Source organism: Eretmochelys imbricata, chromosome 13 (genome assembly GCF_965152235.1).
Source record: "Eretmochelys imbricata isolate rEreImb1 chromosome 13, rEreImb1.hap1, whole genome shotgun sequence".
Classification (NCBI taxonomy): Eukaryota; Metazoa; Chordata; order Testudines; family Cheloniidae; genus Eretmochelys; species Eretmochelys imbricata.
In genome coordinates this window covers 31,348,095-31,452,496 of record NC_135584.1, presented here as the reverse complement: position 1 = coordinate 31,452,496, position 104,402 = coordinate 31,348,095, and the positions used below count along the sequence as shown (strand labels likewise).

The window sequence follows — 104,402 nt, the reverse complement described above, 5'->3', positions numbered from 1 at the left end:
CTCGAACATGAATGCTCAGAACACGTGTTCAGCTTCTCCAGCCCTGGCGGAGGGCGCGGCTCACCTGGCCATCGACATTGTTCTCAAAAAGAGCACGTTGAGGCCTGAAGCGTAGCCAGCATTTCTGAGCATGTTTCTCATCCAGAGTTAGCTGGGACCCTGTGACGGTTCTGATGCTGCCCTGCCACTGGGGCCTTTCGGTGGGTCTGTTACATGTGGCTCCGCTCCGGCCCGTTACCCGTAGGCACATCATTTATAATCGGCACCAAGCAGCTGTTTCACAGGTGCACCTCTGATACCACATTAAGATCTATGGCGCCAGGGCCCTCTGTGTACACAGGCACTTACAGTATTGCCAACCCTAAGTGTTCAAAAATCAGAAGACTGGCTTTAAAATGGTTGATTTTTTTAAATGAATCCAGTGGGGTTCTTGTTATAGGCTGGCTGGGTCTTGAGGTTTTTAGGGTCACATTTTCAAGTGTTTCTCCAGATTCAAAAGGGCTAAAAAAATGTTAATGAAAGCTTAGAGTCTCACCTAATCCCCTGACTCCAGAAGCTGGGGCTTGAAGAAAAACACCAGCTATCACGAGCAATGTTCCCTCTAATTTTTGACAGGCCGTGTGCATAAAAAAGTTCTTCTGTGCAAATTTTTGTGCATCTGTGCAAATTTTAGTGCGTGTGGTGTTTTCGCCGTGTGCGCGGGGTTTAGGATCTGTGTGCACACGCACACACGCACAGCTTAGAGGGAACAGTGATCACGGGACTTGTGCTACAAGTGAATTGGCAACGCTGCTATTCGGGAGAACTACAGTTAGCTCCTAACAGAGGATGCCACCTTCTACCTTTGCCTGTTGTCAGAGCCCCCGCCCTTTCCTGGAGTGATAGCTAGTGGCAGAACCGTGTAAATCATTACAGATGTCTAAACCTCGGGGGGCACGTCAGTGCTAAAAAAATGGTGTCTTTACCGAGGGGCAGCTAATGCAGGTGAGCTGTTCTGAGTAAAGGCACCATGAAGACCAGGCCCTTTCGTTTTAGCCTGAGGTAAACTCATCGTGGTCAGCCTCGGACTGTTTACCTTGCGCTAAATGGAAGGTGCCTGGTCTTCACTGTGCTGACCTCAGGTTAGCTCACGCGCATTAGTTACCCTGAGGTAAAAACCACCTATGTTAGCCGTGAAGCCAAGGCCTTAATGGGAAGAGCTATTACCATTATTCCTGAGAAGAGTTGCTAACTGTCTAATCACACAAACCCAAACACCCTTGCCCCGCCCCTTCCTTGAGGCCCCGCCCCAGTCGCTCCATCCCCCCTCCCTCTGTTGCTCGCTTTCCCCCACCCTCACTTACTTTCACGGGGCCGGGACAGGGGTGTGGGAGGGGGTTTGGGCTCTGGGCTGGAGGGTGGGGCCAAGAGGTTTGGAGTGAGGGAGGGGGCTCCAGGCTGAGCCTGGGGCAGGGGGTTGGGGTGCAGGAAGGGATGCAGGGTTCAGGCTCTGGGAGGGAGTTTGCAGAAGGGGGTTCGGGATGGGGTGTTGGGGTGCAGGGGGGTTGTGGGGTTTGGGCTCTGGGAGGGAGTTTGGGTGTGGGAGGGGGCTCAGGGCTGGGGAAGGGGGTTAGGGTGTGGGAGGGGGTGAGGGGTTGGGCTCTGGGAGGGAGCCTGGGTGCAGGAGGTGGCTCAGGGCTGGGGCAGGGGGTTAGGGTGTGGGGGGTGCAGGCTCCGGCTGGGAGGCGCTTACCTGAGGTGGCTCCCGGGTGGTGGTGCAGAAGGGCTAAGGCAGGCTCCCTGTGTGCCCTGGCCCTGTGCCACTCCCAGAAGCAGCTGGCATGTCCCTGGGGGAGGGGGCTCTGTGCACTGCCCGTGCCCGCAAGCACCTCCCCCGCAACTCCCATTGTCTGCAGTTCCTAGCCAAAGGGAGCTGTGGAGTTGGTGCTGGAGGCAGGGGCAGTACACGGAGCCACCTGCCTCCCCTCCCCACCCAGGGACCGCAGGGATGTGCCAGCTGCTTTCAGGAGCAGCGTGGAGCCAGGGCAGGCAGGGAGCCTGCCTTAACCCTGCTGCACCACCAGACTTTTAGCGGCCTAAAATCTCCCAGTTTGGCTTCAGTGGCCTCCAGGAGATAGAGCCAGATTCCAGGAGACTCCTGGTGAAACCAGGAGTGTTGGCAACCCTATAATGCTGAGCAACCCCAGGCCTCCAGCAGCTCCCTGCTGTAAAGGATCTGACCAGAATGGGGGCAGGGAGAAACTGCACTGTGTGTGTGGGGGGGGCAGTCCCAGAGACCATGAATCAGTCTCCCCTGCTGTCAGGAGCTGGCTGGCTCATTCTGAGCTAGCCTCAGTGCTGGATGGCCACTCTGACCGTGGCCACATGGAGGGGCAGCTCCATAAAGTCGGAGGCAACCCGAGCCCCAGGGCTTAGCCCACTTCTCACAGCAGCTCCCTCCGGAGACCAAAATATTCCAGCTTTGGCCAAACACCCACAAGGGACAAACAGAGCATCTGGAAGACACAAAATGACTGCGGCCTAGTTACATGCCCAAAGCCGGCCTCCCCGGGGAACGTGGCCTGCAGGATGTCCCAGTCTTTGCCACTGGCTAGGAATGTCATTTCTAAATGCACTGGACTACACCCAATTCCTCAGCGGGCTGTGAGTAACCCATTTTTCTGGTCGCTGCCAGTTACAAGAAGTTTATTTTTGAATGGGGTTAGTTCAACGTGAAAAGCCTTCCATATGGGGCACCCTTTCCCCATCTTTTTAATTGAAAGAAGTTTTAAAACAAAAAGTCACTTCAGAGCAAAAGAGTTTGAATTTTTCTAATTGTTTTATGGGTTTTTTGACTGAAACACTGTGGGGAATTTGAGCGGAGTTCGCACGTTGTTCCGATTGCCCCAAATCTGCATTGTACACAGAGGCCAGGCCTGACCGCCCTTCTCTCTGGTTTCCGCCTCCTGTGCTGAGAAATGCAGGGATGGTCATTGTCACCAGGCCACTGGAGATGCACCACCCTGAGTGCCGGTCATGCCCTCCCCCTCCTCTCGCCTGCTCTCTCACCCACAGCCTGGCCTTGAGGCTAGCGGCTAAGGAATGCCACCAGCAGCCCACAGCACAGTCTGTCATAGGTAAACAGTCCTGCTCAGCATACACAGTGCTGCCCATTCCTCAGGAGTGAATCATCCTGCGGGTAGCCCGTGGTTATTTCCTTTTATTCTTTTATTGCACAAACACTTCCTGGAACACCACAAAAGCAATGCCAGGGGCTGTGGCTGTCACCTGCGGGAGGGGAATAATGGCACTGGCAGGAGAGCCACTGGTGGCACCCCCCTCCAAACCAGGCAGAGGAGTCAGACAGAAGGTCTGGTCTATACCCAAACTGGCACCAGTTTCCTGAACCGGATTGAGCCATCCTGGTGCCAGGCTGTGTGCGAATACACCTAGGGTTGTTCTGCACACAAGGTGGCACCAGATGGATGAAATCAGTTTTAATTGACACCAGCTGCTGGGCTGATGCCAGTCTCTGCGTGAGCCAGGTGTAAATGCAGCACCACCTGGGAAAGCAACTCAAGCTCAGCTCCTTTCCTGCTGGACTCGCCGTTGTGTCCTGGCACAGAGGCAAGTTGGTCCAATCCCTGACAATTCTCACTGCCCCCAACGCTGAGCAGGTAGAGGGGCAGGATCCTGCCTGGCCTGAGCCCCCAGAGAGCAGCAGACCTTTCTGAGAGGGCTGACAGAGCACTGTGGCCATGCCTGTGATGCTGGCTCCATGCTGGAATCACTGGCCTCCGGGGTTTGTGCTGCTTTTCCAGCCTGGGCTATAGCTAGAGTGGCCCTAGTGAGTGCACGGACGCCGGCACAGCGTTGGCTGTAAGGGTACGGAAGGCAGCGATACACCTGTCCCACTAGACCTGCTCCCACCTAGGGAAATAACATCACAGCTTTCTGGCTTCACGCCTTCCCCACCCACCAAACTCTCCCCCAAGCTGAGCTCTCCAAGTCCCTACACATAACCAGACTCTAGTGCCCCCTAGTGGGAAGCTATTTATTGCAACATTCCTTTTGTCACCGTCCTCTGAGCTGGTAAAATTTAATATGAATCCCATCGTATGTAGCAGGTTATCAGACCCTGCTGTTCATAGCACGTCTACGGCTGGACAGCAACTCTAGTCACTCACTCGTAATGTGCTTGGCAACTAAGGTCTTTTCCTCTGGGAGGGTTGTTCTGTCACAGCTTAGTATTGTACCAAGTCTTGCATATCCCTTCAGGCAGTTTGATGTTGGAGGGGGTGAGTCAACAGATGACCTATTTGCTCCTGGATCTCTGGTGGGGTGGTGTTTTGAGATTCTGTTCCAATATTGACCTGGGTTTCTTCCATGTCCTGCTGATCCAGTCTCAGTGGAGGGTGTATTTCACCATCCTTCACATCCATGTTTTGGTCTTGCCTTCATAGGTGCAGTTTCAGTGAAACGTGCTCCTCCACTGCTAGGCTATATGAACAAGGGTTCATCTCTTCAACGTGTCTAACTTGTTTGCAAGTGCATGATTTGTCCTGAGGAAATCATTTGGTCTTGACAGGGTCTCCGGTTGTAGTTCTGGGAAGTCTTTAGCTTGTTTGTTGTACTAGCCTTTGGCCTTTGTGTCACTCTTCCTTTTTGCTCCTTCCACTCCTGCCGGTTGCAATGATGCTGAGGCTATCGGCACCAAGGGATGCACGCATCTTGGCATCAAGTGCTGTACTGAAAGCCTGTTTCTCCCTTCAGGAATGGCTTGCTACACATTTTCCTTATTTTGTGCAGATCTCTTTAATAGAACATAAGAGCAGCCATACTGAGTCAGACCAAAAGTCCATCTAGCCCAGTATCCTGTCTTCCGAGAGTGGCCAATGCCAGATGTCCCAGAGGGAATGAACAGAACAGGTCATCACCAAGTGATCCATCCTGTCGCCCATTCCCAGCTTCTGGCAACCATAGCTTAGGGACACCAAATAGAGTTTTAGCAATTTTAACTGCCGGTTCGGCTTTTTCATTTCCCTGTTGCTGGTATGGTGATGATATGATATGACTGTGTTCCCACTGCCAGATAAGATGTACAAACTCACTCCCGGCAAGTGAAATGGAAACTCACTCCCGGACAGTTCATGTAGTTCCCAGAAGTCTGACTAGTACAATAATGAGGTGGCTTCTGTGCTTTGTGTTGAAAGGTCCATTCCTCCTTTGCTCCAAGGTCTGTTAGGAACACTATGTATTTTCATTGTCTGGTTTTGCTGCTTAGCCTGCATTTCCCCACATGAATCACAGCTGCACACCAGCTCTCAGACACCCTTGGTCATGTTTGGCCAGTATATAGCATCTTTGGTTTTCCAGATACAGGCTTCTAGTCCAGGACAGTTCAGATGTGTTCTTCAGGGTGTTTTCTCCCAGTGATCTGGATATGATGATTCTAGGCCCAGATCCACAAAGGTATTTGGGTGCCTAACCCCCAGATTTAGGCATCTAAGTCCCATTTTTAGGTGCACTGCAATTCACAAAAGTCCCTCTCAGCTGCCAGCTGTAAGCTCCTGTGTTTCTGCCTCTGAGCATGAGCACTGCTGCCTCTCTGCAGGCACCCAGACACCTCAGCCCCAGACTGATCCAGGACCCAGGAGAAGCTAGGCAGGCAAATCCTGTCCACCCTGCAGGCCCCAGCCAGTGGGCACACTCAGGGGCTGCCTAACTGCACAGGCACAAGTTTGGGGGTGGGAGGGGGGCGTGGAATGAAGGATGACAAAGAGAGACCAAAAGGCTTTTCCTTAGCCCAGTAGTTAGGCACGCAGCTGGGACGTGGCAGACCATTGGTTCAGGTCCCATCTGCCTGGGAGGAGAAGGGTTTGAACAGGATCTGCCACCTCTCAGCCGAGAGCACTAACCACTGGGCTGTAAAGGGACTCTGTCTTCCTCTGGCCCAATTGATATGTAATTGTTTAGTGGAGCCATGTCAGCAGGAGAGATTGCTAGAGGCCTTCCTCAGAATCTCTTGCTCTTGCCTACCGACGTCGGGCCAGAGACAATGAGACTCTCTCTCCGGCCCAGCGGCTTGTACCCTCACCTGAGAGAGAGGAGACCCCTGTTCAAACCCCTTCTCCTCAGTAGGCAGAGGGGGGACTGGACTACAGCCCAGGGCAGTATCCTAGCCCCTGGACTAGGGGTTGTAAGTGAGGCTCCCCCAACTATTTTGGCCTCTGAATACCTGCCTGTGTTCCCTGCAGGGTCCAATCCTGTAGAGGTAAGCATCATCTTCCCCCAGTCCATAGATCACAGTCAGAGATAGGCGCTTCCCTGCAGCCCTGGCTCCAAAACCTTTCTCCCTCAAAGGAGTGGGGTTTGAATACATCCCTCATCATCGTCCCCCACTGGCTAGCTTAGACGTGCTGACTGTGTGGGTCACATGCTAAGGCGCCTCTCTCTCCCCATGCATTGCACAGGGAGCCTAGTGTTGCTCCAGTGATTTTCTAGGCACTGAAAAGTTAGGCTCAGAATCACAATTCCCAAGTTCCTTTGTGGATCAAGGCTCAGCTGCCTTTATGTACAATGCTGTCTTGTACACTCACCTTGTCTTGCTAGTTCTGGGGTTCTTGAGAGGCCAGGGGGCCTTTCCCTTGGTGTCTGGCCATCCTGACAGAAAGGCAGATGTGAGCGCTTGTAAATCTTGTATTGGTTTGTCCTCAGATTCTGTCTAGACATGCCTTGAAATTGGCATGTAACACTGGCTTAGTTGCTAAGAACACAAGAATGGCCATACTGGGTCAGACCAATGAACCACCTAGCCCAGTATCCTGCCATGGCTAGTGCCAGATGGTTCAGAGGGAATTAACAGAACAGGCAATCATTGAGTGTTGCTTTCTATCAGGCTGAGGATCTCATATTCATGTCCCGTTGCCATATTTTCATGCCACACGGCAGGTTTGGATAAGCACCCAGCTATGTACATCTCAATCCCTTTCTTGCAATGTGCATCTAAATTGCAGTTTCAGTAACATGTGCTTAAAGGCACATTAGGGCCTCTAGCATTTTAAAAAATGCTCTCAAGCAGCTTATGGTCACTTTCTACTTGGAATGGTTTCCCATCCTGGAACGCCTAGGCACAAAGAATGTAGGTGATACATACAAGCTGGGGCACCATATATTAGATAATGAGCTGAACATGCGCTTCCAGTGCAATGCTGTGGCCAAAAGGGCTAATGTGGTCCTTGGATGCATAAATAGGGGAATCTTGAATAGGAGTAAAGAGGTTATTTTACTTCTGTGTTTGGCACCGGTGTGATCACTGCTGGAATCCTGTGTCCACACTTCAAGAAGGATGTTATATTGGAGAGTGTTCAGAGGAGAGCCATGAGAAGGGGTAAAGGGTTAGCAAACATCCCTTATAATCGTAGGACTGGAAGGGACCTCGAGAGGTCGTCTAGTCCAGCCCCCTGCATTCATGGCAGGACTAAGTATTATCTAGACCCTCCCTGACAGTTATTTGTCTAACCTGCTCTTAAAAATCTCCAACAATGGAGATTCCACAACCTCCCTGGGCAATTTATTCCACTGCTTAACCACCCTGACAGCTAGGCAGCTTTTCCTAATATCCAAGCTAAATAATGAGAGACTCAGGGAGCTCAATCGCCTTAGCTTAACAAAGAAAAGGTGGATTGATCAAAGTCTGTAGGTATCTGCACTGGGAAGAAATATTTAATAATTGGCTCTTCAATCTAGCAGAGAAAGATGTAATACAATAAGTGCCAGAAGCTGAAGCTAGACAAATTCAGACGAGAAGTAAGACATACATTTTTAATAGCAAAAGTAATTAACCATTGGAACAATTTACCAAGGGTCATGGTGGATTCTCCATCACCAATAATTGTTAACTCAAGATTGGATGTTTGTCTACAAGATCAGTTCTCGGATTATTTTGGGGCTGTTCTCTGGCCTGTGTTACACAGGAGGTCAGACTAGATGATCAGAATGGTCCCTTCAGGTCTTGGAATCTCTGAATCTATTAAACAGATTTCAGAGTAACAGCCGTGTTAGTCTGTATTCGCAAAAAGAAAAGGAGGACTTGTGGCACCTTAGAGACTAACCAATTTATTTGAGCATGAGCTTTCGTGAGCTACAGCTCACTTCATCGGATGCAAGTGAGCTGTAGCTCACGAAAGCTCATGCTCAAATAAATTGGTTAGTCTCTAAGGTGCCACAAGTACTCCTTTTCTTTTATTAAACAGACTGGTCAAACTTTTCATATGCAAACACTATTGCAAGACATTCCTTTTCAATTTGCACATGTCTTTGGTGATATGACCTTGACATGAAAGCTACCACCTCTCCCTTTTGTAGGAGAGATGCCTCAGCCCCCACCTCATGGTCAACACAGCATCTGGTTCCCTTGTCATTCATAAGGTAGCATTTCAGATGGGATAGTTGGTCATCAACTCTTCAGTAGATATGGTGGTTGCTGGTGGCATTGTGCTGAGATAACCATGTCCAGACTGCATATTTATCCAGTAGTTACCACAGGGGTTCACAGACATCTGAGATGTTTGAAAGAAGAATTTTGTCAGATAGTTTACAAATCCTAATTGTCTGAACTGATCTAATATCACGAGGAATGGGGACCTGTTGAATGGCTTTTACCTTTTTGTTGTCAGATCATAGCCCCTGGGAGGTCACCAGATGTTCCATGTATGGTCCTGCAGTCAATCACAATTTCATCCCGTTTTCATTCAGTAGTAGATTTACTCCTTATCTCTTACTAGCAGACAGACGAGGTTGTGGCTGTGATCTCCTACAGCTTCCACCATGCTGTCTTCTTGTCCATACACCAGAACATCCTTAGCTATGATACTGATCCCTGTGAATCTTGTTTGTACGTCTTGTTGGCAGCATTGACAGTCTTCTGCTACAGGTTTGATCCCAATGGCATTCTCAACCATCTATATCTTGCTGCTGGCGTCCAAAATAAGGTGAGATTGCTGCTTTCATTACCCAGTAGCACTTGCCAATATGCATCTTTGGCATAAAGTACTGATAATATTTTTGTTTTTGCCAAGTCAGGTAATATTTCTTCAGTTGTAGGCGTTTGGGATTGAGTTCTTTTTAATGCTTTGTTTAAGCAGCTGGCCTGGCTTCTCTGTGGCTGTTTATCCCACTTACGGGCTCTGTGACTTGTCTTCTTTTTTCATTTGCTTTGTTGCTTCCATTCTTTTTTTTTTTTTTCTTAATGCAATGGGTACTCTGCAATGCTTGTGCCATCCTGGCTGAATCATGTAATCTGTTGCTAGGTGTAGTGAGCCTGGAAGACATCCCAGTCTTCAAATACATCTTGGTAACCTTTTAGTAGCTTTGCTGCAGGGATGCTGTGTTCTACTGTCTACTTTTGCTATGTATTCTGTTTTGCTTGTGTCTGTTGTATTAATTACTAGGCTTAGGTTTAATGTCACTAGTAGGGTTGCCAGGCATCTAGTTTTCAACTGGAACACCTGGTAGAAAAGGTACCGTGGCGGCTCCGGTCGGCACTGCCGACTGGGCTGTTAAAAGTCCGGCTGGCAGCGCAGCGGAGGCATGGGCTAAGGCAGGCTCCCTGCCTGCCCTAGCTCCTCATGGATCCCAGAAGTGGCCGCCAGGTCCTTGTAGCCCCTAGGCACATGGGTGGCCAGGGAGGCTCCACATGCTGTCCCCACCCCAAGTGCCAGCTCTGCAGCTCCCATTGGCTGGGAGCTGCAGGAGTGGTGCCTGCGGGTGGGAGGATGGCACAAGGAGCCTCCCTTGCCACCCATGTGCCTAGGGGCTGCAGGGACCTGGCAGCCATGGTAAGTGCCACCGAGACCCCGCACCTCAAGCCCCCTCCCACACTCCAACACCCTGCCCCAGTCCTGAGCCCCCTCCTGCATCCCAAACCTCTCATCCCCAGCCCCACCCCAGAGCCTGCACCCCCAGTCAGAGTCCTCACACCCCCCCGCCCACACCCCAACCACCTGCCCCAGCCCTGTGAAAGTGAGTCAGGGTTGGGGAGAGTGAGCAATGGAGGGAGAGGGGATGGAGCAAGTGGAGGTGGGGCCTCAGAAGAGGGACGGGGCAGGGGTAGGTCCTCTGGGAAGGGGCAGGGAGTCTGGTTTTGTGCCATTGGAAAGTTGGCAACCCTAGTCACTAGGTTCGTGAATTCGCTGGTTTTAGCTGAAAGAAGTGGCTTTTGTGTTGTCTGTATTTCCTGAAACATCAGCCTGTATATGTTGCCTTGGTATTCGGCTTGAAATTTACGTCGTCCTCAGAATGATGGTTTGCTTTGCTTGGTTATAGTTTTTGGCTTTGCTTGGTTACAATTTTTGTTTCTTCTCTCGCATAATGCTGAGGAATTCTTTGTAGCCTTGCACATTGGCTGATGCCCCACTACTTGACATGCGTTTTCCTGTTGGTTTGTGTGCTTCCGCCTTGTCATTGCGTCGAGTGCTACTCTGAGTTTTGAAAACCATTTATTTTCCCCTTCTTCTGAAGCATCAGAGATTGGCCACAGCTGGTGACAGCAAATCACTTGTGTCCCCAGCCTGCAGTGCAGGAAGTGCCTCTATCACTCAGAGGTGAGAGTGGCAACTGTACGTCTCACATGTTGTCTAAGCTGGAGGAGGAAAGGGACTTGCTAGGCTATTTGTGCTTTGCCTTTTCACCGCTGGCAGACAGCAATGGGTGGTGAAGACGGGGCATTCACAGCATATCTGGCCACGTACTGGAGGGAACTCACAGGATCCTTGTTACAAGGGGTGTTGGGGGTGAGATCCTATGCTTGTGATGGCATCAGCCCCCTCCTTAGTAAATTTCCTGGGCCAGACAACTTAGCCCTGAGCCTTTGAAGAACCCATTTTTGCCCTTGAAATGCTCATACCTGATAGGTTTTTTTTTTTTTTTAAGGGCAGGAGGGGTCAGTTTGATCATAGAATATCAGGGTTGGAAGGGACCTCAGGAGGTCATCTAGTCCAACCCCCTGCTCAAAGCAGAACCAATCCCCAACTAAATCAGCCCAGCCAGGGCTTTGTCAAGCCTGACCTTAAAAACTTCTAGGGAAGGAGATTCCACCACCTCCCTAGGTAACGCATTCCAGTGTTTCACCACCCTCCTAGTGAAAAAGTTTTTCCTAATATCCAACCTAAACCTCCCCCACTGCAACTTGAGACCATTACTCCTTGTTCTGTCATCAGCTACCACTGAGAACAGTCTAGAGCCATCCTCTTTGGAACCACCTCTCAAGTAGTTGAAAGCAGCTATCAAATCCCCCCTCATCCTTCTCTTCCGCAGACTAAACAATCCCAGTTCCCTCAGCCCAAAAGTCCCAAAAGACCCAAAAGTCTCTGCCCTTGGTCAGGGCAGCCCCAGAGTTCAAAAGTTTATCTGCAGAGTTTTTACCTCCCAGCCTGGGTGGAGATGGGGGGTGGGGGTGTTAAGGGGCACCTTACATGGTCCAACACTGATGGCCCCACCTCTCCATGGGGCTCCGCTCCGCCAGCCGCTCCACTCACCATGCTGCAAACGGCTCTACCATATAGCTTCAGGCTCCCCCACTACTTAACACAACACTCAGTGATTTCAGCTCTTTTGTGATTTCGGCTTATAGTAGGGGAGACACAGTGCTGGTGCACCATTAGCCCAAAGTGAATTCAGCTCAGCAGCCTGTAACTAGACTCCTAATAGAATCAAAATTAGCTCTGATATTCCACAGTAGAGAAAGAAAGAAGTGAAATTGGCATGTAAGGCCCTCCCCAGGAGACCCATGCCACCAGGTATTTATACCTGTTCCCAGCCTCTCTCCATTCACAGAGTTTTGGAACCCATGTCCCTTGCCTAGCGAGTGCTACTTAGTTGACGGTGAGTCCCTCCATCATAACAAAAGGCCAAGTACTGTTCCACTGTCCTTGATTCCCATAATTAGGGTAATAACAATTTATTCTTCCTGCCCCAATAACAGAGACACTGGGGATCCCACAGCAGCCAAAGTGACCATTTGGGCAGCTATGGCCTCATTCTAGGCAGGGTGGGTGTGCCTATGCAAATGAGATCGGCCCCTGAAGTTCTTTTCCACAACTTGCCACACCTCACCACCAGATGTCAGGGTGGAGCTCATCCTGACTCTGCTTACGGCATTGTTGAGGTTGTGATCCACTAGAACTCCTAGATCTCTCTCAGCAGTGCTGCTGCCAAGCCAGTTATCTCCTATTCTCATGGGTGGCACGTATAAGAGGCTAGGCCTCCCCAAAAGAGGCTGGCCATGCAGGGGACAAGAAATGCCAGACGCGGCCGGGCCCTGACCCGCTGCCTTTGGAGCACCACCACCAGAAGGTCCCCAGAAGTGGGGGGCCTCTGGTGCCTGGACAGTGGCCTCGCCCACATCTGCCCTAAGGCCCTGCTCCCACTTGGCCTCCTCCCTAAGGCCCCGCCCCCATTCTGCCTCTTCCACCAACCCTCCCCTGCCCGCCACTCCCTCCTCTCCACTCCCTCCCCATGCACAACAGGAAGAGGAGTCCCACAGCTGGGCCAGCCACTGGGAGGCTGTGTGTACTGATGCCAGAGCAACTCAGTTAAGGGGTGCTGGAACAGGGGGAGCCAAGGGGCCATGGCCCAATCACTTTATTTTCCAACTTAAGGGCATGCAACGGGGGGGAGGGGGCAGAGAGGAGCGAGCAGCAATCAGGCAGGACCTCAGGGGAAGCGGCAGAGCGGGGGCAGAGCCTCACAGGGAAGAGCCTCAGCGCAGAGCAGGGGATGAGGCCATGGTCTGGGCACTGGTGCCCCCCCACTGCTAGCGAGCTTCTGGTGCTCCCGTAAGCCTCCCTAAATGAGAGAGTTACATGCCGCCTATGCCCATTCTGTATCTGTGCATTCGGTTATTCCTCCCTAAATGTATCACCTTAACATTTGTCTTTGCTGAATTTAATTTTGTTGTCAATAGCCCAGTGCTCCAATTTATCAAGATCCCTCTGAATTTTATTTCTATCCTCCAATGTGTTGGCAACCCCCCAAGCTTTGTGTTATCTGCAAATCTGGTCAGTATGCTCCCTATTCCTACATCCAGGTCATTTATAGAGGTGTTAAACAAGACCAGACCCAGAACAGATCCTTATGGAACCCCACTTCAGACCTCCCACCCATCTGACATCATCCCATTAATAGTGACTCTTTGTTGTTCAACCAATTATGTATCAGCTTAACAGTAGTTCCGCCGAGCTCACATTTCTCCAGCTGACTTATCAGAATGTCATGTGGGACTGTGTCAGAAGACTTGCTGAAGTCCAGGTAAATTATGTCAACTGCATTCCCCCATCCACCAAATCAGTTGCCCTGTCAAAGAAGGAAATCAAGCTGATTTGGTATGGTTTGTTCTTGGTAAATCCTGCTTCTGCTAGCGAGCAGCCCTTCATCCTCCCAGTATTCGCAAATTGAATGTTTTATACATTGCTCTAGTAGCTTTCCAGGTATCAAAGTCAGGCAGACTGGTCTACAGTTCCCCAGCTCCTCCTTTCCCCCCCTCTTAAAGTTGGGCCACTACTTTAGCCCTTCTCCACCCTTCTGGGACCTCTCCTGTCATCCATGAGTTTGTAAGTATTATTGCTACTGGGTCAGAGATTTCTTCAGTACCCTGAGGTGAATAGCCTCAGGCCCTACTGACTTGAATTCATTCAGATTGGTCAGAAGATCTCTGACATGTTCTTCACTTATCCCGATCTGCATCCCTGCCCCTTTATTGTCTATGTTAACTTCGTTAGTTGTCCAGTCACGTTATTTTTTTGTGAGAAGACTGAAGTAAAGTAGGCACTGAGCAGCTCTGTCTTCCTAGCATCTTCTGTTACCAGCTCACCTTCTGTGGATGGTTTTGCAGCAATGATGTTCCCAAGCTGTGGTGGGATGATAGATGGCATGCGTAGCCCGATTTTGGCACCAGTCCACCTTGCCATGGAATACATCAACAGAAAGGCTACTTTTCTATGGTAGTGGAAGCTCTGGTGGATCACCAGGGTCGTTTCACCGACATCAACGCGAGCTGTTCAGTGGAGGTGCACAACACATGCATCTTTAGGAACACAGGCCTGTACAGAAAGCTGCAAGCAGGGATTCTTTCCAGACCAGAGGATTATCATTGGGGATGTTGAAATCCCAGTAGTGGTCTTGAGAGACCCAGCCTACCTCTTACTCCCATGGCTCATGAAGCCATACACCGGCCACCTTGACAGCAGCAAGCAGCGCTTCAACAACAGGTTCAGCAGATGCTGAATGACAGCTCAATGTGCCTTTGGCAGTTTGAAAGGCTGCTGGTGATGTCTACTCACGAGATTAGACCTCAGTGAAGAAAATATCCCCATGGTCATAGCTACCTGCTGTGTGCTTCATAATATCTTGAGGCAAAGGGGGAGAAGTTTCCGCAGGGGTGGAGGTGAAAAGGCTCTCTGCTGATTTAGAGCAGCCAGATACTAGAGCTATAAAAAGAGCTCAATGGGGAACTATATGGCTCAGTGGGGCTTCAGGGGCGTTTTAACAATGAGCCACAGTGATGTGTGTTGCTGTGGTGTGCTGTGCCTGGCATTGCTTTTTGCCCCTGATGTGAACCTTGTAATGAATGCTCTGGGTGTGGTAACACAACAGAAATGCACCTATCGCTATTATCTGTGAACATCAGCCCCAGCCCCCATATGCTGTGGACTAAAAAAGATTAATTAAATTTCCATAAACAGACTTTTATTCCAAACCCAGGCAAACAGACACAACTGAACAAAACTTATAAATACATGGGAAAGTACCTTTGCAAGGGAAAGAATAGTCATTTCCATTTCACAAACACATACACCACCTGTGTCTCTCACAGGTCGGTATGTGTGGCTGTGATTGCGTGTACTCTCCTGCCGATTGGAGTGGTAGGGGAGTGCTGTTGTCCCGAAAGATATGTGGAATGTGGGAGGGCTGGGGGGAGGGTGGGGGGCGGAATTTAGGGAGGTCCCAGAATGCAGTTCTCTATAGGCTGTAGGAGGAGGCAAACATAGATCTGTTCAGCCTGAGGTTCAATCAGAGACTGCAGCATGTCTGTTTCCTCCCTGAGCAGCGCTTGTCATCTCATACTGCCTGTTTCTCCTGTCCTTGCTATCCCTCTGCACTCTGTCCTTGAGTGTGAGCCTTCAAGCCCTGTGCTCAGAATCTGAAGCACCAGAGGCTTGCAGGACCTTCTGGTACATTTCTTTCTGTACTCCGTGATTTTAGATTGTTGTGTGGTTATGATTAACGAATATGTTAAATCATATATCATCATTGTATGTTATATAGGGTTAAACTGTAGGATTTGCTGCTGCTGGGGAGGGTGGCTGGCGGGGCTGGCAGACTCCCTACCCGGCCCCGCGCAGCTCCCAGGAAGCAACGACACGTCCCTCAGCTCCTAAGTGGAGGCACGGCCAGGGGGGCTCCATGCACTGCCCCTGCCCCGAGCACCCGCTCCACAGCTCCCATTGGCTGGGAACTGTTAACAATGGGAGCTGTGGGGGTGGTGCCTGTGAGCAGAGGCAGTGCGCAGAGCCGCCAGGCCAGCTTAGCCATACTAGGCCTTGGAGCTAAGAAATGCTGACATAAGTAAGTGATTGAAGACTAATCCGATGCCTTAAGATTACAGGAAAAGATGTACCAATGGGTGATATTGTGAAAACTTAACAGTAAAAGTAATTTTTTGCTTACATTGCCTTGTGCTTTTCTTTCTCCTCTGTATCTGGTCAAGCCGCTCTACCAGTGTGGCGGGAGAGACCCTCAAGGCCACATTTGCAGCGGCTAAAGAAACAATGGACAGAGATATTATTGTGAGTGCATTCACTCCCCTTGATCCATACTTGTTACAAGCACAACATTCTCACTTCTTCTTGGGATTCACAGAGCACGGCAGCAGTCCCCGCCATGGTGAGCACGGCCCATTGGAGAGGGGGACGTTCTGCTGCAGACTGTGTCTATATGCTGCTAGTCTGTGTGCTGCAATGGTGCCTGCTGACTGGCATGGGAAAGTGTCCTACTGCAGTGGAAGAAATAAGGCAGCCCTCCGCAGAGATCTTTGGCAGAGGATTGCAGACTGCTTCCAGCAAAGTTTCCTTGAGATCTCTATGGAGGATTCACGGGACGTCCTGGTGCACATAAACAAACTGTTCCACAGGGCCCCCTATGCCTAGCTGTACAAGGGAATGAGAAGCAGACAGCAACTCTACCTCCACTGTTTATTTCACCACCTCTTCTAGCCTGATTTAAATAAATAGTACCTGAACAGATGTGTCCCTGCAATACTGAAGCAAACTGCATACTTACCAGAGGTCCCTTCCCCTGCATCAGGCTCGCCAGTGCTGGACCGCTGGGAGTGGCTTGACTGCTCAGGAGTCAAAAAGAGGTCCTGGCTTGCTGGACACCCCCGCCCAGTCGTCTGTCTGCCATACTCCTCCTCCTCAGGGTTCGCTTCTGTGGCCTGTGACTCCAGCTCCCCTGAAGTATCCACAAGGACCTTGGGGATGGCGGTGGGTCACTGCTGAGAATGGCATGCAGCTCCTCGTAGAAGTGGCACGTCAGAGGCTCTGCACCAGAGTGACTGTTTGGCTCCCTTGCCTTCAGGTACGCCTGTCGCAGCTCCTTGATTTCCACGCGGCACTGCTACGTGTCCCTGTTGTAGCCCTTCTCCCCCATGCCCTGAGCGATCTGGCCATAGGTATCCAAGTTCCGACACAGACTCCTCTCCACACAGACCCAGGAGATCTACCACCTCCTGCGCACTCCAGGCAGGAGCACGTTTACTGCATGGAGCCGGCGTGGTCAGCTGGACAGTTGCTACGTGAGCTCTCCATGCCGACCAAGCAGGAAAGGGAATTTCAGTAGTTCATGGGGCTTTAAAAGGGGGGGGGGGGGGCGGGAAGATATATGTTCTTGTGTACCTGCTCGCCGAGCAGCAGAGTTCAAAACGATGACCAGTGGGGTCACAGTGAGGCATTGTGGGATACCTCCTGGAAGCCACTAAAGTTGACGTAAGTAACACAGTGTCTACACTGCTACTGTGTCAACCTAACTACATTGAACTAAGCGCTATGCCTCTTGCTGAGGTGGAGCATTAGGTGGGTGTAGTGGACGACTTGCATCAGTGGGAGGAACATTGTAGTGCAGACACTTACACAGTTAGGTCACCCTAACTCTGTCGTGTGGCCCAGGCCTGAGGGTTAGAGACCTTGCTGCACAGTAGCGAAGAGGCACCAGGGTGGGAAGAGTGCGGCTGCATCGCTTTGCTGAGCAGGAGCATTCAGGTGCCCCCACTGGCCACAGCTTTGCAGGGGTTTCGAACGTGGGGCTCCCGGCTGACGGGACCGGAGAGCAGCAGGTGCTTTCTGAGACAGAGGCTCAGCTCAGTCTCACTGCAGGCTAGAAACATGCTGTGTGGCTGCATTCCAGCTACTCCCAGGGTCAGCCGCGGGGCAGACAAGAGGGGTCAAATGCATCATCTCCTCCGAACAAGAGTTCCTAGCACAACTGGCTGCGTTTTAGCTACGTCCTGAGTCAAAGAACGTGAGGCCAGTGTCACAGGGCAGGACTCTCCGGGGAGCAGAATTAGATCCTGAAATGAGAGACTCTAGAACATGCTGTGAAAGGCCCGGCTGGCAAGAGCAGATAACCCAGCTTGCCTGAAAACCCTGTCCTGGCTCACACTAACGCCGTCTTGTCCTTTAGGGTGACCATATGCCCCCTTTTTAACAGGGCAGTCCCATATTTAAGCCTTCTTCCAGGTGTCCCGACTTTCTGTTAAATATGGGCAAATGGTCCCGTATTTTCTGGGATCGCGGCACAGAGCCAGCAGCGGGGGCAGCAAGCAGCCATGCCCCTTCTCTCCCCCCAGAGCCTGCCCCTGCCGGAATCTCCCTCGCTGCCTCCTCCAGCAGGAGCAGCATCGCCAGGGATGGGCAGCGAGAGTGTGCCTAGGAGCAGCCCAGGCTCCACTGCCCCTCCTGCCCCGCCATCCCGCGTCTCCTGGGCAGCACTCCCGCCTTGCATGGGTGAGAAGCCAGGGCAGGGTGTGCCCCACCTCCTCCATGCACTTGCTGTGCCCCCTGCCTGGCACCGGGGGCAGCCCCCAGAGAAGGGGGTCCCTGCTCACCCCCTTGTTTCACCTCACTGCCGACACACACTCCCCCCTGCATGTGGGACCCCTAGCGGGGTGCGGAGTAACATGGGGGGCGGCGGGAGAGTGGCAACGTCAGCCCTGCACTGGAGGGAGGGCTAGGGAGAGCAGACAAGGGGGCATGCAGCTGCGGGGGCTCAGACCACCAGCCGCGCAGGCAGGCATGCAGCAGGGCTTGGAGGACCAGCCCTGCGCACAGGGGTGAAGTGGGGGCTTGGACCAGCTCTGTGCCTGGGGGAAGAGGACCGAGGGTGGGGTTGTGGGCAAGTGGCAGGGGGCTCTGACTGGGGAGGGGGGTCACAGGGAGGCGGCAGGATGGCTCAGGCCAGCCCCAGGCACCAGTGGGGAAGGGGACCTCAGGCTGGCCCTGCAAGGGCAGGAGGCAGGGAGGGCTTAGGTCGGCCACATGTCTGTGTGTGCGGGGAGGGCAGCCTAGGGGTGTCCCATTTTCCTTTTGGGAAAATATGGTCTTACCCTACATGCCGTCCCTTGGGAGTCTGGCTTCAGGGAAAGGCAGCTATCCACACTCAGTCACCTTTCCCCTCACTCACTCGTGTTTCCAGCTTTCACGCTTTGCTCCCCAGCTGCACAAGTAGATTCTCCTCTGGATTCCTTCTCATCTCCCTTCCACAACGTCTGGCATGTCTGGGCCTGTCTCCCTTCCAGAGCAGGGAAGCCCGCTCCAACTATTAAATAGTTACAGCAGTAGTTTAGCTATCAGCGAGAGATGTAGATAGGCAACACAACCTTTAGGTCTTAATTCAGTGAAAGGGAGGGAGGGAGGGAGCGTGTCTGTGTTTTGCACTCCCAGGCAGGAGACCCTTTCCATGTATAATTGCCAAGTTATTTAACCAGAGTAGAATACTCCACCTTGGAACTCCCACACGCTCTTTGCTAGAGCTTTGAGATCCATATAATTAATTACCTAAACATTCTAAAGCTCATTGGGATCCTCAATCACTGTCCAAGTCCATATCAAAGTGCAAAACAGTACTGCAATATTGCATTCCTTCCTTTGGTTCCTTTGCCAGTAGAAAGCATTATAATTAACCATTTCCTTGCATAGCTTCCCTAGCCCCTCATGTTCAGGCACTCAAAACTTTCCAAACATTCACCTTTTGGAGTGAAACGTTCTGTGGCTGATCTCTGCCCAAAGATTAATTATTGTGGGGAAGTCTCAAGGAGAAAGAAGGGATCCATCCGCCCTCCTGAGTTATGGGAAAGGGGGCACATTCATCCAACTGTAAAAGCATTCGAACTCCTTTAACCTGTTTACAGCAAAAGTGGCTGAACTTTGCAAGCTGGCATGTAGCCAGCCCTCAGCGAGGAATGTGCACTTTCTTAAGCTTGAATAAACTACCTTTCATTTAGCTGCTGAGAACATTTTAAAGCGACCAATTGAGGACGCGCAGTAAATTGCTTTGGGAGTTACGCCCTACACATATGTCCATCTGTTTAAGCTGGGTGTGTCACAGGTGTGTTCAGAGAACCCATGGTCTCATGCCTGCTTTCTGAATAGCCTGTTTTAATCAGAAATTAAATGCAAATAGAAGTAACAGGATGAAGGTTTTACACTAAAAGCTGAAACATTTGCATGTCCCAACTTATTGCAATTTTGGCAATAGTATTTTCTAGTCCTATTTTCCTTGTTCAGTGTGTAGCTCAACTTATTAAAGACTACACTGTAAACCATGCAGGATGTGTACTGTGGCCAGTTAGCACTGTGCAGCCTTACTGCTGTATCCAGGCAGCCTTGTGTTTAACATAGATAGTGTTTTTTATACACAGCTTTTGGAGAGTTAATTCAGTAAAGTTTCTCTGGAGTCACACACGCTTCCTCAAGGTCCTGAAGTTCTCAGCTCAAGCAAACAATATGTTGAGTCTTGGCATGACTGCATTCTGTAAACTGTCGCCTGGACTTCTTGATTTGGGGGCACCACAGTCCATCCCTGGCTTGTAAGTGTTAGCTCATCTCACTTGTTCTTCAGACTGCAGGTAGGAGCATGAGATGAAGTTTGGTAAAAAATTCCATGTAACTCTGTGTTCCAACCAGTGCTCTTACTAGCCCTTTTGTTTGGGGTGGGCAAGGTGTGCCAAAGTTTTCTGGCTGCCAGTTGCTGTTAAAGTCAATAGCCAAAAGCAGCACTCATGGAGCCCTCATATTTATGCACCAAGGAGAAGATTGCCCAGCACATTCGGCAGAGTGAAGGCACCAGGCAATTTGAATTATTTTGTTCATTTAGATCCCAGCTGGCTGTGTAAAGCCCTCTGGGAACACGAGACTTTTTAAATTGCAAAATCCTTTTGGCTGTGTGAGATTCTTGGTATTTGCCTTAAGTACCACGAACCAGAAAATTCTTTCTACTGCTGCTGAGATAAGTGTGTGGAAGTTACATTGAGCAAATTGAGGTTATCAACTTCCAGTGTGATCAACCAACTGATTATTGAGCAGGGTTTGCCAGTTTCCTTCCACGAACTCCTACAGTGCAGGAAAGTTGGGCTGTATAGATCAGCTGGTGAAAAAAGAACATTCCAAAAAGCTCGTCTGGTTTGCTCCCATGGGAGCAAACTACCCTCTGCTCATGAAACCTGAGCAGATTAACAGGCCCTTTAGAGCAGAGGGATTTATTTAAATAGGATTTAGGCTTTCCAGTCATGACTAATGCGCTTGCCTGAATCCGCGAAGGCCATTGAGAGAGATTAACTAAGGGTTTGTCTTCACTGCAAAGCGGTAACTTGGTTTCTTATCCAGGTGTTGCTCCTACACCTCCTCCATTCATACACACAACCCTCACACCCAAGTTTGGTGGTGCTTTCAATGTGGGCTAGCTGGTGGTATGGGTAAGAGCCTGGGTTCCACTTTCACTTAGGCTAGTAACCCACCCGCTTTTGCAGTGAGGACACAGGCTATCTCATTCCAGTGCTGTAGTCCTCCAATGCCTTCGCACAATTCTCCTTGTGTGCAGAGGACAGACGAGTTCTCCCACAGTTTGCTGGGGAGGAATCAGAGCCCCTCATCCTACTACAGAGCAAAGAACCATGGGATATTCCCTGAAGTCCTAGTCATGCAAAGCACCAGTGAAGACACAGTACCTCTTAGTTCTGTAGTGTAGCTGCTCATGCCCAGGTAGGCTTACTTGGGTGTAGATCACATGAGCTAACTCTGCAGTGAAGGCCTAACACTTTCCCACTAAAGGTAATAACTGAAAAGGCACTGGCAGGAGAAACAGCATAGAAAGGAACAGGAAATAAGAACCCACACACAGTTATAAACAAAAGCAGATTCTTTATTTGGAAAACTGAAAGTGGTGAGCATTTGCGGAGCACCAACAAGGCAAAGTTATTTTATTGCCCTTTTGAAATAAACTCTCATCTCTGTTATCTCCAAACATACCCATGGGATTATCCCCATCTTGTAACGGCAGAGAAAGCAGAAACATTACTGCCTGGAAATTCAGCCTCCTTCCCTTCTGTGACAGGCACACAGGACTGTCAGAGTTAATGTGCCATCTACTAGGAGACACGTGAACGGGGAAATCCCACCCTCCTGGGCACAACCGTTCTCTACACTCACCTGCTCTCTCTGCTTGTAGTTGTGGAAGCTCTCACTGGAGGGAAAGAGGGACTGACTGAGGCCTATATATAGAATCAAAGAACTGGTAGGGCCCTCGAGAGGTCACCTAGTCCAGTCCCCACAACACAAGCTTTGAGTGAAGGCACCATAGAAGCAATTGCTGTAAATAGATAACCTTATAAAATTACTTTTGCAAAATCTGGTAACTTAAGTTTAAAAAATATATTTGCTTTATGAAGAAAATGTAATAGAAAATCGCATGGCACTCTACAAAGGCACAACAAAAATTACCTGGGCCATCTAGGCAGCTGGGGGACTTTGATGCAAATCAATATACGAGGGTTTCTATCAAGTTGATAGAAGAGAAGAGAAACCCTCTGTCCAGCAATACATGATCAAAGACATACATTGGCAAACATGATAGCAATTAACTCATATTCCAATAAACTCAGCGTGGAAAAAATGTTACTTGGTTGTCCGTTTTCTGCAGTTTCATGCACCATGTGGGCTTTGAAATCTAGTGATAAATCATGATTGTAGTAAGTACTGAAGTAACTGATTCATACATATAAATTCTCAGAATTTGGGAGGCCAGGTTTGCTACTGAAAACTCCAATTCTTCCACATAAGAACTGCCAGTAGCTACATTTTTTCTGTGTAGCATCTCTGTAAAGAGTGTTTTCATTTCTAACATTCAGCAGAAACTAAAGATACATAGTGTGTAAATTAGGGAACCAAAAGTGATACATTTCAGAGGTGCTGCCTAGTACATGATGCCTCACAGAATTTGTATACAAAACTGATACATAAGCAGACATGCTCTTCCTGTTTCTTTGGAGACATGCACAGCAGGTACTCTCTCCTCTACTCTTGCTTTGCTCCAGGTAGCTTCACAGGAGCCCAGCCCTGCATCTTGTAATAGGACACCAGCTGCTTAGGAACTTCAGCCAGGACTGTCTGGGAAAGAGCCTCCCGAGGAGCCTGCAGGAGACACCAGTGTGAGCAAACCAATGCTACCGCACATAATAGAGGGCCAAGTTATCCATCAATTCCCCTCAGACAAGGAAAGACCCAAAACAATGTCTCTACCGCTTCAGCTTGCTACTAATCAACAGAAAAGAAACCATGAAACCTGAAGCAACATCAGGAAGGGCTTCCCTGTGCTCTGACTGGAAGAACACCAGGAACTCTGCTTGATCAGGGCAGGGCATCCTATTTAAATCTAAAGGGAGGTACAGGAAATTGTCCGCACAACTGGGCTTTACCTGGCTGCTACACTGGACGCTGCAGACTTATCTGACTCCTGACCCCTGCTTCCTTGCTGTGTTCCTGATCCTTGCCCCCTGGTCTCCCACTCCAGCTCCAACCCTTGGCTTGACTCCCAACTCCAACTCCTGCTCCAACCATTAGACCCAGCCTCCCACATCCCACCCCTGACATTAAGGCCTCTTCTATACAAGGAAGTTTTTCAGTATAACCCAAGTTGTAAATTAACTGAATACCATTGTACCAGTAGAGTCCCCCCGACCCCAGTGTGGCCACTCTTATTCTGTAGAAGAGTGCCCTTTTCAGTTTAGCATAAACCTTTTCCCAGGCAACGGATGCTAATGTGAAAAGAGCCAGTCTAGGTTTTTAAACTAAATTATATGGAGAACCTCATATTCCCCACTGTGCAGCCAAAGAAAGAATAGCTTATTGCAGTCAACAGCAATTCTATGAATCTGACAAAATTTGGACTCCATTTCTAGATAATTTTAGACAAAAAATATTGAGATGCTATAAGAATGCCAGACCTCCATTCCATCTAACCCCTCCACTTCCTCCCCCTGGTGCCTCCTTCCCTCCTTTGCAATATTCATGTATGTTTATTTTTATTACTGTCAACCCTCACCCTAACGTGTTATGCCTACGTGGTATTGTCTGGTTTTGCACCTTTGACAAGTTGTAAAGCTGCAAAATTCTATTGCAGATCCTATAAAACAGGAGGTATTTGGACCCACACAAGCTGTAAGTTGCTTACCTTTTTGTACTTTTAATTGCCTGTTTCTTTTTGAAAATCAATGAGAAATCAATCACAAAAAGCAGCAACCACTCTTATACCACAACAGGAGAGTCCAAACAGGGTGTCACACCAATAGAACTAAATGGATACAACTGGTAAAATCCCTGTGGGGCAAGGCCCAAGAGAAGCCAGCCTTCCCAGTACCTGACGTGCTAATCCAGAGGTGGAGGGTGCTCAAAGAACAATGGGCCAGGCTACATCAAACGGGGTTCTTCCCAAGAGCGGCTCTGGTTTATTATTATTTGTATTCTCGTAGTGCCAAGGAGCTCCAGTCATGGACCAGGCCCTGCTGTGCTAGACTTGGAACTACTCCTTGGAGGTGGCCATCAGCCCCAGGAGATCTTCACACAGTGCTTTGGGATAGCTCAGCTTGTCATTGTTTCTATGCCGTTTGAAAAACACTTTGCTATCCATGTTAAAATTAAAACGCCATTTAGAATTCCATTCTGGGCCAACTCCATGTAGTACAAGTTTAATTTCAACTTAAAAATTGGGGAAAAGGTGAGGCTGGACGACAGCCTACAGGCAAAGCAATGTGCTCCCATGAAGAGTTCAGAGTGCAATCCACTGGGAAGCAGGCAGGCAGGGATGAGGTGGTAGCATGCTCTGCCCTGCTGGATGCCTCACTCCTGTGCCATCGAAGTTATGGAGGCAAAGAGGTCAGGCCTAGTGAGGTGACAGCAACTTAACTCTCATTCCAGAGGAGATATTGCGCTCAGTCTTCTGATCTCCTGGAGGCTGAGAACACAGCAGGGGCAACATGCTACGCCCCTGGTTGATCGGAAGTACCTCCATTTACTCTTGCTCCTCAACCCAACAAGCTGGGATTGCTCAACTTCTGACGGGCAGGAAACATCTCACAGTTCTCTGAGGAACAGTCTCCAGGGCAATTTTGGGCCACACTTCCCTGCAGACAGCTCACTGGCTTCATACACTAACTACATGGTTAACAGAGTCTCTACAAAACCACTCCTCTCTCAGATCAAACCCGTGACAATTGCAGACTCCTTCCAGTACAATGAGATCAGGATTAACACGCGGTTTCTTTTCCTCATGTTAAAACAAAAGATAACTTACACTGAGGAACTGTCTGAAAGGCACGAACTGTACAATGTCTCGTGCAGCTGGCTCCCCTGTCAAGGACTTTAATACGCCGTTGTCCCCATCCAGGAATTCCATGGCTTTGAAATCAGCATTGCCAACTCCAATGATAATAACAGACATCGGCAGTTTAGAGGCATTAACAATAGCTTGCCTGGTTTGATCCAGATCAGTGATCTCACCGTCTGTGATGATCAGTAGTACATAGTATTGCTGCAAAACATTCAATCAGGCAATCAGGCCAGTTTAACATCAAACCCCAGCAAAAGGCAGTGCCTTAGTCATCGCTCCTTCTAGGAAGGGAAACCAGATGGGCTTGTGGATAAGGCACAGGACTGAGTGAAATTCTATTACCCATTTTGTCACACAGTATACATGTGACCCCGGGCTAGTCACTTCTCCCTCTGCAACTCAGATTTTCATAATCTGGACCTAGTTTTAAAGGGGAGGGGGGGAGTGAGAGGCTTAGTTCAATTATGTTTGTAAAGAATTTTAAGATCCTTGGACGGAAAGCACTAGGGAACAACAAAGTACCACTGAAGCAAGCACATTGGTTGCAAAACCTGCTGTTTGATGCTGTTTTCCTTGCTGATGGTATTGTTACCCTCACAAGGCCTGGGATAGAGACCAGTGGAGTGGGAGGGTCTGCGCTCCCCTCCCACCGTCTAACAACTAGTTGTCACCTCCGTCAAGCATCAACCATTGCACCCCACCCTATTCAGCAGTAAGCACAGAGCCAGTGTTTCACCAAGATATTATAAGGTGGAGTAAAGGTCACCTGGACTCCACAGACTGAGTAAAATACCACAGAGATCTGAGCAAGTTGGGGGAACCATATTAGAGGAGTCCAAGCAGGGAAGGAGAAATCTCTTTGCGATTCTATTCGATCGCATACAGGGAAAGTGGAAAGGTCAGGAATGCAGGTCTGTACCCGATAAACATGGACTTACAGCAGCCGTTCCTTGCTGTACTGACTGAGCTGCAAACCTTGCCACATGGTTTATAATAGGAGAGAAATTTGTTGGCCCATAGAGTCGGACCTGAGGCAATGCCTGGCGATAAGCATCCACAATTCCTTGGATTCCTATACAACAAGAAGGTCTGAATTACCAGAAAAGCCTTAACATTTTACCTATCTTGCTAATTGTTTTATGAGCATTATCCTTCTTGCATTTTACAACAACCGGTCACATTTAAGGTGCATACAGAAAATCATACTGGACCGATTTCAAAGCAGCAGCCAGTACTATGCGTGGCAAGGAGGCTGTGGGTGCCCAAGGTGGTAGTTAGCATGGTCAGTGGGAACCTGCAGAGAAGTGGCAGGGTATACGGCAGACTCCTTCCATCTTGTACTTGCCAGATTTTCCAAGAAATGACCCTGGTTAGTGCCACTAACATAATACAGCTGATGTGAGCATTTCCTCTACAAAAGGAGGGTTTGCAGTTGATGGACTGGTGTGTGCTTAGGCTGGTGACTACCAATTTGTGCAAACACATGTATTTCTGCTATCTCCCCCCTACCCCCATTTTCCTGCTTACGCATCTACTGCATATTGTCTAAATCCCAAATTGTGAAGTCTCTGGGGCAAAGACTGTGTGTTCTTTGCTTGTATAGTGCCTAGTTCAGTGGAACCATCTCTCCATTTAGGGTCCTTGGCCATTACTGGACTAGATATACTATTGAAGGCCTTGTCTACGCATGACACTTGCACTGGTTTAACTAAAATCAAGTTGTAAAAATTGATTTAGTGAAACTGTTACAAACTCTTGTGTGGACACTTAAACTGGTTTATTGATTTTGCTTCATTTTGCAATTTATGCTACACTCACACAGCCTGTCACACTGGTTTTAATTGCGTAACTGCAGGACCGAGGCTTTCTACAAAGCTGGCTTAAAGGGACAACCTTGAGGTAGCAAGGAAAGAGATCCTAGCAATGCAGTGGGCAACCAGATTCACTCTGGGAACAAATACGTGGATTCACACAGGGAAACTCACAGATTTGCAATTTTCTGCTGGCCTCAGACAAGATAGAAAAACTGAAGTTTCTTACATTTAATGTGCATGTGCTAGGTACTGAATAAAGAGGGAATGAGACAGTCCTAGCTCCAAGGACTTTATAAACCAACTCAAATGAAAGAACAATTAAAAAGAGGATCGTAGACAAGCTACTGTTTAACAACACAGCTTTTGAGAACAAAAGAAATAAACTTCAATACTTTTAAAAGCCACATTTGCAAAAGGATGAATATTTAGTAAACATTTGGGTGAAGCAATGATACATTTCAAATACTCTGGATTCATATGTATCATCCACAAACTAAGACCCCTGCTGCCAGAAAGAGTGGACGGTTGATCCACTTCCGATTTCTGTGGACATAAAAAACTGAACAATTTAAACCAGCAGTTCTCCTATTCAAGAAACATTAACAAAGACAAAGGTGTGCTTACCCCGACAATAGGGATTGTTGGGGTTAAAGTTCAAGGCAAATTCATGAGAGACCTGGAAGAGAGAACATTTACATCCATTTAGTGAAACGTTGACATGCACACAAGAAGTGCTGGCAGAATTCTGAGAAACCTACCTGCCAGTTTGGAGGAACCTGAGCTCCAAACCCAAACGCAGGAAACAGCTTATCTCTGAAGGAGAGAGGGAAACAATAAGAAGCCTGAAAAATTGGGATATCCACCCCCCCATTGCCTCCCCTTATCGCTGCTTCAATTGATGGAAGGTGAATGCTGCATAGGACCCAAACCTGCTCCCACTGAAATCAGCAGGGGGTGGTGCAGGTCCTGTGAAAGCATACTGCTGGGGCTCAGCACTGCAAAGCTTGCTTTGGGTCACTGAAAAGAGGAGCTCAAATCTCTGTTCAGGAGAACACCAAACCCCTCATTCAGCAGTTCCTGCTCACATAAGGCCTGCCTACACCTTAATAGCAGCGGCACTGCAGAACAGGACTGGTGTTCTGGGACAGAGCTAAGTGCGGACATTTATCCAGAGATATTCATTCCTCACCTTCATGAGCACCAAGACGACCCCCAGCCTAACTGAATTGGCTTCTTTAGCACTGACCCCCCCCACTAGGTGATATAGTCAGAACAACCTTTCATGAAGACATCCCAGCTTGGTTTACAGACTTCAAGAGATGGAGAATCCATCACATTCCTTGGTAATGGTTAATTACCCTCACTGCTAAACATTTGCACCTTATTTCTAGTTTCAATTTGTCTAGCTTTAATCTTGCAGAAATTGAAGTTCTCCACATAGATTGATCAGGTCATCTCTTAACCGTCTCCCTGATAAAGGACTCCTTTAGTCTCTCACTGTAAGGTGGGTTTTTCAGTCCTTACATCATTCTTGTGCCTCTTCTCTGAGCCCACCCTAATTTTCCAACATCCCTTTTGAAGGGTGGACAACAGAACTGGACACAATATCCACATCCTTGTGAATGTCTAGCCATCAGCTCAAGTTCAACATGGCTAAAATAGAGCTCTTGATCTTCCCCACCATGCCTTCCCTGCGACCTCCTCTCTCAATAACTGTGGATACCACTGTCATCTTTATTGTCACTCAGTCCCATAATTGAGATGCCGCCTTCAACTCAAACCTCTCTCTAGGTCCTCACATCCAGGCTGTCCACATCCTGCAACTGTTTTCTGCACAACATCACTGAGATATGGCCTCTCCTAACCATCCATGCAGCTAAAACTCTTCCCCAGGCTCTCCACAGCTCACAGCTCAATTAATGCCACATCCTTCTCTCTGGCCTGGACAAATGCAATCTTGTCCCACTGATATCCATTCAGAATACTGCTGCAAAGACCATTGTCCTAGCCCGTTGTTCTGACTATGTCACCTCTCTGTTTGCATCCTTTCACTGCTTCCCTCTTCTCTACTGTATCAAACACAAGCTAGCTGTCTGCACTTTCAAGGCCTTTCACAGCCTATCCCTACCTTACCTACCATCTCTAATTCAGTAATGAAAGGTCACACTTCTGTGGCAAGGGGTGCATTTCCTAGTCCATACTGTGGTGCAGAATTGTGGCACACATAATTAGATGATCTAGTAGCCCAGTGATATCACATACTCCGGAACCGTGGAAGGATAATTAGAGATCAAACTCAATCCTGGTCATCAGAGAATGGCCTTTGTCTGACCCTACTTAACCAGAGGGATGGTCATCACAAGGAAGGGGCTCTAGGGGTTCCAGAAAGATGGTTGAGAATTCCAGTCTCTCTCCTAGGACACACACTGTCCCACTGAAAAAAACTAATGATATTTCAGGTTAAGAGAGGACTAAAGCCAGACAGAGCTCATCAAAACTAGAGAGCTGGCTAGCACGTTTCCCACTGAATTAAGACTTGAACAAGCACGGCATTCAGGCACAAAATGTGTCACCGGCAACAAAAGATTAACACTTGACAGCAGCATTTTACATTCACCAATAGCCCTTGACTGCCAGCACTTAGAATTTCACATTTTTCAGAAGCCTGTGGATGAATCAGTTCAAGAACCTCTTACATACGTGTCGTAATCCTGGACCACATTCCCCACACTCCAGATGGCAGTCAGGTATTCGTTTATCCCATTTGGACTGATGTAGTGAAGAGAATCCGGTGACTTTGGATCTCCATTGGAGCCAGTGAAGTCTATACCCACCTGATTAAGAAGATAAGAACAGCAGGTCATTGAAGGGTCACCAACATTACAGGTAAGTGAGAGAAAGAAAACATTTCTATCCAGAAACTGAAGCTCACGGCTAGCCCAACACACGTGCACATGCAGACCGGCATCAAATCTCCCCAGCAGCAATGACCAGTACTGCTCTGGGACCCATCCATTCCCTGGAAGTCCCTGTGACATACCCCCAGGGCACAAGTAGGTATTGGCACCCTAATTTCTAGGGAATGGACAGACACCAGCTTGTTTCCTGCTAGTCTAAAAATAAATGACCTGAGAGCAGTTTAAGAAGCTCCCTGCCCATTAGAGTTACTGTGAGATGCAGAGCAATGCTCATGAAAATCAACCAAAGAAATTACTTTCTTTATCCTGATCATCTCACAGAAATACAGAGAGGAAACTGTCTATTATATAAAACCTCTGAATGATTGTTGTCATTCACAAAGACAAGAAGCAGGTGAGCAACTCACTGTGAAGTTAATCTGGCAGCCTCCCATGACATAATCCAGGAAAGAGTATTCAGTTTCAATCTAAAGGAACAAATACTCAGGGTTACACCTCCTCTCCTACAGGAGCAGGAAAGCTGGTAGTTTGGAAAATAAGTTTACCTTGCAGGATTTTATCCTAACAATTCCAGAGTTTTTGTAGCTCTTTTTCTTTTGTTTCTTCCCAGGGTGAATGCATTCAAATTCCACCTACAGGACACAATGCACATAAGAGCCAGATTACTGACATACTCACCTGAAGAAAGCAGAGTTCAGGAGTTTAAACCAGAGCAGTGCAAAGGATGTGATTCAACCCAGCCCGCCTCTCCAAAAAATAGTGAGATTAATGGGATTTTTAAACACACCCACAGTAAACAGACAGATTCTAACCACTTTGCCACATGCTCTGTTTCAACAACGATATTTTAAAAAAAGTCAGACTTTAAAAAAAAAAGTCTATTGCTCTAGAAAACTGGCCTCCTGATGGTAGGGATAAGTCAGCTATGCAGCGGTGACACTCTTGGTATGTCTCCTGGAGTCTGCTATGCTGGAGTGAACAAGAGGGGGAAGCTACTCTGCTTCTGCCTGATTCTCCAGAGACAAAGGAAAATGGAGATGATGGAAGCATGGCACAGGAACTAGACAAAGGGCACCAAAATACCTTCAGGAGGAGGAGATGCAACGGCACCCAGAGTTACAGACTGGGGTGCTTGGGGTGCAAAATGTATTTACTTTTCTGGGATGTGTGTTTATGACATTACAGCACAAATAAAATTACTTTTGAATATGGAGCAAAACTCTACACTAGCACGATCCAACAATCTGTTGCAAATCCTTTGCAGTGAGTTATGGCCCCCTCAGCTGAAAAAATGGGGAAGAAAAAGAAAAAGCTCACCAGAGAGCTGCCTCCTGCTTTCTGCAGCTGAGACAGGTTAGTTTCAAAACTGCCTATCAAGTCATGTGACCCATCACTATCATAATCTGTACAATGTACCTGAAAGGAAAGAAATAGCAGGCAATGGACAAAGGTACTGTATCAGGGAGAATTACAGCTGCTCACCACATGATCTCTCGCTTCCAACAGCTTTGCAGTGATGCAAGTGAACTCCCCTATTAAATCAGAACTGGTGCTGTCATCCATATCACTAACTGAAACCTGACAGTAAAAGAGACACTCAAAGTGAATCCTGGTTAGAGACAGAGAAATACTGCTACTCAGCCGTTTAGCTAACGGGCAATTAAATGCAACTCACATGCACAGCAGAAGTTTTGCTTCAGTCAGGATCTCTCCCCAGCTAAATTGATCTGCTTTGCTAGACTACTGAATATTGTTTACTTGTATGTTGGTACAGAGGTATAAACATGATTTTATTCTGCAGAGGGTACTCAACTGGAATATGGAGAAAGAAGCAATAAGAATGCTGTATCCAACATCATCCAAAGTCTTTCATATTTTCATACATAAAAAATAATAATATGGACTGCACTGGAGATTGGCAGCTCCAGAGAGCAGAAACCTAGCCTGTCTTCTTTTGTATTTTGCACAGTACCAAGCAGACTATCTATATTTGAATAGTTAATCACATTTAGATCAGCCTGGAGACCTGATTCCCCAATGCTAATGCCAATGCAAGTGACAATGGCATACAGAACATGCTAAGACCTAAATCAGTTATAACACCACATGATGTTAGCCACTAGAAAGCAGTATGTATGAGGTTTTAATATGCACAAAACACACAACACATATTAAAAATCACAGAATGCAAGTACTCCAGTGGAAACAATCAAAAACCAATGCTTACGAACTGGTGCCTTTCCCCACCTTTTCAAAAACAAACTCCATATGCTCCACAGACTTCAAAACTCACTGACTTTTGGGGGTCTGGCTTTATCAAAGAAAAAATTACCACCATCACAGGACACAGCTCAGCACAAGCCATCTCCTCACAGTCAGCTTCTCCCAGTGTTCTACTCTCAGGACTGCTCAGTGACCACGCTTTATAAGGGTGTCAAACTCATTCTTTGGAGAGGCCCAAATTACATGTGTAATTATAGCCCACAGGGTTAAATTCAGATCTCACAAACTCCCCTTGATCCACTGCAGCTCTTCCTGCTGGTCACTGGGAAATTTGCACAAAAATCAAGGGTGAAATGTGCCTTTAGCTAATAAATAATAACCAAAAGTTCAATTAAGTATCTTATAGTCACATTTGACCTCACTCAGTGGAAGAGCATGCTCACTTTTAAGACCACTTATTTCTTCCTTTTACTTCTCTTCCTTCCCCCATCCTTCGTCTCTGTTTCCTCCTTTCCTCTGCATTCCCCACTCTGCAGCCATTTTCAGTTTCCACCATGAGTTTCTCTACCATCCCTTTCATCACCCCATCTGCTAAAACAATTTGAAATGAAATAAATAATGCTCACATTTAAAGCACTGAGGCTGCAGAATTACCAACCTGACGAGGTAACAGGACAGGGAGTTCTCACCTCAGAACCTTACATCCTCTCCATCTAAAGAGCTTCTACATCCTCCCTTATATCTGGGTGGGGAAACGAGCCCTGTGAGTCATCAGAATCCACATACTCTTTTCCCAGTAAACTCACACCTGCTAACAGAGATTGAGGCAATATTTTTTATGCTGATGGGAGAGCTCTCCTATCAGCGCAGAGCATCTTTTGTACTGGTACAGCTGCGTCCTAGAGACATGGGTTACCATTGCTAGACTGTTACGATGCTCAGAAGGAAACAAACATCTCTGAAACACGCTCTTTTCAGCAACAATGGGCAGTCACAGGCGGTCAACCCTGACTGCATCAGTGGCCAGCTAGCAATATTGTAGGGAACAGGTCATAACCCAACTGTCAGCAAATACTCATTTCCTGCATTTGTCCAATATTTTGTGGGACCCAAGAGGTCCTCAAGGTGAATAAAGGATGCTCTACCTCCTAAAAATGAAACCACCAATATTCACAGAAGGCGGTGGCTTCTGCTCTACTCCTTATGTCCTCAGATTGATGGGTAGTTATCTTGTTCTTTAAAATCTCACTTTAGTTTACATGAAGAACTAATTCCAATGAAAGATTACTTTGGTGGAAAGGAATTGCATCAGTTTAAAAAACAAAAAAGACAATCAAGGACTTCAATTTTTGTCTAAGTTGAAAGAGTTACTTATCTAAAAAAAAAAAAAAAAAAAATCAAGAAAACCCTGCCGAGGTCACTCACTGCATATCAGTGCAGCAGGGTAGTAGTGCAGTGTGCAAAAGAATTACTGAAATATTAGTTAGTGTCAGCACTAATTTGAGGAAATCAAACCACACCTGTTTATCTTGAACTTTGGTTAATACTCTTGACCCAAAATATCCTCACACAAAAGACCTGCAAAGCTGGTGTCCAAAAACCAAATCAAACAAATAAGACTTTGGTGTCCATGTTAAATCATTTGAACAGTTATACTAATGTATCAGGAGCGCGGAGCGGAGGCTTGATTCAGTGTTTGCTATGCAGCACGTAGTCATAATAATGGCTATGAGCAATTTCTACATGAAGCTTAGGAAGCCCCCAAAGTAGACTGACTGAGGGTTCTGTGAAGCAAAAGCTGGAAATGATGGCAATGAGTCAAAAAAAGGGGGCACACATCTTGCCCAATCACTCTCTCACCAGGATGTAATTAGATTAAAATCAGGGGCTTGAACACTTGAGATCGTTAAAGATCCTATGACATTTCCCCCCAGTGTCCTCACCAAATTCTGACTTGATGTTGTATTCTTCAGTGCTATTAAACCATGGTTGTCTTTCAACCCAAACTCACCTTTCTGACTCACCTTTCCACCTGTAATCAGAGGATAATACATCCCTTCTTCACAGGCGTGTTGTGGAGTTTAATTAAATGTTTGTGAATGCTTTGAGGTCCTTGATTGAAAGGCACTATGTGGAAGTATATTATTAGCATACATTTGCCCTGAAGTGACGAATATGGATTCCTACTGTAAAGCACAGCTTTCAGAGCCTGGCACACAAAACCTTACATAATGAAATTCCTCACTCTATGCCATGCTTGCAAAGTACCGAGGATTTTAATTAGCATCAATTTGGCAAAGAGGGACAACAAGCATTACCAACATGGGCCTTGTCAGTGTCTCTCTCACTTCTCCAACATCTTTGGGTCAAGAGGATTCCTCTTTTTTGGTCACAGTCAGGTTTTTCCCCAATTATGAAGTACATAACTTATCACTGAAATCTTTTACCCCATATTTAGCACTCCAAGTCATACTTCAAACCTTTTTTCCTATTTACCAATCTCAGTAATTCTTTGGATTTACCATGCTGCACACGCACACTGACTGACATGCAGGCCTTTTGCTAAACCTTTAAGACCTGATTCCCAACACAAGGCTTCTTCACAGGTACAACGAGACAGGAAAACCTAGAAAGAAATGTTTTTTGGGTTGACTGACCAGAGAAAACACTGGTTTAGAAAGAACAGCATGTGGTTTTGAATTCATTTACTGTGGAAGGGGTAAATTTTTAGACTCCACCTTTAATCAGAGACTTCAGTGAATTAAAAAGATTAGGTAACTACTTGGGGTGTTTTAAGATACAGCAAATTGCCTTATGAATGTGGAGTATTATGCTGAAGACCTACTCATGACCTTGAGTCAGACAGAGTCATTTATTGTATGTAAGAGCTCAAGGAGTTAGAATCTAGACCCAAAACCAGGCCCTTTTCAAGGAAAAGCCTCTGCTCAAGCTGGCAATAGGAAAAGGGTCCCTGCTAGTATGAAGACAAGACCAAAGATGGCACTTAGGTTTACATTGTACCATCGCCTTCCTCAGCACCATCAGTTTGGTTCAGCATTGAATGACCCTCTCAGCTACGTTCCAGACAATAACTGAAAGTCTGATAATTCTATCTATAGTTCAGTCATTAGGGAAGAGTGTGGGAAACTTCACTTTTGCAGTTCTTGACCTATTTTAAATTTGACAGGTGCTATTGCATTCACATAGATTTTGCATTTAATAAAAATGATCTCTTATTTGCTAATATTTACATTTTTAAACAACTTCTCTAGATAAGCAAAGATTGAACAGCCTGATAATCACATAGCTAGTTAATGTCAACCCAGAGGTGGTGACTTACAATTGCAAAGGAATGAGAGAGAGAGAATCTAATCACTTACGCTTTCCAAAGACCATACCTTGATTGGGTTATTGAAGTCCCCTCCACAGAACGTTTGCAAGGGAACACTAAACTTCCTCCAGCATGGATTTAAATTGTTCTTAATCACCTGCAAGACAACAGATATAATAAATAATCTTGAATGGGGGATGCCACATGCAAATTGTTAAGAGTTTTAACATTGTCAAAATCAAGAGTTCTACACCATGCTGAGTATCTGGAGGCAATTCTTGAACTGGAGGTATGGTGTTTCAGACTACGTCTATTCTACAGAGCCTATACAAGCAGCGCTATGTCCGTACAGTCCCCTACGGTAGACACAGCTTACAATGACATAAGGAGTTTTTGTGCTGGTATAGGAATACCACCTCCCTGAACAACATTAGTTATGTGGACAGAAGCACTCTTCTGTCGACATAGCTGCATCTATCTTGAGGGGTTTGCCAGCATAGCTACATGAGTCAGAGATGTGGGGGGGTTTCACACCCCTGACTGACACAGCTTTGTTGATATCAATTTTAAGTGTAGATCAAGCCTCAAGCTGCGAACTTCTCAGATTTTGCATGCCAAGGACATGTCTATACAACAAGCACTACAGAGGCACAGCTGCAGCCACACCACTGTAGTGCAGGCGCTTACTACAGCAACAAAAGGGGTTTTTCCATCACTGCAGTAAATCTATCTCCTCGAGAGGCAGTAGCTACAGTGGGGGTTAGGTCAACGTAACTACACTGCACGGGTCATGAGATTTTTCGCAGCCCTGAGCAATGTAGCTAGGGCGGCCTAAATTTTAAGTGCAGACTAAATATATTCTAGGTTGGGCCTGATTAATTCCGGGAGGAGAAATCCGGTAAAACACAGGTGCTGCGAAAAGCAAGAGCTCACAGCTCAGGAGGTGCCACTCTTTCCTCTAAGTCAGGACTGAACTAACACTCCAACAGCATTAAGGGACACTGCATCTTTTTTCAGATCAAACATTAAAAAAGGTCCTAACATATGGCCATTAAGGAGTCTCTACTCTTTTCAAAGTGCCATAGGTCCTAACCCTACTATGCTGTGCAAAATCCCAGTGTGGATAACTACATTCTGTCTACACTTATAAGTTTGTTTGGAAAATACTTTGGAATCCTTTGAAATGAAAGAAACTTAACGAAGCGCAAGTTAGCATTTGTGGCGCCAGAGTTCAGTAGACACTAAAACTAGTTTCTGTAAAAACACAGCAATATCCTGTTCCCCACAGCACAATACGTTCGCCCTTTTCAGGCAATGAGAGCCGAACCTAATGCCAGAACAGTGTGTGTCAATGTGCAAACCCTACCTCTGATCTATAGACCAGCTGCCATTTTCCACCATCACTCTGCTTGTAAAATTCCAAAAACGGATCTGATTTGCCCAAAAAATCCTGTAAAAACAAAAAATAGGAGTAATCAACCCCCCATGCTTTGTCCAAATAAATACCAAACACTTAGTGGTGGAGGTTTGGGGTAGGAGTACATCACGTTTGGGGAGGGGAATGACGGGAAGCTGGCATCCCCAGTGGGACAGAAAGCCCAGAGAAGTTTGTGAGGCAGTGCACATATTACAGTGGCGCAGGTGCATCACTAAGCTATCGCTGCAGCGTGATAGCTGTTTAAAAGGTCGACCTTCCGAAGTCCTTTAAAATCGACATGCTTTGGCAGATTTGTTGAAATTTGGTGTGCCTCATGGGAGTGTGGGGTAGCATTAGTTATACGTATATGCGGTCACTTGATCAAGGGGTTTCCAGGTTACAAACCCCCCCCCCCAAAAAAAAAAACAAAAAAACAAAAAATAGGTTTCCTTCTGATGCCTTGTACTGTTAAACTGAGAAACTAATGACTAGATGAAACAGAGGCCTTTTGTCGGTGAACTCACGCTGCCATTAAATAGTTATCATAGCCCTCCCCTACGACAAAAGGAGTTCTGCATGGAGGGGCTGGAGGATGCTGCAATGTGAGAGTTGTTGGTGGCAGCTGTATTCTGGAGGGAATGTAAGCCATGTCTGGGGGGGAATTAGACATGTAAATGCCTGGGGGGATATTACGGGACAGAGGAGTGGGGAAATGAGAGGAGAGGGATTTTGGACTGCAGTGAGGAGGGAGGGGGATAAATAAGGATGGATGATAGGTGAGGCAAGAGAGGTTGGGGACTCAGATGTGGGAGGCATGGTCCCACAAGCTCTGCCAGCACACCCCCACCTCATGTACTCCACAGCTCTGTCAGTGCACCCAATCCTGCACCTGAAACCGCCCCACATCCTGCAGCTCAACCTCGTCAGCCCCAACCCTAGTGCACCCCTAGTGCTCCCCAATCCCCATGTATTCCACAGCTCTGCCAGTGCACCTAACCCCCAGTGCAGATAAGGATTCAAAACTCAACTCTGAACTTTGGAAGTTCTCCAGTTGTTATCCAATATATTTAATGTTTAGCCTAACTCAACTTTCAATTCTACCTCAAGGATATTTTTTCATGTAAACTGCCCATTATCAAAGACACATCTCAATGAAATCACCTTGAATGAAAGGCAAGACCAATCCCAAAAGTGTGGTTTGGTAATTTTGTATGTGACATCACATTCAAAACATAAACAGCATGTTTCTTGTTTAAGCATTTACTAAATGTGAGTACTTCCTCTTCCACACTGTTCTCCCGATTAAAAAAAAAAATTAGTGAACACAAACACACATTCAGAGCGAGTAGAACTGAACTCCACCTTACTGCAAGTCCTGATTATAGCTATAAAAACGTGTAACTGTGTAAGAATCAATTACCTTTTTGTCCAAGTTCTGTGCTTCAATCTCTAGACTGACAACTCTTGTGTCTTTTATCTCTTCTGCTGAAATCTGTGTTACAAGAATTTAAAGACAAATTAATTTCCAGTGAAGCTTAGCAGACACTCAGGCACATGAAAGGGCCTTTGCTTCTGGTTGTAAATATGTTTTCTTGCGCGCACACACATACACACACACACACACGTCAAGTAACACAATTTAACACTGCCAAAAAGCAGACAAACTTTGAAATTAATTTACCCAAAGCTAATTTATTTAACCAAAGAAATTTAACTCTACATAAAGTGACAAGCTCATTCATTCTTTTAGGGCTATACATAAAGCACAGTTACCGTAATGGTGCCTTTTCCTGCTGGCTTTCCTTTCTTCAACTCCAAAGGCCGAGTGAGTGTTTTACTGGAAACAATCTAAAGCCAAATGAAGACATACATAATTATGGAGTTAGACCCAGAAAACATGGTAACTCTTCAAGAGTAAATTTCCCAAAATCACCTAAGTGACAAAGTCCTTAAGTTCCACTTTCAAAAGTAACCTATACCCCTAGGAGCCTAAGCATCACTGAAAGTCAACGGGACTTATGCTCCTAAATCACTAAGGCATTTTTGCAAATTTTACTTATCCTAAAGCTATACATTCTGAGGCTACAGTATTCCAGCTCTGACATCCATTGATACCCCCTGAAATCTAATATTTATATTCCTTTCACCTCTAATTATTGCCTCCCAATGACACCTTGAGACACTGATATTTTACTACAAGGATCCAAGAAATTCTAGAAATAGAAAGAGGCCATTCAACAAGCCAGGTACTGTTTTAATATATTTGAACCCCACCTTCCTACCCCTAGGCTGAACATCCAACCCTCTGCTCCAGAAATGGTGTAGAGGGGGTCTCCAATACTCATTCAATCTCTGCTGCAATCACCTTCCCTTTTCACACAAAGGCAACTAAACACAGAGAAGTAGCCCTGCTAGAGTTCCCCAATTACCCCATACTCATTTGTTAGATTATATTCCATGATGTTTGATGCTTTCTCCATTTTGAACAATAAGCCATCTCTATTTTCTGAACTTAGAAATTTTAAGAATTTTTGTTCTAGATATTTGTTTTCCAGGACATAGTCTTGTGCAATCATCAGAAATGTATGATTTAATCAGGATGGAAAACATTGTTTCTCCCATTGATTTACAAGGGGCCTACAAAGGATATCTAAAATTTAGGGCTGTCGATTAATTGCAGTTAACTCACGCAATTAACTCAAAAATTAATCACAGTTTTAATCACGCAGTTAAACAATAGAATACCAATTGAAATTTATTACATATTTTTGCATGTTTTTCTACATTTTCAAATATATTGATTTCTATTACAACACAGAATACAAAGTGTACAGTACTCACTTTATATTATTTTTATTACAAATATTTGTACTGTAAAAATGATAAACAAAAGAAATAGTATTTTTCAATTTACCTCATACAAGTACTGTAGTGCAATCTTTTTATCGTGAAAAAGTAACATACAAATGTAGAGATTTTTTTTGTTACATAACTGCACTCAAAAACAAAACCATGCAAAACTTTAGCGCCTAGAAGTCCACTCAGTCTTACTTCTTGTTCAACCAATCGCTAAGACAAACAAGTTATGGGAGATACTGCTGCCGGCTTCTTATTTACAATGTCACCTGAAAGTGAGAACAGGCATTCGCGTGGCACTTTTGGAGCCGGCGTTGCAAGGTATTTACGTGCCAGATATGCTAAACATTCGTATGCCTCTTCATGCTTCGGCCACCATTCCAGAGGACATGCTTCCATGCTGATGGGGTTTACGAAAAAAATGTGTTACTTAGAATTTGTGACTGAATGCCTTGGGAGAGAATTGTATGTCCCCTACTCTGTTTTACCAGCATTCTGCCATATATTTTATGTTATAGCAGTCTCGGATGATGATCCAGCATATGTTCGTTTTAAGAACACTTTCACAGCAGATTTGACAAAACGCAAAGGTACCAATGTGAGATTTCTAAAAATAGCTACAGCACTCGACTCAAAGTTTAAGAATCTGAAGCACTGTCCAAAATCTGAGCGGGACAGGGTGTGAAGCATGCTTTCAGAAGTCTTAAAAGAGCAACACTCGGATGCGGAAACTACCAAACCTAAACCACCAAAAAAGAAAATCAACCCACTGATGTGGTATCTGACTCAGACGTTGAAAATGAACATGCGTCAGTCCGCTCTGCTTTGGATCATTACAAACGCGTCATCAGCATGGACGCATGTCCACTGGAATGTGGGCTGAAGCATGAAGTGACATATGAATCTTTAGCGGATCTGGCACATAAATATCCTGTAATGCCAGCTACAACAGTGCCATGCAAATGCCTGTTCTCATTTTCAGGTGACATTGTAAACAAGAAACGGGCAGCGTTATCTCCTGCAAATTGTAACCAAACTTGTTTGTCTGAGTGATTGGCTGAAGTAGGACTGAGCGGACGTGTAGGCTCTAAAGTTTTACATTGTTTTATTTTTTAATGCAGTTATTTTTTGTATATAATTCTACATCTGTAAGTTCAACTTTCATGATAAATAGACTGCACTACAGTACCTGCATTAGGTGAATTGAAAAATACTATTTCTTTTGTTTTTTTTACAGTGCAAATACTTGTAATCAAAAATAAGAGCCCTGTACACTGTATTCTGTGTTGTAATTGAAATCAACATATTCGAAAATGTAGAAAACATCCAAAAATATTTAAACAATATTGAATACCATTTATTTAACAGTGCAATTAATCACAATTCATTTTTTTAATCGCTTGACAGCCCTACTAAAAATATTGGACTTGTGACCTTTATTTTTGCTTTATTATAACATATAAAGAAAGCCTGAAAGGAGTTGTTTGTTTGGGGTTTTAAGATTTTTTTCTGCTTGTTCTGTACCTAAGAAAAAATTAGGAGTATCTGCTCCCCTGGTTTTGCTAGAGGACATGTTGGGGGTCACAACACATGTACACTGTTAGCTCTCACACTTCAATGGAAAGAACAGGGGTGTTTGGATTTTTAAATAAAGACCTCTTCTCTTCAAAGTGTTAATCACTGAAGCTAAATAGGTGTTAAAAAAACTTTTAAAATAGTTTTTCACAGTCTGACTTTAAATCTCATCTTCTCTTCAGATGTAATCATTTCACTAGTTTTCCACTCAGACAGAACTGGAATTTCTAATTTAAAAAAATGCAGAAGACTATGCCAAAATCACTTTAAAACTTTCTTTAGGCAGAAGCCCAGCTTCCAGCATACCCTCTTCCAGGGTTGGTCATCTTTAAACAAGTCATTAAATGTAAAATCTTCTCTGCCAGCAGAGAGAGTGAAGATCATTACCGCAATTAAAATGTGCATTGAAACTCATGTACTGTACATATGAAAATATGTAACTAAGCACCTTGGGCTATGTCTACACTTAAAACACCATAGCTGTGCTGCTGTAGTGCTTCAGTGTAGACACTGCAGTGACGAGAGGGGTTCTTCTGTTGCTGTAGGAAATCTGCCTCCCCAAGAGGTGGTAGCACTGTCTACTCTGGATCTTATTGGGATCCAGGAAGTGGGCGGGCAAAGCCCGCTCACTGCTAAAGGATCCCCCCACAGCCTAAGAGGGGGGTCCACAGGACCTGGAAAACCCTGTCTACTCTGGGTGTTAGGTTGGCTTAACTATCTCAGGAGCGTCTATTTTTTATGCCTGGGAGACTTTGCTGTACCAATATAACTTTGCAGTGTAGACCAGCCCTAAGAAAGACTCTTCATTGAGGGCTAGCCTCACAATAAGCTTCATTTTTTAAACTGTGCCCATTCAAGTTATTTAAATATACACTAGGGGGTCACACGTTTTGCAAGTTTTACAGGGTGGGCTCACTGTACTCACCTAGAGGTTCTTATACCCCTCCATTCTCCCCACGAGCTCCTAGTGTGCTACCCTCCCATCCGCCCTCTAATCCAGGGACTCCCTGTAACTGCTCTCCTCCCTGCACACCAGGCTCTGTGCATCCCACATTCCCCACCATTGGCAGTGGCTCTATGTTTTCCCCATACCAGGGACTATGTGAGAAACCCCCATTCTATGATATTCTCTGCCAGATGCCCTGTGGGCTCCCCTTCCCCCCATTATTTCTTCTCTTCTTTCTGTCTAGGAGATAAGTCACTCAAGATGTCAACATGCTGAACTCTACTGGGAGGATGAACAGAGTTGAGATAGAGGTATTGTTATGCTGGAAGGTGCTAACCGTTGAAGGTGTGGCTCTGCTAAACAGACGCCAGAGGCTCCATGTGTTCCCCATTTTTCCCCTTCTATTTTTTTCGCAAAATAATCAGTTTCTGCCCACTGAAACCTAGAACATTCCCTGAAATTTTGAACAGATCACAGTCAGCATTCAAAAATTATCATGTTACAGACAAAGATGCTATCACAAACCCTGCCCAAAAAAATTATTTCTTGTTTGAATGTAAAGAAAAGCTGCACACATTTTGCTCCAACTCTTTAAAAGAAACCAGTTTTGGGCTGGGAAGTTTCTATATCAAAGAACCATCTGAGCAAGTTACAAGCAACTGATACTAATGTTTCAGAACAGCTTTTTCACTTGGCTTTTGGGAGAGTTGGCCAAACAGGATGTCACGTCGTAGAGGGGACATCAGAAAGGCACCAGAACTGCTGTGGTCTCTATGTTGCAGGCAGGGTAGACTGATTAAAACCTAAGCAATTTAAATCACGGATTCTAATCATGATTTAAATCAGCAAACAGGAAACCCTGATTTAAATAATCAATTTTAATCTTGTTTTGCGTTTGTGCTTTGTAGTTATTTTCCTTAAAAAAAGGCTGATTCTCATTGGTTGGTACCATTAAAACATGCTGATATGCAGCTACTCACAGCCTTTCCTCTAAATTTGATGCTGATTCTTTTTGCTAATCAGGAGGATGCAGTATATCTACGCACACTTGTTCAGATTCTTGATTTTAATATATTTATATCATGTTAGAAATTGGTGAAAGACTCATTTCTTATTTATTAGATGATTAATTTTGGACAGAAATTGGAATTCAATTAAAATGTGAAAAAACAGCATTTTGAAATTATTAGTCAAATAAAACTACCTTAAATGTGCTGGATACATAAGAAAAAAGGAAGTTTATCAAAACACATTTTGCACTTAAAACTAACTGATTTATGAATCAAACGAAGTATTATCTACACTGAGTAAACTGAATAAACAGTTACCTTCTCATAACTGTTGTTCTTCGAGATGTGTCGCTTGTATCTATTCCAACTAGGTGCGTGCGCACCACATGCACAGTCATAGGAAGGTTTTTCCCCTAGCAGCACCCGTCAGGTCGGCTATGGAGCCCCCTGGAGTGGCGCCTTCATGGCGGTGAATATAAGTCCCTGCCGATCCACCGCCTCTTCAGTCCCTTCTTGCTGAATACTCCAACAGAGGAGAAGGCGGGTGGGTTTGGAATGGACGTGAGCAACACATCTCGAAGAACAACAGTTATGAAAGAAAGGTAACCGTTTTTTCCTTCGGGTGATTGCTCATGTCGATTCCAATTAGGTGACGCCCTAGCCAGGAGGTGGGGTTGGAGGTCATGGAATCACTGACTGGAGCACCGCTCTGCCAAATGCTGCATCGTCTCTGGGTAATAGCGTAACAAGAGCTGAAAGCATGAACCAAGGACCACGTTGCCACCCTCCCTATCTCCTGGATCTGGGCCTGGGTCAGGAATGCTGCTGAGGAGGCCTGCACTCTTGGGGAATGTGCCGTTAGTGCAGGGGCCAGTACTTTTGCCAGATCATACCCTGCCTGGATACAAGATGCGATCCAAGATGAAATCCTCTGCAATGAGACCGGAAGGCCCTTCATCCGGTCCGCAACTGCCACGAACAGCTGGTTCGACTTATGGAACGGCTTTGTGCATTCAATGTAAAATGTCAGCACTCGAATGTCCAGGGAGCGTAATCTTTGTTCTTGACTATCCATGTGAGGCTTCGGGTAAAAGACAGGTAGGAAAAAGTCCTGATTGGCGTGGAATTGGGACACAACCTTTGGGAGAAAGGCTGGGTGAGGCCTACGTTGCACCTTGTCCTTATAGAAAATGGTGTAAGGAGGGTCAGAGGCTAGGGCTTTAAGCTCTGACACTCTCCTTACTGATGTAATGGTGACTAGGAATGTCATCTTCCATGACAGGTAAAGCAGCAAACAAGTCGCCAGGAGTTCAAACGGGGGCCCCATCAGTCTGTAAAGAACCAGGTTGAGATTCCACGCTGGGATAGGGATAGCTCAGTGGTTTGAGCATTGGCCTGCTAAACCCAGGGTTGTGAGTTCAATCCTTGAGGAGGCCATTTAGGGATCTGGGGAAAAAATTGGGGATTGGTCCTGCTTTGAGCAAGGGGTTGGACTAGATCATAGAATCATAGAATATCAGGGTTGGAAGGGACCCCTGAAGGTCATCTAGTCCAACCCCCTGCTCGAAGCAGGACCAATTCCCAGTTAAATCATCCCAGCCAGGGCTTTGTCAAGCCTGACCTTAAAAACTTCCAAGGAAGGAGATTCCACCACCTCCCTAGGCAACGCATTCCAGTATTTCACCACCCTCTTAGTGAAAAAGTTTTTCCTAATATCCAATCTAAACCTCCCCCACTGCAACTTGAGGCCATTACTCCTCGTTCTGTCATCTGCTACCATTGAGAACAGTCTAGAGCCATCCTCTTTGGAACCCCCTTTCAGGTAGTTGAAAGCAGCTATCAAATCCCCCCTCATTCTTCTCTTCTGCAGGCTAAACAATCCCAGCTCCCTCAGCCTCTCCTCATAAGTCATGTGTTCTAGACCCCTAATCATTTTTGTTGCCCTTCGCTGGACTCTCTCCAATTTATCCACATCCTTCTTGTAGTGTGGGGCCCAAAACTGGACACAGTACTCCAGATGAGGCCTCACCAATGTCGAATAGAGGGGGACGATCACGTCCCTCGATCTGCTCGCTATGCCCCTACTTATACATCCCAAAATGCCATTGGCCTTCTTGGCAACAAGGGCACACTGCTGACTCATATCCAGCTTCTCGTCCACTGTCACCCCAGGTCCTTTTCCGCAGAACTGCTGCCTAGCCATTCGGTCCCTAGTCTGTAGCGGTGCATTGGATTCTTCCGTCCTAAGTGCAGGACCCTGCACTTATCCTTATTGAACCTCATCAGATTTCTTTTGGCCCAATCCTCCAATTTGTCTAGGTCCTTCTGTATCCTATCCCTCCCCTCCAGCGTATCTACCACTCCTCCCAGTTTAGTATCGTCCGCAAATTTGCTGAGAGTGCAATCCACACCATCCTCCAGATCATTTATGAAGATATTGAACAAAACCGGCCCCAGGACCGACCCCTGGGGCACTCCACTTGACACCGGCTGCCAACTAGACATGGAGCCATTGATCACTACCCGTTGAGCCCGACAATCTAGCCAGCTTTCTACCCACCCTATAGTGCATTCATCCAGCCCATACTTCCTTAACTTGCTGACAAGAATACTGTGGGAGACCGTGTCAAAAGCTTTGCTAAAGTCAAGAAACAATACATCCACTGCTTTCCCTTCATCCACAGAACCAGTAATCTCATGATAAAAGGCGATTAGATTAGTCAGGCATGACCTTCCCTTGGTGAATCCATGCTGGCTGTTCCTGATCACTTTCCTCTCATGCAAGTACTTCAAGATTGATTCTTTGAGGACCTGCTCCATGATTTTTCCAGGGACTGAGGTGAGGCTGACTGGCCTGTAGTTCCCAGGATCCTCCTTCTTCCCTTTTTTAAAAGATTGGCACTACATTAGCCTTTTTCCAGTCATCCGGGACTTCCCCGGTTCGCCACGAGTTTTCAAAGATAATGGCCAATGGCTCTGCAATCACAGCCGCCAATTCCTTCAGCACTCTCGGATGCAACTCGTCCGGCCCCATGGACTTGTGCACGTCCAGCTTTTCTAAATAGTCCCTAACCACCTCTATCTCCACAGAGGGCTGGCCATCTCTTCCCCATTTTGTGATGCCCAGCGTAGCAGTCTGGGAGCTGACCTTGTTAGTGAAAACAGAGGCAAAAAAAGCATTGAGTACATTAGCTTTTTCCACATCCTCTGTCACTAGGTTGCCTCCCTCATTCAGTAAGGGGCCCACACTTTCCTTGGCTTTCTTCTTGTTGCCAACATACCTGAAGAAACCCTTCTTGTTACTCTTGACATCTCTCGCTAGCTGCAGCTCCAGGTGCGATTTGGCCCTCCTGATTTCATTCCTACATGCCCGAGCAATATTTTTATACTCTTCCCTGGTCATATGTCCAAGCTTCCACTTCTTGTAAGCTTCTTTTTTATGTTTAAGATCCGCTAGGATTTCACCGTTAAGCCAAGCTGGTCGCCTGCCATATTTACTATTCTTTTGACTCATTGGGATGGTTTGTCCCTGTAACCTCAACAGGGATTCCTTGAAATACAGCCAGCTCTCCTGGACTCCTTTCCCCTTCAAGTTAGTCCCCCAGGGGATCCTGGCCATCCGTTCCCTGAGGGAGTCGAAGTCTGCTTTCCTGAAGTCCAGGGTCCGTATCCTGCTGCTTACCTTTCTTCCCTGCGTCAGGATCCTGAACTCAACCAACTCATGGTCACTGCCTCCCAGATTCCCATCCACTTTTGCTTCCCCCACTAATTCTACCCGGTTTGTGAGCAGCAGGTCAAGAAAAGCGCCCCCGCTAGTTGGCTCCTCTAGCACTTGCACCAGGAAATTGTCCCCTACGCTTTCCAAAAACTTCCTGGATTGTCTATGCACCGCAGTATTGCTTTCCCAGCAGATATCAGGAAAATTAAAGTCACCCATGAGAATCAGGGCATGCGATCTAGTAGCTTCCGTGAGCTGCCGGAAGAAAGCCTCATCTACCTCATCCCCCTGGTCCGGTGGTCTATAGCAGACTCCCACCACTACATCACTCTTGTTGCACACACTTCTAAACTTAATCCAGAGACACTCAGGTTTTTCTACAGTTTCGTACCGGAGCTCTGAGCAGTCATACTGCTCCCTTACATACAGTGCTACTCCCCCACCTTTTCTGCCCTGCCTGTCCTTCCTGAACAGTTTATAACCATCCATGACAGTACTCCAGTCATGTGAGTTATCCCACCAAGTCTCTGTGATTCCAATCACATCATAGTTCCTTGACATCACCAGGACCTCCAGTTCTCCCTGCTTGTTTCCAAGGCTTTGTGCATTCGTATATAAGCACTTGAGATAACCTGTTGATCGCCCCTCATTCCCAGTATGAGGCAGGAGCCCTCCCCTCACAGACATTTCTGCCTGTGCTTCCTCCCGGTATCCCTCTTTCCCACTTACCTCAGGGCTTTGGTCTCCTTCCCCCGGTGAACCTAGTTTAAAGCCCTCCTCACTAGGTTAGCCAGCCTGCTGGCAAAGGTGCTCTTCCCTCTCTTCGTAAGATGGAGCCCGCCTCTGCCCAGCACTCCTTCTTCATGGAACACCATCCCATGGTCAAAGAATCCAAAGCCTTCTCTCCGACACCACCTGCGTAGCCATTCGTTGACTTCCACGATTCGACGGTCCCTACCCAGGCCTTTTCCTTCCACGGGGAGGATGGACCTCCTGAGGTCCCTTCCAACCCTGATATTCTATGATAGGTTGCTTAAACTGCGGGTATAGCTTGTCCAGATCTTTCAGGAAAGCGGTCAGGTGCAGAGACTCGAGGTTGGGATGATGAAGACGACCGTGGTCTTGGGTGATCAGGTCTGGCACCAGGGGCAATGCGATTGGGGTGTCCACTGACAGCTAAAGGAGCATGGTGTACCAGTGCTGGTGAGGCCAAGACAGTGCTACCAGTATGACCACCGCCTTGTCCCTGCAGATCTTGAGCTGAACACTGGGGATGAGTGGAGCCGGTGGGAATGCATACAACAGATGGTCCGTCCAAGGGAGGAGAAATGCATCCCCTAGAGAGAGCAGGCTGTGATTCCAGAAGGAACAGAATTAGGGGCCTTTTCTGTTGCTCTTTGTGGTGAACAGGTCGATTTGGAGAACTCCCCACCTTTGGAAAATGTTGTGCACCACATCTGGGCGGATAGACCACTCGTGATTGTGGAAGGATCTGCTGAGGTAGTCCACCAACTCATTCTGAGAAGCTGGGAGGTAAGATGCTTCCAGGTGAATGGAGTGGGCTATGCAGAAGCTTGAGGGCTGCCCAACATAGGGGAGAGGAACGAGCCCCACTCTGCTTGTTTATGTAAAACATCACAATTGCGTTGTCCATCATGACCCCCACGCACTTACCTTGCAATTGGGCCTGGAAGGTTTGACGTGCCAGTCGGACCACTCTCAACTCCTGGACGTGGATGTGGAGTGAAAGTTCGTCCTGCGACCAGAGACCTTGGGTCTGGAGTTCTCCCAGGTGAGCGCTCTATCCCAGCGCTGACACTTCTGTCTAGAGGGACAGAAAGGGCTGGGGTTTGTTGAAGGGGACTCCCTTGCACACCTCCTGTGGGTTGAGCCACCAGTGGAAAGATTCGAGAACCGGCACCAGGAGGGTGATCACCTTGTCCAGGCTGTTGTGCCCTGGACAGTAGGGTGACGACAGCCAAGCTTGGAGAGGCCTGAGCCTCACGAGCTGTACCACATACATACATGCTGCCATGTGGCCGAGGCGCCTCAAGCAACCCCTTGCTGAGGTAGTAGGGTACCGCCTGAGGCTTTGTATGATGTCTGTCATTGACCCAAAGCGAGCCTCTGGCTCGGATGCCCTAGCCTGACCCGAGTCCAACACTGCTCCGATAAAATCTATCCTCTGTGTCGGGTATAGGGTTGATTTGTGCTCGTTGAGCAGGAGACCCAACCTGTCAAAGGTGGAACTTACAAAGCTGACTTATCACTCCACTTGGTCCCTGGAACGCCCCCTGAGCAGCCAGTCGTCGAGGTACGGTTAAACCTGCACCTGCCTCTGGTGTAGGAAGGCGGCTACGACCGACATGCACTTGGTGAACACTCACGGGGCCGTTCACAGGCCAAAGAGGAGGACCGTAAATTGGTAATGGTTGTGACTGACCACGAACATGAGGATCCATCTGTGGGCAAGAATTATAGAGATGTGGAAATACACGTCCCTGAGGTCGAAGGCGGCGTACCAGTCTCTCGGATCCAGAGAGGGGATAATCATGCTTAGAGAGACCATGCGGACACTCAACTTTCTCATGAAACTATTGAGGTCTCACAGATCAATGATGGGTCTGAGACTCGCCTTGGCTTTGGAGATTAGGAAATGATGGGAATAGAATCCCTTGTCCCTTATCTCCTGAGGAACCTGCTCCCGCGGCGAGGAGCGTTTGAATCTCCTGTATGAGATTCTCGTGACAAGGGTCCCTGAGGAGGGACGGGGAAGGGGGCTGGGAGAGAGGGGAGGAGCAGAATTGGAGAGAATAACCCATTTCCACCATGCAAAGGACCCAGCGATCTGAATCTGTGACCAAGCACGATAGAAGTGGACAGACGGTTGAGAAAACAGGGAGAAGGATCCAGTGTGCAGACCGGTGCGTCGCCCCCAGACATGCCTTCAAAAGGCTTGCTTAGAGCCTGATGATGGCCTTGTCAAGCCCTGGCCGGGCGGAGGATGGGGAGGCTTGTGCCTGCCATTCCTGCCCTGCTTCCTGGAGAAGTCCTGCCTGTGCCGGGAGGTTAGAAACGCTGTGGGGGCTGTGGTTTAAAATGTTTCCGCTGGGTGGCAGGGGTATGCATGCCCAACGATTTCAGCATCACCCATGAATCGTTTAGGTTGTGAAGCCTGGAGTCTGTTTGCTCCACAAATTAAAATTCTATCTGATGAGGATTGCTTACTGGTTAGCAATCCTCAGATGGAGCCCTCTAGTCAAGTAGACCTTCCAGACAAAGAGGTCCATCTGTTTGGAGTCTTTCGACTTGGGAGCTGGGCCCTGTTGCACGTCTCTCTCTCTCGTTTACTGCCACCACAACTAGCGAGCAGGGCTGCAGGTGAAAGAATAAGTACTCATACCCTTTAGTGGGTATGAAATATTTCCTCTCCACACCCTTGGCTGTCAGGGGGATGGAGGCAGGGGTTTGCCACAGAGATTTTGTAGTGGTTTGAATGGTCTTTATGAGGGGGAGTGCTACCCTGGATGGCCCTTCAAGATTTAAAATGTCTACCATAGGGTCCTCCAACTCGACCACCTCTTCAGCCTGGAGCCCCATATTGCGGGCGATCCTGTGTAGCAGGTCCTCGTGCGCCTTGTTAGCGATAGGGGGCAGCCCGGAGGGGGAAGACCCTGCTACTGCTTCATCTGGCGATGACGACGATCAAGCTAGAGGCAGCACCAGGCCCTTGTGGCCCTCCTGCTCCCTGGAGGCATCCTGCTTGGCGCCGTGACTTTCGGTGATGACTGCAGCCTCGGTGCCAGTAGTGGGTGCAGGAGCTGGACCTGGCTCTGCACTGCGAACGGACACTGTATCGGAGCCCCAAGGTGTGGGGTGGTCCCTGGCTGACGGAGGTGCATGTCCTTCTGAGGCCACAGACTGGGAACCCCTGGAGACTGTGCCCTGGGCCTGGTGGTAGGCCCATTGGGTCCAAAATGGCCATTGTGCGGGTCCCTGCCACTGCACCTGGCACAGCACCATCCTGGCATCCTGCCTGTGCCGGTCCGACCAGTGCCAACTGGGTCTTGAATAGTTGGACTCCGCCTCCAAGTCCGATGACTGAGACCTGGAGCATGAAGACCACGGCAGTGCCAAGGGGGATGGTGACAGAGAGCAGTGCCACATGGTTAGTGCTGGAGAACGGTGCTGTGTGGATGGAGCTGGGGAATGGTGCCGCTGGGCCAGCGTCAGGGAACGGTGTGGCGGAGAGCAATGCCTCGGGGAAGGTGGACGCCTCATCGTAGCAAGTTTGCCCTTAGACGGTGTGGCGCGCTGCGGTGCAGGAGGCCCATCCCAGCTGGCGGGGGACTGCAGAGCCAACATGGCAATCAAGTCCCTTGCGGCCTTGAAAGTGTCCGGAGTGGAAGGGAGTTCTAGCTCCTTCACCTGGCACTCATGGTCAGGAGAGTCCACTGGCACCAGACTTGACAGCCCCCGTTGAGGGACCCAAAGTCAACAGCACTGGCTCCTGTGTTGATGGTGCTGGGAGCTCCTGCGCAGGATGCACTCCAGCAGCACTGTCTGACCCGGCAGCTTTCAGTGTGGGTGAGAGCCCCCTGCCTGTTTCCTTATGCTGCTTATGTGGCACCGGGGAGTGTGAGCGGTGTCACGCTGCTTCTACAGGCTTCGGTGCTGGGGAGCACCAGTGCCGAGGGTCTCTATGGCCACAGTCCTTCCTCGGCACTGTAACATGTACGGAGGCTGGAGCACTCCGCAAGGATGTGCTCGGTGCCGGATCCTGCCGGCCCGGGGCCGGTTGGGGACAAAGGTCTGCTTCCATCTGGATCTGCTTTAGCCTGAAGTCCTGCTCTTTCTTCATCTTCGGGCGGAACCTTTTACAAATCTTGCACCGGTCTATTTGGTGCACCTCCCCCAGACACTTGAGGCAAGAGTCATGGGGGTTGCCCATTGGCATAGCCTTGTGGCAGGGTCTGCAGGGTTTAAATCCTTTGGATCGAGGCATGCCCCGAAGCCCAAAGGTGGAAAAGAAGGATCTGTGGCGGGGGAAATCCCCACTCCTACTAACACAAACTAGCTATAACTATAACTACAGAAGTGACTATGAAAACTGAAACTATGAAGACATGGGGAAGCACTTGCGAAAGCAAGCGACTGGAGTTCCAACAACCATCACTGGAGGTAAGAAGGAACTGAAGAGGCAGCAGGTCGACAGGGACCTATATTCACTGCCATGAAGATGCCACTCTAGGGGGCTCCACAGCCAACCTGACTGGTGCTGCTAGGGGAAAAATCTTCCAAAGACTGTGAACATGGCGCACACATACCTAATTGGAATTGACATGAGCAAGCACACGAAGAAGGAGGATTATTTCTGGTCACCATGCCCTTCAAGGTTTTAGAACTAATAGATCTCACCTCTCATACCTTATTTTTATTCATAGATTGGAAGAGGGAAACAAGCTTACCTATCAATTCCCAGACAGTTACTCAAGTCTGAATGAAACACTGAACTAGCTGAATAAACTGAAATGAAGAAGAGTTTTAAAGCGTTTGAAAAGAGGCTGCTGCTGTCAAAATCTGGTTTTACACTTCAACAAACTCTCATTTCAGGTGCTTAGCCAGTGACTTCCCGAAGATCAACAGTTAGAATTTCTTTAAAATTTCAGCAGCATTAATTTTTAAATTTAAATTATTTTAACACATTATAGTAAAGTCAGGCCTTAACACAGGTTATTATAATTTCATATTTAATTTTAAGTAGGCTTATTTTTAGAAAGAAAAATGTATTTAAATTAAAATGGGCTTTTTAATATCATCATTTTTTATTCACTCTGCTTGCCAAAAGATCCTACATCTGTAGAAAGAAGTCAGCTGCAGACAGAGTAAAAGATACTAAAGGTATTTTGGATGCCAAATCCCCTTTTTATCTGGGGTCAGTGCTGACAAAGGTATGTCTACACTATGGGATTATACTGGTAGAGTTACGTCAGCATAGCAAAGCCAGCATAAACCTGTAGTGTAGACACAGTCTACATGGATGGAAGACGGTTTAGGGGACCAGTGTAGGAATACCACCTTTCCAAACAGCAGCAGCTACGTTGACAAAAGCATTCCTGTCAAAATAGCTGCATCTACGCTGGAGGTTAGGTTGGCATAGCTTGTTCACAGCCCTGACCAACTCAGCTATGTCAACTTCACTTTTAAGCACAGACCAAGCCTAAATATAGTGACTGCAGCAGAGCCAGCGCTATGAGTCAGAGATCTACTCAGTCCCATTCTAAATGGAATGAAAGAAATTCTGTATTTCTGATGGTACTCTTAAAATACAATAGCTGAGAGAACTTGAAGCCATTTCAGACTTAAGCTAGGGGCACTACTCTTTTTCTAAGGCCCGCCCTACTTTTAATTAAGTGGACATAGCTACGGCTGAAAAATGCACACCCTGGAGGGACGTAGCTATGCTAACCTAAGGCCCGGCATAGCTGCAGCTAGGTGGACAGAAGGTAGTCACCGAGTGACGGCTGCTCGGGGAGGTGGATTACCTACAGCAACAGAAAAACCCCTTTTGTTACCGTCAGAAATGTCTATGCTTCTGTGCTACAGCAGCATCGCTACGGTCCTGTAGCTGTGCCACTGTAGCACCCGTAACGTAGCACCCGTGGCCTATCTAAGATCAGTTGAAAGGATGAAATTCTTTCACCCCGAGTACGTCAAAGCTTCTGACATCTAAGTTTCTCACGTTTTCAGATTTAAACCTACATTTATCGCTACTTTGCAGAACATTAGAGATGACATTTCTGCAAGTACCTGTCCCAGTGTACACTCAACCCCTCCAAGGTAATCATCATCATTTAAGTCAAAGGACTTGTTATCGATATCATATACGCCAAACTTCAGCTTCTGCACTTTCTCAAAGTAATAATCAACGAGCAGCTTCTTGGAGAATTCAGGCTTCTGGCAGTTCTTTATCTTTTCAGTTCGATCCAACTATGCAAAGAAAGAGATGGAGATGATCACTATAGATAAACATATTAACCACACTTTCCACAAAACTCTTTATGTCCCTCACCCTCAAACACTTCTTCATTGGCCTTTATATGCACCGTATCTGAGGGTCTAGGCTGCTAAATCTAGCCACTGCCACAGGGCCTGCTGACCGCTCTGCAACTTTGTACTCCCTGAATTTTAGTAAAGAAATTATATAATCAATTACCACTAAATCTGGTTTAGAGATAATCTGACATTTGAGGAAAAAAGACACTGACATACTCTGTCAGGGGTTCTCAGGACAAATTATTTGGTGGCCTCAGAGTGCAGCCACCAGCTCTTGCTCATGGCCGCTCTCACACTTTTTCCTAAAATATTTAATTAGCTTTAGGAAAAATAAATAAATATGCATATCCAAATCACTGTAATTTATTTATTGCTAGCTGCTAAGTCTGCTGTGAAAAGCGACATTAAACATACAAGTATCACTTTTCACAGCAGACTTACTCAGCCCCACAAGTCTGGGGACAAATTAAGCCCTAGGTGGGGGATCACGGGAGGCAGCAGGGGCTATGGACAATGGCACGGGGGGAAGAGGGGGGCGGTTTGGCAGTGCAGGGCTGAAGCCTGAAGCCCCATGGGAAACGGAACCCAAAGCCATGTGGCAGGAGCCCGAAGCCAGAGCCTGCCTCCCTGCCATCCCCCCGGCTGAAAGTAAAAGCCTGAGCCCCACCACCCGTGGAAAGGTGGGGAACTCACCAGGTGTCTCCAGAGTGGGGCAGGGCCCAACCCCTGCTGGAAGCCCCAGCAACTAACACCAAAGCTGTGCAACCTGGAGCACCAGGGAATGGGAGGGACTGCTGCCCCTCCCCATCACAGCTCAGGAGGCTGTGGCAGCAAGAAAAGCCCCTGGTGGCCACATTTGAGAAACACTGTACAATGTTTTGACTGCCCACCTCACAGGGAAAAAGCAGCAGCACATGGCACATCATAACAGAAAAACAAACATTCCTGTTGTTTCTTCAAGTTGATAAGCAAACGATTCTTACTCCATCACACTCAAGAGACATGAACTTTAAAAGTCACAAAATTTTTGACCAAATATTAATTTGTAAATATTTGCAGGATTTAATTAAGCAAATTACGCAATTACTAGGAAGAATAATAACTGGAAATATTTACAGTTAGGTCATGTTCTGAAAATATGTATTTCTGTATGATAATGCAAAACTGGAGATTATAAGATACTTTTTACCTCTGCCCATTGATCACCGCCCACATTTTGGAGTAAGACACACAGAGGGTCAGATTTTGAACCAACATCTTTGTCAATGAGATTCTCACAGGATATGGACAATTCCACCTTAGTCACACACTGAGCCATCTGCGGAAGAGAGTTCAGAAAAAGAATAAATGCAAATGTTGATAAAGTACTTTTCAATAAAACCATGTCCCTCACATTGATAACAGTGACACCTAGCAAGCCACACAACACAGCAAACAGAACCTTAGTAGGATAAATACACCTCAGCAAGAGGATGCTTGGGAGCATCTCCCAAGAATTTCTCTTATGAAGCTCACAAGTTGATTCTCAATTCCAGTGTTTATATTCTGGGTATTTCTAAAACAAGGATTCCATTTAATTCTTGAAAATTGTACACAAGGCTTGAAATACACAGCCATGTAGAAAGATTAATTTAGGAAGTCCGGGATGCACACTTTAACACACTTGAAACTTCCTTCACCAAATAATAGCACTCCATCAGAGAAGTAGATCGCATCATGGAACAGACCACCCAAATACCCCGAGAGAATCTGCCTGAACTCCCTCCATTGCACATCCCTAGTTCTCATCTCCGACCCTACAACAAAACCCATTCAGGGTATCATTAAACAGTTACAGTCCATACTCAATGGGGATCACATCTTGATAGAAATCTTTCCTGAACTCCCTCTTCTGGCCTTCAAAAAAAACCCCAACTTCACCAAGCTCATCATCAGAAGCAAGCTCCCCACAGACACACCAACTCAAAGAGGTACCAGACCCTGCCAGAACAGATACAAAACCTCCAGACATATCTCAACTGCTATAATGATCAATACCCCACACAACACACCTTTCAATATTTGTGGGTTCTACACATGCCTATCACAACACTGTCATGGGTGCACAGGTTCAGCGCTCTGAAACCACTGTGAATAGGGTTGCCAACTTTCTAATTGCACAAAACAGAACACCCTTGCCCTGCCCTGTCCCTTCCCTGAGGCCCCGTCCCCACTCACTCTAGCCCCCCTCCTTCCATCGCTCGGTCTTCCGCACCCTCACTCACTTTCACTGAGCTGGGGAAAGAGTGCAGGAGCAGGTGAGGGCTCCAGGTGGCGGTGCGGGCTCTGGGGTAGGGCCAGAAATGAGGGGTTCAGGGTGTGGGAAGGGGCTCCGGGCTGGGGCAGGGGGTGCAGGTTCCGGCTGGGAGTGTGGGCTCTGGGGATGAGGCATTTGAGGTGCAGGATGGGGCTCCGGGCTGGGGCCAAGGGGTTTGGAGTGCAGGAGCGGGCTCAGGGCTGGGGGTTGAGATGCAGGAGGGAGTACAGGCTCCAGCTGGGGCTGTGGGCTCTGGGGTGGGGCCGGTGATAAGGAGTTTGGGATGCAGGAGGGGGCTCCAGGCTGGAACCGAGGGGTGTGGGGTGCGGGAGGGAATCTGGGTGTGGGAGGAGGCTGGGGTAGGGGTGCAGGAATGGGTGCGGGAGGGGGTTCCGACCTAGGACAGGGAGTTTGCGGTATGGACTGCGGCTGGGCGGCACTTAACTCAGGCTGCTCTGGGTGGGTGGCATAGCAGGGCTAAGGCAGGCTCCCTGACTGCCCTGACTCCGCGCTGCTCCCGGAAGCGGTCGGCATGTCCGACCCTTAAGCACGGGATAATCAGGTGACTCTGCACGGTGCATGCTGCCTGTGCCCGCAGGTGCCGCCCCTGCAGCTCCAATTGGCTGTGGTTCCTGGCCAATGGGAGCTGCGAAGCCAGTGCTGGGGGCAGCACACAGAGCTTCCCTTATCACCTTTGCACTTAGAGGCCACACATGCCGACTGCTTCCGGGGAGCAGCACAGAGCCAGGGCAGGCAAGGAGCCTGCCTTAGCCCCGCTGACTGGACTTTTAACGGCCCGGTCATCAGTGCTGACCGGAGCTGCCAGGGTCTCTTTTCGACTGGGTGTTCCGGTCGACCCTGTTGTAGCGAGACAACCCCTCAGGGCACACTCTCAATGGGGCAAGCCTCCTTGGCTTCAGCGCCTCCTGGGTCTGACCTGATGCTGTGAGCTCCCCACAGTGAGCACACCTGAACAGGACACCTGGGGAAGCCTTACGTGCCTCCAAAGCGGCCATGCACCCTCAACTTCCGCAGTCAGCAGTGACTCTCAGCCAGTGTTGTAAACCAGGAAGTTTATTAGTTGTCTGGAATATAGCATAGAACAGATCTTGTTCACACAGAAAGCAGAAAGATTCAGCAAAGTCCATCTTGGGAAGACCCAGACCCCTGAGCTCTTCCCCTCTGTCCCCCGAGTCTCAACCTGGAGACTGATCAGCATCTAGCAGCCCCTCAGTCATACCCAGTTGCCCCACCTCCATCCTTTGCCTCTTTCCCAGGCAAACTGGTCATCTGGCCTCCACCTCTCTCTTTGTCTTCCCATGCGTCAGAGCTGGCTGACTTCTTGCAGAGGATTGGCCGCAGCCATCAGTTGTAAGGATACAGACTGTTGGGTCATTGTCTGGGCCTAAGCAGTTAGAGGGCAGTAACACCTGCTCTCTAGGGGTCTCTACAATTATCACACACCATTGTCCTACTATCTAGATACTTGTGCAACACATAAGGGAAACTGAGGCACCACACCAGTCATACAAAACATAAAAATTCCCACTTTGTCAGTGGTGTACCTCATCCAGTAAACTAAATGCCCCAACATCCATCATGTGAGTGAAATGAGACAGTCATTATGCTCTCATATGAACTCACGCAGAAAAATGATGAGACATAAACACCATATCACCCCAGGACGAACATTTTGCACAAAACGATCACTCCATATCTGACCTCTCAGTCTTTATCCTCAAAGAAAACCTGCACACCTTCAAAAGCTGAGCTTATACTCATAACTCAGCTAGATACTAAAAATCATGAACTTAAGACATTGGATTTATGGCTCTGTACAACTATCTGTAACCCACTAACCCTCCTTTGTCCTATGACTCTAGAGGTGTTAATTGCACACTTCACATGAATCATTTCTTGCAAAATGTGTTAACTCCTTTTCTGTTCCACCCTTGTATTTAGATGTGACACAGAGGCCTGGTCTACACTACTCATAAGCTGCCTTACGTCGACCAAACCGTGTAAGCACCTACACTAAAACGTCCCTTCTGCCAATGTAAGTCACCCACTATACTGACTTAATAACTCCACCTCTGTGAGCGGTGTAACGTTTAAGTCGATGTAGTTAGGGTGATGCAGTGTCTGTGTAGATACAGCATTACTTACATTGCTTGTTACCGCCCGAAGCCCCACTGCTCCAGGGCCGACAGCCAGAGCCCTGTCTCTAGTTGTCAGGTCCGGGACTCTGGCTGTCAGTGCCCCATTTAAATGGGTACAAGCACTCCTGGTGAGGATGCGCACCACTGACAGAAAGAGCGTAGTGTGGACACAAAGAGCCAATTTAATTACTGCAGTAGCTGTATGTCAACCTAACTTAAGTCTACTTAATTCTGTAGTATAGACATGCCCTGAGTACCTCTCCTAGACCCAAAGAGCTCTATGTAAGCTTGAAAGCTTGCCTCTTTCACCAACAGAAGATGGCCCAATAAAAAAAAATTACCTCACCCACCTTGTCTCTCTAATCTATTAATTTGGCAGGAATGAACATTAACAAGGTAGTGTATGGACCAACAGAGTTCCATTGCAACAGAATATTTTAATATGCAAATTTCAGGACAAGAGTTCCCTTACTTTAAAAATGACAGTAATTATAATTCGTATTAATTGATACCTCAATTTGATTCCAGTAACAGACTCTGCAGACAACCACTGAATTCTCTAAAAAAATAAAAGCAACTTTATCAATCAAACCTAAATCTTCAAGAGAAAAACTTAGTGCACCACAGTAAAACTACAGGTTACTAAATATATTTTCACCACAAGCACTAAAACAGAAATGTCTCAATATTTTATTCAACAAAATATTATTTTGTAAAAAAACAAAACAAAAACATTGAATGCAATGGCTAGCTAGGGTTAACACAGGCAGATTTTTTTTGTTAATTTGACAATTTCATGTCTTGTAAATACAGTCTAAAGAAAGTGATCTTAAAAATTTACAACCAAAATTCTACTAGCAATCTTTTAAAAATCTCTTGTACTGTCACTGATGAAGAAAATCTATAGACCATACAATGTTTAAAGTACAGGAATAAATATAATTTAAAAGTAAATATCCCCTTGTCTGAGATTATTTATTGTAAATTCACATACCAGGCTTATTCCCCTTTCTGCTGAGTAAAAGGAGAAAGACGATCCTCTACCTATGGATGCTTCTAGTCTAAGAATCTTTTTCCACCCCAGAGTTTACATTTTTTCTAATGTCGTTCTGTTACCGATGAAGTGAGCTGTAGCTCACGAAAGCTTATGCTCAAATAAATTGGTTAGTCTCTAAGGTGCCACTAGTACTCCTTTTCTTTCTGTTACTAAGAGCTCTCAAATGTGTGCGTCTGGACAAATTTAATTCAGTCAAAGCTAATCTTTTCCCTTTATATATCAAAGTGTGGGGGGGGCGCGGGAGGGTTCAAGCTTCTACAAATCAGTGAATGAGATTGTATCCTTGTGCAACAAGACTTCAGGTTCTTATTCTTGCTCGAAACTGTTTGGAATATTGAACTGATAGCCATAATGTAAAAACAGGGTTGCAGGCTAACCTGGCAATACATGACCATGCATGTACAGTTTTATATTTCATTGCATAGGGTTCCAGAGCTCTCTTTTAGGAGCTAGAGAACCCTTTGTAGAATATAATCTATTATCTAATTCCCAGTTTGCTTTCCCTGCAGTATTTTGTTCTCTTTCAGTCCGAGGGTGACCTATGCCAACCGTCCAGCCTGCCAAATACTCCCTTTCTGACACCGGGAAAAAAAGCTTCAGCTGGGAGAGGCTGAGCCCTCCTGGTGCATGAAAGGTCTGAAATACAATCATCAGAGGGGTAGCCCTGTTAGCCTGGATCGGTAAAAGCAGCAAAGAGGCCTGTGGCACCTTATAGACTAACAGACATATTGGAGCATAAGCTTTGAAGTGGGTGACTACCCACTTTGTCGGATGCATGAAATACAGTTGTGAGTCTCTTTCCTTGCCATATAGACTGATAGGAAATCCTGTGCAGCCTGATGAAGACTAACACAAATTTAACCACCACTACGAATCTAAGCGCAAGAACACCAGCCTCCACTAGGCAACCAGGCGGCTCGATGCGATCCATGTCTGCAAACGAAAGGCGGCGCTCCGGGAGCCCCCGGGGCCTGCCGCGCACACAGCCAGGGGACGAAAGGGGGCCCGGGCTCGCGGGATGCTCAGTACACCCGGCGCCGCGCCCCGGGAGGCGGAGAGGAGAGCCCGGAGCGGAAAGGGAGGCTGCCTGGCTGGCTCTCCCCCCGCCCTGCGCCCCGACACAGAGACACAACCAACTTCAGCTATGGCGGCCAGCCCCGGGAGGGAAGGGCCCTGCAGGCCAGGCCCCCGCCAGACACCGCGCAAGGCTCCCTCGCCATGCAGCTGTGGGCAGGCCCCGCGGGCAGCAGCGCCCTGGCCAGGGAGCGCCGAGCACAGGCCTCACTCCGCTCCCCCGGGGCAGCGGGGGAGGCAGACCTCGCCCGCCGCCCGTCTGCCCCCAACACCCCGCGGGCTGCCCCGGCCCGACCCACCTCCGCTCTCCCCGCGCGATCCGCAGCCGGCGCAGCAGCGGGCAAGGTGTGGGCTCCGGGCGGGCCAGCGCAGCTCCGACGCCCGGCCCTGCCCTGCCAGCTCCTCCCCGGGGCGGGGACGCCCGGCTCGGGGGAGGAGACCGCTCCCCAGCCCGGATCGCCGCCGGGCCCTCTCCGCCCCAGCAGCTGCTCGGCGAGGGCCCACGAACTCCAGAGTCTGTCCTGCCGGCAGCAGGGGACTCCCTGCAGCCCCGCGAGGGGCACAGCCCGCTCCTGGGGCGGCTCCGAACAGCGAAGGAAGGGGCAGCTATTGGGAAGCGCAGTCGAGGTAGCGGCTGAAGAGGAACAGTGGCGGGGTGGGCAGGATTGTGCGGAGTCTGAGAGCAGAAGCCAGGGAACACGCTGGGGTTGCAGCTTCCATTGGTGACAATGAGCGAGCCGCGCCTGTTTGTTCGCTCCATGCCATGAGCTAACTGACCAGTTTGACTTCGATCAACACTAGTTCGAGGGAGGGAGTACGTTTCTCCTGGCGACAGTAGATCGCTCCGATGACAGCTAATGGGTGTTCTGGGAACCCAGGTATTTAAGGAGGATGGTGTTGAAATTCAGTGTCAGAGGCGTCCTGAGGCCACGGAGTCCTCAAATATAGCCCTGGATGAAAAAAGCATTTACTAGAGCTCTAAGTGCTTGTGATGTCAACTATTGCAGAAAAATTTAGTTGAAGTGAAATCTTAAATGAAGTTTTCTTACAAAGCTGGTTTTGGGAGAGGGAAGTTTTCTCATTTCCTTTCTTCAGCCCTCAAGTACAGATAAGAAAATGGGCTCAGACTAGCAGAGTTGTCTCCAAGGGAATAGAAAATCCCTCCTGCTGAACCCCCACTAAATTTGAGGATTGTGCCTGAAAACTAAATATACATGTTCTGAAACTGCTTAGAATCATAGAATATGAGGGTTGGAAGGGACCTCAGGAGGTCATCTAGTCCAACCCCCTGCTCAAAGCAGGACCAATCGCCACTTTTTGCCCCAGATCCCAAATGGCCCCCTCAAGGATTGAGCTCACAACCCTGGGTTTAGCAGGCCAATGCTCAAACCAGTGAGCTATCCCTCCCCACCATGCTTGGCCATACAGAGTTCTCTACAGCACTTAATGCTGGAGTAGACCTCTGAAATATTAACCACAACAAATACTTCATGGTACTTTAATCACATTAAGCAGCTTTCTCCCTTTCCTGACAGTCTTTCAATGTGAAGAAATTAGTTAAAATCTTAATCCTCCGTTGTGGGTTAGATTGCTGCGTATGAAATATACAAAAAAGAAAACGATCAGGTAAGAGAAGTTTTTCATTCTAGAGCCCCTTCACATCCAACAAAATTTGTGAAGGGGTGTGAAATGAGGAGCTAGGAGAGAGGATAACTACACACTGAAAAGAGCCACTAGGATGCTGAGGGTGGACAGATTTCAAGAGATTACTGAGGCACTGCAGGTTGTGGCACACTCCTTGCCAACACCGCCACCACCACGTGGCTGCCTGGTAGGGTATAGCACCAGAAGCATAAGCGCTTTCTTCCAGCGATTATTCCTCTCACAGATTAGCCAATAAACCCTTAGCAAAGTTAGAACTTCAGCATCCTCCAGTCCAGCTCAGAAGATTTTCAAGCTTGCTTGTCCTTCTTTCTTGGGTGACAGGTCTCTAATAGTATTTGATTGCTTCTTTGAGTCAAACAGATCCTGCAGTACCTTTGTGTATATCCAAGGTGTGCCACTCTTGTGGTATTTCTATTTAAATGTATTTATTCTTAGCTTCTTCTATGGCGTTCATCACTACATGATCTGAGCATGAGAAAATACACGAGTCCAGCACACCTGTGAGGTATTATCATTGTTTTACAGATGAGGAACTGAAGTAGAAAAGTTGGTGACTTGCCCAAGTTCACACAGGACATCTGTGGCAGAGCCAGGAATCTTACTTGGATCTACTGCTTCAAACTCCAGGTCTTTAATCTCAAGGCCATCCTTCTCAGGGAACTTGTAAGTAGACAGGAGTTATGTCTACACCAGCACTTAAGTAGTTTTCCTTACTACTTCAGGGAGAAACACTGCCAAAAAGTATCAGCAATGATTCAGTTTCCCACTGTAGACAAAGCTTGAACATTTGTTTTAATATTCAGCAGCTCACACAAGTGTTCCTTGTGAACTGTTCTGAGACCCACATGTCCACGGTGATGTTCTTCAGTCTTCTAAATTATTCCACTTGCTTCTGCAATAGCAATCTCTCTGCTGGTATCAAGGAAGCTTGGTCTAGAAATCTGTCCTGTTGCAAAAGGAAGAACGAAAGTCCCATCTATGAGAAATGGAGGATAGCAAGGATTTCTTAGGCTTCACAGCAACTTTGGGGAATCCCTTGGAAAAAATAGCTGCCAAACAGTTTGTCTTCATAGTTCTTTGATGCTATTTGGTCTCTATATATATATGCTTCCAAGGCAGAGCAAAAGATGTCTGACTACCTTATTTCATGCCATTAAATCAATAAGGCTTACAGGGAAATCTCTGAAAGCTATCTTTAACCTCTTGTCATTCCAAGACATGGAATACCTAAACTTGTCTATCCAAGCAATCATGTGGAGGGTGAGGCAGAACCAGTGGCTGAGACACACAGTGAAGAATAAAAGCCTTTGAATTATGTTGAAGGAATGACTTCTGTCTGTAATCCTCTGGGGGATGAATAACCGTTGGCAGGTGATCACTGTATCTCTGACAGAGATCAGTTTTGGAAGAGCGACATAGCACTTCTTGTGTCTTGGAACGAAAATCTAGTTAACTTCTGTGGTAAAATTACCACCTTTTAAATCTGTAATTGCTGTTCTGTTCATGTTTTGTACCCAGAAGAATTATAAAGAGATACATGCCAGTAACCCAACTGAGTGTTGTAAATCTCACTACGATTTAACAAAAATATTCTTAACAGTTTGCAAAATTTTTGCAAACTGTAGTAAACCAAAAGTACAGTATTTGTAAATGAGGTTACTACAATGAGTGCTATAACAATGCACGTATATATAAAGGATAATATCTCTCCCTCTCAAACATATATAATTTGTTTATTTAGCATTATCAGAATTGGGGAACGTTTATTTAATCTTTCTGAGGACCAAGTCAATACACATATAAAGCCACCGGTATTTAATCATTAGTTGTCTTATTCAACTCGTAGCAAGTCATTTTCTTTAACAAAAAAATAATATTCCTTTTAAGTGGGTTTTATACTTTAATACAGTTATTTGGCCAAACACTCAAGACTGATCATCATTTAACCCACATGTGACTGATGTTAGTCGTGTTGCTTAATACACTATTGTACAGCACTCACATCCTACAGTGCTGAGAGGGTATAAAAACTTATGTAGAGTATAATTTAATGAAGCTTTAGGAAAAGAGACCCTAGTTCCATTCCCACATGTGAGTAAGCTATTATCCCATATTGTTACTATTGACCTTCCGTGTCACATTCTTTGGTAGCATTCAACCACAAATGGGCTGTGCACACAGCCTCAACAATCTACCATTACCTCTGACAAACTAATTAGCCTGACTTGAGAGAAACCAACAGCAGAACTCAAGATCCTTTCCAAATCCACCTATATATTGTTGCTCCCCAGCCCAGCATAGAACACATTTAATCTCAAGTCTGTGTAGTTCTTTGCAGCCCTAATATATTTGCTCCAATTCCCCAGGATAGACACTGCAGTACAACTTTGTACAATGTCTATCATTAGGAAAGAGAAGGGTAAAAAGGTCAGTTAGCCCAGGCTTCTTAAACTTTACATATTGCCAGCAGTAAAAATTCCAGCAAAAAAGGAAATACCGGAAAGAGTAATTTCCACCTTCAGCCTCATTAGTGCACTCAGAGATACAGGAAAAAGTAGACCCTAATGAAGTAGAAGGAGGGGCTGCTCAGCAAACAGAACCATCTCTGTTTAGGCTTCAGTAACAGGCATCTTTTGCAAGAAGACAACCATTACTCCTCTATTTGTGTTTGCACACAGTACAAATCAAATACATAAATGCACATTTCAAATGTGTTAAAAGCGGACAAGCAAATAGGAACTGCCCCATCTCACAAAATGAAGACTTATTTGAATCTTTAAAGAAAATAAGTGAAACTCAGCCCTTCCTCCCAAATGATCTCTCATCTTCCTTCCTACTTTCTCTCATTAAAATCACCAATATCTTAATTTAAACCATGTGAGCTCAGATGCCACAGTGATGAGCACTTAAAAATGTTATCATATTAGGATGTGGCCGCACCCAGAAGTCTCCACCTGGCCCAACTGTTGCTCAGTTTTAGCTATGGTGTGAGGATTTGCCTTGAAAAGTATCTCAAATTGAACCATGTTTATCTGGGAAGATCCAAAGCAGAAGAGATCTTTCTTTTCAGCGAGAAAGTGGCTTTTCCCATGAGAACATCATCTACTGGGCCTAATCAAAGGAGAGTACCAAATGTAATGTTAAGCAAACAACAGGGCCTAGTGGAGAGACAGCAAGACCTCATATCTAGTCCAGCTGCTCCTGAGGAGAGTAGAGAGGAGCCTTCCCTTGAAGACTGTATTCTTTCTGAAACAACTGTCATCTTAGTAGTAAGGGAAAAGATTTTACTGCCGCTGGAGGCAGCATACAAAAGGACTAACTAGAAGAAGGATAACCCCTTCACAAGTTCAGATAAACATCCACACTTTCATCTAAATTGACAAACCTTGAGACTCAACATGTGTTTATTTGTTGCTGACCAGCCGAAATCCCCAGAGCTCTCATGCTAGTTTCCCATCTGCTGCATTCATTTTGGCAGTGACCAAAATCTATCTACATCTCATAGCTATTCAGTGCACTGTATTAGGTTAGATGATATCAGTCTAGTTCCTGAACATGTCTATCAGAAAATCACCATCTTAACTTGCAACCTAATTATCAGTTCCAGCAGGAAGACCAAAGGTTGCATGGTCCATTGAGACTGGAGGGCCATTTGGATCAGATTGGAAGCACACAGCTGGAGTAGTTTGAGGAAGCTTGTACTTCTGCTGCCTATATGTGAATAGAGGGCTCAAGGTCTGACAAAGGTATATTCACTCCAAACAGAAGTGTAAATATAGTTCTGCTAGATACCCCACTTGCTCTTTTGCTACTTCATTCAGAATTCTAGAGCAGCCCACACTAAGTCCTAGAATTCTTAAGTCTTCACTTGTTTTAATAATAGGGTTCATTTTGGGGGAGCAATGTGGTTTCCTTTAGCATTTGCTTTACCTCCCTAAGCCATAAGTTTTTGGAATCTACTTTCCAATTCTTCTTGGTAAAACAGTAAGTTTTAAATAAGTTAGTTACTGTATTACTTGTATCTTGAGCTTTTGCCAGGATAAGCAATGGACTGATAGAATATCTCAATATAGCAATCCCTTCAGTTCTTTTTCCTTTTTTCCAATAAAGCTTCCTCTCAATATCCTTAAGAGGTCAGTGAAGGAATCTTGAAGGCCTCCAGTTCCTCAAGGATCAGCTTTTTATTTGTCACTATGCTTTCATCTAATACATCCACCCTTTTTTAAAAGCATGTGGTGGTTTTGCACATCTCTTCCTGTTGTCCCACACAACCCTCATTCAGTTTTCATTGGTTCTACTGCCCCAAAACTTCCCTTTGACAAAGGAGTCAGACAGCATACTCCCAAGACCACAGTGCTTCACCATCAGCAATAGTCAAACACTAGAATACTGCACAACTACTTAGTTTCACTAAGATGCCTTTTAAAAAAGGGCAGGTACTATGAAATAAAGGCATTAGTCTCTAGGATTCGTCTGCAAAGGGAAGTCTGAACTTCCAGGTCACGGGTGAAGAGGCAGGAATGCGGTGATCCCGGGATGAATATCAAGCCTTATGTACTTAAACTAAAAGGGGCTGTCCATTTTTTGTGTAGCCTTCCTCTTTTCTTTTTAAAGTACACATTTATTTAGTAACAAACCAAGACACTTCAGTCACCTTGCAAACTGAAGCCTACATTTCATTGGCATAATGCACATGGCCATCTCAGAAATAAAGTAATCAATAAGTTACCTTGTGGGTAAGCAGGGTCACATTCCCACTGATGCTCAATCACCTGAACTCTTCAAAGTATTAGTATGCTTCAAAAATTGCACATACATGCAAACTAAATATAGCTCTCAGACTTCTGATAAGTTACAATGCTGCTTTTGGTGCCACAAAGGTTGTACACTACTGGAATTACTGCTGGATCACTCCCCAAAATTAAAAACAGTTACTAACCTGTTCCATAACTGTTGTTCTTAGAGATGCATACCACATTTCCATTCCACTCCTGGTGCCTGTGTGCTCAGCACACAGCCATCAGAAACCTTTTCCCTCAGTTGTACCCATTGGGGGCTCAACCTCCCCCTGCTGCTGGTGCTACTGCATGCAGGTTAAAAGGGTAGAGCCACCCCTAACCCCCATCTCTGGCCAGAGCTCTGATGTAGAAGGGTAGGAGGGTGGGTCATGGAATGGACATGTGTAACAAATCTACGGAACAGGTTAGTAACTTTTTCTTTCCTTCAAGTGATTGTACATACGCATTCCACTCTTGGTGTCTCACTAGCTGTAGAACAGGAGGTGGGATCAGCGTCTATTTCAAAAAAGATTATAGAACAACTCAACCCACTCTAGCATTGTCTCTGGAGTCCTGAGACACAGCTTTGTGGGAGGCAAACCTGTGAACTGAGGTCCAGGTTGCCGCTCTACAAATGTCTACAATTGGAATTTCTGCCAGAAAGGCCAAAGTCAATTGTGACCTTGTTGAACGAGCTGTGACTCTGTTGGGTGGAGCAACATTATCCAAATTATAACATGCTTATATAGGACGTAATCCAGAAAAAAATTCTTTGGGTGGAGACTGATTGACTTCTTACTCTGTCAGCCACTGCTATGAACAACTGGGAAGATTAAAAAAGTGTCTGGTTCTATCTAGGTAAAATGTCAAGGCTCTTCTGATATCCAAGGTATGCAAAACCTCTCTGTTTGTACATGGCTTCAGTTAGAAAACAGACAAATAAATTGCCTGGTTGATGTGAAAGAGGAAACCACCTTAGGGAGGAACTTTGGATGAGGGCGCAGGCAAACCTTGTCCTTAAAAAAAGATCATATATGGAGGTTCTGAAATTAATGCCTGCAGCTCCCTTACTTTCTGGCGGATGGAATGACCACCAGAAATGCCACCTTTATTGACCGAAGCAGCAGCAAGCAGGTCTTGACAATACAAAGTTTAAATCCCATAGGGGAATAGATTCTGGCACGTGAGATTATAATTTGACTAAGCCCTTAAATAACTTTATGGACATGTCATTGGAAAAAATAGAGTGATTGTTCACTTTAGGATGGAACACTGAAATAGCAGCTCGATGTACTTTGATGGAAATACCTATCAAACCTTGGTGCTTCAGGTATAATAAGTAATCCACAAACAGAACACCTGAACGTACACCGGCTGAATCTGTCCACCAATCTAGGGAGGTGAGGGCACTCTTACCACAGAGTCTAACTGATGCCAGCCACTCCTGCAGAGTTCTGAGTTGTAGTCTGGCGTACTGAACCACAAAGGTGACCCAGAACCCTCAAACAGTTTTGTGCTATTGTGACCGGGCAAGCCTTCAAACCTATGACAACTGAACTGCCTGAAACCTGACACTGGAAGAAAGGCATTGGCTTGAGAGGAGTCCAGTACAGCCCTCATAAACTTTATGCTATGGACTGGGGTGAGGACAGATTTTTCTGTGTTGATTAGCAGTCCCAGACCATGGAATATTGACTGGATCATGGCAACACTGCTCTGCACTTGCTGTTTGGTCTGGCCTTTGACAAGCCAGTTGTCTAGGTAAGGGCAAACCTGCACTCCTGATCTTCAGAAGAATGCAGCTACTACTGCCATGACCTTTGTAAAGACCCTGGAAGCTGCTGACAGGCCAAAAAGTAGTATAATGAGCTGGTAATGATTTTGATTTACCAGAAATCAGAGGTACTTCCTGTGAGCTTGATTGATTGCCACATGGAAGTAGACATCTTTCAAGTTGAGGTCAGTGTACTGGTCCCCAAGATCCAGGGAAGGGATGACAGAAGCTAGCATGACCATGCAAAACTTTATCCTTTTTAAAAATCTGTTGTGTTGATGCAGGTCTAAAATTGATCTGAGATCCTCTTACCTCTTTGCTTTTGGAATTGGGAAACACTGGGAATAAAACCCCTTCCCTCTGAAATCACATGGAACCTCCTCTATGGCTCCCAAATGAAGGAGTAATTGATTTCCTGGATAAGAAGGTTTTTGTGAGAGTGGTTCACAAAAAGGGGCAGGGAGGGAGGGGTAGAAGCAAACTGGAGAGTATATCCCACTTACACAGTGCTCAAGACCCAGTGGTCCCAAAGTAATCTGAGATCAAGAACTGTGGAAATGGGACAGATGGTTTGCAAAGGTCAGGGGGTTTGGGTCTGGAGATATGTTGACCTTGAGTGATCCATCAAAATGGCCTCTGGAGTTCCCAGGTGTCTTGAGTGGCCCAGAGGCGAGGTAGCAGGAGGCCTACACCTATAACGCCTGAACCTCTTTTTTGATAGGTCCTACTGAGGAAAAGTAACGGAAAAATTGGGGTGGACGACAGTGCTTCCTGTCTCCTGCAGGCAGGTACCGACCCAAGGACTTTAGAGTGACTCTAGACTCCTTAAGTCCATGAAGTTTTCTGTCCATCTGGTCTGAGAAGAGAGAAGGACCCCTGAATGGCAAGTCCTGGAGAGTGCTCAGTATGTCATAGGGGAGACCAGAAGACTGCAGCCAGGATGATCCACACATGGCCACTGCAGAAGCCATGGTTCAAGTTGCTGAGTTTGCTACATCCAGCCCTGCCTTTAGTTGTGTTCTCTCAACTAATCTACTCTCATTGACTATGGAACCGAACTCCTGTCTAGTGTTCTCCGGAAGCAGCTCTCTGAACTTTTCCAGTGAGCCCCATAAATTAAAATCATACGCCCCAGCAAAGCCTGTTGGTTAGTGATACACAAAATAAATCTTTCTGCCAAATAAGTCCAGCCTTTTAGCATCCTTTGATTTAGAGGTGGCAGCCTTGTGCCCTTGATGCTTGCTCTAATTAGCCATTGTCACAACTAAAGAGCCTGATGGTGGGTGAGTATAGAGGTATTCAAAACCTTGGGAGGATTCATAATATTTTTCTTTCTGCCTGTTTTAAGGTGGGAGACAGTGAAGATGGAGTCTACCACCGAGCCTTTATAGGCTCTAGTATCACCTCATTAATTGGCAGAGCTACCCTTCAGGGACCCACCATTGATAAAATGTCAACCCGATGATGTGAAGACACTCTGCCCTCTTTGAACTGTAAACCTAATTCTGCAGCCACTCTCTTGAGCAACTCCTGATAAAACTTTAAAATAATCAGGAGGAGGTGAAGTGTGCTAGATGAAATGGCTTAATCTGGTGAGGGCAAAGAGGAAGCCAAGACTGGAGGGGGTATAATCTTCTCTATTGCCTGTTGCTCTGGCACCTCCGCCTGATACTGTACCATGCCCAGTACCACACTCTGGGGTTTGAGCCATTCAGTACATAGACTCACCCTTCTAGACAAGGGCACTGATATGCATGGTGTGGGGGAAGATCGGTAAGTGGGGGAAACCCCCCAGGATTACAAAAGGGCCACTGATGCAGAGCAGGGCCTCACTATCCTGGTCACATTCCAATGGGAGTTTCCACTGAAGTGTGTCAGTGGTCAGCAGGAAGAGAGGATCTGAGCAGAGCCTGGGAGGTGCTGCTTTGTGTTTGAGTTACATACAACCCCACCTCCAATCCACCTAGGAGGATTTCCATTCTTCTGACTATGGTGGAGCTGATCCCATTGGTCCCAGGGCTGAGTGCTGGGAGCCAGGCGATGCACGGAGTAACGCCATTTTGGCAGGCTTCCCCCAGGAAGCAGGCAACAGCAGTGCTGGAGATTGAATCTCCGGCAGTGGTGTGGGGGGACTGGACTCTTGTAAGGATGGAGGCACCATGCACTGAGAGGCAAAGCAGGTTTCTTGCTGCTGCAAATGCCCCTGGGGTAGTCACACCAAGATAGTCTCTTGTGGTGCGGAAGAAGTTGACACTGCCACTTCTGGCACCAGGCTCAACAGAGTCCCCTACAGCACCAGGGCCAACTGTGCCAACTTACGCACATATTTAGAGGAGAAGTGCTCAGGTTTCTAGTGCACTCTACTTGACGGCTTCTTGACCCTCTTCCCAAATTTAGAATGGGAGGAAACCTTCTCTGGAAGGTTTGTATTTCTTCCTGGGAACAGGCAAGAGAGAATGGTGCTGGGCTTCTGCTAACTCCAGAGGTGTGCTCCTCACTGAAGCTGCAGCACTCGGCACCAAGTCAGATTGGGAGAGCCCCAAGACAGCACCGACAGTGGCCTGAGCGCTGCCTCCAACAGCCTAGCCTCACTAGCCTTCTTTGTCCTAGGCTTGAATTCCCTGCAAATCGGGCACTGGTCCTTTACGTATGCCTCTACCAAGCACTTCAAGCAGCTATTATGTGGGTTGCTCACTGGCATAGGCCAGGAGCAAAAAGCCTACGGTTTGAAACCCAGTGACTGGGGCACAACTCAGTACCGTATCTAGAAAAAACTCCAAATGGGGAAACGTCCAAAAAAACTTTTTTTTAAATTAACAGAACTAAAACTTACTATCCTAACAAGACTAAGAACTAGACTAACTATATACACACACACTATGTTCACAAAAAGGCTGAGACACAAACTGTTCTGGTATAGAAAAGAGTTCCAACAACTGTCCTGGTAAGAAGAAACTGAGGGGGACTAAGGACAGCTCTGTGCTCATACCTGCATACAGTGGCATGTGGAAGCAGAGGGAGCTTGAGCTGCCCAACAGGTACCTCTGAGGAAAAACGTTTCTGACGGATATACGCTGGGTGCACAGACACCGGGAGTGGAATACACATGTGCAACCACTCAAAGAATGCATTAATTTATCTGTGAACATTTCCTCCTGATGCCATCTTCCCTTGGAAGGAAGATATCCAATTCCAAGAGTGGGACTACTGTACACAAGAAGCTTAGTCTCAGTTCATAGATACAAGCCAACTAAAGCATGCCAAAAGATTACCACACTGAATTGCACGCATACCAGTAACTTGGAAACATTGCAACTGAAGTGACTTGGAAATCAAGTTTTATAAAAAACAAACTCTCAAAATGTTTTTGGAAAAGTACAGAGAAGCAACCCTTGAACATGCATTGCTTACGCACTGCACTGAAGAGTTGTCTAATGCATTTTGAGTCTGATACAGCATTCCAGAAGATTCTGGATTCTTCAGCACTACTTGTTTCTATGCAAAAGAATTGATCTCCTTGATGTAAAGGGACACTTCATTTATACCACTGCAACTCTGATACTGAAACTTAATCAATTTTCTGGGTGAAGTTAATTTGTATACTATATCCAGGGCCCCCCACAATTGCATAATTCTGCAACTGCTCCTTGCTACCAAATCTTAGCTTTCATTTTTCAAAAAAATGTTCTTCTAGCTCTTATAGTTATGAAAATAAACTTGATGTTTTAAAGTGTAAACCAATGAAGTGGTGCCCGCTTGTGTCTGCAGAGAGCCTGGAGCTCTGTGAGATTTGAGCTGTCCCATTCGTCTCAGTCAGAGCCTTGGGGATTCTGGCATTCTCCTAAGTATCAATCCTAAACTCATGGAGGATAGGTCCATCAACGGCTGTTAGCCAATATGGTCAGTGACACAACCCCATGCTCTGAGTGTTCCTAAACATTTGACTACTAAAAGATGGATTGGATAACAGATCACTTGATAAATTGCCCTGTTCTGTTCACTCCCTCTGAAGCATCTGGCACCAGCCATTGTCAGAAAACAGGATATTTGGCTAGATGGACCATTGATCTGACCCAGTATGGCCATTCTTATGTCTCTGCCATGCTAACATCAGTCTACTGCTGCCTTTCACACTTCAGCTTTCCCCTCAAAGAGGAGTTAATTCTATTATAATGAATGCTCCTTGACCCTTTTGCTCCCTGGAACAGTGCAAGAACCAGAGCTGGAGTCTAACTCATAGCTAAGGAACTGGACCACATAGGCTGGATATACACTTCCCTTCCCCTCATGCAGATTGGGGGTGGGGAGGAGACTCTGAGCCTAATCATCTAGACATCAGCATAGTCACCGAACTCCAGGGAGTGAGGCCACCATGAGAACACATCAGAAACACATGATCAAAAAATTATCATTGATAAATGATATATCAAAGAGAATTTTCAAATGTGAGCCACAGCTGTGCATGTTTTAATGGAGCTGGAAATTAAGGTTACTTCACGGAAATAAAGTTAAATGTTACTGCCCAATTTAGGGGTTCTTGTCACAGAGTTTAGGAGCTCACGCTGTAGAATTTAGTCCCATGGAGCATATCAGGCTCCTGGACTATATCACATGGCCGTCTTACCCAATTGTTACACAGAAAATGTTACAAGTATTATATCATTTGTATCTAAATGTACAGAATGACAGAAATGCCATCTCTCTGGCAATATTGGCTTTTTCCCAACAGCACACTCTTCACTGCTTTTTCCTGCCCAGTTTCAAACAACTCAGGAAGTAGAGCTTTCATCAGTCCTCACAGGAGACTATTCCAGTTCAATTGATCTGTCAGGCTTTTTCCTCTTGTATTCTCCTTTTATTTTCCTTCACTCAGTTTAATCCCATGACTCCTATCTTATGACCTTTTTTTTTTTAAACTTCTTATCCCTAGTTATACATTGTAGAACTTTGCCAGATTGCCAGTCCACTTTTCAAAGTCCATCCTGTAACATTCACATGTTCTAGCTTTATGAATATTATATTGGGGGGGGGAGGGGTGACATCAGCATTTTCTGAATTTAGGAGTCAAGTTGAACTACTGCTGTTCAAAGTATGACCACACTGCTGGCACCTTTTTGAACCCAGTGTAGTACCAATCCCAAGTGTAGCTATGTTTAAGTCACTAAATGAACCAAGAGTATCCAGGACATGAGTCACTGGCAAGTCTTAAGAAGGAAAAGGTTTACACACACTTTATAGAGAACTAAGCATCAGAGCCTACAAAATCCAATTGTGGGTGGTGGGTTATATGGTCTCCTCCCAGCACCACTAGCCCCTCCCTACTCCAATTCCATAACACATCATGGGTCCTGCAGCTGAGGATTGTGGAATATGGTGGGAAGAGATGATTTTTCAGCCTTTCCATCCCCAAAAGATTGAGATTTACTACCCTGCTGTTCTTTGGCATCAACAAAACAGTCTCAAAGATAGAGGGTGTTATGATAATTGCGCAAGGAAGTCCTGTAGTCTGATGCTAAATTGATACTTGTGCATTACACTTCACTTCAGAATACATCAGTGCACTTGGTTTAACTGGCCAGTCAGGAGACCAAATTTCTCAATGCCCTTGTAGGTTTCGTAAATGGAGTGCTATTGAAAGTGTCAGATTGAAGACTTCTGCTTGTCTACAGAACAGCAGAATAGCAGCAGTAGCAAAAGGTTCCATACACCATTCCCTAGCAACCTGACACAGCCCTGTCCGGGAATAATCACATTTAGGGGCAAGAGGGGAATCAAGTTTCTGTAGCCCACACAACAACCTTGGTTTCAATGCTGAGCGTGCAAAGAGGGTTTTGACAGGTAAAGTCCTGTGCACAAGAAATCAAACAGATTCCATTTTTCAAAGGCCAAAGGACAGACATCAGATAGTAAACATTTTAGTCTATGATGACTTGGAATAAATGTGAACCTAAGGCCAGAGGTGAAAGGCTGTGTATCATTACCACTAGTGCCAGGGAAAACTCAAGAGGGAATAGAGTTTGCAGTAGATCTGAAAAAGCACCTAAAAATTTGAATGCCTTTCTAAACCATATTGGACTGAAAATTTTGGCTGGAAATTTCGTGAGAACAGGCTCTTGAGCTTACTCATACTTCCTGTTTTCAGGAAAGCTAGAAATATGAAGTTTGAGAGAGGTCAGCATTTCTGGCACAAGTTCTGACTGGAAACTATAGCAGACAGGCATGTGAAAATGAGTAATGAAAAAATATCCAAGAACCTGTAAAGAGGTTTGGTTCTAGAAACAGGCAAAGATTCCAGATGGAAGATATTTTTCCCATATTAGTTCTCCCCTCAATACCTACCAATTCCAAGTCACCTGTTCCCCATTTAAAGTGCTGTAATCTAAAAGCCTGTAAATGACACAGGAATACAGTTCTCATATCCACTATATCTGGTTTACATAGACTGAGGTTACGTCTACACTTAAAATGCTACAGCAGATGTGCTGCTTTAGTGCTTCAGCATAGACACTACCTATGCTGACAGGAAGGGTTCTTCCATTATAGGTAATCCACTTCCCCGAGAGGCGAATTCTTCCATCAACCTAGTACAGTCTACACATGGACTTAGGTCGACTTAACTACACCGCTCCGGGGTGTGGATTTTTCACACCCCTGCACAACATAGTTAAACCGACCTCATTTTCTAGTGTAGATCAGGTCTAAATGTTGTATCTTTTATCCTAGTTAAGCCATGGCTAGGTGTGTTAGAATGCATTAACATGAACATTTGAAAAGTGTAGTGTAGACAAGGCACGTTGCCTTTAACATACAAGTTAAAAACCTAGGAAGGAGCCTTGGCTCTACCCAGTCATCTTAGAACATGTCAAAGACAGCCTTGTCTATCTACACTACACTTTTTAGATATCTTTGTTAGAGTGTGTTCCCTAATTGATTCCATCACACTGTTAAATCCTAGTTTAGACAAGGCCAAAGTAGTTACAGACTTATTTTTCCTTCTCCAGTTAGGAAAGGGAGCACTGTATCCTAATTCTGTTTTCTCTCCTCTTCTCTGTGTATATCCGGTTCACGTTTCTAATTTTACTTTACCTCATGGTTTCTCAGATATCCTGATCAGCTTACTCACTCTCTTATTTCAATGTGAAGAACCCCTAAACTCAAATACCATTAGAAAATTCAATTTGCTCTGTTATAAATGGCCAAGTGACAAAATGGATATATTTGTTCAATAATGTATAAATTAACCTTGAGGGATTGTCATAATTGACTCTAAGCTAAAGTGAAGAGGCAGTCCCCATTTATGATATCCAAACTTAAAGCCATAATGAAGAGTCTGATCATTTCACAAGTGAAACTGAGATTACTTGGTAAAAACATTAGCAAGCCTTCAATTGTTCCTTCTTCCTTTCTTTTAGTCCAGCATTTCCCAAAATCATGAAAGAAGAGTCCCACTTCAGAAAAATGAAACTAATAGCTATCTCTCACCCTCCTCCAATGCCACCATATGTTGTTAAAGGCCTACTCAATTTATATATCTGCAATACCCCCACTAGTCCTTTAGACACCTCCAGTAATTACACCCCAAACGTTTGAGAATGACTGGTGTAGCCCTTCAATATAGGATACTTTTTAAATGAGCAGTAAAATAATTAACATGTTGACATTTAAAGTTTCATCATCTGTACCCGAGTTAACATCCATTGAAATGAATGGAGCAGTTTGCAACTCAGATATTGTTTCAGGTTCTCTTCTGACTCAGGCAGGCTTCACTGGTTCAGTTACACTTCTTTCATGTTTTGAAAGTGTTCTTCACAATCATACCAGCTAGAAACTACTTGTTCACAGGCAGCTAAAGTCTTCAAAATTTGGTTATTCTAAAACATGGCTGTCCCAATTTTCAGGATTTGGTTTTATTCTCTCAAATTAAAGATGTTCCTGTTATTACTGTGAAAACACTGTTTGGTTTTGGACAATTTTTGTCAGGGTTTCGCCTTTTTATTTTTTAGTGTGTCTGACTCACTTCATTTTATATGTTTTGTCTTGGCCTTGCTTTTATATAAATTAAAATGTCTCTGCCATCAGTCAAAACAAACTGCATAATTTCAAATTCAAGTAAAGATTCTAATACCTAAATAATACGGATAATGACCAACTGGTTTGAAATCCACATCTGATCACAGATTAGCAGTACTCTAGTCCTCTAATAGCACAGTCTGCTATTGAGCACTCACTGGGTATCTCTATACTGCAATTAGATACTCATGTCTGGCTCATGGATCTCAAGCTAAGGGGTTAATTGTGGTGTAGAGGCTCAGGCTTGGGCTGCAGCCCAAGCTCTGAGACCGTCACACCCTGCAGGCTCCTAGAACCCAGGCTCTAGCGTGAGCCTGAAAGTCTCCACCACAGTTAAACAGCCCCTTAGCCCAAGCCCCACAAGCCAGAGTATTCTGGCACAAGTCAGTTGCGGGTGTCTAATTGCAGTGTAGACAGTCGCAGTGCGTATCTGTAAACTGTTTTGTTCCTGGTCATTACCCAATCCTTCAAGCCAACAGAGAATAGCTTTTTAGGGATGAGCAATATCTGCACTTGGGCCATTCACTGGTATCTATAGCAAGCCCTAGCTTATGATTTGTTGCATATAGCAGACTTGCTTTGACTACACGCATTGTGGAAACCCTTCATTTTATTAGCGCAGCCTTATTAAAATATTAGCAGTATTTTCACCTACAGTAATAGATCCTGAGGGTCAGGGTGGCCTACTGGTTAAAAGCTTCTATGTACATGCAGTTAAATTTTGATAGTCCAGTAGATTCTGCTTATTAGCAACCTCTTGGTGGACAGAAAAAAGTTGCCATTATCTGACAGTTGCCAATAAGCTAAAGACAGGTTTGCCAGGCTTCAGCCAGGGATGGAAATACTGGGATGTGCCCATACGGGGTCCCAAGGTAGGCTGTGGGCAGTGGCAGGGAGCAGGCCACTACCCAGATGTTGTGGCTTTCCAAAGGGCAGGGGGAGCTGAGGGAATACAGGGCTGTACTGTACCACTCCCTGTGCTCTCTGGGTTGCATCCTACTCTGACACCAGGGACCCAGGCTCTGCACATCCCAGCATCCCTGTTCCCCATAGAATGCCACAGCCACAGGCAGGTTTGCAGGGCTACAGACAGGAAAGGCAGTGATGGGATGTGCTGAGCCCTGGCTCTCAGCCTGGAGAGTGCAGGGAGAGGTATCATGCGCCCCCCAGCACTTCCTTGTCTGCAGACCCGCAAACCAGTTTGCAGCTGATGCTCAGCTCAGCCCCCCAAATCTACCTGCAGGCCAGGCTTTCCATAAAACAAGTTAGTAGCCAACATGCCTACTGCTAATATCCAGGTCAATTAACATTATAGTCAATTGGACAGTATCTGTTCCATGCAAAATGTTTTTATTAACCGAAAGCTGTTACTATCTGGATTATTAAGCAGAATCCCCTGTATTTTGAATACCTGTAGTTTGCACATTGCCATAATGCACCCTTCTTTTTAGTAACTATGAGTGAGTAAAAGCATTGAAACCACATGAATTGTAACTGGTTTAACCTGGGGAATCTGGCATCCATATGATCAAGGGCAGCTTTAAGTAAATAAAATTTAATTTTTCTGCAGCTAAGTGAACACAGACCCAGAGAAGGTTAGCCCTGATTTGTATTATGGTAGCACCACTGTTCTAGGCATGTCGTAAGGGACAGTCCCTTCCCGAAAGAGTTTCAATCTAAATAGACAAAACAGACAAAGGGTGAGAAAAAGGAAGTATTATCCCTATTTCACAGATGAGAAACTCAGGCTATGTCTATACTAGCACTTCTGTTGGTAAAACTTTTGTTGGTCAGAGGTGTGGGGGAAAAAAAAACAACTGACCGAGAGGAGTTTCACCGACAAAAGCAGCAGCGTGGACAGCACTATGTCAGCAGGAGATGCTCTCCCGCCGCTCATTGGGGGCAGTTTAATGACAGCTTGAGCAAACTTGGAATGAGGTCGCTCTTCAAATTTTTCTCTCTAGTCAACTCTGCAGTCTGCCTTTCACCTAATTCATTCTTCTGAAATCATTGTTGCTAAAGTTACTTCTGACCTCCAACTGGTCAAGTATAACTGCTCTTCTCTGTCCTCATTCTTCTGGAATCATTTACTGCCTTTAACAAAGGCGACTGGCTCTTCCTCTACACATCTTGCTCTTCTGAGAAAATGTGTCTTGACACTCATATTTCCGACTACTCTTGCTTTTCTTTCCCAAGGCTCTATTCTCCTTTCTTATACTCTCAAAACAGGAAAGGAGAATAGTGTGTTCTGTCATCTTCTCTTTCTGTAGTCTAGGTGATTTCATCTACTGCCATGTGTTCAACTATTACCTTGATGCTAACTACAAATACACTGTTGCATCACAGCTGCTCACCTTCTATGCAGTCCTGCACCTATAGGTGCATCTCCAATACCTTCTCCTGGAGAGCATCACTGCCACTTTAAACTCAATGTCGGAATCAGATATTCTTTCCTCTCCCCATTCTCTATTAACATCAACCTTACAGTCACCCAGGTTCACAATCTTGATTTTTCTCCAATCACATTCACACCCATGACAAATCCCATTGGTGGTTGTTCTACATTTCCAGTGTTCTTCCTTTCAGTCTTTTTGGCCATATTAATCCTCCTCTGGCAATTTCCTGCCTTACCCACGACAACTTGCTCTCTTCCCCAATGCAGCTCTTCCTTTGCTTGCACACAAACCTTCCCTATTCCCATTCCCACTTTTCTAAAATATCTGGTTTGGCTTCCCCTCTTTCCATATGGAACCGAATCTTCACTTCATTTACAAAGCCCTTCAAGAACTCTACTCCTACTATCCCTCCCCCCACCCTTACCATATTCTCTCTGCCCACAATTTCTGTCACATTCTTCATGCCACCTTTTGTGCCTGAAACAGCCTGAAATAAATGTATGCCAAACACACCCCATCTCTTTAATAAACCCTCTTAAAAAAAAAGCCATCCTTTTAATGAAGCATTCCAGTTGATCATACATCATTCTGTGTTTGTTCTGCATTGTCCGTATTCATGGCTTTATACTGTACATGCTTCAGGGCAGGAACTTATGGAACCATACATCTGTCTCATAGTGGGGTATGCTATAAAAACAGCATGAATACCATTTTAGTGACTTCTTACGCAAGACAGAGTCTTTCATATGAGGTCCATCAGCAGCACCCAGTCTGCAAAAGGTTTGTAGTGATGCCAATTAAGACCATCAACTGCAGGATTAACCTTGGCAATAACATCAGTGATAAACTGCTATTAAGCGCTAACTGTGGTGTGACATTCTGGCCACATACTTCTGTCCTGCACTGTAGTAAAAATTATTGAGACAGGTGACTTTAGAGGTCCAGAATTCATTCCTTTAGAATATTTTGAGATATACTGGAGTTCTCTGATGTCTGCCCAGTCATGGAATTAGTGAGGGTGTCTCACTAATAGCCATCTACATACTTCAACCCCTTGTAGGTTGATCATATTTTCAAAGTGAAAAGCTGACACTATGGAGGGGAAAAGGGTCACGGGGAAGAATTTTGGTGGAGGACAAAAGGTTACTGGGAAGTTGTCTTCTTCCTTCTCCCCCATTCAGAATGGAAAAAAAAGGGACACTTTATAGTAAAGGGCAAGACGGAAGAACACAGTATTTACCCGTCTCCCCCCTTTGCTGTTCTCTTCTAGTTCCAATCTCTCCCTGTCCAGTTTACCTCTCCTCCCCCCATACACCAGTAAACCTACCACCTAATTCACTCTTCACACACACACACTCTGCCAACACAACCCACTCCCCTCCTGTCTCAGAATCAGGCTAGCCCAAAGGCTAGTGCTCCCTGTGCTAACTACTCTTTCCTCTACTTACAGCCCACACGCTGCAAGGATTCCAGGAGGTGCATATGGCTGCCGACAGCCCAGTTCTCTGCAGCATATTGTCAGAGAAAACCTGTATTTTCTAATGAATTTCTTCCCCCTCAACTGCAGATGTTTTGCAGGGATAGGAGCATCCCCCCAGTAGTGGCATGTACTGCACCCTGCAGTACAGCCACCATAGTACCTAGCTGTGACATTATTGATGGGTCTTAGCTCCATTTGGCCCTAACAAACAGTACATGTCACTGCATCTACTTAGAGTAATACTAGCTAGTCTCACAATAAGGTGAAATATCCCAATATTTCTAAATATCCCTGATTAAGTTGGGGATTAGTCCTGCTTTGAGCAGGAAGTTAGACAAGATGACCTCCTGAGGTCCCTTCCAACCCTGATATTCTATGATGAATATAAAATGTTTAATTGGTTTGATCGATAACTCTAAGATGGTGAACATATTTCTTTTCATTTGGTGTTCACTGAGGAAGAAAAATCAAGCTAAGTTTGGGTGAGTAAAGTTTAATATTTATAAAGGTACAAAAGATATAGTTGTTGCACAGTAGAAAATCTTTGGCTTATTACTGGTACTATAGTAGCAACTAACAAGGATCAGAGAGACCCATTGGACTACACATTAATGAAAAGTATAGGTACAGGAAAGGAGATGCCACACCACAGGCCAAAACACTGGGCAGGTACCGTATTTTCACAGCAATTACTGCTTATGCCAATGCCTTTGTCCACCAGTAAGCCCCTCATATCTGTATTCTTCCATTATACAGGAGCATCAAGATTTGGAATGATAACTTTAATGTTTCAAGAAGGTAAAGCGTAAACCAACTATTGTTTTTGCTCTTAATTATAGTTTTTTTAATTGTTTGAAATATCCAGTCCTCATTTTGCTTTCATGAACCAAACAGGAGGGAGACAAAGTCGTACTATTTCGAGTTCCACCCCTTCAAGACACTAAAATGAGATCCCACTCAGCAGTCTGTGCAGGACTTCAAGATACACTCACCCTACTCCTTTCATGCACTCTGACACCAGGGAAAGAATTATTGTTGAAATATCCTTACTTTCAAAATTAATCATCCCACTGAGATGAATAGGGCAGTTCACATCTTTTGGAGCTCTCTCGCATTGCCTGCAAATCAGTATAATGCTGACTTTGTATAAACAAAGGTTAAATAAATTTAAGTCAGTTTCTGCATCAGTTTAATTCAATTGAGTTAAACAGATGCACTTTTCTAGTAATGACAAATTCTATTCTTGGTTCAGTTTGAAGTGGTCTTCGCAGCCATAAGGACTACAGACTTAAAATTATTCTAAAATGAAAACTCTGACCTTAGAGCAAAAAATGACAGTACCCAGTATGTTCTTAACTTAAATGTACTTAACAAAAAAGTACCCAGTCCCCAAAAACCAGCCTCTTTGTTAGGGGAATGAAGAGTGATGTCACAAATTGTCTCTCTCCCTCCTTAAGAATGAGCATGCCCATCTGCCTCAGTTGTGAGTAAAGAGAATTGCTCCTCAGTTTAAATGTTTGTGACATTCAAATCTGCCAGAGATCGTGCCAATGTTCTCCAGCAAAGAGAGGGGAATTAGGACCAAATTTCAGGTATTAAATTTAAAAAAGGTACATTTCTATGAACTCCAAAAGGTACACTTTTAGATATATGCTTTAAAGTCTTTTTATTTAAATATAATACTAGTCAGTGTGGCAAGTTTCCCTACAATATTTTTTTATACACAAACTGTGTTTGACCTGGGACAAAACAGAATAGGGGGGAAATGATGCTGACGATTCTTTAAAAAAAAAAAAAAATCAAAATTGTGTAAATCTTTAAGAACAACCAACATCCAGGGCAGGATTTTCAAAAGTGCTCAGCAATGGCTTAACTGCTCCCCCTGAAGTCAATATATTTTATCCTTTACTTAATGGAAGCAGATTTAGGCCAATGATGAACTCTCATGAAAAATAGACCACGTGGGATTTTCAGAGCGTACACTTTTACATTTTAGATTACTATGTTAAATAGCACCTATATTAACTAGTCTTTCACTTTTGTTTGTTTTGCTTTCTAGTTCTCATTTACTTGCTCAATGCTGCAATATTTAGATTGTATAAACTGCAGGGCTATGTTTATATTTAAAGAAAATTCTATTATGTTTTTACAAAAATATATTAACATCTCTACTAATCTTGGTAAAGCTTACATGAAGAAAGCCTAAATTTGGGACTAAACTTGACCAGACAGTGTCCCTTTAACCAACTTGAAGACAAAAGCATTCAATTCCCTAATCTGCCACTGACTTGAGAAAAAGTGTCAACAGCTCAAGTCACCCTCCTCCACCTGGCTTTATTTTTGAAGCAGACTCTTAATACAGTAACTCCTCACTTAAAGTCATCCTGGTTAAAGTTGTTTCGTTAAGTTGATGTTCTATTAGAGAACATGCTTGTTTAAAGTTGTGCAATGTTCTAACGCCCTCCGCCAGCGCAGACCTGCGGGCCCCAAAGATCAGCGCCTCCCCTCTCCCTCAATCAGCTGTTTCATGGCATACAGGGAGGCTGAGGGGGGATGAGCGAGGACGTGGCATGCTCGGGGGCGGAACTAGGCTGGAAGAGGTGGAGTGGGGCGTTGGGGGAAGGGGTGGGTGAGGGCAGGGCCTGGGGTAGAGCCAGGGGTCAAGCACCTCCCGGCAGTTTGAAAAGTCAGTGCCTGTGGCCCCAAAAGCCTATGGCTGTCTCCAGCTATGTAGGGATCTAGATGCCCAGTGCCTCTGTGTTGTCCCCTGAACATACCATGCAACCTGGCAGATTGGTTCCCTTAGGAGACGACTGGTCTCCCGGGCACTAACTGGAGCAGGCATTTGTGTAATCTGCTGCTCAGAGGCTAGCAGACACATCCCCATTGGGTGCTAGGGAAGGATGCAGCAGTGTCACTTTCTGTGTGCTAGTGATGAAGTGAGCTGTAGCTCACGAAAGCTTATGCTCAAATAAATTGGTTAGTCTCTAAGGTGCCACAAGTCCTCCTTTTCTTTTTGCGAAGACAGACTAACACGGCTGTTACTCTGAAACCTTTGTGTGCTGCCGCTTGCCTGCTCTGCCTGGCTCCCATGTGGAGCCCAAACCCGCAGAGCTTGCATGGGGAGGACTCTGCAGGCCTAGGAGTGGGGGTGTTGTTGACCCAAGCCCTCACCAGAACTCTGGGGCCAGAGGATTTTCATTTACCTAGTTATCAGCTGAGAGTCAAACCACATATGTCTTTTGTCTGGTGAATATTTTTCCCTGGAACCTGAACACCCCCCCACACCCCATTTACATTAATTCTTATGGGGAAATTGGATTCACTTAAGATCGTTTCACGTAAAGTTGTATTTTTCAGGAACATAACTACACCGTTAAGTGCGGAGTTACTGTACTTACCCAACCTTAGTAAAACATTAAGCTCCTCAAATGAAAAGCTCTAAGTAAATGTAGTGCTAGAAGAAAGGCTCCACTTATTCCATGGCAAACTGAACCTAAATTCTGCTGGAATGGTAGCCTGGAAATTCAAGGACAGCTTTACTTATATTTGAAAATGGAGATTTTATTAAATTAGTTATGAAAATAAACTAAATAGCTGCTTTTTAGAAACATGATGGGACAGCATTAATGACATTCAGCTTTCATTGTACAGCAGCAGATTTTTTAATTGCCAGTGCATATCACTGTAGTGACTGTCAGAAGGGGGCACAGTTGTGGCTTTTGCCTACCTCAAATGTATAGAATGAAACACATTAGTATCATGAGAGACAATAGCTGGATGTTTCTACCAAAATAATCAGTGAACTAATGAAGACAGTTAGGTGGTCATCTTTACATTTCAGAGTTAAACCTTCCACTGAAATGAATATGGGCACTGCACACCCTTCATATGTATTGTTTCAAAGCTGGGAACATTGCTTTAGTTAAACTATCCACAAGAGTTAGAAACATTTTTTAAATAAACGCTTAGATTCTGGAGCAAATTTCAGCAACTATGGAACAGTCCTGATTGAAAGTTAAAAGATCAAGTAGACGATATTATCAAAATGAGAGCCTTTTAAGTTTCTGAAAGCTAGACAAAAAACTATGAATTTTTGATGGGAAGGGGCCGGGGGGGAACAGTTCAAAATTTCTCACAGTTAGCCAAAGAAGTTTTGTTTGTCTTGTTTTTATTTTAACTAATATAGACTTTGATTGTACTTTCAGTTTCCACCCAAACCTGCCTTCAATTTTGGTTGAATATTGGGTTTCTACTGATGTGGAGAACAGCGGTATCATGAAGTTTTCAAGTCACCATTTATATATATTCTATAGTGATAGGTCCAAAAGGCAAAGCGTGAAAAGCAAGAGTACTTTGGTAGGAGAAGATTCCTGTATTTACTGCATTATGTGTCAGATCCTACACATCTTCTATTGTAGAGGCTAGAGAAATTGTACTTTTCATCCACTGTCTTCATTGCAGAGTTTTGTGCTGCACAGCCTTGGAGTCAGCCAGGAGAATACTCATTAAACCCTATTCCCAGAGCTGTAGTAACTCCATAGTGAACTAATATACAAATGATGAAGTGAGGAAAGGCCACAGTAGTTTATAGGTAATAAGAAATGAGGAAAATAAATTTCCAAAGGGGGAAACATAAAACCATCTTTTCACTTTCAAATGGGTATTCAACTGAAGGGTTATAAAAACTGAGTTGGTGCAAGTCAATCTTCTTAAGAGGAAGTATCTTTTACTGGGATCCAAAGCTTATTTTAGTACATTTGGGAAACATCTGGGAACTACATTTGCAAAGGACCATTTCATATACAACATGACGACATGCCACAATTTGAAAGCAGAGAAAACAAACAAATTTAACTTCAGATCTATGATGCTGTAAGGTCCCTAGAAGCAGCTACTTGTTTCATTCCCCTCCCCCCTGCAAAAGAAAAAAACGTACACAACATAGTTCCACAGGGACTGTGCCCATTAAAAAAAATTGAGGGTCACCATATACAGGAACCTGCAGAGACAACTTTGCCAATGTAGAAAATGAAGGGTGTAGGCTAAACCATCCATTTTGACGCACATGAACCATACGCTGAGATAATCTGGAGCACTGAGAGAGAGAAGTGCATTAAAACAAAGGAGAGGCAAGCTTATAAAACTATAATTACCAGACAATTCAATATTCAGACTCAAAATGACGGAAGACCTGAGACAAGAACATGCAGATGCAGCGGGTGGGAAGTATTCCCTAGAACATGGAAATTTCAGGCCCTTTTCTATTGGGGGGAAAAAATAAACCCTTGAGACCTACTGAGTCAGGAAAATCATCTCTATGGAAAGGAGCTACAGCACATTCACCAGAGCAGACACCAGGAAGGAACAGTGCAGGAGAAGAGCCACAAAACTCACTTATGGAGAGAATACTAGCAACTGATAAAGAGTTTTCATTTTGAGGGAAAATCCTTAAAGGGAAATAACTTGAAAACTATCTTACAATTTTGTGCCTACCTAAAACGGAAAGGTCTTATAACTAGAAATAATTAGAAAAAAGTTTTCAAGTTTCACTTTGTGCATGACACCATTTAGCGTACAGTCACTTTCCCTGTTCTGCTGATGGCTAGTTGTACTCCCTTTTCATGCACTAGTATGACATCAAGCACTGCTCTGTGCATATGAGGTCCCCATCACTATTCTTCAAGGCCCTGCAAGAGTGTTTTCCAGTAGCAGCTAAACAAACTGAAGAGGCAGCAGGCAGGAGCTTGCAGGGGAGGGGGGAGAGGGGCGGCTTGTTCTCAGACTTACACACTTTCCATTCTGAAAGCTCCGTTTTAATAAACGAGCAGGAGAGCAGAAAATCCGTTTTTAAAATCATGTACGTTATCTAAAGCATGAGCAAATACTTTAGAAAGAAATCAATTTTAAAAAAATCTCAGTTTGACAGCATCTTTTGAGTTTAAATATAAATGTTTTCCAGATGTTAGTCCAGCTACTGAATCTCACTAAAAATAATTAACTAGAATCAAGCAATCTTACTGCAGAGGACATAAAGCCTGCAGACTTCCACCTACACTAAATTCCAGATTTGTATAAAAAAGTGAAATCCTCTGATTCTGGACTTCAATCGTTAACTTTAAGAAATTAGACAGGAAACTCCAACACAGAATTTAAAACCAAATGAATCAGAATTGATATGGAATTAATAAAAGTGTTTATTATGGTAACTGAGATGAATTTGTTCTTTGTTAAGAACTCCATATCCTATTCTACAAAAAAAATCCCACAGAAATATACATAACAGCTATTGGATAAGATTTCTTTCACGTGTTCTTAAGAGAACACAGGTGAGTTCTAAACTGCAGTCAAAATAAAGCAAAACTCTTGATCTATTTGTGGAATTCTCTCAAGAGCTCAGTGTAATCTGGCATAAACTCTTGTTGGTTTACCCATATCCCTCCCTGCTCCGGATAAACTCTGAGGATGGACATTTGTGTGTGTAAACCTATTATGAAAAGGATACTCTTGCTCTTATTTTACTGTAAAGGACATAACCTTCAATTTTCAAAACCAACAGAACCCCAATCTCTAACATTTAGATTTTTTAAATGACAGTATTCCTTTATTAATAAAAAGTTTTAGCTTTCCCAAAATACGATTTGTTGTGCAAGGAAACATTCTTTCCTAGAGTATTAAAAGCAGCAGCTTTATTTTTTTAACATGTTTATTAAATAAGACTACTTTAAAAACAGAAAAAAACTTAGATTTAATATCATGGCACCTGCTAGCAATAATTCTTCCCTATCAATTATAAGCCTCTTTTTAAATAAGGTGTTAATAAAAATAAAATTACACACTGTTGAACTTGTTTACTAATAAGCCCAAGATTCATATTTTTTAATTAACTGCCATATTTTTACACATGATAAATTTTTCTGAGTGATAATTTTACAAGTTGAAGGGACACAGATATTTAGACCCTTCCGACTAATAACTTCTGTTTTTACGGTTTCAAATTAGCCAAGGTAACAGACAAGCAGCACCTACTGTTAATAACTAACGTCCGCTAGGCTGCCACCATCATCTACCAACCTCTTACTCTTGCTAGCTACCTGACACCTGTAAGCTTGGATTTTTTTCTGTATGAAGTTTAAGTTATGGATAAATGGTATCCTAAATTTTCATTACCTTGATTTTAACAGTTTGGGACAGTTTGTCTAACATGAAAAGTTGCTATGGCAACTTGGTGTATGACTGATATTTTCAACTAATTTTAGCCCAATGCATACTTTACACTAGCTTTAAGAAATTAATATATTTAACTACTGTAAAAGTGCACAACGACAGTGTTTATACAAAATATACCTCAAAACTCTCTAGGAGAATAGGATTTCTTAATAGTTATGGAGAAATCCACAGATTTACTTACAAGTATATATTTTACACAGATATATTTACTAACCCATTACACTAAAGGACAATGAGCATATCAGCTGTTTGGCAAGATGCAGAAAAGAAAACAAACCCTTCTTCAGAAAGTTCCTCTTCCAAATACAACACATTTACATAAATTTTTGTAAACAGAATTAAAGCTTTTACAAATGCACAACTTATGAAACAGCTTTACAAATCTTTAGACCATACAGAAAATTAAAAATAATCAGAAAATGAAAGATTTCCAACACAAACCTGCAGCTTGTTAGAAAGTCTGAAGGAACATGTGTACAAGCATGTTTCACAGTGAAAGCAATATCTAGAGTATTTTGAAACGTATACCAAAAATCCCACACCCAAATACCAAGAGGAGCAAGATGCACAGCACTGTATTAAATCTTAGATATACAAGGAATCAAATTCCAGATAGCAGTAGTTTAATTACATTTCACAACAAGAAATGCTTTGTTGTGATTCATTCAAGCTTGAAATACAGTTACCACCAGTTTCTGCAAGCCACATACTAATAAATTCTTAATTCAATTAATTCTGTGAACAATGAAGGCAGGGTTTCCTTTTCAATATTTTTATTCTAGTATGAAATATGAAGAAACAGCACCCAAATAACTGCAATATAATATGAAATTTTAATAAAAATGTACTGTTTTAAGAACAGAGCAAAATTGAAAAAAATAAACTGAGACTTATTTTGTCTCCTATTCAAATATCCCATCTTTCTGACATCAGTAACAGAACTTTCAGCCTTTCAAAGAGGAAAAAAATCTGCTGTTGAAACAATATCCCCAAAGACCGTTAAAATGCATAACATGAATGTTCAGAGAAAGTTTTATTAACAGGAGGCTTAATTTTAAACAGTATATACAATCACATCACTTTTCCAAAGTCAGAGAGCATCACCTAGTGATCTGTCAAAAAAAAATTATACTCATGAATTACAAAAGCATCTGTGTAATGCAACCACCTCTTTATTGTAGTACACCTTTATACAATCCTTCCAAAAATTCCTGTACTGTGAAATCCTCTCAGGATGTAGTGTTGCACAGGCTTTCAAATCTCTCCTATACACCACATGAATAAAACTGTTGCCACTTGCACCTCTAAATTATGCCAGGCTACGTACTTCAGTGTTCCATGATATGCAACACTAAAAGGCACCATTTTTCTTCAACCAACAAACAGAATAGTTTATAGACTGCTGTGTTTAAGTACAATGATTTGCAGGGAACAGTGGGATTTTCAGACCAAGAGAAGAGTCTGAATTTTTTATAAGCTAAGTGTAGACAAACTGCGAGTTCTATTTTTCACTCTTCTGTAAAACTGCTTTCTGATTCTCTATTCGCCATTAAAGGCTTTACTGCACAGTAAAGAAAATGGCAATTCTTTACTGAATTGGAATTAAACAACATAACTTTATTGAAAAAAATACACAATAACTCAATGAAAGTAGATTCAAGTTTTTGGGGGAAAATAAAATTTAGTCTCTGAAGTGTCATAACAATATTCAGAGTCACTGGTAATCTCAAAAATTTCTTTCATATGTTTTACACTATTCTTAAAACTTTAACTGGACTCCAATATTCTAGTAATATTAATCCCTTTGGTTCTCTTAAATGCGACATTCCATGTGACAAGTTCCAGAGATGTGAGAACTACAACACTAAATATCCAAACTAGTGCTGAAAATCCTATCCCAACTGATTTATGTAATCCTAACAAATCAAGCTACTTAAACAATGATGAGTGTTTTCTAGTTGTTGCTTGTATGGCATCAACTTTATAATTCATTTTTAAGTAAACAGTCAACTCAATATATTTGAGGTTATACCTACACTTATGTGGCAAAAGTCTTATTCTGCACAGTTTTAAATGCAACAATAAAAATAACTAAAGGTTATTCCACAAAGAACAGCTTGAATTTTACAGAACAGTTCTGCTCATATGCATAGGAATTAGTTTGGTAGACACATCAGCAATGTGCATAATTTGACTGTTCACATACAGCAAGAACCTTTGAAAAACAATAAAGGTACATACACAAAACAGTTAATCTGTGTACACTGAGAATTCATTCAGTTGCAAAGTAAATTCAGGATTTTAAACAAAGCTTTGACCTGTAACAAAGCAAATTCAGCCAGCTTTTAACCAAATCTAGGAATAGCTATCTTGTTTTACAGTGGCTTGCAACAGCACCCACTCACTGACTTCATCTTAATACATAACTACTTCCCTTATCCAAAACTACATAAAACCAATCTAGATTCCTTGATAAGCATTATATGGCCAATTCAGCTTTAGCAAACTTTTTCTATTGGTGAATAAGAATCTGTCTCTCTTCTCCACACAGCCGTACTGGGAAATTCACTGCACACTTATCCTTGCAGTAATTCTTCTGTAAATGGTTAAACCAGTGCTCTGCCTTATCAAAACAAATTTGTTTGCAATTTAAACAATCCACAGGTTCTACCCTGGAAATACTATAAAAACAATCTGGATGAATTAATCACAGCACTATGAATATCTATTCTACAAACATTTTATATGAACAGCTACCCTAAAACAAGTTTGACTTTTCTTGAACCTATAGGTCTGTCATTGAGATCAACAACAGCTGCCATTGCTTCATCACGAGACTCAAATGCAACCATTGCTTCTCCTGTGGGCATACCTTTTTCATTGTACTTTAAACACACAGAACCTGGGATCACTTGGTAACCATAAAAGAAATCCAAAATTTCATCCACTGATACCGTAAAAGGCATGTTTTGCACTTTAATGACAGTTGGCCCTGGCTTTCCAGAACCTGTTCCAAAACCAGGGGGTCCACTAATATGTAAGTTTCCTGGTCCAGGTCCAAACCCTGGAGGTCCACTTAAATGTCCAAGACCACCTGCAATACCAGGAGGGCCACTACCAAAGCTAGGAGGCCCACCTAAATTACCAGGCCCATTCCCAAAGTTTTGAGGTCCCCCTCCAAAACTTGATGGTCCACTCAGATTACTAGGACCACTCCCAAAAACTGGGACATCAATACCGGCACCAGGTAAACCACTACTTCCAACTGAAGGCATTCCTGGTCTAGAATCACCAAAGCCACCCATTCCTGGTGGTGGAAGAGGGGGACCAAATGTGTTAGACCCACTAAAATTACTGGGAAAATTAAACGGAGGGCCATTATTTGCATCTTTTGAGTTACCACCCATAAAGGAATGCTCATCACCACCAGCATTTTGCACTCCTGGCATTGCTGCATTCCCTTGCATTGGCATTTTCAGCAACTTCTTCCCTTGGGATGGTGGATTTCTCTCAATTTCTCTCATTTCTTCTAAGGTGATAATACGTAAAATAACATCTCTTCCATTCAGCTTTTTACGGTGTAGGCGCTCTGACTTACGAGCATCATCTTCTGTTTTGAACTGAACCAGTGCTTGTCCTAAACCTTGCCCATTGTTATCAACAAGAATTTGCACAGAGTTTTCTTCCACTGACAGTCCCTCTAGAAACTGAAGGATTTCCATTTTTGTAATATTGTATGGAATATTTGATATATGTGCACACAACTTTGGTGGGCCTGTTTCTCCCTCAGTATTCATCATGACCTCTCTCTGGTCATAGCTGAAGTTCTGCAATCTTTTCCGAATCATGTCTATCTTTTCTAACATACCCTTTTTGGTTATGGGATGAACTTGAATAAAACGGTTCCCTATGTACTGTTTATGATGACACAAAGCTGCCTTGTAGTCAGCTTCATTCCTGAACTCAACAAAGCCTTCACCAATTGCTTTCCCATTGGGTCCATAAGCTATATAAATACTGTCTTCAACAATATCTAACTTTTTAAAGAAATCTATCACATGTTTGTTCTCTGATTCAAAGGGAAGACCTTTCAAATAAACACAGAAACCCTGCTCATGAGGAGATCTTGACCGTGACCTTTTCTGTCCACTAGGAGATTTGGACCTAGAAAGCGTCTGCGGAGGAGGATGGGTTTGTCCAGTAGGACCCATGGTTTGCTTGAAAGTTATATGACCTCCAGCAGACACCCACTGTCTCTCTGTTGCAGGACTAACTTCAACATAGCGCTGAATCATCAGCATTCTGTTTCGCTTCAGTGCTTCAAAAGTATCTTGAGGAGAGAAAAACTTAACTAGTCCATTTCCATTATTTCGGCCTACGTGATCCTTCAGCATATGTACTGCATCCACACGGAGCCCATGGAAAAAGTCTTTCACATCAGATTCTGTTGCAGAAAAGGGCATTCCATGAACACTGACATACAAGTCATCTGGATTGATAGAATGAGGTTTCATACCACTTTGAGAATTCATCTGAATAGGATTTACAGGATTCATAGGACCCATAAACAATGGATTCAAGCCACTGTTCATACTCATTGCTGTTCCAGACCCATTCATTCCAGTAGGTAAAGGTGCTATAGGTGGAGGATTCATAGGAGGCATTCCTGACATGGGAGGCATAGGTGTCATTGGTGGTACAGGAGGAACAGGGGGTATAGGTGGTACAGGGGGAACAGGGGGCAGCGTAGGTACAGGAGGCGGGACAGGTATGGGGGGAATAGAAGGCATTGGTGGCAAAGATGGCATAGATGGGATAGGAGGAATTGGTGGAGGTGGTACTGTGTTCATAGGGGATGCTGTGCTAGGTATAGTAGAGCTAAACGTTGGGCTACCAAAGGTAGCTCCAAGATTTGGTGGTGCAGTTCCCATACTGGCAGTTGAGAATGTGGGTATGTTTTTGTTGCTTTCATGCACAGAAGTAGCTGCAGTTACTACACTAGGAGAAGGATTGTTAAAATTAGGTACTGTAGTAGGTAAGTTTACCCTACTACTCATTCCAGAATTAGGCGGTGGTCCAGACCTGCTAGCATTAGCTGGTGGCATGTCTAAATTGGCAGTTTCAAAACGCCTACGACTAAGTTCTATCATGTTTTGCATTTCAGTTTTACTGCTCAGCAACAGCGTTACTTTTGACCCTTTAATGGTACCACCTGTGCGCATCATACCAAGCCTTGCATCTTCATCAGTGGCAAAAACGATGAAAGCCTCACCCAGTTCACCCCCTACAATATGCACGCCCCCATCAGGAATGGTCAATCCAGAGAAGAAGTGGCGAATGTCCATGGTCCCCGCCACAATCGGGAGACCTTGCAAGCGGATGACCACAGCCATGCTGCGCTGAAACAACACACACCTGCAGATGAGAAAAGGCAACGGCTATGTCAGACTACTGTTTATGATACCACGTATTTACCTACAGACACCATCTACTACATTGTTTACACACTCCTAAAGACATCTTGAAAATTAAAGCATGTTTAAGTTCTAGACTTTTATTCAAATAAAATATTAAACATTAACAACACAAGATTAACTCAAGGTTTGCACCAAAAATTGCAAAATAATCTGTTAAATCAAGATTTTAAAGGAAAGTCAGCCTGAGACCCAAATAAGTGTCAATACAAAAACCAAGAATGAGGTTAAATCAGAACTATTACTTCAGATGGTTCAATATTTAGTGGAATGTACAAAAAAATTAATGTTTCAGCTAAGCAATTGAACTTCAGCAATCACATGCAGAAAATGTACCGCACACCTTGAATCTTGGAAGACTACTGAAACAAGAAGACACTTTTGTATACTTAAAAGACTCATGCTCTGACTGAACAGAAAAAGTGCAATACTATTGAATAAAGTTTAAGACCTTCTCTTTTGCACAGATCTTAACTACAAAATCTTTACAAAGAGAGGGAAAGGAAATCAGTAGGAATCAATCATAGTCTTAAATTTAGCTTGGTCAAATTTTTAATCATAGTTTTCAATTTCTTTTTATTTTAAACAGCACATTTACTGGCCCCTACCCCAAAAAACAAGAGGGGAGGGGGGAGGTTAAGTTTTTTGGGACAAGGACTATCTTCCTCTGTTAATGCAGTACCTACCACAATAGGATCCCAATCCTAACAGGACCTTTGAGCCTTACCCCATATAAACAATATGCTTCCAGATACACTTTATTAATGGAACTTGCCCCAGAACTACAAACTCCATTATTTAAAACTAGTTTATAAACAGTATTTTCCCAACTTTCACTTGCTACCTAAAGGCAAAGCCTGAGCAAGGCCTAATGATCTGTGGATCAAAACCAGGACATGGGCACAGCTATATGGTATCCCAGGTGACTGTAATTATGTAAACCTTAAGGCCAAGATTCTCAAAGATGAGTGCCTAAAGTCAGACCCACTAACTCAATGGCTTTACATTTTCTAAGTTTTCAACAGTTTCCACTGACTTCAATAGGAAAACTGGGTGCTCGCCACTTTAGAATTAGGCCATTTAATTGGGTGTCTAACTCTGGATTTAGAGGCCTAATTCATTTGTTAATAAACTTGACCTAAATCTTTAGCCATTTCCATCCCTCCTTCTCCCTTTAGGCCTGTCCAGACTAGGGAAATACCAGCATTTTAAAATGGTGCCTAAGCATCTAGTGTAGACAGGAATTAAGACCTTTAAATATGTGTTAGCAGGTTGAGATCAACTCTAAGTTCACCTCCTAACCTACACAAGATAAATGATATTTAAAAACAGTGTGAATGTTTTTAAAACACTATTTTCCTAATCTATTCTGGACCTTAGAGCTAAAGGTCAATGTCAGTGGCAAAGAGAAATAAATTTCTACCTCTCACTGTGGGCCATAACTCATATACCAGCTGGAGAAGGATGGGGCCATAGTGCACGCTGTGAATCATACTGACAGTGAGGGACAGTCTGAACTGTCATCACTCCTTAGAAGTGGTCACCCTTCCCACCGTACCACTGGGGGTGGTACAGGCTACACAGTGAAATGTAACCTTGTGCTATGGTTTTTAACTTGATTACGAAGAGAGATCAAGGTTAGGTTGGAGTTGGTTAATGCTCATTAATTAACCCCTACTACTTTGCTACTATAGACAAAAGGCCCTAGGATATAAAGGTGTTATGTTAACATGCATTTTAGCTAGGTTCCCCCTTGTCTTTACCCAGTTTTGCCAGTGTAAAAGGCAGAGTGTCTTGTCTAAACTAGACTTAGAACGATGTAAGCATGTCAGCTAGGACATGCTTACATTTTAATCTTAAATCTCCAGACCAAGGCCAAAAGTAAAATATGTTAACCTCAATTTAACTAGTTCAGGTCAACCATGGAGGAATTTTAGGTTTGACCTCATCCTGTTAACTCTAGACATAAGGAGTTAACCTGTGTATACATACACCAGGAGAAGGTTTAGCTAATTCTGACCTAATTTCAAACATCTTAGTTTTCCTCAAGTTATTTCCTAATCTAAACAAACACTTAGCAGGAGGATAAGGTTTCAGTGCTTTAGATTTGCCAAGCCTACCCCAATTCCCTGATTCAGAAGCCAGTTTATTGTCCTGGGTAGTTACCAGCATCTTCCTTCACCTGATCCTCTCCTCCCCTAGAATCACATTAGCTCCCTCATTAAGCAATGAAAGCCCGTTCAATACTTGGATGAAAACCTCTGAAAACTCCTATATGCCACAGTAAGTGGTGTTAGATATTCATAAGGGAATTAAAAACCAGATGAGCTTCTGCAGCATTAGGAGGCAATGTGCTACCGAAGATGTCACACCAAAGTTGGACGTAAAACTAAAGTCCTAATCAATTGTGATCATAAGATCCCACAGCACTTTCTGCCACACTAAAAGCAATATTTCTCAGTGTACAAGTAAAATTCAAACTCAGTTACGCTTGACTCCCTAAGTTCCCCCAGCAGTTTTGACGTAGACTTTATTCTCCAATTCCCGTTCTGAACTGTTGAGTAATATTGCTGTGCACTGTTACAGAAAATTCAAAGAATATCCACATTGACACCTGGTTGAACTAAATATTCAGGCAAAACAGAAGGCTACCACCATTTTGGGGGGAAATGAACAGTTCCATGCATTATGGCCAACAGATCAAAGGCACCTAACTTCATGCTCTCAAGCAGTCTAACTGGAGAAAGGCCATTTCTATCCTTTGAAGCAATCTGCAGTCTGCCCTTTTCCTCCCCTAATCACCATCAGCAATGGGTTTTAACATTATGTAGGCTTTGGCCCATTCCTAATTGGCATTAGAAGTGTGGCGGCCCCTCTGCTTCCTGTCTCTTTAAAGGCAACAGCAGAGATATTAATTACCTGCAACAAGCAGTGCCCTACCTACTATACTGGTACACTATCTGCTGTGCTGCTGCTCTAACTTTGGTTACATTTTGGTACCAGAATTTCCTAGATTGAAGGGATTGAAACTGCAAAGGCAACAGAAAATGTGACCTAAATAAAGTGGAATATATGAAAACATATTGGTATTTACCAATAAGAAAACACTTTCTTCCACAGAAATACCAAGCGTAATTGTAAAGGAAGATATATTCACCACCCTTTAAGTGAGTATTTTTTAAAAGTAAGTCTCTTTCCAGTCTTTTGGTAAAATATATTTTTTAAAACTTTTGGAATGTGTTTAGTTTGGCCATTTGTCTCATTTCAATACTTTCTAGAAGTCTTAGAACATGTTTTTTAAGTTTATAGTAAAAAATCTGAAAATTAAATTTGTTTGCTCAACCATTTTTCAAGGGTAATGGTATAATTTTCTTCTGAACAGCAGAAGTGTTTACATCACAGAAGTAAACCATTTGTCAAACCCTGTATTACTCAAAAACTGCTATGATTTCTACAATAGTATGTTAGCATTTAAAACTTTTTTGTTCTCCGTTTTAAAAAGGGAAGTGTTATCCACATAATTTTAAGGAAACATAAATTTAACCGATCCTTAAATAAGGCTACAAATCTCCAAAACCAGTGATTTCTAATGAAAATCCTTACAAATTTAAGGAAAGCAGAATTACTGAACTGTTATAAAAAAGGGAATTTGTGCTTCACATCACAGGATTAAAATTCATATTAGAAGGACCGGATGCTTGAATATGTGCCAAAATTACAAATATTTAACAGGAAACTATTTTTAAAAAGCTAGGGGCCCAAGAGTGTCCATGTTACAGCACTGATTAGTTTTGAAAATTATGTAATACAACCAACTAAGGTATTCAGGAACTCCAACTTTTAAATGTTAAATATTAAGAGACGTAAGTCCTCAGCATTATCTGCTACGTAAAGAGATTAAACTTAGATATTTGTATTATTTTTACCCATATACCCTCAAAAATCATATGTTTTTCCACTACTTATTTTATCCTTTGTCAAATGGAAAACACTGACTTTTTCATAATGACCTCCTCAAGGATACACCAGGAGTGTCACAATAATGGATAAGAGCATTAACTGTTGACAAATAAAAATGTTTACACAAAAAGGTGATTTGGATGGGTTTTCTACTTGTACAATTTTAAGTGGTTAGTAATTACATATTTTTGGTGCAATTTATATTTTTTTAATTTCTCCAAAGCAGCGGAAGATTTAAGGATGTACTTAGAATCCAAGCTACATTTCTTACTAGATATTTTAAAAAAAGTGTCAAACTCATTCTGTGGAGAGAAAGAGCATTTTTATTACACCAGGGGCCACATCATAACTACCTGTAATTCAAAGAATTACAACTGACATCACACCATTTAAAAAAAATACATCACATTTGCAGGGTCTCTATTTTCTCATGTATGCATGCAGTAACTCTAGCATGTTCACATGCAGTAACTGAATCAGAAAATTAAAGATTTGTTTCAAATGCTGCCCTGCATATCTAGTTTATAATCTTGTCCCTACGTAATCATTGGTAGGTTTCAGAGGTAGCATGTCATTGAGATGACTGAGGAGTTCAGACCTCTTCGAACTGTCATTTCAGGTTAAGACAGTGCTGTATTGCATTTGAAAGCTTATCACTGCAACTATAAGCTTGAAGCTTTTTTAAAATTATGGTTTCCATTCTGAAGACCCAATGTTTTATGGATGCCAGACAATTACATTTATTATCCTGAATCTGGCCCACAGGCCAGAAGTTGTCAAACTGCTAATAATCTGTTAATTTAACAAATTTTACTTTAGCTTGATATTTTCAAAGTCACCTATTTAGAGGGACTGGGATTCAGATTCCCAGTTCCCATTAATTTTAATGGGATTCAGGTATTCCAACTTGAAAAGTAAGACTTATGTATTACAGAAAATAAACTCTTTCTGTAATTTAAAATTAACAATCATAAATGCAGGGGGGGGTTTTAAATCACTCCTGGTAAGATCTCTTATTTGAATTTTACAAAACTGTTATAGGTAAAAAATTAAAATATTGAAAATTAAGGTCCTGATCATGCAAACACTTAACAGGTGATCGAACTTTACTCAAATGGCTAGATGCTTTGACTCAATGAGACTACTCGTGCTTGAAGTAAAGCATGTCCATAAGTGCTTGCAACATCAGGTGTTAAAACTGTACTTTTGATAAGCTTCTTAGTTGCATAACAACATCTGTCATTTCAAAACAAAACAGCTTCAATTTTAATATAAACATTTTAGAATTTCACTAACAAAATTATGAACTCCTAAAACCACTCTCAGGCCCAAATTCACAAAAAATAGGAGCCTATACTTAAGCTCTTAAGGGTGGAATTTTCAAAAGCACCTAAGTGATTTAGATGCATAAATCCCACTGATTCAAACTACAAACCGTGATGGAGCAGCACAGCCTGGTTAAAGCATTTCCAGTTCAATAGGTAATGGTTGCAAATATCGTGTGGACTTATCAATTGTGTTCAGAGTTATTTTGTTCTCATTTTAAGGATGACAATGAGCCGAGACCCTCATCTTGACTTTTGCAGTACAGATGGGCATTTTAAATATGAAGCGTCTATGTAAAATCTGAAATTCTACTAAAGTATAAAATCCACTTTAGCAATTTATGACTAAAAATGGAAAGTGAAGAACTACCCACATGCAAATAAAAATCTAGTTTAAATTAAAATTAAGAAATCATTTCAATTAAAAACTTATCATGTTTATCTTGATAGACAATTACGTGTATTTCCAGATTCAAAAATAACTGCTATTATCGTAAGTGTGCAACACATAAGAGGACAATATTTGTAAGTGTTATACTCAGACAATGTGTAAATTTCAGGAAGATTAACAGAAACTGGGTACATAGAGAGGATAAGAAGTAATTTAAGGCCATATGTAAAAAGCGTTGAACAGAGAAGGGACTGGAGTAACCTTTGAATTTACATGTAGTTCACAGGTATAAACACAAGTTTGGAAGGCTCAACCTAGTCCCTACTGAGTGTTAATCTACAGTATCATCAACAACACACACACGTATCTGGCAATCCTTGGACAGAGTCTAGAAGGCAGAATAGCATTGATGCTGAAGGAAGGATTGAAGGTATCTAGCCCGAGATGTGTTAGGGGACTAATCATAGCTAGAACTGGGCAGGTAGCAGACCCCCCCCCCCCGCCCCAAGGACTAGCATTCATCTGTTAAATTAGAAAAGCCTAAATACCTTATCAGAAATAAATATATCCGAGCTCTCTAAATACTACAAATCCTAGTTATAAGAACCCAAATAGTATATATTTTACACATTGATATTTATAGCTTTTAGGAACATGCAGAACTACTGTCTGCAGCAAATACCTACATTTACAAACAGTGGAAAATTGTTGGAGAGAGTATTCAAAACTACCATATGCTGATAAAACAGCACTACTTCAGAATATGGCAGAAAAGTCATTTACAAGGACAACATTGCCATAACAACCATTCCCAATGGGAATCAGAGCTAAAAAGCCAAACTCTGTGTGCGCGCACACGCAATTTTTACTGACCAAAATATTTTATACCAATTCATATATTCCACATAATTGTTAAGAATATTTCTTAACATGTAGTCAACACGCATAAAAAAAAAATCTTCATGTCAAAAATCTCTTACCTGCAGAGACTGATGTTTTTTTCTTAATTAGTAGCAGAAGCCAAGCCAATCCTGTGGGCAACCAATTAAAACCAACTTTTAGACTGCAATAAAGAATAAATGGAGGCAAAAATCAATTCAGGCAACACAACAGCAGTAACGGTCCACAATGAACTGTATATTAAGGAAGTTCAGGTTTGAGACCACCACAAAACACTGCATCATATACCGACCACAAGACTAAGTGTGCAAAAAATTTAAACACTTGTTAATCTCTTACACTTACATTTTGAAAATTGCACTTGCTTAATTATACTTTGTTACCAAATATTAACTCATAAGTATGCCTTGGCAGAAGAATACATATAAATTAAAAGCCAGAAGACACTCATTACACAGAATTTAACATCTCAATTTTTTTCCTCCCCTTTTCAGATCCCCATCAATGTATCTTTAGAAGGCAAGGGTCACACCCCTGACCCCCAAAACTCACAATGCAGAATCAAATCCTGATACTGAATAATAAAACCTTACCCAAACCATTTGTTACTATCAAGTCAATTGCTTTTTAATTCTGCACCTTCCTAGCCCCACCTAAGCAAAACAGTACCTTATGCTGCAGCTGATAAACACTTCTAGAAACTACACAGACCAACATCCTTCCAAGAAACAGCAAAAAATTTTCAGCTAAGACACACGTCCAAGTCTCATCTTTGGAAAACGCACATTTTCACATACGGTACTATGGGAACCCATGCCTTTTTGTTTGTAGTCTACAACCCTAATCTAACATGCAATGCAAGAGTCAGATGCCAGTCATTTTTTGTACTCAAGATTATTAAATTTCTATTCCAGGGATCACAAGAGTGAGCAAAAAAGCTATATGGTTTTACTGGAAATGTGTGTGTATGTCTGAAAAAAAATCACTTATTAACTATTCCATTACCTAATAGACCACCTCACACAATACTCTTGACTCTCTGGAAAGTACCTACAGAAAAATATATTAAGAAAAAAATGAGAAACATGTAATCAGAAAAAGTATGAATTAGTTGCCCTTTTCTCATGAAGTTGGACCACTGGGGGCATCTGCTGTAAACATTCAGTATTGACATGCATCCACAAACTGGTGTTAAATGTACTGCATATAATCTAGAAGAATTCACTATCAAAAGGTTAAAACAAGCAGTCACATTCAAAAACCTTTCAGGAAACAGGACACCAACAGCAAAATTACAAGTGAGAAAAATATGTAAACTGAAGTCCCACAAATTACACTTTCGATTAAAATGACAAATATACTCATCTCCAAAACAAAGCCATGCTTTTTTATTTAAAAAAAGGAGGACTCAAGACCAGACAACCCCAAATTAGGAATTTGCTATTTGCTCCAAAGAGTGGCCAGTTTCAAAAAGTAATTTCCAATACAAAAATACATGACATAACCTGAAGGACAGCTTTCACACAAATGTTTATCTATTTAAGTATGGATTTGGAATAGATCTTTCATGCAGAAGCAACATTTTACCAAAAAATTCCAGATAATTCAGAACATTTCCGCTATACAGATCAAAAAGCATTCCAGTTGTGTACACTTATCTAGAAACCTAAAACTAATAAAAATAGGCTAAAGTAATACCGCACTAAAGATACATTATACTACAAAATACCACATTATAGTATGCAAAACCCAATAGCGTTCTTCAAATAGTCTACCACGTTTGAACTTTTCATTGTACCCATCCAGCATAATTAATTTACCATTAGCCAACATCATGATTTGTTTAGACAAATCTAAGTTATTTTCTAGATCTTAAAAGCTCATGCTCAAATAAATTGGTTAGTCTCTAAGGTGCCACAAGTACTCCTTTTCTTTTTGCGAATACAGACTAACACGGCTATTACTCTGAAACCTTTCTAGATCTTGAATCAGAACATTTAAAAAAGCACATTTAAGAGCACTTTAAGTCACGTAGAGACATTATTTCATGTCAATTTGGTGCTCACAAGGGTGTTACCTACATACACAACCAAATGAAGTAAGAAGCGGGAACTGCTTTTCCATACAGAACTGACAATTGTGATCTGAATCACCCTCATAATTCTAGATTTACGCCTTTCTTGAAAAAATTCATTTCTGCCACATTCCCCATTGGTTTTGCACTGTAGACAAATATCCACTGGAGACTAGGATGAGACCCAATTTAGGTCACAAGTGAAAATAAGCCATGAGGTTCTCTAAAGGTGGGAAAAAATACACTGATCTACTTGCCTAACCACAGCAGTGAGAGTTGGGAAAGGAAGCTTGAAGAGAGCCTAAAGGACACAAGATAATACAGCAAGAACCAAGATATTTTCTCCCACAGAGAAAGAGGAAAATTCAAAGAATAGATTCATGTTTCACAGATTCCAACATCTAGTCCAACCTCCTGTATTAACACAGAATCTAGATGCATTCTTCTTAGGACCCATTTTGAAGCACATTTTCCTATATTCCACAGCACCTAAGAAAAAGCTACAGTACTTCTGTGTACATCAACAATCTGCAGTTATGATTAAAGTAACACCAGTTTACATAAACATCTTTCATACAGTTACATTCCTTATGTTAGCGATAAGGGCATTTTATCCTATTTAAACTTCACTTTTGCCAACTCCTCCTCCCTACAGTCTTTCTAGGGAAAAAACTGATAGAAACACATATTATAATTTTTCCAGCACAGCTTTCTTTTTCATCATGGCCGCATATTCACTTTGGAAAAGAGCAAAAGGCTTCTTGTAAAGCTAAGAGCAAAGAGGTAATCTCCAGGTCCTCTCACTGAAAGATGCCCACAACTGTTCCTGTCCACTATCAACAGTGGATAACCCAACTGTCTCTCTAAGAGAGGCTGTAATGATTAGTTGTATTTCCTACGATTGAGAAGTGAGCCTATTCAAACCAGAATGAATTAGAGCTAAGGCATGCCAAGATCCTCTGACACACACCAACCGGTGAAACCATGTGAACCACAAACGAGAATTCGATTGCCACAAATGCTGTAGTCAGCTCACCAAGTAAGAAGTGTTGTGCTTACACCTTGTATCCAGCTGGCCTATGAGGGTACAAACATCACCATCACAACCTAATAGTGCCATTGCTTTTATTTCTGCCCCTTCCCAAAGGCATACAAGCTTCACGTCAATTTGTTGTCACGGTCACGGCAGAGCACTCCTTGCACGCACTGAGGGAGCCATCACCCACGAGCGCCCCGAGACGCGGGCACGCTAAAGGCGAGTCAGTATCCAGCTCACTCCTGTTTCCCATCCTCCGCTCCGAGGCCCCTGGAGCCAAAGCCCCGCGCCGGGAAGGGGCTCACGCTCAACAGCCCAGCGCACAGACGGGCGGAAGCCGCCTGGCTGTCTGCGAGAAGAAAACACGGCTCCGCGGCCAGGGCACTCCACGCCCGCCCGAGCGCGCCGCCTACCCCGCGCAGAGGCCGCGCAACTCGCACGGGCCGCTCCGAGCCGCGCAGCTCAGCCGGGCCGTGAGCGGCGCCCGCACCTACGGCCCCGGGCGAAAACGGAGCGCTGCGAGCGCGGGCGGAGACACGGGCACCCTGAGGCCCGCGCCCCGCTCAGGAGCAGGAGCCGCCCAGGCCCTCGGGCCTCCTCAGCCCAGTCCCTGCCCCTCCCCCCTTTGTGCGGCTGGGAGGATACGTTCCGTGCCGGGCCCGGCCCAGCCACCCGAGACAGGGCCCTGCCGCGCTGGGAAGGGGCCACTGAGGGGACGGAACGGAGCCGGGCCCGGCCCGGACGTTGCCGGTTCCTTACCGAGGAATCTGTATGGAAAAAGGGTTAGAAAGGAGCTAATCGCCGCCCGGGCCCCGCTCCCCGCGCGAGCCCAGCGCCACCGACCGAGCAGCGCCACAAAATGGCCGCCGCGGCTGAGGCGCCGCTGCGAGGGAGGGGGCGGGGCCTAGCAGGAGGGAGGGGCGGTGCTCTGGTGACGCGCCGTCGCGCGCTCCGCCTCTACGCTGCTCCAGAGGGGGCGGGGCGGGCCGCACCGCCGGCCCCTCCTCGGCCGCGGGGACTGGCTGCAGCGCGCGGGGCGGGGCGGGGCGGGGCGGCGGCCGTGCGTAGCGCGCTTTGCCGCTGCTGCTGCCTCTGCCCCGCCCCCAGGCTGCCGCTCGCTCGCGCCTCGTGGCGGGCGCCCTAGCCCGGCCCCGCCCCCACGGCGCCCCAGCCGCGCGTGGCGGAACTGCGCGCTGCGCGGAGCCTGGCGCCCCGAGCCGCCAGCCGCGCCCCCTTCCAGCCGCGCTGCCCCGTGGCCCTGCTGGAGGGGAGCTCGGTCCCGTGCCAGGCTCGTGCGGATCGGGTGACCAGGTGTCCGGTTTTCGACCGGGACACCCGCTGGAAAAGGGACCCTGGTGGCTCTGGTCAGCACCGCCGAGCGGGCCGTTGATTGTCCAGCTCCGGGCGCCCGCAGGGCTCCCAGGAAGCAGTGACATGTTCCCCCTCTGGCTTCTATGTGTAGGGGCGGCCAGAAGGCTCCACATGCT

The 104,402-nt window shown here is 44.7% G+C and overlaps 2 protein-coding genes across 9 annotated transcripts; both read right to left on the bottom strand.

Moving 5' to 3' along the window:
* Window positions 1–21,429: 21,429 nt before the first annotated feature.
* On the bottom strand, window positions 21,430–103,807 carry CPNE1 (copine 1). 8 transcript variants are annotated; one of them, XM_077831929.1, is made up of 17 exons: window positions 103,675–103,754; window positions 99,886–99,936; window positions 54,966–55,094; window positions 53,531–53,710; window positions 38,389–38,463; window positions 38,036–38,107; window positions 36,565–36,648; window positions 35,266–35,355; window positions 30,962–31,060; window positions 30,190–30,276; window positions 30,052–30,111; window positions 29,427–29,560; window positions 27,485–27,539; window positions 27,351–27,402; window positions 25,851–25,984; window positions 24,877–25,113; window positions 21,430–22,718 (listed from the first exon to the last, which is right to left on the bottom strand). In XM_077831929.1, the coding sequence occupies exons 3-17, from the start codon at window positions 55,092–55,094 to the stop codon at window positions 22,602–22,604; spliced, it is 1,605 nt and encodes a 534-aa protein (XP_077688055.1). In that variant the 5' UTR covers window positions 99,886–99,936; window positions 103,675–103,754; the 3' UTR covers window positions 21,430–22,601. The 8 variants fall into 8 exon arrangements, with proteins under 8 accessions (XP_077688055.1, XP_077688054.1, XP_077688061.1 ...); XM_077831928.1 differs by having other exon boundaries at window positions 99,886–99,968; window positions 103,675–103,715; XM_077831935.1 differs by lacking the exons at window positions 30,962–31,060; window positions 99,886–99,936 and adding an exon at window positions 31,127–31,222 and having other exon boundaries at window positions 103,675–103,807.
* On the bottom strand, window positions 88,772–93,148 carry RBM12 (RNA binding motif protein 12). The gene has a single exon (XM_077831926.1). The coding sequence runs from the start codon at window positions 93,146–93,148 to the stop codon at window positions 90,509–90,511; it is 2,640 nt and encodes an 879-aa protein (XP_077688052.1). The 3' UTR covers window positions 88,772–90,508.
* Window positions 103,808–104,402: the final 595 nt, after the last annotated feature.

What these genes read in the sequence shown, in the direction of transcription:
- CPNE1 (XM_077831927.1), bottom strand. Translation starts at nt 55,094, where the DNA reads ATGGCTCAGTGTGTGACTAAGGTGGAATTGTCCATATCCTGTGAGAAT. An exon ending in TTGAGTGTACACTGGGACAG is followed by an intron (nt 38,464 to 53,530) that starts GTACTTGCAGAA and finishes ATTTGGCTTTAG; the next exon opens with ATTGTTTCCAGTAAAACACT. An exon ending in ACTTCAATAACCCAATCAAG is followed by an intron (nt 31,061 to 35,265) that starts GTATGGTCTTTG and finishes CTTTCCTTTCAG; the next exon opens with GTACATTGTACAGATTATGA.
- RBM12 (XM_077831926.1), bottom strand. Translation starts at nt 93,148, where the DNA reads ATGGCTGTGGTCATCCGCTTGCAAGGTCTCCCGATTGTGGCGGGGACC.